Genomic DNA, 144,179 nt, shown 5'->3' on the forward strand with positions numbered 1-144,179 from the left:
AGTCCTGGAGGTTTATGTTTGTTTTAAAGCATTTTTTTTAAACAAAGCTGAATATTTCTCAAATTCCCTCCATCTCCCCCACCCAGTTCTGCAAATGCCCAAGTCATTTTTGCTCAAAACGCTTCTGAATCTTGGAACAAATATTTTAGTTGCAATGCTGGTGACTGAACCTACAAATCCCACTCCAAGCACAGAGACAGCGGCGCAGAGGACATGAAGGGGATGCAAAGAACTCAAAAAGCTGCTTCTAGAAATAAAAGCATTCTCACTCACAAGCCCAAGTAAGAGGGGGAACTCCCCAACATCTCTTTCGAAAAACGCAGGGCTCATAATCTAGGTTCATGCTGGAAGATGATAATGTGTTTACCCATGCAGGCACTTGGTTAAGAAGATCAGCTTTTCCAGACGGATGCTTTTGCTGACCGGACTCTGCCCAAAGCAAAGCAATTCCCAGCCTTGCGGGATACAAAGCAGCTGAGTGAGAGGGAAAAGGAAACCAGCGGGGAAAGAGAGAAGAGTCAAAGATCCAAAGAACTGCATAACTCACTGTGTGCAGCCAATAGTGCATTGGACTTGTGCTTCAAAAACCAGTAAGCAGGCACACACCTTCCCAAGTGCAGCAGGTGAACCATTCTGGAACCTGGGGAAGGGCTAAAAGCCAGTTGTGATATGAAGTGGAGATCTGATGCTCAAGGTCAGAAATCTCAGCAGCTGCACACAAGCAATGTTAGAGCATTCCTACAGCAGTTCTTTGGGACCTGGCTAAAGAATATGAGCCATAATGCCCAAGTAATGTAAAACACAACAGTGCTCCATTCTGTGGCATGGTGTTTTTTTTTGCATAGCATTTTGATGGGTTAACATTCTGCCCCAAAAATAGCATTTGGAGAGAGAAGGGGATGGGATGGAGGAGTGAAAATAAAAAGGATGGGATACCTGACTTGACACTCGAAGCTTGAGCGGTAAAATCAGTATTGCCTCACAAGCTGCAAAGCATATGCTTTAACAGGGTGTGCCTACAAAGAGAGTGGCATGGCTGCACAGGTTCAACCTTCTTTTTTTAACAAAGGTTTTGGCAGTTTAAGGTAATAATCTGAAGAGACAATGTGGCTTGAGTATAGGTGACATTTCCTTCTCTCACCACATGCCTGCTTTTGTACTAAAATGGCAAGAATGTGCCCGTAACAGAATACGCCAGAGAACCTCCAGCCTTGAAAGCGCAAGTAGCTTCTTGTAGGAAGCCTGAAATTCATCATCACGGGGGGACAGAATAGATTTGTCTTGTGAATACGAACTATGTCTACATAGATAGCAAAGTGCATGTTGTTGTTCTGATCCAAGGAAAAGCCAAGTGGGGTTTTGTTTATTTGCATGGGGATGGCAATAATTAAAAGCAGCAGAAACCATCAGGGCAGTTTTGAGAACATGCTGGACCTAAAACTTATAATAGTTATAATAGTTTATAATAAAAGGGAAAATAGGGTGAAACTTTAGGAAAGAAAAATAAAGACTTTGTGGATTGCAGCTCGATTAATGGAAAAGCAGCCAGCCTCTCGCTAATCTCTATCACTTGCATTTTAGTATACATGCTGCCAAAGCAAACAAAAATCTCATAACACAACCCACCACATAAGCTATAGGAAAACTCCAAAGTATGAGGGGGCTGCTGGGGGAATATTGTGATGTAAACGCTGAGAATATATAAGTGATTTGAGTAAGTTTTGGCAATAAGACTCGGCACCGTACAAAAATAACACTTGGTAATAAAAAATTTCATCGGCATATTAAAAAAAAGTCAGGACATCAATTGATAATGGAGTTTCTCATTTGTGCTCATGGGGCAGGCAAAAACATTCTTCCTCTTGCAAAACCCCGTTTGTTAGAAATGTAGTTTTTAAATTAATTTTTTTTAAAAAAATCCACTCAAGAAATACATCAGGAACAATAAAATCAACATCAAATAAAAACAAAAGAACAAAAACAGGTTTTATCAGCAGCTCTCCAAATTCATATGTCATGTTAAAAGTGCACAGAATTTTAACCCATCGTGAGGCTGTGAGGCTAACATGAAACTGAAAGCTCTGTGAACGTTAAAAAAAGAACTCCTAATACCTTCAAGATGGAGATTTTTTTGGACCACCACCGAGACAAGAGTATCCTTGGTTTGCTTTTCTTTTCCTTTGAAAGGTGAACGAACATCAACATTTTGCAGCATTGCAGTAAGGCACTCGCCCACAGTTGAGTATGTGACTGTTGCATTAAAAGGGCAGCAGCTATCCCACTTTTAAACAGGCGGAAGACAAGTTTCCTTTTCGGCATTGTGGTAAGTGCTGGGGGTGCCTTACGTTATTATTATTATTATTTATTATTATTTATTATTATTATTATATATAAAGGGGAGAAATTTTCTTCATAGGGAAGGGTAAGAGTGTTAAAATTAATCTATAAACTACTGGCTTTTTCTTCTTCTTCACCAATTAAAGCATCTTGTATCCTAAAATATTAGTTTTTATAAATCTAGTCATCTGTTTTAAGGCTCTACAAATCCCATTTCCCCCACCCATCCCAAACAATAACAAACAAAAATCTTACCAGCGTTTGATTTGGCATTGGAGAACCAAAACAGTTATTTCACAGTCGAGAAAGTCTAATATTGCGTCCCCCCCCGCCCCGTCCCAATAATGAAAACCGTTTTGTTTTTTTCTTAACAGGAAGTCAGATCTCTTCCTTGGTTTTAAATACTTAGTGTGTTTGGTCAGGTAACTAGAAAGCCTGAAAAACAAAGACTACAAAGGTGTGTTCATCCGGTTAAGTGGCTCTCCTGCATTCATTCCAGAGGATGCTGGTTTCCTGCCTCCAACGCCATCTGCGCCCTGCAGTGATTTCTCATTGGATGCCCGCAAGGTGCTCCCAATGCTTCCTCTTTTTAAATTATGGCTCCTACAAATCTGAAAGCTTTCTGGAGTGAGGTAAAAAAAGTTATACTTTCAAGCAAAGTACATGGTACGTAAAGTGTCCTGATGAACTTGTACAGCCTTGGCGAGGGCCTGAGGGTCTCGACCATTACTCTGGCCAGATATGTGACTGCCTTCTCCGCTGAAAGTGGAAGAAACAGGGTGTGAGGGGAAAGAGAACAAAGCATTAGTTGTCAACATATAAAACCACTACTTATGAATTGCTTCCATTCCAGGTAAGAAGCCTACAAGCAAATAAGTATTGCCCCAGCAGAAAACTGTCTTAGGTAAAGGTACCCTGACCATTTGGTCCAGTTGCAGACGACTCTGGGGTTGCGGCACTCATCTCGCTCTACTGGCTGAGGGAGCCAGCATGACTAAGCCGCTTCTAGTGAACCTGAGCAGCACACAGAAATGCCGTTTACCTTCCCGCCGGAGCAGTACCTATTTATCTACTTGCACTTTGATGAGCTTTCAAACTGCTAGGTGGGCAGGAGCTTGGACCGAACAATGGGAGCTCACCCCGTCGCAGAGATTCGAACCGCCAACCTTCTGATCAGCAAGCCCTAGGCCCTGTGGTTAGACCACAGTGCCACTCGCGTTACAATATCATAAATATCCAGACATAGCCAAGAATGAGTATAAAGTATGGCTGCACAGAAAGGACTTGCCAGGTGTGCTATAACACTTCTCTGGGGCAAATAAATTATTTGCACCTAGAAAACTAAAGACCAAACTCTGACCTCCGGTCAGCTCAGTCTGATCTGCAGAATCTTCTCTAGTGCTCATCACTGATCATTGGTGCTGCTGCCGGACAAGGAAGAACCTTCAAGGATCTCAACAGTGAACATCTGTGAGATGTTCTACCTGGGACTGAGCTCTCTCGAGTCCAGCCCATTCTGCACCACCTCTTTAACAATTAAGCTTCCAGCATCTGGCTGACTGCAAAGTGCCTTTCTGTTTTGAGTGCCTTTTTTGACAAGTTAAGTTACAATGTAATAAATTTATTTTTCAATAATATTATGTTTTAAGACAGAAGTATGGAACCACAGGACAGGTAGCCAAATGCAGCCTTCCAGGTCTCTTGACTGGTCCTCAGTTCTCTCAGGCTGTACGTCTCACTGGTTCACACAGTAAAAACAGGGGGTGTATAATGCCATTTCTGTTATCTTGGGTTCACTAATCAGTAGCCCTCCAAATTCTCTGTAGTACAAAGCCTGATCATTGGCCAGGCTGGCTACCAACACACCGTGGCACAGAATCAGCTGTGGGGGGGGAGGGAGGAATCCATGCTGCCCACCACCTGTACCCAATAATGACGGCAACTCTAGCAGGCCCACAGATTCATCAACCCTGCCCTTTTCTCAACAAAGCCTAAGGACCCTATCCAGTGCTAGTTCTACTCAAGAGTGGATCCATGAAATTAATACACAGGACTAGCTCAGGCCCATTACTCTGCGAAGAACTATCAATGCATCTATCAATGCAACTATCAAAGGCTCAGGATCTACTCTGTGAAGAACTATCAATGCATCTAACCCTAGGTATGTGTAACTGAAACAATCATATACCCTTCTCTTGTTTCCCTCTTCTGCCTCCCACTTCCTCTCCCCTCCTTCAGTTGTTTTTCAGATGGCAACCCCTTCGAGCAGTGACCTGCCATCTTGTGCTCCGTAAAGCACCATGCCTATTGGTGGTATAATGCGACAATCAACCCATCAGGGACTCTACAAATGGGATGTTCCTGACATACAAATCTGTTCCTTCAGAACTGAAGACACACATTCAAACCCAGGTGTCATTGGGCTTCCACCACAGTGATGATGGTGAAGGAAAACAAGTTACCGTGGAGCCACGTAACTGCCCTAGTCTATCCTGCTCCACGGATAGAAACAAACAAGTAGAGGTACTACATGTACAGACACCCAGCTGCTCACCTGTCATGCTCTTTGTCCACAAGGTGATATCGCGCCCGAAATGCCACCAAGCGGGCATAGTATGCTGGTGCTGGGATAGAGACTGAGCGAGTGCAGCGTACGTAAGTGTGGCAAAGCTGGTAGGTGAGAATCTGAAGCTCATCCGCTGTAAACCGGTTGTCATCCCAAAGAACGTAATAATGGGAAGGTCTGCTTGTACCCTGGGTGGGAAGAAGAACTGGACTCAGTAGGGTACACAGGGAGGAATGATGATAACTTCCTAAGTGCAGTGGACAGATGGTCCATCTACAGGGGTAGTAGCTAACCTTTTCAGTCCAAAGGCTATATGCAAAAGCAGCCAATGCACACGCAATCTGGCCCATGGGTTTGCCACCCCTGTGCTAGGTGGCCGTAGACAAGACCTCCCCCAGCTTCCAATCCCCATTGGCATTATGGATATAGTAATATCAACATCTTACCAGGCTGACATATGGATTACTGAGCTAATATGAAGTGCTTTGTGCATTCAAGAACCTCTAGGTAAATTCCAACCACCACTATGGTGACCCACAAAACCCAGAGGCCACCGACTCAACTTGGTCCTCTTGTTTTATCTTCCCTCATGGTCAACTCCATGTAACAGAGCCAACTGCTGCTCCTTCCCCAGATCTACAGCCCCCATAGAACCTCTGCTTCAGGGAGCCACAATAAACTGGTGCCCATTCACCAGGTCCTTCCTTGCTATTGCCTCCCTCCACAAAAAGAGAACAGGGATTATAGGGGTAGGAAAACTGAAGTATACTTTGGGATTCCGGCTATTATCTAAATCACCTCCTCTCCTTAAATAAAAAAGGTCATTAATACACAGTACCTGAATGCCAGCATGACTACACAGGTAGAAGTCAAACTCAAACGGATGAGTAATGTTTGTATCCACTGTCGTTCCCGCTGGAATGTTCCCACTTTTACCAATCTGCAGAGTTTATTACAAAGGAAACAAAAGCATAAATGCTGTTAGCAAGAGAAATTGTCTGGGATGTTTAAGCAAGATGCTAAGAAAAAGCAATTGCCTGGATGCCTCCACTATCCTTTAGGGATCTCAAGCAAGTTAGTTAGGGAACTGCTGTGCCAAACAAAATAAAAGAGAAAAATTAAATTAATCTTAAACCGCTCAGGCTTTATTAATGCTATCAGCAGTTCCACAATTGCCACTTGTTAGCCTCGCTGATCTGTGTTTACACAACCAAAAGACCTAATTTGAAGCATGCCCCATCACTGATCCTCACCCTCTCATTCTTATCTGCACAGAAGAGGCGAGTGTGGTGTCGTTTCTGCACAACAATGTAAGTAATGCCTGGCTGGTAGTCCTTCTCCAATTTGATGCAGGCATCACGGATGGCCAGGAGCTCATAATGAAGGATCTAAGAGAAAAGCAGCCATAATGCTTTAAAAGGTAGAAGGAAAAAGAAAACACCATGCTGCCCCCACTTCTGTTTCTAGAAAGATAATCTATTCATTGAGCCATTTATTTTTATTATTGTTTTTTGCTTGATCATATGAAGAGCATTTTTTTTAATTAAAAAAAGTTTGAGGCCACCTTATTCTAAGGCACGATTACAGCCAATTGTAAACTTTTTCACCCAGTAAAATGGACTGGAAGTGAATTTAGCACAACTCAACAAAAGATAAAGCACTTTGTAAGACTAATGTATGGTTAATTTACTGAATTGGCTGCCCCAGGTTGTAGGCACATCTACAGGCTTAAGGTGGCTTTAAAGGGGGAGGAGGCAAAAATCACGATGAGAGAGAGGCCTATCAACAGCTATTAATACCTAAATGGACCCTCTTGAAATGTTTACTCCTGAAAATCAGTAGCTGTTGCCCTTGTGCCCTGCCTCTGGGTCTCCCATAACCCAGGGCTGGGAAATTTGGGGCCCTTTAGATGTCATTGGGCTCCAGTTTCCATCAACCCCAGCCACCAAGACAAATGGGATGGTGGAAGTTATAGCTGTCAACAAAATCATAATCACCATCATCATCATCTGCAGAGCCACAGGTCACCCAGACCTAGACTAAATGAACCTTTATTTATTTCATAAAATTTATACACCACTTGATTGTAAAAAATCTTAAAGCGGTTTACAAAAATCCAGTTAGTCAAATTCAACAGAACTTATCTACTACTGAAGCCCACCTTAAACTGGGCAATTCCTAACCTGTACCTACTGCAAACCTCTGTCCTTTCCGCCTAATGCGAACGAAGCTTCCTGCGCAGGATCCATTCCTGCTGGTACTATTGAGGAAAAGAGGCCCCCTCACCTGTGGGAGCTGTCCCTCCGGCACTCCATCACGGTAGAAGATTATGCGGGTGGGTTTGAAGCGAGTGGACTTGTAAAACTGGATGAGGAGCTCTCTCACCATGTACGACAGGTCCTCTATGATCTCCTGCCGGGGCCGCTGAACCCGCACGGTGGCACAGTAACGGCTTGGGTGGGCATCCATACTGCCCACCACCTGCAGCCCATAAAGAGCAAAAGTGTGAAACTTGCATGCCACTGAAACTGAGAATTGTTATTATTATTAAGAACTTCACCCTGTTTTATTTCTGTCAGGCTTGGGTGTGGGTAGCAATCCTGATGAAAGTGAAGGACTGTCAACTGGTGAAGACAAATGGGAGAGAACAGGCTGAAGACAACACTGCCTCTCCCTACGCTAGGGGACTTAAGAGGCAACTCCCTAGACATCTGTGCTGGGCTACATGGACACAAGGCAAATGTACCTATGTGAGCCTCTCACTGAACTCCATCCTGAATGAGCAGGTTGGAGCACATCTGAGGTGGTGGCCGAGTGCTCCAGACAGGCACACAGAACAATGTCTTATACCGAACCAAAGCTATGGTCCATCTAGCTCAGTATTGTCTACACCGATTGGCAATGGTTTTCCAGGGTTTTAGGCAGGAGGCATTCCCAGACTTCCCTGGAGACTGAAACTGGGCCTCTCTGCACACAAAGCATGTGTTCTATCTCTGAACTATGGCTCTTCCCTTCCTGATGGTCTGGGGCCGAGCCAGCCTATTACACACCACAACATTTGAGAGGTAAAACTTACAGCTGTTATAGAAGGCTTCTTTCCATCACCTGCTGGGGGATGAGTCACATCAGCTCCAAGGAATATGACTGGCTGCTGAAAGACAGCAGACCTGGGAACAAGATTGAGTAGAAGATTTAGTACCAAATACAACCAGAGATATTTTTTTATTAAAAAAAACCTAGCATTTTGTGGGGAACACCGTTCTGCAAAAGCTAGCCATCCAACGTTTTGTAGCTAAATTAAAGCAAGTTACTTCCTTCTGTTTAAGCAAGTTACTGACAAGCAGTATAATCAGAGTTACATGCTTTTATCTCCCCCGTCTCCTCCCCGAAATTCCAAGCCAAGTCCCAAAGAACTCCTGAAAGTGTGTTCATCAGGCTCCCTCGCTGGTGATTTTCCACTGCCAAGAGAAATCCTGATATTTTCAGTAAGCTCTTCCTCTGGGCTGACTTACTGCGTTCTAAACTGTCCACATTTCTTCTTAATATATTTCTTCATTCATATTCATTTTTAAAAAACCAGAGTAACAGCTGGAGATAAAAACGATGAGAAATCTGATAAAAAGCTCTCATAAAGTATTCAGTGTAATTGTATAACTGGCTGAATGTTTAAGCCATGAAACATTTCAGGTGACCCTTTTATTACTGCTTACTTGTAAGAGTTATGGTTCGGTAGTAATTTCTCATTTTTAAAAAAAATCTGGACTGTAAACTTGGTTTACAAACTAGATTTTTTAAATTAAAAAATGCAAAGCACTGGAGAAATAGTGGAGAGTGTTGCCTATAAAATATTGGAAATTATGAACAGGGCAAAAAATGAGCAGTTACATAATTCCACTTACTATGTGTAGTTCATTCTAGGACAAAGAATCAAATTTATCAGTTCAACAGGAAGGTTCTTCGGATGCAGATGATATGTTCCTTTGTTTTACGTCTTGCGGCTGCACTCCTGTGGTCCCTGGAAGAGCATCCCAGGGGCCATAGGATATCGCAGATCTCCCTAGGTAGACGAGGTCCGCCCATAAAGGCACCCATCTTGCAACCACAGTCACCTCCTTGGCCGCTAGTGCTTCAGGAGTGGAGAGCGGCAAAGAAGTTGCATTTCAGATGCAGGGGCAACTCAAAGGAGCTTTTGGATCCTCTGGTTCCCAAGCTCTCCTGTTCTCCTAACATTATCTTCAGATTTGGGAACTGGGGGGTTGGGGGTGGAGGACACCAGCAGCCTTGTGGCTGGCATACTCCCCCCCCTTCTTTTGAGTTCAATGGGAGAGAAATGTGTATTTAAAAGGCTGACAAAAGACTGGGGGAAAGGGAGGAAGGCTCAAGTCCAATAGTACCGATTGGTACAAGTACCGATATGGTACATTGGTCTGCCTTGAGTTTTCCCTCTCCCACTCTCTTATGGACTCTCTGCGCCCAAGTGCTTGGGGTGACTACTGGGGCCAGAGCTTCACTTTTTGTTTCTAAATGAGAGCCAAAGCTGAGATTTTCAGGGTCACAAGTATGGATGTCAGAATTCTGACAGAAATGGGAATAGAAACTGCCAGTGCAAATCAATCCGGTAAATATGATCAGTATTCATTGTTGCTGTTGTTTTTTCCATCCACAAACAATACACAATTGATTAAGTCCCCCACCTCACCCCGTTTTGCGCCTCGTTTACTTTGCACTGAAATGAATGGGGTGGAACGACGGAACGACAAAAATTACGTGTGTCACGTAATTTCACCACAGTGGATGTGGAGCTGAACAGCATAGTTTGGGGTGGAATACGAATGGCAGAACAGAAGCAGCTGCATGCAACCAATACAGGACAAAAGGGAGATCAATGCCTTCTTACATCCCTAATCATGAGTTCTTGTTCAGTTATGCCAGGTAGCAGGGTGTCCTTGTGTGAGCTACAACATCACTGGGCGGGGGCGGGGGGGGGGAGTTCAAGTGAAGGTACTTCCCTTCCATCCCACTTGGCAAACATACCGCTGGTGAGGCACCAGGATGTTGTTGATCCCACCGAGCTTGACATTGATCTTGAGGCAGAGGTTGGAAAGAGTCTGCGGCGATGTCTTCACAACATTCTTGACTTGCACGCACTGGGTAGCCATCCCCAGGAGCGTGTCCCCCACACGCTTTACCTCCGCTGCAGACAGAAGAGTAAAAGCTTGTTAAAGCAACAGGCACCTTGAGGCTTCTCCTTGAAAATAATAGCAGGAACATATCTGGGGAAGGTTTCCATTTGATATGTGGAGGGATAGCTTTAAGAGAGGCTGAGAATTCCAGAGCTGATTTTAAAGCATTCGGGTTTGTAGACCTACATGCACTGCATCGCTTCAAACTACAGCGCAGGGGGGGGGCAAAGGCCACAAATCTTAATTTTCTTTTTTTCATCTTGAAAATGTGCTCCTAAAATCTGTAACTACAGAGGCTGGATTACCGTAATAAACTCTATGTGGGGCTAACCTTGAAGACAGTCCAGAAACTCAACTAGTGCAGAACTGCCAGATGGCTAACAGGGACAGAAGAGCAGCCTTGCAGCATCAAGCCGAAGACCTATGAGGTCCAGCATCCTGTTCTCACATTGGCCAACCAGATGCCTGTGAGAAACCTGCAAGCTTTCTCATAACATGATACACAGCCAACAGGAGCAAGAAAAAGAAAGCTCTTCACCACTTCCTGTACACTTTGCTTTAGGAACACAGGAAGCTTCCTTATATCAAGTGAAACCATCTGGCTCAGTATTGTCTATACTGACTGGCATCTCTCCAAACTGTGTCTGGAGATGTTGCAGTTGAACCTGGCACTTTTTCATTCTACCACTCAGCCACAGCTCTCCCCCCAAGAGGTGGGATCTATTACATCTGTTCTGAAACAACATAATTGGCTCCCTATCCACTTCCAGGCTCAGTTCAAAGCGGTGATGCTTATCTACACAGTATGAGACCAATATACTGGTTGGATCTTCTTCTCCCATACTCCCATGGATGTCCAATTTAAGTAAGGCAGTCAGCAAAAGCCATGGAGAATACCTTTTCAATGGTGGCAACCTTGCCTGTGAAATTGCTACCTGAGGAAGGCTTGTCTGGCTCCCACTTTATTGTTGTCCCTTCTCAGGCTTTCAAAAAGCTTTTACAGTTTTTAAGTTTTCCTAGGTTTCTACTTTTACTGGAGGCCATTTGTTTGTTTGTGCTTGTTATTGTGGGATTTTGTTTGTTTGGCCCAGAAAAAGCCAACTAACTTTGAAGGTGTGGGATAAATCTTCTTAACGCTAAACATAGAAATCTAACTTCTAAAGAAAAGGGGTTTTAGCCTAGTCCCTGCTGCACTAACTTTCTACGTTCAAAGGCACAGAAATATATAGTAGAAAAAGAAATATATAGTAGTAGTAGTCATCATCATCATAGTATTTACATTTGTTTACTGTCCTCCTTTCAAAAACCACAGGGCAACCGAAGCAGATTCTGTGCCAAAATCAGGCCTAAACCCCAATTAAAACAGATCTAGAAAACCAGCTTTCTCCAAGAGCACACGGATCTGGTCTGCAACCGCCCACTCAAAAATCTTGTCCGAGAAGGGGAAATTGGCAACTGGAAGTGTTGGATTATTAAGGGTTCAATGGACAGAAATTCCCTTTTGTCCTCCCCCCTTCCAGCAACTCTCTCCTTTCCTGTTAACATACCATACACCGGCGTCTTCCCTGGCAGGATGACTATGATAAGCTGGAGCCCTGAATAGGTGTTCTTAAGGTGACGGAACATGGGCTCCACACTGTCTGCACCTTGTGCATATTTGCAGAAACACGGCTGGCCCTGGATTGGCATCCCTGCATCCTTGGAGATCTTGCGCAGCTGGTCTGTAAAGTTCCTACGGCACGGGGGGGAAGAAAATGAGGTTTGAAAGGAGGATGCAGGAAGAGTTTATTATGACTGGTTATCCCTCTAACAAGCAGTGCTGTTGCATAGGATGGGGAATCCATGGCCTTCCCAACTCCCATTAGTCCCAGCCAGCAGAGCCAACACTCAAGAAAGATGGGCGCTGCAGTGTAGAGGGCCACAGGTTTCTCATCACTGCACTGAGGGGTGTGTTGGGTCCAGGACGGAGAACTAAAAATCCATCTCAAAAGTCTGCTAGTTGTCCCTAAGCCCACAGGAAGCAGTGAAGGGAACCAGTGGCCCTCCAGTTGTTGTATTTTTGACTATAGCTCCCATCATCCCTGACCACTGGCTACTCTGGCTGGGGCTAATGGGAGTCCAACAACATTGGGAGGAGAACCTGTGGCCCACCCAGGAATGAAGGAACCATCTCCAAGCAATCGCCCATAGCCCTGGATGGGAGGGAAAACCCTGCCATACTCAGGAACAAGGCCTCAGGTTCTACAGCCAATGAGGAACTGCTGCCAGCTTCTCAACACTAGTTTTCCAGGGGCATCCCCAAAAAACTGCCAGAATACATTATGCTGCTGGTTCAATATCTGATCCAGCTCCCTAGTAGAAATCTAGGAAGCTGCCTTATACCAAGACGAGCCATTGATCCATCAAACTCAGTATCACCTACACCTTTTGAACTCTAACTGGAGATGCCAGGGATTGAACCTGGGTCCTTTTGCTTGCAGAAGAGTGACTCTAAGCCGTTGTCCTTCTATAGCCATCCAGTTCCCCACACCCACAAACATACCACTCACTTACTTCAGAACTTCTTCCCTGCATTGCTTCTGGGGGGCGAAACAGGCTATGGCCCAGACTTTGATCTCAATGCCATTGTAGAACTGCTTCCCCCTCATGTCCCATACCCCCTGGTTGGGTGTGGCGATGGCACGGTTCTGCAGGGAAAGAAAATGGTGAATTGGTCTTTTAAAATAAACACCACCTACCAGGGGAGTTTTTTGGGACGCGGGTGGAGCTGTGGGTTAAACCACAGAGCCTAGAACTTGCCGATCAGAAGGTCGGCAGTTCGAATCCCCGCGACGGGGTGAGCTCCCGTTGCTCGGTCCCTGCTCCTGCCAACCTAGCAGTTTGAAAGCACGTCAAAGTGCAAGTAGATAAATAGGTACCGCTTCGGCGGGAAGGTAAACGGCGTTTCCGTGCACTGCTCTGGTTCGCCAGAAGTGGCTTAGTCATGCTGGCCACATGACCCAGAAGCTGTACGCCGGCTCCCTCAACCAATAAGGCGAGATGAGCGCCACTACCCCAGAGTCGGCCACGACTGGACCTAATGGTCAGGGGTCCCTTTACCTTACCAGGGGAGTTTGGGAATCATTTGCCCTACATGCCCCACACAGATAACCGCTTTAGAGGATGGCTAGTCAATTTGGGGGAGAGGGCCCTGGGGTTCATCTGGCGTCAATATCCAAGCTTAACTGTTTATTAAAATCTAAGACAAGCCTGCTGAATCAGGCCAATGGTCTATACAATGGTCTATACAGTCCAGCATCCTGTTTTCACAGCGGCCAGTCAGATGCCTGTGGAAAGCCTACAAGCTGGGCCTAAGCGCAACAGCACTCTGCCCAACTGCGACTCCCAGCAACTGGTAAACAAGAGGCATACTGCCGCTGACAGGGGAGGCAGAATATAGTCATTGTGGCCAGTAGCTTGCGCTCCATGCATTTGTCTGATCCTCTCTCAAAGCCATCCAAATTGGTGGCCACTCCCACCAAGCACTATAAATAATAAAAATATACAAGTTTCCCTATTAAAAACAGCACTGAATTATTTAAAATTAAAATTATTTAAAAGCACCCAAACAAAATGTGCAACACCCGCCCTCAGAAGACCCTGCCACAGTCATCAGTTAGCAGCCAAAGGCTTCTCTAAACAAACAAAGTTATTTCCCTGCCAGCAAAAGGGAAGCAAAAGGGGACCAGCCGCGATTCCCCCCCGAAGGGAGCTCCACAATCCATTGCGAGCAGCCCCCAAGAAGGCCCTCTCTTGTAGCCTTCCTGTGGTGGGACAGATATAATTTTATTCTGTAAGCCATCTTGAAAGGATTTCACCCGTAAAAGATAACAGTCATAAAATCGTAGAATTGTGGAGCTGGAAGGGTCACCTAGTCAAGCCCCCCTTGTAATGCAGGAATCTTTTGCCCAATGTGGGGCTTGAACCCAGAATCCTGAGAATTAAACACAATTTATATGGTGACTGATGGAAGGCTTTGGGGAGGGGGTGTCAAAATGTCCATTCCTTAGATATTACTACTGGTCAGTTACTCTAAGAGAATCTGCCACCCCCCACCACCAGGAGCACTTGAGAGACCCTTGGGTGCTTACCCGTCCTCCATACTGTAAAATTGGGGCTGGCAGGACACGCCCAGTCACTTCAGTCATGTCATCCTTCACCTTTATGCCAAACTCCTGTATGTATGGGTCCAGGTTATAACTGGCGTTCTTCATCTGAAAAACAAGGATGGTTACATTTTACTGAGTGCCTCACTTTCTGCATCAACTTTCCCCTTGCTGCTCTAAGTTAGCTTTTTGCAGATCTTTCTGCTTTGGTGCTTATGTTTTGTTTTAAGGGCTCCTTCTGAAAACAGAATTTCCTATTTTATTGTCTATGTCCATGGTGGAGAGCTGAAGCTGGCTATCGGCTTGGTTCCTCAGCCGCCCCACCCACCATAGGTCAACTCTGACATCAGATGACTACTTCAAAGGGGATAACTCAGCTCCACTCAACTGATTGGCACCAACAGTGCACCCTCCAAAGGGCCTGTTCTCAGTACTCATCAGCTGATTGGTGCCAAGAGAAAGCCCCATCAGCTACACTAGGGAATTCTCATCAGGAACTTCTAAGGCAGCCAGTCTTTATCTGCCCCACATTTGAATTCACATATTATGTCAGGTGTGGTGCAGATGGGTGTGGTTTGGGGCAAATGGCCTCACATGCCTAATTAGGGACTCCCCCCCCGGCCAGGCCAAATTAGGCTCACAGGCCAGAAATGGACCACAGCTGATCTATGTGTACATACTGCACAAATAACTTTTAACTTTTTATTTTTCACTTATAATAACACAAAAAAATACAATACATAGAATTCATGGGAGGTATACAATGCTACCCTTTGTGCCACTATTCTTATTTTCATAATACATAGGAAGAATGTGAATAGCAATGTATTGTTTCATATCAAACTATCAAGTCTCTCCAGTCAGGTTATTTTGAAGCTGCTGAGGTTCCAGTTTCACAACTTCCTAACCATAGAATGAACCGAAAGCACTGCCCTACAAAATCACCTTCCATGCTTGTCTGTCTCATCAGTTGCACTTGCTTCGTCAATCCTTCCATTAAAGCATTTTGCTACAATAAAATTTTCCATTCCTGAAATGTCCCTCTCTCTCGTTTTCTGATTTCTTGCTATTACCTGTCTAGCTGCAGCCAATAACATCAATAAAACCTTTTTATATGGTTCATCTGAATTTTGGTCATCAAATATAGTTAACAACACCAGTATCAGGAAATGATCTATGTAGTAGCTTATTATTTTACTACATTCCAGTAAGATTTCCCCCCAAAAAACTTGTATGACATCACATCCCCACCACATATGTACGTATGTGCCCAATTCTGGGCACCCACATCGACAACATACAGGACTCACTGCATATATTAAGCTTAGTGTTCTTAGAGTGAGGTATCAACAATGTGTGAGTTTAAAAGAACCTTTTCTCTCTCTTTTTTTTGCAGAAACTAACTCAAGGGGTTTCCTTTCCACATCTCTTTCCCATTTTCCATTGTAATATTAAAATTTAGTTTTAAACTTGGCTGGAAGAATGATATATAAATATAATAAAAATATATTTATCCAAACAGAACATGCTTTCCAACAGCTACACTGGCAAAAAAGAAACACTACTCATAAGAGTGGAAAATATAGGCAATAGTTTAAGCAAAGCATGGGCAGCCAGCAGTCTTCAGGATAAATAACACAGGCCTGGCCTGTGAAAGCTCCTAGTGGAACACTTCAAATGATTATGGTGCTGGAATCTGTCAATCGATTGCAGAAAGCTCTACCCAGGTAATGGCAGGATCACATCACTTCAGCACTAGTTCCATAAGACCTGGAGGGATTTAGGTCAAAGGTTTTGTAGCTTTTGTGGCTAAACACTCAGAAAGCCCCATACTTCCTGCCCTGCCCCATCCTAAAATTCTGGTAGATATGAAGAGATACAAATATTGACAGCAACCTAGAACTCCTGAAGTTTTAAAGTACATGAGTTTTGGCTTTGAGAGACTCTGCCATAGCTCTGCTGGCAGAGACTACCCGAGTTGTTATAGGGTTGGGTGGAGGCAGATCTCTGCCCCAGCCAACCCCATTTGAATTGCACCACTAAATCATAAAGCTCTCACTGTCCTCAGCAGCAGTTCACAAACCCTCACTTGCAAGTTGCCAGCCCAAAAGAACAGAAAGCTCACAAGCGCTTGCTGCTTCCCTCCCACAAGAGCAAAAAGACAAGAGGCACATACCAGCCGGCTAATCTCCTCTTGCCTATCCGGGGCAGACCTCGCTGTTGCTTTGATCATGGTGGAGGTCTGATTGTCCGTTAGTTTCTTAATGCACCGCTGGCCAGCCACAATGTTACATACCTGCCAAAGACATTTATTTTTAATCGTTGTTTTTGTTAAATTACTATCTTGCCCTTTGGGCCCAATACTGGTCTTCCAGATGGACAACAATGAAAGCATAAAACAAGCACACACTTAAAACTCAGATCAATGTCATCAGCAGCATATAAGAACACTTATGGAAAACAGCAGCAGCTTCCTGTTAATCTGGATCAGCCTGCCCCAACCCCCTGGAGAAACAAGGAGTCCTCAGTACTCCAGGACTGCTGCTCCTTCTTCAGAAGGAAGTTCTACAAAGCTGGCACCACTACAGAGAAGGCCTTGATTCTTGTGTCAATCAGCTTAACCGCCAATGGTAGAGGAACACAAAACAGGGCCTCTCTGGGGGACTGCAGAAGGAGATTCATACAGGATATACCGTATTTTTCCCTGTGTATAAGACGCCCCCTATTTTTTGGGACTCAAAATTAAGAAAATGCACTGTGCACTATCCGTGTATAAGACAACCCCTTATTTTAAACTTCAAAAATTTCGGAAACGATATAGTCTTATACGCGAAAAAATACGGTACATTAGAGGAAAACATAAACTTTGCCTGACCACAGCTATGGAAAACTTGCAAATACAGCCAAATAGCTCCTGAGTTGGGAGCCAATTTCCCATAAATTTTGTGTGTGATAATGGAGCACTTCAATTTGTAAAACTGTTGTACTAACAGCCCTCTCAGAATCTTGGACAAACCATTAAGACAGCCATGCTCAGGGGCCAGTAAGAGACCATTGGGCAGTGGTTCACATGTGAACATTAAGCCATGGTCAGAAACAAAGCCATGGTTTACCATGAACAAGCAGTGTGCTAGTGCATGCTGCCCAATAGCAGCCGCTGCACTCCTCCCTTCCCAGAGTCAGGAGGCGAAAACCATGGAGAAGCTGACTTAGCATTCTGTGCAAGCCAGGATTCATGGGTTCCTTTTAAAAAACCAAAACCTTGGCTTCCAGTAGTAGTTTGCAGAGAAACAATGAGTGCTGTTTCACACATTAGGTGAAGTCAGCCATTCTGTGGTTTTGCTTCCCACTTCTGGAAAGGGAGATGCAAAACAGGTGCAATTCACTGGCATGCACCAGCATGCTACTTGTTCATGGTAAACCGTAGTTCATTTCAAACTATGTTTTACCAGTACGTGTGTACCAGACCAGTGTGTCTAGAAGCTTCCTGTGTTCCAATCCACCATGTATCCACTAGTCACTATTGAGTCCCGCCTACCCTTAATTTGAGCCAAGCAGGCAGAATTTGTGCTGAGCACTTGGCATGGAAAGGGAGAAGGGAATGGGGGGCATCGCATTGAAATTATTCACCGAGGGGACTTTAAAAGGCAAGGTGAATGGGCAAGATTATGAGCCTCCAATTAGTTTCAGAGCATTTGCTAAGGGGAAGGATTTAAAAAGATTGTCCCCTCCTTTTCCTTCTCCACCTGCTTTCCCTTCTTGCATCTTGTCTTTTTAGTCTATAAGCCTGAGGGTTGGGCCTGTGGTTCTTTTCTGTTCGGAAGACATTATTCGTCTGAAAAGCAGGATAATAAAACACAACAAAGTTAAATTTTAGAAGATGTGACAATAGAAGGCAAGATTCATAGAATTGTAGAGTCAGAAGAGGCCCTGAGGATCATTGATCAACCCCTGCAATGCAGGAATATGCAGCTGTATCATATGGAGGACCAAACCCTGCAAACTTGGTGTTATCAACACCACGTTCTAACCAGCTGAGAAATCCATGGGACTTTACACAGAAGTGTAAAGCAAGCAGTGAAGATTGGTCAAAGTCCCATGGTTGGGAAAGAAAGAAAATTCAGCTTATTTCTTTTTCATTACATATTTATTATATATTATTTATTTATTATATTTATTATATATATATTTATTCTCTGTGTATAAAATTGCAGTGTTTTGTTTTGTGTCTCTGTGTTTAGGCACTTCTTGTTTCTTTTTTTAAATTTGTTTTTCAGTAAAAATTAAAAGTCTTAAAACCGCTGGAGGCCGAAGCACAAAAAGGTTCAAAAGGACAAGAACGAAACAGAACATAACTGTTCATGCAAGGGCGCGCACACACACAAACACACACACACTCACTCTCTCGCCGCCGCCCCACTATAACAGCAAAGCCTTGAGGTATTTCAAAGCCATCTTCCCCATCCCATTCCAAAAATGAGTTTTCACCTCCAGAGGTAGATATGTGTGCTTCTGCTCTTGGCCGACTTGAAGACATGGCAAGTGGGGGTACTTGAGCTGGAGGTTGTATTTCTGCTTGAAGTACTGCGCTACTGTGCACTCCACCGTCTGACCGCTCTCCAGCTGGAGAGGGAACCTACACAGAAGAAATCCACAGCTGTTTAGAGAGCCCGGTACAAAACCAGGAAAAAGACCTCGAGCCTCTCCAGACTGATTGGTCTTGTAGGTGCACTCTACGACTTGTACTGCGCATTAGTGGTGAATTTATGCTGGACCATCCACACATCATTCTGCTTTGTAAGTTGTTGTGTGATGCTTCCCCAACGTTACTGCGTTATTGCTATCTGGAAGAGCACTCTTGCCCTATAGGGCAACAAAGGCAGGACAAACAACAACTCCAAAACATTTGTATTGTGCGAAGTTGCAAGATTTCATCTGGCTCTTAATTCCACCTTCAGGACAGCTTTCCCCACACTGACAGTTGAAACAAGTCACCTAGCAGCAGTGCACACTTCTCCCAAGAAAGTGCCCATCAGTCAGTTCCCAAGGCTTCCTGCATCGCCAGACTAACAATGTTTTTTTCTCATTCCCCTTTCTAAATGCTACCCAACTGATGCTAAATGTCACAAGGTAACACAGCCACCCCTCTCCTGAAACACACAAACACACACCACAAGTGTCTATTCCCCTTCCCCCAAGCTAACAGCCTTACGTTTGGTGGCTAGCTGGCCTCCGAGTAACATTACACACACGGTATTTCCTCTTCATCTGCCCACAGTGAGTCACCTCCACTTTCAAACCTATCAAAAGAGAAAGACATCCATTTATCAGCTTATTGATCCAGTCAACATATAAAACACAGAACGCATAGGGTGTCCCAGACTTTCCACCACGGCCTCAAAAATATTGCCCCTCTTAATTTTGCCTTTTGCTTTGCATCTATTTCCTTTGCGGCCCTGAAAGAAAACCACTTGCCAACTAGGGCCTTTTAGAGTCTCTGCCCTCTTTTACCTTTGATCTCCTTGGTGAAACGGACTCTCTGAGAATCAGTCAGGGGCTTCGGCTGCTCATCAATGTTCCGGATGTCCAGCACCTCACACATGAACTCAATCACTGGCTGGGCCTTGTAGAAGGCTGTCGCTGATACTGTTGTGGAGTGAGCAGACAAGAGTGCAGGTCAGTCCAGGCAGCAGAAGCACAAGCATCACGGTCATTTCTTGACTCTCTTTCTCTAGGGGTGCTTCCAGGCTGCCACCATTTTGCAGGAGGTGTTCGAGCGCATACCAGAACTTTAGGTTTATGCAATTGACATGGATTTAAGTACTGTCACCCTAGCACAACAAATCCATTTTTAAATGAATTTTTTGCAGTTTGGAAAGTGACAGAGAAAACTGCGGGATAAACAAATGACTAGTGGAAAAACATGTAAATACTCCATAACGAAACCAGGATGACGATGATGATTATTACTACTATAATTAGTATACCACCCTTCATCCGTAGATCTCAGGGCCATTCACAGCATAAAAATACAATATATAAGCACAAAATGCATAATAAAAACAAGAACCAAAGAACCCCTCCCTCAAAGGCTCTAGAAAAATCAGATTTTAAAAAGCAATGCAACACTTGCAGAGAACCAGATAAGTTTACTTATGTTTATATAATACATTTTTGCTCTGCCTTTTACGAAGCTGCTTAGGGAAACACCAGCCATGCATGCTGTCAGAAAACCTGTGCCTGTGAACTGTCAAAATAATCACCACAATGCAAGCTACATCTGACCAGGTTCTTGTTCTCCAGTGAACCTATCACAACAGTTAATTCAGGCACCTCTGGTGAACAGGGCCCCATAGAACCTAAGAGGCATTGCCAACAATCTTTTTTCAGTCACAGACTTCTGGTTGGGTATTCTGAATGTTTTACAGTTACAGGGTTACATTACTGCATGCATATAGTTACCATCAATATTCAGCATCATCTTCCACATAGCGGGCCTGACAGACTGGTGGAACCCAAACCAGACCTCCCGACCGCCTCCCAGCGGGTGATAGTATCCTTCAGGGGGAGAGAAGAAGGAACGGCCCACTGGCGTGTACCTGGGGAGGCCAAAGAAAATGAAGAACATTAGCCCATGCTATACCCATGTAGGATAGCAAACTTTGATATTTGAAGTCTAGACTGAGGCACAAAAACCCTTCAAGAATGTCCCTGGGCCTCAAATCTTCTTAAAGATTTGTCACTAGGATAATTTTGCCCAGGTCTTTCCTCATACCTAGGCACTATTTAATTGGGGCGGGCAGTCTTCAAAGTTGCAAGTTAAAGGATTTCCTTGCTCCATGCATGCCAATCCAGTCACTTCAATCTGTGGAACTCTACAAGTGCCAAGCGATGTCCATTCTGCATTTGAAAGCAGTCGTTTTCCTTTAATGAGGCAGCACCTGTGCTTTGGAACATCCTGCCTATTGATATTATGTAGGCACCATCACTGTACTCTTTTAGACACCAGCTGAAGACTGTGAAGAGGCGTGAGAGAGCTACGCCCTCACAGAAAATTACACAAAAATACAACTCCCAGGGCCATGTTGGCTTCATGGATGTAATGTATCTGTGTGAAAACAGGATAAAAGATGTGCCCAGAGTTCTGGGCACCTTCCCCATTATTATTATTTTTAATTAACTAAATCCCTGACAACAAAAGAAAGTTACCTCATGGAGGCCAGGTGCCTCATGGCAACATCAAGGGCTTGGACAGATTCCAGCGGAACAGGAATCTGCCCGCTCACCAGGGCCTCGTGAAGCATCCGCCAGCTCACAATGGCCATCCACTTGATTGAAACCTTGAATATCCTGTCTTTGCCTTCCCCTGGAATTGTCACCTCAAAGTCAACCTACAAACAAATGACAGAAAAATAAATCAATTTCTTAAAATTGTCTTTTATTGTGTGTTATGATTTGCATTCCACAGTAGTCAGGCTGTAATACAATAAAATACAAGGAAAGAAATAAAGGAACCATTTAAAAAATAAATATGAATATTTAATTCAGACATGCTATGGGCCACCTGAATGAAGCTCATGGAGTACCTGCGGTCCAGAGTTTTGGGAACCCATACCCTATATGGTATGGCATGGAACTATGGTATGGAACTAGAACTAGGAGTGAAGGATTGAAGAAAAAGAAGTTGCATTAGTGAGTTTGTTAGGCCTGTTGTATAGTCATTTTCAGACAATGAAATAGTTGCTGTTAAGCTCCTGCTGTCTCCGGCATTCATTAAACACAATTCCAGCTGAAAGCACAGTGCTTTGCAAGTCCCTTTCAGTAGGGGCTTGAGTTCAAGTCAGGATACAAAGGGAGAAAGAACTGGAAACGCACTTAAGAGTGTGTTCCCAATTCTTTCCTCTGAAGCTGGGTCACCAGACATCAAGGTGATGTCAAGTGACTGACATGTAATTTTCAGTCACTGCCATGTTGGATGGACAGCAGAGATAGAAGGGAACACCAATGCAACTTCTTAATTCTCCTGATCCTTCTGGCTTTAAAAAGGAGGGTGCCTGAGGAAGCCCAACCACCCAAGAGAACACTGCCCTCTTACCCTTTCATTGCCAATGGGCAGGGCAGTGACCGTATAGATGTTCTTTTTCCCATCGTACACCGGCTTCCGATCTCCAAAGATTTGAGGTTTGAAGTGTTGTACCATGTATTCCACAACCTCCCTGCAGAGAGAGAGACCAGGAGGGGAGGGGGAGGAAGAGAGAAGCTAGAAGGATTGGCTAGCGGGTTCACAATTCCAGTAAGAAACTAGGACCAGATGTATGACTGGACTGGGAGCAGCCAAGCTAGAAAGTGAGGGAGAATTCAGGATCATTTGAGTCAGTGGCTGGTGCTGGAAAAGTTGAAGCCTTAACATGCAGCAAGTGGAAGGTACTACTCTGCTGAGTAAATGAGTGCAATAGGCTAAGCACCTAGATTTTACCAAGACTATCTAATACAACAACTTCGTATTGCTTGGCCAATCACCTTGGCTGATCTTATATTTTTCCTCATTCCCATAAGTGATGTAACTTGTCTGGAAAAATTGAATTGGAAAATTTTCCTTATGTAAATCATAGGTGATCTGCATCGGGGGGAAAACCACCATGATTGCATTATTAATGAACTTTTGAACAGGACATTTTCCAGCCCAAATCTCAGATTCCCATCCACAAACACTGCACAGCAGTCAATGAGGTAGTTGTGAACTCCACAATTCTGCAGAAACACAGCAAAAGTGACAGAATTTAATGCTTTCATCGCTAGACTGAGACAGATGGGTTAACCTGAAGTGGCAAAAATGAGGTAGAATGCTTGGCAAATGATTTGTTTCTTTATCAGGTTTCTTTATCGCTCTTCACCAAAAATGGTCACGGGGTAGTTTACCAAAAGAAAAAAAAAGGGGCAATATAGGATAAAATCAGCAGCAAAAACTTTTAAACATCATTCTCGGAAATTACATAAATGTATGCAATTTATAACAGAAGGCCTACCAAAAAGAGATATTTCATCCGGCATCAAAACAAATTTTGATTATTTTCATTTATACCCCACCCTTCCTCCCAAATATACAGTTAGGGTGAAATGCACTTCAATGGAGAGGTCATCCTACAGACATGGAGCCACCACCATTAAGGCTCTACCATGCATCCCTGCATTATGCATCTCATTTAACATAGGGATGACCCAGAAAGCCTCTTCTGATCTTAATGCAGGGTAGGTTGATACAGGAGACAGCATTCTTTCAGATATTTGGGCTAAGGATCATTCAGAGCTTTAAATGTTGTCTTAAGCACATAGTTTTGTGCCCAGAAGGTAATTGGCAACCAGTGAACCTGCTTGAGTTCTATTCCCCTCCATAGTCTGGCTGCCACATTCTGCACTCGTCGCAGTTGCTGAATTGTGTTCAGTGGTGGCCTCATAAAAAGTGTGTCACAGAGTGCAGCTAACTGTACCCAGGCTATCCCTGTCCAGAAAAAGACTGCAGCTGACACACCAACCAGTGAAGAAGTATGAAATTTGTATTAATGTTTTCCTCCAAAAAACCTTATTTTTAATTGCCTTCGATGATATGCTAAATATGCTTTCTAAAAAAATTATTTGAATAATTTTGATGATTATCATTAAAGTTGCTTAAGCATATGGGTAATGCCCTGAGATAATCAAAAGCAACATTGACCAGGCAAATACTGACAAGTCATGGTCAAGCATGTTTAACGTAGACTTGGTCAACCTGCTGCCCTCCAGATGTTGTTAGACGACAGCTCCCCTTAGCAGTATGGGAACCGTAGTCCAACAACATCTGGAGGGTTGGACTTTAAAGCATTGCCATTAGGAAATAAGAAGATCAACCGTTTCCCCACTTAACTACTTTTTTTTGTAACTGGCCTGACTTTCAGTTTTTTGGTTTTTTTAAAGGCAGTAATTAATGTTACTGCATTTTTATTCCACACTTGCCAAAGGATAGGACGATATATAAATTTCTCCCACCAAAAATTGTACCATCACCAATAACTACACGAAGTAGGTGAGGCTGGCTGTGCGCAACCTGTCCATCTAATGAACTTCATGGATAAGTAAGGAGTTGGACCTAAGTCCCCTCCTTGGTCCTAGTCTGACATGTTGGCCTTTGCCAGTGATGACTGCTTGCGTTGATAGTTGCAATATGCTTGCAGTTATAAGCAGGTGGCCAGTGGGGGCACACTTGCCCCTGGCTGCTGCAAGGCTAGGGGCCAAGTAGCCCATGTTCCTGTCCTTGCTAACAAATGGCACCATAATTTTTATTTTTAAATTACGCTGCCCTCTACCTAGTAGCAGTCTTGAAATATTTGACCAGCATGCCTTCAGCTGACATCTCAGAAGATTGAGTTTGGTATCCAGGCGTGGGGGAGAGTGAGCCTCTATAGATCTCTCACGCCTTCATGGATAGCCAAGCCAGAATTATGCAAGTTAAAAGAGAACTGGTACAAAATTTCATCAGCTGCTCTATGCACGTGCTCCTTGCAGAATTTTCATTCTTTAATTCATATAGCTCTCAATGCTGACCTTCCAAAACAAAGAATTAAACGAATAGCAGACTTTTAAACAGCAGTACAATTGCCCAAAGCCTAAGGATGGCTATTTTAAAAGCCTGGGACCGCAGCCAAGATCACACAGCTGCTGTAAGCTGACCAGTGATAGAGCCCATAGCCCAGTTATCTCTCAAGCCGCCAGCGCATGGCCAGAGATGGGGCGAGGAGAGAGGCCGAATTCTCAGTGTGGGTGGAGAGGAAGGAAGAGAGAGATGCTGCAGGAAAGCCACTTCGCTGCCGGTCTAAGCATCAGCTTGCAGGGTCAACTCCCACCTGTGCAAAAAGCGGCAACTTCACTCGTAGCAAAGCTAAATAGTGCCAAGTATCCCACTGGGCAGAAAGAGCTGCAACAGGTGTGCTTGGAAGTGGGGCTCTCAAAACTAGCCGGATGGGGGAGGAGAAGAGATGCAGGGCTCTGTATGCGTTTTCTCCAAGGCCTTTGGCTTCTTCCCAGTTAAAGGGCTGGACAAGAGAGGAAATTGCTAAACGCTAATACTTGCCTTACCTGTTGACTCTGCGAGGGCACTTGTCTGGCTTGATGTCAACTTCATAGTGATAGACGTCAATCTTGGGAATGTCTACTTCAAAGTAGTTGGCTAAGAGTTTGATTGGCTTCCCGACAGTTCCTATCCCGGGCCGGCGAGGAGCTTGAAATACCTGCTGCAGGGGTGGCAGGTAAGTGCCTGCAGCGGTTGCTAGACAAAAGAAAGAGGGGAGGATATTTTAAAATGTCACAGCAGTAGTCTTCAATCTTTCCAAACTGAGGACCAAACTTTAGCCTACACACACATCCGGGGACCCATTACTTAATATGTTGCTGTGTATTTGCACAATGGGGTACTGCTATTGTGACCCATCCTAGGTCAGGCTGTGACCTGGTAATGCGCCCAGACCCACCAGTTGAAGGCCAATGCTTTAGATCAAGGGTGGTCAACCTGTGGCACGTCAGAGGTCCCCATCAGCATGGCCAAAGGAGTTGTAAAGGTAAAGGGTAAAGCCTCTCCAGCCGGGGGAGCGCCTTGGCTTCTTTAGCCTTGCGCAGCCTCCCCCGGCTCGAGAGGCTACACAAGGCTAAAGAGGAAGCCAAGGCAGCAAGTGGGATGGATCGTGCTTGCTGCCTTGGCTTCTTTAGCCTTGTGCAGCCTCTCCCAGCTAGAGAGGCTGCTCGCGGCTATGGCAATTTCCCCACCTCCCACAAAAGCCCACAGGAGCCGCGCACCCTTTAAGGAGCGTGGCTCCTGTGGGCTTTTCTATGAGGAGGGAGAAGGGACTGACTGGCCGCGTCAGTCCCTTCTCCCTCCTGGGAAAAAGCCCGCAAGAAGCTTGTGTGTGGCTCTTATGGGCTTTTCCTGCCTCCCTCCTCCCTGCATTCGCTCCATAGGACGCACAGACTTTTCCCCTTAGTATTTAGGAGGGAAAACGTGCGTCCTATGGAGCGAGAAATACAGTAGTTCAATTGTGGATTTCGCTTCCACCTTCTCTGGTGGCTTTATAAGAGGTTTAGGCAAATTCATGGAGGACGGGCTACCAATAACCACTAAATATTATGGCTAGGTACTATTTACAGTATTGAGGGCAGTATGCACTAGAGGGGGTGTTGCCGTGCTCAGGTCCTGCTTGCAGGCTTCCCATAGTCACCTGCCTGACCACTGTGAGATGAGGGTGCTGGATCTCAGTTAAATTATGGAATTCGCTGCCACAAGGGGTAACAATGGCCTCTAAAGTGGACGGCTTCTAAAGAGGGTAACACAAATTCACTAAGGATGAGAATATCAATGACTACTAGCCCTGATGGCTGTGTTCTGTGTCAAGGACTACTAGACCTCCTCTGTCAGAGGAAGTATGCCTTTGAATAACATTTGCTGGAAATTGCAGGGTGGAAGAATGCTGCTGTGCTAGGGGCCTGCTTGTGGCCTTCCCATCGACATGTGGTTGGCCACTGTGAGAAGAGGGGGCTGGACTAGATGGGTCACTGGCCTTATCCAGAAAGGCTCTTATGATATTCTTAGGAGCTGCCTTTTATCAGACCAGACAATTTGTCTGTCTGGCACAGCATTATCTGCTCTGAGCAGCAACCTCTCCCACAACCTGGTGCCCCCCCAGAAGTTCTGGACCACTGCTCCCATGATTCCTGACCACGGGCTGTGCTGGGTGTTGAAGTCCGAAAGGGTACCAGTTTGGCAGAGGATGCTACAGGGTCCAAGACAGATATATTTTCACACAGCTCCTAGATATTGATTTTAATGGAGTATGCCAGCAATTGAGCCAGGAACCTTTCTGCATACAAAACAGGTGCTTTACCACTGAGTTATCCCACTCTAAGCACTGTTTCCTACTCGGCAGCAGAATTAAGTGGTACAAATCATGAGGCTATACAGTGAGCCGTACCACTTCAGGATGATCAACACTATTAAGGATTCTCTCACTTTTTAAAACCTCCTGCAATAATAAATCTAGTATGTTGGTGATAAAGGTCTAACCCACCTCTCTCTCCTGCTTTTTATTTGTAGGGTGGATTTTTATTTTTATTTTAAACCACACACACAGCAGTAAGAAAAATAAATGTCATTCTACCTGTGGTCTGCAAAGCCCTTCTTTATACCACTCCATTCTGTGGCCATGTGAAGATTCAGGTAAAGTGTGGTGATGATTCAGAGTACAGAAGGGAAATCTCGTAGAGGGAAATTAGCTCTCTTCAACTACTCTTCCCAGAGAAAGAACATTTGGGAAGGATCAATTGCATGCTGTTCTTTTTAAGTCAAGTCACTCGCATGCAATTGCGGGAAGCAATAGGTTCCACCCTACAATCAATCTCAACCTGCCCTTTAACCTACCGGCTTCCCCAGTGAACAGACTTGGGAGTCTGCTCCCTTACAAGGTCACCCAGAGGCCAGCATCCATCTCTGAAGAGCCCCCTCCATACCACAAACTGCTATTATCAGCCCTGCATCCCACCCAACACAGCTCTCCAGAATTGCAACATGATTTACAGGCCTCAGTGAGTTGTTGTTGTTGTTGTATGTGTTTAATATTGCATTTTAAAATTTCAAATGAAAACCTTGCATTTAGTGGGGAGGTCTTGGTAGTGGTTATGGTAGATTCTGGGTGCAAAGCAAACATTGGATTGGCTCCAGACTAAGTTAGCAAAATTTGGGTCCCAATGAAATAAGTGTGACAAATTAGGCGTTACTTATTTATGTTGTAACTAACTTGTCCCATTGATTTCAGTGGAAACTTAGTGCAACTAAATTAGGCGGCAACCAGCCAATTATCTGCCATGATTTTCCTGAAGATGATGAGGATTCATTGCCCTTTGGGATAATTTTAAAAATAAATGAATCAGTAGAGATCATCAACCTGCCTGACCATCCACAGACAAAAACTGGCAGCCCACACCATTTAGGGAAAAGGACTAAAACAGTGTTCTGTAGAGCAGGGGTGGGCAGGTGGTAGATCCCGATCTACCAGTAGATCTCTGAGACAGTAGGGGGTTCTGACCCCCAGTTCCTTAACAACAGCAACAGCAGAATGAGTTTTCCCAACTAAATTAGGCCACTGAAATGAATAAAGCGAAGTAGGAGTTGGCCCCTTGGGCAAAGGGACTGTGAACTCGCTTCAGTTCCTGAGCTGAAAACAAATCCTAAGGTCAGGACATGCTCACTTTTCTTCAACTCAAACACTACTCTCATTTGCACCTGGCTCTGGTTGGTAGCTCTTATAATAAGCAACAAAAAGCAATTGGATCAGTCTAAAGTCTGCTCAGCCCTGCAGTAGAAACTGTTTAAACCCAATGCTGCCAGAGACCCCCAGCAGAAGTAGAAACTTTCAGGAGGTAGAGTTAGCCACTTCTCTGCCTGGGACAGGATCCCAAGTAACACACCCATTCACACATCTCAAGGACCAGCTCTGGAAAGAATCAGGAATGGTTTGTTGTCTTTTAAGGAAACTATTACTGAGATGGCCAGTTCCTTAATCACACATCTCTTATTTTTTCCTCCCTGGTGTGTGTGTGTGTCCCTAACTTATACTAACCATGCTCAATTGTGGGTTGTTGTTGTTTTTTGCTCTTCCCTTGAATTGGTAGAATATATTGTTAGTCTTGTTTGTTATACATTTAATTTTGTTTATGTGCTTTACTTTGGTTCGGCTGTCAACCAAAGAAGATCTGCACCACTGTCTGGCCTGCTGCAATTCTGCACACACTTAATGGGACACGGATGGCGCTGTGGGTTAAACCACAGAGTCTAGGGCTTGCCGATCAGAAGGTTGGCGGTTCGAATCCCCGCAACGGGGTGACCTCCCGTTGCTCGGTCCCTGCTCCTGCCAACCTAGCAGTTTGAAAGCACGTCAAAGTGCAAGTAGATAAATAGGTACCACTCCGGCGGGAAGGTAAACGGCGTTTCCGTGTGCTGCTCTGGTTTGCCAGAAGTGGCTTAGTCATGCTGGCCACATGACCCGGAAGCTGTACGCCGGCTCCCTCGGCCAATAAAGCGAGATGAGCGCCACAACCCCAGAGTCAGTCACGAATGGACCTAATGGTCAGGGGTCCCTTTACCTTTACTGGAGAGTAAGCCCCAATGAACACAGTGGGACTTACTTCTGAGTAAACATGCAAAGGATTTGAATAGCACACCCCAGAGCAAGCTAGCTGGTCGCTTTTTCACCTACCACGTTGAACAGATACTTCCACACTGAAAACATGATTTAATGTAAAGTCATTTAAAAAAACAAAACACCCGCCAGGTGTTGAACAATCTTTCAATGGCCGATTTGCATGCAGGGCAGGCACCCCAGGTATTACCCTTCATTCTACTTCCACGGCCAATGCTTCTGTTACTTAAACCCTGTAGCTAGTCTACAGGAGCCAGTAGTAGAAATGATATAAGGAGTTATGTATAAATAACCATTAAGTTTTAAGTTTTAAGGTATTTTACGGTAAGATAAGGTTAAATAAAGTAAGGCAAATTGAATAACAGAATATGGTGAAAGATGGAAAGGATTTGCTGAGTTAATTAATAGGTTAGACTGTTAAGATAAATTATTTAAAAAAATTGAAAAAGATGGAAAGAAATTGCTGAAATAACTAATTAAGCTAGAATACAAAAAGGGAGGTGTGAGGAGGTCAAGGAAATAAGCAAATGAAAGATAAAGATATGTAATATGGGATTTGTATTTTTCTTTTTTTTCCTTTTTTTGTTGTTGTGTTGTTGTATTGGTTTTTATGTATTTTTTCTTCTTCTTCTTTCTTTTTCTTATCTTTTTTGTAATCTTGAAACTCTTAATAAATATCATTTAAAAAAAATAAAAAATACAGGAGCCAGAGTGCTGCTGCCAGGTGTTATCCACCACATTTCACCTTAAACAGCCCCTGACCCCCATTGCCCAAGAGCACTGCTTAGAGAAAGTAGAGGAATCCTCTTATCCCAAGCCACACTGCTGCGCTTTGCTTTGCTTTCTGGCTTACCGGTTAACTCTGGATTACTCTGCTCTGAGGCTGCTGCTGCTGCTGCTGTGCTTCCTTTCAACACAGTCTAATTCCTCACTGAGAACAGCGGTTCTAAACCTCAATGCAGACCACTCGAAAACTGCTGGGGTGGGCGGGACTAAGCAGACAACTTAATAAACTTTATTAGTTCTACAAATCAAGGCACATCTACAACTCACTTTTAATAACCCTTTTCTTTACTCTCCAGAGCCGTGGTTCCCAATGTGGGGCACATGCCCCACAGGGGGGCAATTTGATTTTTATGGGTGGCCAATTTGAGAATGTGTTAGACCACGTTAATGGCCCTTTAGGCTTCCTCCATGTGAATAGGAGTTCATTTTTTGAATAGTAAGAATTATATGTCATGGGGGACGGGAGGAATCAGGATTTTAGAGATGCTTAGGTGGGGCATGGTCAAAAAAAGGTTGGAAATCACTGCTCTAGAGTGATGGATGTGACTGTTTTATGAACTAAGATGTTCTGCAAACCTGATCTCCATATTTGGGGCTAGGGGCAGAATCCCATGCAAGGCCAAGTACAGATAGATATTTAGTACAGATACCGGTAGATATCTCTCAATGGCTCCACAACAACATTTCCACATATCATAGTTCTAGAACTATTATATATAAGGAACAGGTTCACATGCTTCTCTGCAATTCGAAAGGAACTGTTCTAAGAAGCATCCTTGGGAGCATTCAAGCAGCCCTCTCCAACCTGGTGCCCTCCAGATACTCTACACTAAAACTCCCATCAGCCCCAGCCAGCACAGCAAACACGTTACTAAGGGAAGTCAGTCTGCCACAATTGTCAATGACTTTTAAGAAAAGAGCTAAAAACCTCTTCCCAGTCTCCTGTGCCTCATTAAATGACGGCTGTTGAGTGCCACTGGGGGGTTCCTTGCTGATCTGGTTTTGATAGGACTGCCTTACACAGAGAGACCACTGAGCCATCCAGCTCAGTAATGTCAACAACTTATCAAGCGTACTTTAAGAGAAGAGAGTCTACACGCATATATGGGACGCGGGTGGTGCTGTGGTCTAAACCACCGAGCCTTAGGGCTTGCCAATCAGAAGGTCGGCAGTTCAAATCCCCGCGTCAAAGTGCAAGTAGATAAATAGGTACTGCTCCAGCGGGAGGGCGAACGGCGTTTCCGTGCGCTGCTCTGGTTTGCCAGAAGCAGCTTAGTCATGCTGGCCACATGACCTGGAAGCTGTCTGCAGACAAACACCGGCTCTTACAGTCAGGGGTCCCTTTACCTTTACCTTTAAGAGAAGAGAGTCTACACACATATAGATAGGGGTAATCCAGTTAACATAGTATACATGTACTTTCACAAAACTTTTGGCAAGGTACCTCACCACAGACTTCTGAGTAAGCTTCTAGACACATAAAAGAAAGCACTTGTTCAATCAGGGCATTGTTAAACCATTATTAAAAATGAAAAATCTCCACTGATATTTCCAGTAAGAGAGATGAAATTGTCAATTTGGGACAGGAGATTAAACAGGCTATATATATTGAAGGTGTGGAGTTGAAAAGTTCTTCCTTGCCCCCAGAACTTAAGGCTCTCCCCAATGCACCTTTGCCATACCCTTCCCACATCCTGTGGATCTGGGTGCAAAATACTTTTGTGTCCAAGGACTGCCTTGGGGGAAAGGAGGAGTTGAAGAAAAGAAAGTATGTGCTGGATCACACTTGGCAAGATGGCATGGCTAAGCCCACAGACTATTAAAAAAGAAAACCAGAATCTTTAACACACCCAGTCTGAGAACAGTCTGTAGCAGGGCTCCTGCCGCGTCACTGCACACGTTTGCAGGACAAAAATGAATGGACAAGGCGCAGCTGTGGACTAGAGAGACACACAATGGGGACCAAACTCTCCCAGATTCCCCCAGGGCTCATTCAATGCATCTTCCCTTCTCTCTCTCTCTCTCTCTCTCTCTCTCCCTTCTCTCTCTCTCTCTCTCTCACCCTCCTCACCCCTCCACCTGCAATACAGATCAAGTTGAGGATTAGCTGTTGCTTTTCCACAGTAACAGCCTCAGCGAGATGGTTTGGGACATTTCAAAGGTCTTAAACTGCACAGAAGGAGTGAAATTGCTGTGGAGTTGCCAGGATGCCACAGAGTTTCACATAAAACACAAATGCAGATTTGCTCCAGCTTTCAGACCGTTGCCAAGCCCTGTCTCTTGAAAGCCTTGCAGATTAATTAATGAAGTCAAGGAATCAATGCACAGATTAAAAGTGGTTGCCCGTGAGCGACACAACAAGGGGGATGGCTGGCGGGCGAATTATGGCTGGACGGCAGACAAGGGAAGAGTGGCCACGATGCATAAATTAAAGCTCAGCATCCCAGCTGGCAAGATGAGACTCCAGACATTAGCTACACACCACCGCCTGAGAGCCTTGGCACCCAGCTGCTTTCCCACCCCTCTTTTCACTGTACCCTAGGACTTACCCATGGCAGAATGCCTGCCCAAGAGGCAAGTGACACCAACACCCCCAAAGAACACAGGAAGCTGCCTTAGCCCAAACCAGACCATTGGTCCATCTGGCCCAGTGCTGTCCGCACTGACGGACAAGAGACTGTCTAGAGTTCCACATAGGGGTCTTTCTCCCAGCCCTACCTGGAGATGCTGGGGGTTGAGCCTGGGACCTCCCAAAGGCCAAGGAGATGCTCTACCCCAGAGATTCAGACCTCCTCCAAAGCACTTTCCCCAAGGCACCATGAAGCTTTTTCAGCCAATACTTGCCCTCCCCCAGAACATAGGAAGCTGCCTTGTTCAGAGTCAGGCCACTGATCCATCTGACTCAGTACTGCCTACACCAGCCTTTCTCAAACTTGGGTCCAGTGCTAGAAACTCAGATATATAAGCTAATCACTGGTCTAAAATGACTGGCAGCACCTCTCCATGGTTTCAGGCAGGGGAAATTCCCAGAGATGCCACTGAGGATTGAATCTGCAGCCTTCGGGAAGCAAAGGAGGTGCTCTATCACTGAGCTATGACCAAGACAGGGAGCAGTTCTGAGGTTCATGTCCATTCTATATACTTGCAATATCACAGCTCTGGTTATGCAGCATGCACGGTGGTGGAGGCAGGGAAGTGGGTGAGAAGGTCTTCAAGCCCAAGATCCGCTCCTATTCTCAGCATGATCACAGGTTCTGAGTAGCATTTGAACATGACTTTTATGTCTTTTCAAGTTCCTAAGAACCCAAGCTTCCTGAGTTCAGAGCTATGATGGCAAAAATACTCAAGGTTCCTGAAATGAGACAGTCAAGATGCACTGGTTTTCCTAATTTTCAAACGCTCAAGATTGTTCAGTACCTAACAATTTCCAGTCACATCCAGGGGCAATAGCTTCTGAATAGATACTGCAGAATAAGAAGTGCAAAGCGGCCACCTGTTCATTATCTCCAAATGCAGAAATGTGGTATGCAAATTGCGCTCATTGCAAAGCAATTTAAATGAGTTAGAAATTTCATTTTAACACTACCTTGCAGGAATGCCATAACTGTTGCTTGTTTATGTGTTTGAGCTTTTGTGATTTCATAGCAGAGAATATATTTTTAAAACTTAACATCACACACACCCTAAAATACTGGAGAGTTTTAGTGGTGGCACAGTGGTTAGAGTGCCAGACTAGGACCTGGGAAACCAGGGTTCAAATCCTCACTTGGCCATGAAGCTCACTGGGTGATCTTGGGCCAGCCTCTCAGTCTAGCCCACCTCACAGGGTTGCTGTGAGGATTAAAAACGGAGAGCTAGCTGTACTATCTTAACCAGGGGAAGAGTAACAAAAAACAAAACAAACACTATCATGTTTAGAGGTAGAACCCATGCTTTAAAAGACTGTTTAAGACTTTGTTGGGTTTTTAGTTTTACTAGAGGAAGGATCTTTACCTAGACGATGGTCACAGATGATGGAATTTGTAGTCCAACAACATCTGTAGGGCCACCAGGTTTGTACCCCTGTTTTAGCTGAAATTCAAGAAGACTAGCTGAGTTCTGCTCGGAGAAGAACCATTGACATTAATGGACCGAAGTCACTCTTGTTATTTCATTTCAAAGCATCTATTCTGAGTGTGACTAATGTTTGATATAACTGTCTAGAAATAAAAAGATGAGAAGCAATTCCAGGGACCCCGCTGTGCTCCTTGAAGGAAGGGAAGGAAATTAAGAGACAACAAAGACTTCCATACTCCACAGTGGCTCTTACCTGTAAAAGGTGAGCCAATGATCCACAGAACAGAAGGGTGGCAAGGGGGGGAATCAGCAACCACAATGACCTTAACTTTACCAGATGCAAACACAACTTCCATTTGCACCAATTAAAAACAAAGATGATTGGATTTCTGAGCACATGGCTCCACAGAGCTGTTCACAACAGAACGAAATATACAAAGTTAACAATTCAATATATCCACTTTATTGCAACACTAGCCCTAAAAGACAGTTCAAAATAGGCTGAAATACACCAGCAGTGAAAAGAAATGTCAGCAGACCCCCAGAATAGAAACCCACATTTATATTATACGAAGGCCCTCATGAAAAAGTAGGTCTTCAAGGCCCATGTAAAGACCACATGGGATAGGTCCTGCCCAACTTAGAGCAAGATCTAATTCCACTTGAATGCGGGGCCACCACCATGGCGGCCCTATTACGAATACCATCCAAACAAATTGTCTTTGCAGATGCAGACGAGACATTTGGGCAACCCAGTCATAAGGAGCTTGAGGTCATCGCCATGGCACAGTTGAAGAAACCTCATCTACAAAACGCAAGTAACCAAAGCCAGCACAGGGGAACCCACAGAGACAGTCACCCCTTTATCAAGACCTGCCCCATTCTCCCTCGAAACAAGGGGGTGCCTCTCTGCATACCTCCACTCACCATGGCAAAGTTGCATTAAGCCTCCACTTTGTCATGCAAATGAATGAGCCTAGGCAGAGGGGCACAATGAGGGGAAGGAGCCTATTTTCAGTTGCAGCACAACACATCCAGCAGTATGAAACCAGACTTTGCCACTGAAAGATCCGGCAGCAAACTTCTTTATTTCCCTGCTCACCAGAGGCAGCATATTCCAAAGAGAACGTCCACGTCTGGTTTCCCCCTGAAAACCATCCTCCCCCCCCAGCATCTTTATTTGGGTGTGCAGAGAGAATTCAAGGCCTCCGAACCTCTGTTTTGAGATAATCCCCATCCTAAACAAAGGATTTGTCTTAACAGCTGTCAGCCAGCTCTAGATCAACAGCTGCTTGATGGGGGCTGCTCTGTTAGGAGGGCATGAAATTAACATGTCTATTTAGATCCTTGCACCCCCAACACAAGGGGGGGAGGGGAATGCACCAAGGATCCTAGACAACACAGGACACATGGAGTAGTTTTGTTTTCAGGGAGGCTTTTGGGAGGATAAACTGCCACCTCCACCCAACCCTTTCTCTCCCACATACTCTCCTGCTGTTTCAATAAATTAACTGGGGGCAGGGAGAGAAGTGAGATCCCAAAGGGGAAAGAGGGGGAGGGGGAACCACACACACAGACCCACCGCTTTCCAAAGGGCAGCAAAGTTGTGACTGCGGGCAACACATGTCATTAATCACTCCACTAGGAACCAGCTCTCAATCTGCCGAACTAAACACACACAAAAGGATAGACAGCAAAGTTTCCAATTCACAGGGGCGTCCCCAGCACCAGGGGTAAGGGATGCCCACTGCCAGCCACTGCCAAGGGGGCTGGGGAAAGGTATTCTCAAGTCCTAATACGGTCCAGCATCTGATTTTTAGAACATCGAATCTAATTTCTAAAGAAAAGTCTGAGCAGCCAACACAGGCTGGGTCTAGACACATCAAAGCAGCGTTAAAACACGTTGTAGATTTAAACAGAGAAATCTGGCAGGGAAAAACTGGGGCTCCACAGCGCCATCTGGTGGCACAGTGTTATAGCACATATACAATGCATATAAATCGCTATTTCTTTATCACTCTTTGAAGTCCACAGTCTTCAAAAAGGAGCAGAAATCAGCAATAAATGCACTGATCAACAAGCAAGTATCGTTGGGTGTTGTTGTTTTTTTATGTTCCATTTGTACCCATTCGTCACTTACTGAGGGGTAGTGAGACTCGCCTTTCTCCAGAACCAGTAGTGTTAGCTTTTGTGGCTGCTCAGACTTTTCTTTAGAACATAAACTCAAAGTAGTTTGCAAAAAAACACACAAAAAACCCCCACAAATAATAACAGTCCAAATTACTAAACACCCAGAATATGCCACTCCAGTGGTGAAAGATGGCAGTCAACATTGGAGCCGCCATTTTTTGTGGCAGGTGCTATTTTTCTCCATGAAATGCCTCCGCATGACCAATGGTCAGAGCTAACAGGAGTTGGGAGTCAAACAGCAACTGGAGAACCAAAAGTTCCCCACCTTTAAATTACACATTCCTTGAAGCTGTAACAAGCTTTTTGTAAACCTGGGAGAATCAATACTACATGACTACCATTTTTCTTTCTTCCTCATCTGTGGGCATTTATTTTTAAGAAGAATTAACACCTAGATTTAATCTGTATTAAATTACAGTAATCTGCATTAACAGCAAATTTCATTTGTTTAGACAGGGGCAATATGAAGCTATTCCATATAACTGAGGATATTTTTAAGTAGGAAAAAACACAGTTAGGCATGCAACAAATTCAAAACTCAACAGGTTATTTGCTGTAATTGTATATGTGCCCCAAGCAAAATTCCTAGAAGACAACTCAAGCTATCAGAGCCAGCATGAAGATGGCATTTAAACAAAGAACTTAGAAATCTATGCAGATGAATAAAAGACAAAATCTTTTCTCACGTAAGTTCTGCAAAGCCACAAGTTTGCAATCACTGCCTGCTGAAGATTCTCTGCTATGCTATGATGAAGTTAATGTAAGCTTGTTATGGATTTGATGCCAAAAATCACACAAATCACAGAGATTTTGCATCACGAAGAGGCCACAGGGCCATACTAAACAAAACAAAGTGTACATTGCTCAGAGTTGGAGCAAGAAGAGACCTCAACATTGCATTCTAGTCTACAGTGAAGGAACACATAAAACAAAGCAACCCAAACCTCATTTTGGACCTAGGAAAACCACCATCTCCTTCAAATCAACCTTATGGCATGGCAAGAGCATCTAAAATCAGCAAAGCAAGAAACAGTAACTACAGGATGCAAAACCTTTCAAGCCACACCTGCAAAGGGGAAAAAAACAGGAGCCTGATCCAAGGGCATTCCCAATTCTCTGGTCACATCCAGGTCATACATTTAAACCACATGGTTCCCCCGCAAAGAATCCTGGGAACTGTAGTTCACAGAGCTACAATTCCCAGCATGCTTAACAGGATTTTATTTCAGAGGCAGGGTGCTATCCAGAAATAATTCTGTGCTTTTTGTGTTTGGTGCCTTTTCTGTCACTGCAGGGCAGCAACAACAAAAAAGGTGCCAAATTCAAAAAGCAAGAAATTTTACCAGCGCACAGAACAGAAGAATTGGGAGAACATCTCCTGTTCAGTTTGGATCAGCTGAGCTTACCTGACCCACACCTGATATCATATGACACCAGGTGATGGGCAGACAGGCAGGCATGGCTTAGGGAAAACAATGCTGCGGGCAAAATAAGAAGTTCTCATAGCTCAAGGTTTCCCAGCACTGCCCTAGAGAGTGATCTAATCTAGCATGTTTATTTTACTGGCATTTAGTAAACAAAGCTAAAAACTCGTAAGTTGCCAAGCTCGTCTACAACCCGAATTGCATTAGGCATCCATTCATTCTTTTTAATGAACTTGTGAAACTAAACATTTCCCACCCCTACAAATATCACACAGCAGCCAATGGTGTGGCTGTGAACCCCAGTTGTTTCGTAAGTCGCAATTCTGTAGGAACTCAGCAAAAGCGGCAGAATTTAACTCGTAAGAATTTTACACTTTTGTTGCTGGACTGAGCCAGATTGGTTATTTTGAAGTGGTAAAAATGATGCAAAATGCTTGGCAAATGATTTGCCCTTGAAACTTTTGAGTCAAACATCGCTGATCCAATGTTAGTCCTACTCAGAGGAGACCTACTGAAAGGAAGGACATGACTAACTTAGTTGGGATGCAATCCTATTTATTTTATCTATCAAATTAAAATCCGCCTTGTGGAGTTATCAACACATCCTCAGTTCACATCTGCAATCAATTTGTCAAGATGAGCCATTAGGGTTCACAGCCATCAAACTGGGTGCCATGAGGTGCCATATCTAGAAAGGAAGCAGCCTGCCATACCTCTGCATGCAAACAGGAGCATTCAAGCAACTCTGGACGCAGAGACAAATGCAGAAATGTCTGCTGTTGAATCCCTTAATGAGTGTCTGTTCTCGCTTGGCTTCTTCTAAACACAACAACTCACACAAGATAGGCTCCGTAGAGGCTTATTTCTTGATAAGCTATACTTACACTGACACAGATTGATCAAGCCAATACAAGTCATATGGCTATTTGGGCAACACTCTAAACTGCTATGTTTATCGTGGAATTGCAGAATTGGAAGGGACCCCAAGGGTCATCCAGTCCAACCCCTGCAATATAGAGATCTTTTGCCCAATGTGGCACTCGAACCCACAACTCTGATATTAAGAGTCTCACGCTATACCAACAGAGATATTCCACTGAATACAGCTGAGTACAGCTTAATGCCAAAATTGGCTTTTGGAAAAGTCCAGCTTGTAGTTGGCCACTTGGCTTCTGGTAGCAAATAAGAATTGTAACTGAGGCAACTTAGAGAAGTTGTCTTTGTTTTTCAAGCTGGAAAGGGGCCATCCAAGCACATATGGGGAGTGTCAGAAATTCAGATATATAAGCTATATTCTGATTGTGCAGATAAAATATCACAGATAGAATTCTACAGGATGTCAGTGTGTGAAAACAGGCAAGATCCAATGGTCCCCCAGGCATGCACCTCCAGATGTCAAAGTCATCAGGCACCATCCAGGCACCCAAACATATTCACTTGGTCGCAAGTGGCAGATAGCCAGGTGCCAAACTTGCCTAGCACCTGGCAACTTTCGAATACTGGTGCCAGGAACAAATTTTCTTTAAGAATAGACCCTTCCACTTGGTCCAAGGCACCATTTCAATTAATTTCCTTTCTCCAGGTTCAAGCCCTGCCTCCAAAGACATAAATGGACACATGTCTAGTTTCTGAAACAAAAATGGTGTAAGTCCTTCTAATGAGGCAGCTGCCCTGTGCAAGACTAACCATACCCACTCAGAACTCAGTGGGTCTTCCTCCCAGGTAAAGTGGGGTTAGGATTGCAACCTTCATCACACAAAAACTTTATGGGTGAATTTCCACAAGTTAAAACCAGAACCAGAAGCAAGCCAGCCTTCACTCTTGGGCTCTGCCTTTATTTTAAAGAAAATCAGGAACACAGGAAGCTGCCTTCTACAGAGTCAGGCCCCTCCAGGATGTTAGGCAGGAGGGGTCTCTCCAAGGCCTACCTGGAGAGGGTGAGGATTGAACCTGCGACCTTTTGCATGCAAAGCAGATGTTCTGCCACTGAGCTGCAGCCCTTCCTGGGGCATGAGTACACACCTGCAGCCTGACAAGCAGACAACCAGCTTGATATGCCAGCAAACCCCACTCCTCTCTCACCAACCTAACTGGGAAGCAGTTGGAGGACTTAAGACCTGGGAAAGCCATATGAAGTCTCATCCCTTTTAAATAGTGGTCATGTTCACATGTCATAAGCCAGACCTTCTGGTTTACTGAGCCTAGGCAAGGTGCTGGTACATCGCTGCCCAGCTGTCCCTACTTCAGCCCTGCCCTAAAGCAAGGAGAATAAATGAAACAGAAACTTAAGACTTTGTGTTATGGCTAAACAAGTCCCAAGGCTTCTCATTCTCTCCCCTCCCCCACCGATCCATGTCTCCTCCCGCCCCTCATCCGCACAGCCCCCTCCGTGTCCTCATCCTTCCTGCATCCCCCACGTACGCGCACTGCAAGCACACACACACACGATTTGCCACTCCGCTCCTTGGCAGACCTCTTTGATCTCACACTTGCACCCGTATGGGCCACCCCCCCCACGACACACACACACAGCAGCTGCAGACCCTCCTTTTGTAATCCCCCCACAGACCACTCCTCTGCCTCGGCAGGCCTCTTGCTCCTGAGCTCCCCTTCCCTCAACAGCTCCCCTAAACCCCTCAAGCCCCCTGCAGCCCCCAAATACAGCTCGCCCTTCCAAAAAAAGCCCCTCCCCGCTGTTCCTCAGCAGCCCTCCCACCGTTCTCAGCCCCCTCCCCTCAATTGCACTTCTCCCCATAAGCCCCCAAACATACTGCGGCCCACCAAAGAGCTGAACCCAAACATGCAGCAGACTCGCGCTGCCCCCATGTCCCTTTGCACACCACCCTTGCCTCTCAGCCCCCCTCCTCTCAGTTGCACTTGCTCCCCTGAGCCCCTGGACCTATTGCATCTTCCTCCCTCCAAGATTCCCCCCTGCATTCCTTCTAAGCCGTCCCCCCTCCACAGCGTCCTCCATACCTGCTCCCGAGGGTCCTGCTTCCATCCCATCCACGCGGGCGTCGCCCCGAGCCTAGCGGGGGGAAGAGAGAAAGTCGAGGCGGCGGACGCGGTGCGGGGGGGGGCGCGCTGAGTGATGCCCGCGAGCGCGCGCCGGGACCAAGGCGCCGCTCGCGCTGCTGCAGCCGCAGCCTCTGCTCTGTACGAGGCAGGCGCCTGGGATTCGCAGACCGCGCATGCGCAACCGCCCGGCCAACCAGCAGCGCCGGCGACGCGTCACAGGAGGTCTTCAGCTCTTCCCCCCTCCCTGCTCTTCGCCCGAGATAACTGTCCCTAGGCAGTCCTCACTTCAGGCTCTTTTGAGGAATCGTCCATGTGCGGGGCCATGAGTGGTGATTGCATTGGGGACTCATGGGAAACCGGTAAACGGAGGCGACAAAAGGGAGCCTACCGAGTTACACTCCCGTGCAATCTTTCCGTCTCCTTTCCCCCTCCCCCACGCTAAAAATTCAATAGGAAAGCTATTTGTCCTGCTTATCACTCCATCTTTCTCTGTTCAATTCCATGAATGCTGTTGTGGGATCTGAGTCTGAGAGCGCAGGAGAGAAAAGGAATTTCATCAGTGTCGAGCTGTTTTTGTCCGCTTAGTGTGGAGGTGATTGTAAAAAAAAACATTTTACTAAAAGCCTAAGAAGCGCTAACCCTGTGTTTTTGCCCCCCACCACTAGTTGCAATTGGAAACCGGAAATCTCTGTGCTGAGCCGTTAAGAGTGTAACAGTGCAGCCCTTCGCTCTTCCCCTTTGCCTCGACTCCTGTTGCCAACAAAGGAAAAGGGGAAAGGAATCTTGTGGGTGCCCCCTGGCGGCGACCTAAGGGAGCCGCAAGAACAGAGTAAGGCTCGGGGCCGTATAGGGCATATGCAGCATGGGGGCCATTTTGAAACCAGAACGAGTCTGGGGGAATAACCATCCGAGGCCCAAGATGGAGGATAGTATTTTTTAATGCTTCCCATACATTTTTTTAAAAAAAAATATGCACTGCAAGTAGAAAACTAGCATAGCAGGGAGAGGGGTGGGCCAATACCCCTGTGCTGTGCTAATCTTCTACTTGCAGGGAGTTGTTGCTGGTTCATCTTTTATTGTTTGTCTGCTTCTCAGACATGGGAGAGTATTCATCAATGGTACTCCTCACTTTCAGGCTCATCATAAAAAAAGCCTTGTAACAAAGTTAATATGGCATAAGGCATGGATGGGGAACATGTGACCCTTCAGTTGTTGGACTACAACTCCTATCAGCCCCAGCCAGCACGATAGTAGTTATGGCATTATAGTCCAACAAGACATATGAAAGTGGTATATTTTCTCATCCTTAATGGAGGCAGTGGAAGACAGGACTGCCTGGCGTGCTCTGGTCCATGGGGTCACGAAGAGTCGGACATGACTAAACGACTAAACAACAAATGCAGAATATTGGATTAGGCTTGAAGAGACCGAGACTCAGGTTTAAGTTCCCAGCTGGCAATGAAGCTCACTGAATGGCATACTCTTCAACATTTCTCTGATGAAAATAGGGACATCCTACTCCAGAATAATGATATTATTTATACCCTGCCCATCTATGGGTTGCACAGAGATCACATTGACACAGAGCAGAATAATGCTCTGCACTGCAAAAAAAGGCATAATCTTGAAGATGTGCCTGCTCAAACAAGATTTAAACATAAGTCTGGCGACCCGGAGTCATACTGAATAATCTTGGGGCAGGGGGGGCACTTAGTAAAAAGAGATGGGAAAGTCCTTGGTGCACTGCAAAGCTTGGATGAATTGTGGGGTATGGGAGGTGGGGAGAAACAATCCCAACTGCTACAAAACAGAATGATGCACAAGCACAATATTTTAAATGGGAAATAAAACTTTATTACATAGGAGATAAAATATTTAATGTCCATTTATCGCTGTAAAAAAAAAAAAAACCATTATGCTACTACTTCAAATCTTTCTCAACTCACATTCTCTGCTGTGTCTTTGGCACACACCACTGGTCCTACCTCCACAACCAAACAAAGTTTCTGTGTAACTGCAATAATTGCAGTGTTTTTCTCCATTTATCCCCGTCTTCATTTCCTCTCTTTAATTTTGCACTTTCAATTATATTCCAGATTGTAGTTGTCTTGGGTTATGGAATTGTCATCCCATGTTTAGTAAACCATGGGGAAAGCATGCCATAAGTAAATTTGTGCTGCTTTCCTCATTGACATTTTCTTGGAAGCTTCCAGCAGCCTCGCTCCCCAGCTATTAAAAAGATAAAATGAAGTCTACAGCACTGAGAGAACAACAAGCAAAGCAAGTATGCAGATTAAGTATATTCTCAACTGTTCTGTTGAGAACAGTGGTTACCTGAAAGGAAGATGCAAACCCGAAGATTCAAGGCTGAGCAAACAAGGGAGAGCCACCAACACTAAATTTAGTTGTAAGACTAAAGTGGTACACTTGTTCCATTAGAGAAATGTTATGTTGTGCAAGAGAAAACACACGGTGGTTACCGATAGCTTTGTGCAACTATTCTTTGGGCTCCTCTTTGTGCAACATTAAAACTCACCCACCTGCTGGCGCAGGAGTCCTTGCACTAGTGACAGAGAACATTGAATATTGTACAGCCCTTTGTAATACATGTGCATGCCACAATACTCATTCCAGCCCCAATGAACCGACATGTCTCTTGTTCCAGGTGGGCCATCCAAAACCACTAGTTGTTTTAACTTGACCTACATCAAAACTAGAGTACACAAGAGACCTAGGACTCAGCTACCTTAGTCAAAAAACGACATTTTGAATGCATTATAAACATACAAAACCAGATGGCACCGGAGAGCAAAATAAATTTCTATGTGATTTTTACAGGTTTTTTTTCCTTGTTATAACGATTTTAATTTCTGACTTATTTATAACATTTTTTCCTACGTGTAGATCCACCCCTAGCTAGCATTGCAGCATTAAAAAGCTCCCAGAATTTGGTCTGTACAATGCAAAGTTTTATGCTGAAGCAGGCCAGAGGTGGTGAACCTGTGGCCCTCCAGAGGTTGCTGGACTCAAAGTCCCATAATCCTTGACCATTGGTCATGCTAGCTGGGGCAGAGGGGGGGGGGCTGGAGTCCAACAAAACCTTGGGGGAGGGCACAGGTCCCCTGCCCCTGGTGTAGCCATTCACATAACTTGTGATTAAACCACTAGAGGAAGGGTTGAGGGGAGAAACTTCATCCCTAGGTCCCCAATCAAACACTTGGGATGCATCCTGGCAGAGTACCACTTGCAAAGAATGTGGCCCAGCCGTGTCTGCCCACCACCTCCCTCAGCTGTAGAGTGGTGCCCGAGCCACCATCTCACTCCCAGGAGATGCATGGGTTGGGCACAGTAAGTGCCAACCCCTGTGGTGTGGGGCCCAGTGCCCCCCCGACTCCCCCAGCTATGCCTCTGAGATCCAGTTACTCTACTGTCCTGTCCCTTTCTCAAATAGCTGTGCACTAAATGGCTTCTGTTCTTTTCTCACAGCTCCTGCAGAGTGCATGTCTAATGCTGAATACCCCTACAAATAAAGATTCATCTAGTCTAGCATCCTGTTTGCCACCACAGGGAACAGCCAGGTCCTTGTAGGAAACTAAGAGGCAATTTTAGTCACTGGCATCTTGCCTCTGGGTTAGGAGCCACTGAGAGATCTATCTTTTTCCATGAATATGCCTCATCCCTTTGACATCTGTTCTAGTGAGCAGGATATCTTGTGGCAGTGAATTCCTTTTTAAGTCAGCTATGGGGTATTGTCAGTTATAGCTTTTACAACAGATAAAAGGAAGTAACAAACTTATTTCTCACCTAGTGCACTTTTGTTTTGTTTTTTCTAAACTACGAAAACTCCACATGATAATTTTTGTTGGGAAGCTTTGCCAACGCTTAGCCATTTTGGTTTCTTTTCTGAGCCTAGTTCAGCTCTATAGTTTTTGACACAAGTCACCTAAACTGTTACACAGTCATGGTTCAAACTTTCATGGTATGAAAGTTTCCTAATAAACTTGGACATGGAATTTACCTTGCCTGCTGCCATGCAGTTACCATTTTAACTGTTTTAACCACTACATCTCAAATGATCTATTTCCTGGTTAGTAACTGCCAATTCAGACCTTTTGTGTATATACAATGAGTAGTTTTGGCTACAAAATGAATCACTTTACATTTAACTGAAGCTTATAGCAACTCTTCCAATTACTTATGCCTCTGCTCTTACTTACCATATGGCTCTATGCTTAGATATTACAAATTATGTTATGTTCTCAAGTATCTGCTTTACAAATCAAGCATGTCACTGTTTAATATACAATATTTCCTCTGTTATGCAATATATTGTGTTTAAAATTTAGATAATTGAAAGACATTTCTCTTAGGAGCACAACAACTATCCCACAGGCTATTCATGATCATTATCAATTATTATTATACACCAAGAAAGAAAAGAACATTTGGCACCCAAATGCCTTTATTTATTTTTTTGGACACATGAACACAAAATCCCTGCAGGCTAAAAAAAAAGAGAAAAAAAATACATTGCAGTTATACACAGCCAGCATATTATCGCAATAGGAAGGCTATCAGCCTACCTTCCCCACCAACAGGGGTTGTGTTTGTTTTTTAAAAAGAAAAAAAGTACCTCGTATTGCTATAGACATACATCCAGTCCAATTTTAATAAAATACAATTTAAAACATTACAAGTCTAACAATATAGAAACAAAACAAAAAAATACATCAGAAGTCAAAAATGAACAAATGCAAACAAGTTTTACATACATGTTTCAGGCTCTAGACAGAAATATCACCAAAATGTGTCAATAGCAAGGTATAAAGAAACTCTTAAGTGATATTCACATATGATCTTTCCTCAAATTGCACAAGGGAAAAAACCTTGCAGTTCAAACAGTATTGATACAATGCCCTCCAAGCTCTACTTTCCTAAAATGAAAGCAGAGCGACTGCCTTGCTATTGAGCAAGAAGGGGGTAAAAAGATCTACAACACATCCACAAGGGGAGTTTTTATGGGAATGGGGGGTGGGGTTAGAGGTTTGCTAACCTGTCAGAATGGCCTTGTCCCCAACAGGTGGATAAAGGCTTTTGATATAAGGGTCATGTGGGGCAGAATGGGGTGAGGGTGGGGGGGGAGGGGGCACTTCTAAATCATACTGATACATACTGCATGGAACATCTCTTTTGCATCCCTTGATTATGCCTCTTTGGGTGTCATCTTTAAACAGCCCTCAAGCAAAGAGCAAGCAACCCCAGCCTGCACCTCAAATCCGCTACAGAACAAAAGCTTTTCAGAGCCTCTTTTTGAATTTAAGTGCTCACAACAAGCAGAACAGGATAGGGGGAAAGCAAAAAGAGCATGGTGTTTTGGTTGGCTCTATAAACACCTTTTGCTCCTACAAAATTTCCCCTTCCCCCCACCCCAGTCCAAATTTGCTACATTTGAGAATCTTTCACAACATATAGCTAAACAATAGCCAACAGGCTTTAAACAAAAGGATAAAGCATAAAAAACCCCAAACACCATAAGAACCTACAGCTACAGAATGCACGTCTTCCCATTGATTGACACATGCATAACAATTCAGTTCATCCCATTTTCAGGGTGGGGGTGAGGTTAGTTCAGATGAGCAGAGTCAAGAGATTCTGCCATACAACAGCGTTGCTGCATCTGGATCTTGCAGTCATTAGTTCTGAAGACCTTTTTTTGCTACTGTTGCCACCCGTAGAGCCCCTTGGATGAATCCTCAGCTTTTAAGCACTCCCACCCCAAAAGACATCATCACACTCTTCAGCAACAGAGAGTTAACTGAACACTTTTTTGCACAGAAAAAAATTCCAACAGGGGCAAAAATTAAAGGAAAATTCATGAAAAATTCCAAGAAAGTGCAAAAGTTGGCAAAAAAAAAGCTCAGACATTTTTGGATGATAATTTTTTGTGACATTAATGCATTAAAAAGAATCCCGCTTATATATATATATAATTTTTAAATACAGAAGACTTCAAAAGATAGCTGCAGTCTGTAATACATAAGAAAGATATAATGATTAGAACAGGGTTTTGTTTTCCTACGATAGAAGACAAAAAAGACCATTTCATCTAGTCCTGCCTATTTTATGATGAACGAGCGAGTCAGAAAAGCCCTTTCCAGGGCAAGTTCAGATTCCTGCCTAAGCAGTTCTGGACAAACTGCAAGTTATGTTAAGCACCCATTTAGTAATAAAAAGCACGCTTTCAACTGGTTACTTTCTTTCTTTCTTTAGCAAATGCAGCCAAAGAAGGGGTGGGTGTGTCAGAAGGGTGAGATCCAGATTTGCCTTTGGTGACAATGGCATGAGGAAATAGGGAACTTTTGGCCCACAGGCCCAATTATGCTTTCCAGGCTGGTTTGGGCAAACCATGCCTACCTTTCCCTGACCTGGTGTCATATATAAAATGTGTTACTGATTCTTCATCAGCAGCTAGAAATCAGTGCTTATTAAATATGGTGCCTTTTTCTATCACTCTGCACCGTAACCCCACCACGCCAGTCCTAATCCAGAAACTCAAACTGTTGTTTATAAGGAAAAAGAGTTGGTTTTTGTTTTTGCTTTTTAAGTATACTTAACATGTTGCTTGACTCTGATGTCCAAGAGAGTCAGACTTACCTGCAGACAGGCAAATTAGAGAATCTCTCTGCTCCACATGCACTAGGTGTGCTTGGCGCTAGGAAAAGCTACCTGCCTGATGATGTTACAATATACGTTTTTCTTCTTGACATACTCCCTCCCTCTATCCGAATTCACGTCCTTACCTAGTGCAAAAAAAACAAAACCATGCTACACACTAACACAGGTGCTTACTCGCTTCAAGGTGCCTTAGTTCTCCATTTGTTGGCCAGCAGGAGTTCGATTCTTGCATTTTCTCCCTGAACAGGTATTTTTCAAAAAAGAAAAGAAAAGCAGCAGACCAACTGAAGCAGCACTCTTCCTCCCCACATGTCCTGATATTTATTACACAAGTGAGGTATTCTTAAGGGGAAAAGAAAACGAAAGACTTAAATACATTTAAATAAATCTAGTATCTAAGCCTGGCCACACTATGTGTCAGAGCAGAGTTTGCTTCGCTCCTGTTTGATTGGGGGGAAATAAATTTTTATAAGCTAGAACCCACAAGGGGGGGGGGGGAGAGGAGGAAGGAGAAAGAGAGATTTCTAAGAGGAGCTTACAAAAACTGCTTTCAGAAGACTAATGTCAAGTGTATTTTGATACAGCTGACTGACAGTATTTAGAAATGTAAACTTTCCAAGTATCTACAAGCTCTATTTCAAAAGACTGAAGGAAAAATCTAAACCACATAGCATATTGCTGACCTTGAGGTCTGGATCCAAACGTTCACAAGGTCACATGACTCTGCAACACCACCTGCTCACATCAGAGACTAGAGTGCAATTATTGGCAAAATCCCAATCTTTCACAGTGGCATCATCTCAGTTAAAAACTAGGAAATTAAAGCATATTGCGCTAACACTCACAAGCTAGTCTCAAGGCAGCACTACTATGGTCTGCAGATGCCCCACCCCACCCCCGCTTTTTGCATTACACATTTTAGTGGAAGAGAACCAAGCAAATAAGAGTTCTAATTTATAGAAATGGGTCAAGGTCAACATTGAAATGTACACTTCACACATGCTAGCGAATGTTGCTGTACATGCGGGCAACCTAAACTCTCAAAGAAACAAAAGTTTTAAAATGCTGGTAAAAGTCTTCGATTGCTACTGTCACACTATACACAACTGTACATATTGGCAAAGCCTTTCCTATATATGGAACACCCACTTTCCAAGCTTATAAAAAGGGGCTAGACAGACCAATGGTGAATATAAAACAGTTAAAAATAATCATTTGTAAAAAGCATGAAGGGAGCCTTTTCTGATCCATTTAAGAACAAATTTCCTCTTCAGCAAAGTCAAGTCAATCTACACAAGAATGTTGGCTGTAACTCATGTAAAGTATTCAGCTAGAAAAGTTACTGCCAGGGTATTAAAAAAAAATTATTGCCAAAGTTAAAACCTTCTATGAAAAAGAGTATTAAAAATGACCTCAATTCATCAAACACAGCAGCATAAAATGGGCACTTTCGTAATGTCTGAAAAATACCTAAAACTAATCTTTTAGAACTTAGTCACATACTTTTTAGAGGGGGAAGCAGTTCAGCATTCTGAACCAGACAGTGGCAGTTGTGTGTAACCATTATGATTTTACTAGACCTGCCAGAGGGCATTGCTATCCGCTTATGTTACACATTCACAGAACAAGAACCACCAAGTTGAATTCGCAGTTATAGTGCAATTGTTCTGCAGCCCACGACTGCAGAGAGATTTACAAAAAGACTAGTAAAACTTAACAACAAAGCAAAAAAAAAACCCAAACAAACAGCAATACCTCAGAAAAGTAATAGTTGTTGAAAGGTGTTTACAGTAAAAGTTCCATTTATAAAGTCTATATGGCCCCACACAGAAGAACAGTGGAATAAGATGTTTTGCCATATCTGGAGACTCACTAAGCAGTATGAAGAAGCCCAGGAGGAATTCAGCTTCTTGATAAGCTTAATGGGGGGGACAAGGAGGTAACTTAAAACTGATTAGCAAAATATTTCAATAAAAACCTTTCGTGCCAAGTCCTTTAAAAATTTCTTTTTACGAGGATCAGCCTTTTGCGCTTTGAGGTAAAAATTCAGTCCAATGCAAAGACTGTCTATGAAATTCCTATTTACTGAAAATCACAAAATTAAAATGGCTCAATTGCGCCTGCATCGGATGTTGCTGCGTCAATTCAGTGCAACTGTCCCAAGCTGCTGGTGGTGGACAGCCTGAAATAAAAATGAGCCCTAACCACCAGTGGTTGGTGACCCGCCCAACTGGGCTACTGCTTCTGCCTCAGACTCTCAGATTCGTATCAGGCAAAATACATTGTGTGCTGGGTGTCATGGTGGATCTGCACTGCCTTGGCTAGTGCCTGAGGATCACGGCCGTTGCTCTGTCCTGAAACGTGGCTGCCTTCAGCACTGCGGGGGGGACGGACAAAAAAGAGATTTAGTAAGGCAACATTGTCTCAATTAGTCAACATTTTCTTTATAATTTTTTTAAAAAAATATTTATAAATCACAACATCCCCCAAACTGAAAAGCAGTATACAGGAGGATAAAAAGCAAAAAGTGCCAGCAACACCAAAAAACAAACATAAAATACAGTTCAAACTTCACATTGACAAGTAGAAGACAATAAATGCATGCAAACAGCTGCTCTATGAAGGCTCAGAGTACAAGAAAAAAGGCTACCAAAACCGTTGGTGGCCGTTGGTGCACCATTTGTTAAAAGGAACAGGGTATCCTACCTAGTAAATGCTGCTGCACTAGAGGCCCTACTCTCATTGGCTGCAAGATGAATGTGAGAAGAGTCTTGTTGCTGAGCTCAGAGACCAAAGGTCCATCTAGTCCAGCATCCTGTTCTCACAGTGGTTAACCAGATCCCCGTGGGAATCCCACAAGCAAGATGAATTTCAGGGGCATCTAGCACGATTAAGAGAGCCTCCTCAGATTACCTGAGCAACTGAGCAGGCTGTAAGGTTGAAGGCAGGTTCTCAAGTAACCCGGTCCCAGGTTGTTCAGGGCTTTATATACCAACAGCAAAACCTTATGGTGGAATTCAACACAGCGCTAAATGGGGAATGCATTCTTTGACACTCACATTGAATACAAGCCCACAGTCTACCGCAGAGTAAGGAATTTCCAGCCACTAATTGCCTTTAAGTAAGGGAATATGGTCCTTGGGCCGAATAAAGTTCACCATCCCTTCCTGGCCTAGTGGTCCATGGAACAGATGCATGCCCCTCGACTACTCACCTGTCATGATCTTTGTCCACAAGATGGTATCTTGCCCTAAATGCTACCAGCCTGGCATAGTATGCAGGGGCAGGGATTGAGACAGACCGTGTACACCTGACGTAAGTGTGACACAGCTGGTATGTCAGTAACTGCAATTCATCAGCAGTGAAACAGTTGTCATCCCACAAGACTTGGTAGTGAGAAGGACGGCTAGTTCCCTGCAGGAAGAGAAAGCCAGGAAATCCACTATTTTTATTTTAGAAGACGTGTAACGAAAGATGAATGACTGGGCCCCTGTCAGAAAGTCCCTTCTCTCTTTCTCCAAGGGTAAATTACATCTCGGGAATAAGAACCCCGTTTATCCCTCTTCTTTTCCAGATGCCTCCCCATTTCCCCGAGATACACAGGCTTTAGCAAGGTTGATTGTCACTAATGACATAGGTAGAAGGGATTGTTCCACTGACTAAGAGGCACAAATGCTGTGTGGGCCCATTGAATTAACAGTATACTCATGCATTCTCCCCTCTAGCACACATTTTAATGGCTTAAATGAAGCTGCTGTAGGGCAGTCCCAATGCATGTAAAAGTAAACGAACCATCAAAATATTAAGATATCATAAATATTAAGATTACCTGAATTCCTGCATGGCTACAGAGGTAGAAGTCGAATTCAGAGGGATGTGTGATTGTGCTGTCCACAGTTGTGCCTGCTGGAACATTGCCACTTTTCCCCACCTATTAGATACATCAATGAGTGCCTTAATATTTCCATTTGTGGCACAGTTCAATGCCATTCAACCAACCAGTTGTTACCTTCTTGGCCACTTATCAGTGTCACACACTTTAAAATTTGCCTTCCACCTTTTTCTTCAGCTTTGTATAATGTATCAGTTATGTATAACTGGATTTAAAGCAACATTAAGCATAGTTTTGTAGTAACAATAAAACCTGAAGTATACAACTGCCCTATTGCAGCTACTTTTGTTGTGATAAAAATGGCAAAGTCAAGTATGTTGTCTTGAACACCCTGGGGGAAAGGCAAGCTATAGATGAAATATACTGTACAGTGGTACTTTAGGATGCGAATGGCGAGCGGCGAAACCCGGAAGTAACACAACTCCAACGTGCTCAACCCGAAGCACATTCAACCCAAGGTATGACTGCATTTACAGTGGTACCTCAGGTTACATACGCTTCAGGTTACAGACTCCGCTAACCTAGAAATGGTGCTTCAGGTTAAGAACTTTGCTTCAGGATAAGAACAGAAATTGTGCTCTGGCGGCGCGGCGGCAGAAGGAGATCCCATTAACTAAAGTGGTGCTTCAGGTTAAGAACAGTTTCAGGTTAAGAACGGACCTCCGGAACGAATTAAGTTCTTAACCCGAGGTACCACTGTACTACTCTTTTTGGCTTTTGGATACCCTCAGTTTATAATTTATTCTTTACCCCATTTTTCAAAGTTTTAAGCTTTAAGTTCAGGAAGAACTACTGCCTGCCTTACAGTTATACCACATTGCCCTACAGCTTAAGAGTTGCTATGCTACTGACAGCAGACTTGCAGAATGGCCAAAAGCAGTGCTTTCAGTGTTATTCTGAACCTGAGTCCCGGTGCTTACTTTGGTATCCTGTGCATCTGAGCATATAGTTACAAATTATACCTTAAGAAATTAAGCACCCTTCTCAAGTCTGGATGCATGACATTATTTTATTATTATTAATTTAATTTATATCCCTGCTCTATGGTTTTTTTTCAACTTCACTTTGCAAACAGGCAATGAATCACATTATGAAATGTGCTAATACATCGCCTCTTTCCATCAAGAGTTATTTGGCAGCCCCGTACAAGATGTGGTCTAATGAGATGCCTCGTCATTCCAAAGGAAGCAGTGCCTACCCTTTCAGATTTGTCAGCACAGAACAGCCTTGTGTGATGCCTTTTCTGAACAACTATGTAGGTGATTCCTGGTCTGTAGTCTTCCTCCAAACTGATGCAGGCCTTCCGGATTGCAATGAGTTCTGGCCAGGCCACCTAGAAAATTTAAGTTCTGGACATCAGCTACTTATCTGGATTGCACAAGGTCATTATTTTTATTGTATTTATCCAATACATCCTTACATAAAGGACCAGTAAAATAAGTAAGAAAAATAAAAAAATTGTCCAGTAGCACCTTAGAGACCAACTAAGTTTGGTATAAGCTTTCGTGTGCATTCTTCAGATCTGAAGAAGTGTGCATGCACACGAAAGCTTATACCCAGAACAAACTTAGTTGGTCTCTAAGGTGCTACTGGACAATTTTTTAATTTATTTCGACTGCATCAGACCAACAAGGCTACCTACCTGAATAAAGGGCCAGATTCCATTGGCACTGTAAGATTTCAACTTAAATGCCAATTCAAGCTGAGGATGAAGAAATACTTTTAGTAAAATACAAGAGGCTCAGATTTGGAGGCTGCCAGCCAGCCTACTGTTTCAGCATACAATGAGTAAGGAGGAAGCTTAGCTAACACATTAGGACAGGGTTCAGTCATTTCAGGTAGTACCAAGTTTCCACACCCAAAGGAAAAGGCAGTTTCTCTTTCTGAAGATTAAACACCCTCTTCCTCATCATTAACAAATGTATAAGGGACTATTTAAATGGTTCTAGAATTTAAATGACAACTACACACATCACACAAAAAACAATTTGCTGGAAAGACAGGCTAGAAATTTAAACAAAAACATGTTAGAATATGGCTCAGTCACTGTGTGTGGATTTTACAATACAACCACTCTTTCGGGGGGACAGGACATGGCATAGTTACTTGCGATAGTTGCTACCCTATAAAAATGCAAAGCAGTCACCAAGAAGTCATCATTTTTCATAGTAAACTGCCTTATACAGAGTCCATCTAGCTCAGTACTGTCTTCACAAACTGGCAGAGGCTCTCTGGGGTATCTGATAGGGAACATTCCCATTCCCAGCTCTAACTGGAGACACCAGGGATTGAACATGAGACTTTCTGCATAAAAGGGTGTACTGAGTCACAGATTGGTTTTCTCTCACTATTACTTTATTTTTTATTAAACTTCTAAACTGCTTTTCAACCAAAGATCACAGGGCAGTTTACAGCATAAAAACACAAAACTATATACTGTAATACCAAACGAAAACAATAACCGCCTATAGTACTGTTGTTATTATTTATTCAACTTATATACCACCCTTTTTAACCACTGCCATGTTTACCTATACCTATACAGAGTAGCATTACTGCAAGGGGGGGATGGAGTGTGTAACATGAACCAACAGGCTATTGGTCTGTGGATCTCGATACGATACGATACAATATCTTTATTGTCATTGTCCCTTGCGGAACAATGACAATGAAAAAGTAACTGCAGTGACACAGCCTGCATGTGATACTAATACTGGATCTCAAAATTGGATAATAAAGCTTATGAACTAACATTTTTTAGGACAGGCTTCCGCTTCATGCAACCTCATGGCACAAACGTCTCTGTCCAGAAAAGAAGTGGAGTCTCCTGGACCTTCCTAAGTTTGGAAAGCTAAACCTCCATGCAACAAATAAGGATCTTGAGACGAATACCTGTTTCATCTGCCCTTCTGACACACCTCCCCTATAGTAGATGATCCGCGTGGGCTTGAAGCGGGTGGACTTATAGAACTGGATCAGCAGTTCTCGCACCATGTTGGTCAGGTCTTGAATCACTTCCTGGCTGTACAGCAGCTCTTGGGAAGTTTCCTGGCGGGAAGTCTGTACTCGCACAGTAGCACAGTAGCGGCTAGGGTGGCCGTCCATGCTGCCTACGACAGCAGCGATGGAAGGCTTCTTCCCATCCCCAGCAGGCGGGTGTGTGACATCTGCTCCCAGAAAGATCACTGGCTGCTGGAATACAGAGGGCCTGTTCAATTGAAAAGGAGAGAAAAACAGTTTACATTGGAAATCAAGAAATGGGATGCATTTTCACATTCCCTTCACCTGTCTTTTGACTTTTAATTTATGCACCAATGTACAGATGGGCAGGGTACCACAAGGACTGAACATTCTGCTGCTCCCATAGACAATGCTGTAACTAACCATAACTGCACCTGGTGCAAACCACACACTGTGCCCTCAAGCCCCCACTATCTATACCAGGGGGGTCAGCAACCTTTTTCAGCCATGGGCCGGGTCCACTGTCCCTCTGACCATCTTCCTATGCACCACAAATAACCCAGAGATGCATTTCAAATAAAAGCACACATTCTACTCATGTAAAAACACCAGGCAGGCCCCACAAATAACCCAGAGATGCATTTTAAATAAAAGGACACCTTCTACTCATGTAAAAACACACTGATTCCCGGACCATCCGCGGCCTGGATTGAGAAGGCGATTGGGCCACATCCAGATCCCGGGCCTAAGGTTGCCTACCCTTGATCTATACATATTTAAATTAGAACCATAGATTTAGAATTAGAATCAAATTTTAAAAATTTACAATCAGTGGAGCCTGGTAACATTTTGACTTGGTAGGGCTACAACTCTTAACCTTGCTGTTTTCATCACAATAGGACTTGTACAGCACTTATTTAAGGAAAGCATGTCATTACAGTTGTGCAGAGAGCCAAAAATTATTCTCTGCACATGTATGGACAGGGGAAGAGGTTTCATGTAACAGGGCCCAACTATGAGTTTCAGACAAGAAAGACTCTGTACCTTTTATGTAGAAATTAGATATGTTTTTTATTTATGTATTGAGTACATCTATACATCTATTGCCATGACACCAAAACTTCTAAAATGTGAGAAACACTTGCTTTTGATTGCATGCAGTCCCACCCCCCCCCCCGGCCAAAATTTAGCTTTTCATTATTCAAAACACTTTTCTTCTCTAAATGAAAAGAATGAGGTATTTCAACCAATAGACAAAAATTATCGATTCATTTGATCAGTATAGCTGAGTCCTGAAAATGTGAAGTAATAATGTCCCATGTGCAGAGCACATCGCATCACAACAATCACTATCAGCCTCTTATGTCTGAGATTAGGAAGAAATACCTTTCAGGTTTGGGGAAGGATGTGCAGTCAGTCAGTGTGACATCCGGACAGGCATAGAGCCCAAACTTTCGGTTTAGAAATTAGCTGATAAGCTCACAAGCAAGCGAGAAACAATTTATAGCACCCACATTTTCTTCCATTCTGCAATCAAGATATTCTGGGGGCACTTATTGGAAGCTGATCTACACACCTTTTCTGGAAAGGCTCTGGAACCGCACGTGGCTCAGACAAGCTGCCCTGCCCCACCCAGCAGCTGCTGCAGCTTTTAATGAGTGAATGCAGGGAAATGGTTAATACAGAGTTTGCAGCCACACAAGCCATCCACCATTTCTCCTCCCAATCCATTTCACAAAAATAAATGCAAAACAATTAAGCAAAAATAGATCGGTATTTATTTATTAATTATACATGCGGTCTCCACTGTTGCTTGCCCTCTTTTTCTCTCAGCAATACCACAAAACAAAACAAACAAACAGCTCCTCAAAACACTCCCTCTTCCTTCTGTAATTACAGAAGATGCTAAAAGTTATGAGGAGGGTCTGGGCTTCAAGGAAAGAGCTCTGAACATGCTCATGGTGCTAGGCTGTTCTTCAAGGTTTTCAGGCAGTCCTTCCTAATCCAGTGGCTGCTGAACAGCCCTCAAAACAACAGAGGGAGAGAGAGCCCTTTCAGGGGCTGAAAAGCCAGCATCTCTCCTAATATTCAATAATCCAAATGTTCACATATCTTAATGTCAGTGGCTATTCTTCCCAGAGACACATGTGAGGGACCATTATTGCCATAGCTAGACATATGAAGGCATGGGATAGGCCCCGTAAAAAGGGGGGGAAATCCTCATCTTCCCAAATTTTTCCTGTTGTTTTGTTTTCCAGTTATTGGACAATGGGAGCAGTGGTTCTATTTCAGTTTTCTCTTCAGGCCTTCACATCCCTACCTATAGCGATCCTTTTAGATTAGAACTGGCTAAGTGGTATTGAGAATGATTGGTCAGAGAACATGAAACTGACAAATGCCTCTGCAAGCCGCTGTAACTTTATCAAAGTATAAAATATGTGTGGGAGAGGAAAGCGTGTGTGTCCTTTTGAGATTTTTCTTGGGGCGGCAGCAGGGAGGGTTAAAGAATTGCTTGGCACTCTCATTGGGAATGTCAGCAGCCCTATTGGAAGAGCCTCCAGTCATTAAAATACTGCTTTACGACCGCATGCTAGTTTGGTCTAATTAAATTGAGGCACCAATAAACATCCTAATTTCACAAAATCACATTAATGCAATTTATTAATCAATGGCAAAAACGAGCAAACATTCACTGCATTGGAGGCAACTGAGCACTTTCCTGCTCTATGCCACACTTGCATCAACCAAATCTATTCCGGGAATTTTCCGAACTCTCTGGAGCTATTTTGTGGATAGTGGAGCGAGAGTAACACACTCAGAGCAGCACACAGTCAAATAAAATTAAAAGAAAACACAATTACAAAATTAGGACAGAAAGATAAAAAATTTCCCAGTACCAAGCATGCCAGATGGTTGGGTCTCAACATCTATGATGGCTTTAACAGGAATTCTAGTAAAGTTGTTTTAATGCTGCCCCCTATGTCGCAACAGCCTTTAAATAAAGTGGGTTGTAATACGGAAAACTGTATAGTATGAACCGTACACAGTGCTATCTTCTTCAAACAATGACAGAAGCGCACATGTAAAAAACACAGAAAATATTTTACTGGCATCTGGATGCCTCCCTATTAGGACCAAAAGTGAGATTTTAGGCTTGTCAAGAATTTGCATATTACTATATAGAGTAATTTTTACTGGAAAGATGTTGACGCTGTGCATTACAAATGGAAGCCGTTCTAAACAATCACGTCTCACTTTGCTTCTCAACCAATATCAACCAGAGTGCCTGCTGCATTAGATTCTTAAAGGTATTAAGTTTAATCTGACCTTTGATGTGGTACAAGCACGTTGTTTATCCCACCAAGTTTTGCATTGATCTTCAGACATAAGTTGGAGAGAGTCTGCGGAGAGGTTTTCACCACGTTTTTCACCTGAACACACTGCGTGGCCATTCCTAACAGAGTATCCCCAACACGTTTGACTTCAGCTGTAAGGGAAAGCAAGAATTTACTTCAGATAACCTTTTAAAAAAACAAAAAACTATTTATTTTCATGGTACAGAAGATAAATTTTGAGAAAACAATTGTTACAACAGTAAACAGATAACTTGTCCTGATAAAATTACAGACTTTTATCATGCCATATGTTAAAAATTTCATTTGATTACTTTAAGAGAGCATGCCATGGAATCCTATGAGTGCTGGATGGATTCCTGCCAGTCTGAAAAATTTATGTATTCAATAAACATTTGCCATATTACTTCAGACAATCTTAGCTAATATGCTCGATCTTGCCCATCATCAGTGGCTAAGGGAACTGGATAACCTGCTCAGTGAGTGAGTGGATTTATTTTGGGGAGTGGGGGGGGGGACCTCACTGTGTTGCATAGGAGGGAGGAAAAGGTGGTGCCAAATAGATCGTGTGTGCACTTTGGTCATAAATATTTTTGTTGGAACTGCAAAGTTATATTAAGTTTCATCTTCCTTACCATAGACTGGTGTCTTTCCAGGGAGAATCACTACAATTAGCTGAAGCCCAACATAAGTCAACTTCAAGTGTTTGAACATGGGCTCCACACTGTCGGCACCCTGTGCATATTTACAGAAACACGGTTGGCCCTGGATTGGCATCCCTGCATCCTTGGAGATTTTGCGCAGTTGATCAGTAAAACTCCTATAAACAAATTATGCCTTTGAGGTTATCAGCAGCAACCTAAAATCCTGCAAGTTTTATCTCTATTATTCTGAGCACACCATGAGATTCACTACCATGAGACATAATGGTGACTAGCTGAGCCTGTTTTAAGAGAGAAGAATTAGACTATTCCTAGAATATAGGTTTTGCAACAGTCATTAGCTGTACTTGCTAACAGAAAATTCCATGTACAGTCACAGTACAACTCAGAATACCATGAGATAAAGATAAATGGGACAGCTATTCCCTTCAGGTCTTGCTTAATCTTCTAGAAGTGTTTGGCCTGTCACTGTTGGAAAAGGAATAAATGGATTTTAATATAGTTAAATTATTATGGTTTTAATATGAAATTCCCAATGAAAATAAGCAAATTATATTGCAATTTTTAACTAGGATTGGGTAGATAGTTTCCAGTACACTTTCAGAAATCTAAAAAAAATACTGTGCACAGGCCCAGCCAAGAAAGTGGCTCTCACTGGCCCAATCTGCTACTCACTCATTTATAGTCAATTCAGAGTTGTGCAGACACCTCTTAGGAGACAAACTCAGCTTCAATCTGCAGTGGCCACCTAACTGCCTGCCTCTGCCAGTTGCTTCCTGTGGGCTCTGAAAAAGAGCCAAAAAGGCTTACTCTTCAGAGCCAGGCATTCTGGGTGAGATAGCCAGGGAAATGCCCACCCCGCTGCTACAGTGGCTAGAAAGGCTTTCTAAACCATTTTTAAAAGTTTCAAAAGTCTTCCTAAGCACTGCACAAATCATGGCAGCAGTGCAAGCATTATCTTAGCCACCTTGCCCAGAAATACCTGGCTCCAAAGGACCCCTCTTTGGCCCACTCTCAGAGCCCTGAGGTGGCAGAGAAGCCACCTGTGCTGCCTTTGGTACTGCAACAGATAACTTTTTTTAAAGTGGGGTGGTGGAGGCAGGAAAGGGGGCAGTGACTCTGCTGCCGCCGGAAACAGAAGGGTGGATTAATCAGGTGTCTAAAGGCTGAGTCCCATCAGCCAGACCATGCCAAGGGCCCCTTGTAGTCTTGTGCTAGCCCTGATGAGGTGCCTTAAGCACTCGTTCTGTTTTGTTAGCTCATTTATTTCTGTGTAAAGCATAGCATACTAAAAACAATACACTCAACAAACAATGCTTCCAGACGGAGGTTGCTAGCAAGTCACTGGCAACAAGATTTCCCCTCTCATCAGTTATTGGATTTTCTATGGAAAGTGTAAAACCAGATCAAATATGGGAAACATATGGATTGGCATTTCGATGTCAACAATGTCATGCAGATGCAAGGGAAAGACTTGCATGCATTAGGGGCACTGAGCCCACAACTGACAGCTAAATCACCAGCAGTTATCAGTGGAAAAAAGAATAAATCACACTGTATATTCAAAACTAGAAATGACTTACTTTAACAAGTCTTCTCGGCATTGTTTCTGAGGGGCAAAGCAGGCAACAGCCCAAACTTTGATTTCGATGCCAGCATAGAACTGCTTTCCCCTCATATCCCAGACACCCTGATTTGGTGTAGCAACCGTCTTATTCTAAGGAAGATTTAAAAAACAAAACAGTTCTTCCACAACAGCTTTAAGCTAATGTACAAATGAAACATTTTGGTAACTGAAGGTATTATGTTGCATATTTTTAGCACTATTATCTCATTTTTAAATATTTATTATTTAAGATATAAGACTTGCCTTTCCACCCCAAAGAGAGCCTAGGACACCTAATAATAATAATATATAACCCTGAAGACAGTATTTACTATCTACTTCAGAAAAAAAATTAAGGCTATCTTCCCAAAGCCTGAACAAATAAAAAACAAATGGCGTTTCTCCTTCATGCTGTTAAACCTAAGTCTAAAGGGACTATGTAGACTAGAAATTCAACTAGTGATTAAATGATACATGATTTGTCTAATGTATGATTTTGTGGAAACTTACCCTGCCTCCGTATTGCAACATTGGTGCAGGCAACACCCTGCCTGTCAACTCTGTCATTTCATTATGGACAACAATTCCAAACTCCTTCAGATATGGATCTGGACCGCCTACCATGCTGTTACTCTTCACCTGGAGATACAAGAGAGCATCTCTTGAACACACATAATTAGATGGCTCTTTTACTTGTGCAGGTGTGGCTCAACCACAGCTAATTATCTATACTGTTTTCAGGGCTGTTGTCATTCTTTGCTCCATTCATGTACACCTAAGTTGTCAAAAATTAACTGGCTATGGTTATTTGTTGTCATCATACCCTGTGCCACAGCCAACACACGAGCATGCCTTCACCTCACAATCCTAGTAAGCCCAGTACCCAAAGATGGTCTTTAACCCTGGATCCAAGTAAACGGTTTGGAACGCTAACGAGAAAAGATGCTGCTGTGATATGCACACTGTGACCATCATGTTTGCCACAGACTTATTTGAAGCTTTTCGTCCCCGTAAAGTCAAGTTAAGAGTTACTCACTAGTCTACTAATTTCTTCCTGCCTGTCAGGTGCAGACCGTGCCGTTGCCTTGATCATCGTTGACGTCTGATTGTCAGTTAGCTTCTTGATACATCGTTGGCCTGCTACTATATTACATACCTAAGATCAGAAAGACGGCATGTAGGCGACCATATTGGAATACAATGGGACTGAAGTAAACTGCCATGTTTATTTACCTCAAGGGGTAAATATGTATGTTTCTGCTCCTGCCCTACTTGAAGGCATGGAAGATGAGGGTATTTCAGCTGTAGACTGTACTTCTGCTTAAAATACTGGGCTACTGTACACTCCATGGCCTGCCCATTTTCCAACTGCAGAGGAAACCTGTGAGGGGAAATATTGCTTTGATTAGTATTCACAGTTATTAGTGTTCACAAGAAAAATGTTTATATATTAAAACATGAATGGTCTGCTGTTTCTTGTTCTGTAATGCACATGTTTTTAATAGTTTACACTTTTAAAATATTTATCTTAAAAGCAAAGGGTTGCATCCAACTCAAGAGACCACCCACCAAAATTAATGAATATGACTTACTAGGATCCATTGTTTCAAATTGAGTCTACTCTGAGTAGAATTTAGTTGCTACAACTCAAGGAATGAGCATACATACGTTTGATGACTGGCTGGTCTTCTAGTAACATTGCAAACTCTGTATTTTCTCTTCATCTGACCACAGTGAGTAACCTCTACTTTTAAACCTGCAAATCCAGAACGCACACCAAATACACCAATAAGCAAAGGTTAATGAGAAGCAATGAGAAAGCATTTGGGGTTTTATGTGGAACTCCAGATTCAAATCCCTGCTTTCTACATGGGTTAAGTGACTACATTAGAAAGTTGCTGTGAAGTCTACTTTATTTAGCCTGCCCATCTCTAGGCTGCATTACACTTTCAAAGTCCCAGATAGGAATCAATATATTATATGCTGAAATATCCCACCTATGAAAAGCTTAAACCTGGTTATCAAAGATCAGGCCACATTAAAAGATCAAAATGTTTTTAACAGCTACTCAAGCTAAACCCTATTGAGAAGAAAGAGCAACAACACAAATGAGAAGAACTACAGTCTGCATACTGAAAAGTGCTATAGATGTCCTGGGCCTTCATATTATTTTCCAATGATGGGAACATACCAGAAGACGCTTTGGGATTCAGTTACTTTGTTTTTTACAATTCAACATTAATGAAAATATTTTATTTACTCCAAAGATTCACCTCTGATTTCTTTGGTAAACTTAACACGCTGGGAGTCTGTAAGGGGTTTTGTTTGTTCATTGATGTTCTGAATATCCAAGACCTCGCACATGAATTCAATAATAGGCTGGGCACGATAGAAAGCAGTTGCCGATACTAAAAGAGAACAACAACAAAATGTACTGAGAAATAGGTTTATGGAAGAGATTTAAGGCAATTAAAGCAAATGAGATTTTTTCATACCATCGATGTTAAGCATCATGTTCCACATTGCAGGCCTGACAGACTGGTGGAAGCCAAACCAAACCTCGCGACCACCTCCCAGTGGGTGATAATATCCTTCAGGGGGAGAGAAGAAGGAACGGCCCACTGGCGTGTACCTAAGAAGACAGGTGTATCAGCTTTGTTTTCTTTGAAGGAAACTTGCAGCTAAAAAATTCTGTACAATATATTACATGCATCAAACATTAACCAAGTGGGACTTGCAACAAAATGCTGCAATGAGGAATGTTCCTGTTCAGGATTCCAGCCAGCCATGCCCTCAGCCAGGATATTCCATTCCATCTCCCACCAAGTCAGTCAGAATTCTGTGCTCGATCCTCAATAGGGCTGCATTGGTGGGGTATTTTTTTTTGGGGGGGGGGTTAAAGGTACATCCACAAAAGGTAGCTTAACTAGCCTTGGCTGTGGGAAGAGTGAGAATATATCATAGGAGCTCACCTCATAGAGGGAAGGTGCCGTGTGATGACATCAAGTGCCTGTACAGAGTCTTCCGGGACTTCATTCAGATGCCCTGCCAGAGCTTCCAGGAGCATCTGAAGGCTGACCACAGACACCCACTGAACTGACACTTTAAAGGTTTGGTCCTTCCCTTCACCTGGGAGTGTGACCTCCATATCCACCTGAGGAGTCAATTGTGAAAGTTAGCCATATAGCTGATACTAATGCAGATGTTTTCAACTTTAATAAAGGCTGAAGCCCTTCACTGCTTGTACTCCACTGAAACTGGATGAAGATCAGTTTAAATTTAGTGCGGTTTAAGTTATAGCATGTATTTCTGCAGCAGAAGAATCTGAAACCTGCTCTTTGTAAAAACTCTTAAAAAGGAGTAGGGTTGGTCCTCCAGATATTGCTGAACCACAGCTCTCATCATTCATTTACCATTGGCCATGCTAGCCTGGACAGATCATTGGCCATGCTAGCCTGGACTGCAGAGTCCCAATATCTGAAGGGCTGCAGCCTAGCCACAATATCCTTAATCCCAGAATATCATCAGTTTCATTATTAAGACTTCCCTACTCCTTCTGAATCTGCAGATCACTGCTCCATGGAAGTATTGTAAGTCCTAGAAGTATTTCAGAGCATATTGACATGTTTCATTTAGCACAGTGAGGCATGAAAAGTGGTCCTCTCCAGAAAGGAACACACATACTATAAGATTCTCACTTTATACAATGGTCACATTCAGATGCAATGCTAAGCCATAGTGTATGGTTTATTTAATCATACTGTGCAAGAACTACAGGCTTATGACACAGGTCAAGCTCTCCCACTTTTGCTCCTTGCTTAGTTGAGCAGGCAAACTTTTGAACCAGCACTCATGATTTGTCTCTCTCCAAACAGGTCCCTATCAAGAAGCTCAAGTTTCTTCTTAGCTTCCCAATCATGGCTTAGCAAATTATAAGCACTGGTCTGAACGTAAAATGCTAAGCTGCTCCATGGTTTGTTTCCCTGCTCAAGTAAGCAAGGAGCAAAGTGGGAGAACTCAAGCTCATTCACAATGTTAAACTATACCTCATGGCTTAGCATCACATCTGAATTTAGCCAATGTTAACAAATACCACTTTAAGCTTCTGCACAGCATTCTGTTTACACGGTGTTATTGCAAAACTTAGAACTAAATCAGTTTATCGATAGCTCATATTCCTGCAATGATGAAGGTCAGGTTAAGCATGACATCATTAGGATCTAGGCCAGGCATCCCCAAACTCGGCCCTCCAGCTGTTTTGGGACTGCAACTTCCATCATCCCTAGCTAACAGGACCAGTGGTCAGGGACGGTGGGAATTGTAGTCCCAAAACAGCTGGAGAGCCAAGTTTGGGGGTGCCTGATCTAGGCATCAGATTGAGAATAGTATCTTCTGAAGGCTATTCATGAAAGCACTTACCCTATCCCTGCCAATAGGCAGAGGATGTGCAGTGTACATGTTCCTCTTGCCATCATAGCCAGGCTGCCGATCCCCAAATATCTGCATCTTGAAGTGTCTCACCATAGTATCAACTACCTCCCTGAAAAGAGTTGGAAGCAAAATAGAAGTGAGGAGAGACAACAGGAAAAATTAATGGCATGCAAGGATTTAGCAGTCTTGATCCAGTTTGTCAAAACATAATCCAAGCTGCCTGAAGAGCCCAAATAAATATTATTTTAGTCCAAGTACAAGTGGTTTATACAGTATCAGATTGTCACCAAATCTGTTGCTGAGGACGCAAGGCTGTTCCATAGTACATCCAATTTTAGTACTCAAATGCTCATAGCATATTTTAGTTCTTTACCCAAAGAACCTATTTAAAACTGCAATTGACAGCAGTTGGAGAACTGTTAAAAATAGGCTTGGAATTCTCTACTTGGTCTCACCTGTTTACCCTCCGAGGACGCTTTTCTGGTTTGATATCCACATCATAATGATAAACATCGATTTTAGGGATCTGCACTTGGAAATGATTGGCTAAGAGACGAATCGGCTTCCCTACTGTTCCCAGGCCGGGACGACGGGGCGGCTGAAACAGGTTGGCTGGTGGCCCTGTAAAAAAATGAGAGATTTAGAAGGATTGCCTAGCAAGCATTGCCAGCTTGATCATTTTAGCAATTCCAATTCGAATACCAAAAGGTACTAGAAAATTAAGGCCAATTAGGTTTTATGTTTTTCATATTGATGCTTTGTTTTATTCATTTTGTAAGCCACCCTAAGAATCAGGCTGAAGGACAGAATAAAAATACATTGACTGAACTACAGAGCTCATACTAACAGAAAGGAGTACGTTGTTCTGTCCTTTGATTTCTCACACTCTAAGTTTACACTCCTCTTGAAAAGATTCAGATGAGATTGACAAACAAAAGTTATGTAGGACTTTCTGGGAGCACTGCTACCATAGTAATAAAAGTCAGAACTAGACATTGTGGGAGACATATGCCCAGAGCTTGCATCCTTGACTTCTCTCTCCTTGATAGCATCTCAGTTATGCCGAGTATGATGTTATGAATCTGGGGGACAGGCTAAATTCCAGATCAGCTAGTGCCAGAATTTAATTAAGGTTTAAAGTGTTTAAGCTTGTGTTAAAAGCTTTGTGTCAAACCAACAAGAGGTTAGAATCTAAGGAAGCGCAGTGTGTATTCCAGGCACCAGTAATGTAGCACATGTAAAAGCTAGTGAAGTAGGCACACTTCCGGGGTAGTGTATTGGGACAATGATCCTAGCCAATGAACAGTTGGCAATCAAGTCTGTCTTGCAATGGAAGAGTGTGACTTCGGACGTGAAGTCAAACTGTTGGAGAGTTATAGCATGTGCTATAACTGTGGAGTTAGAGACAGAAGAGAATTTACTGCAGGTGGGGCAGATGAAAGTGTCTGGGTTTTATTGCTACAGGTGCACCATGGTGTGCTCTGGGCTCCTCCCAGCAGTCACTGCTATGGATACACAACCTGTCTGTCAGTCTGTCTGTCTGTCTGTCTCCTGGCACTGTGATTGCCTGCAAAGGGATTCCCATACAATAATAAATAAATATAATAATAGTAATAATAATAATATTTTATTATTTATACCCCGTCCATCTGGCTGTGTTTCCCCAGCCACTCTGGGTGGCCTCCAATGGAGGACTAAAAACAGAATAAAACTTCAAACATTAAAAAGTTCCCTAAACAGGGCTGCCTTGAGATGTCTTCTAAAAGTCAGATAGCTGTTTATTTCCTTCACATCTGATGGGAGGGCATTCCACAGGGCAGGTGCCACTACCGAGAAGGCCCCCTGCCTGGTTCCCTGTTCCCACTTCTTGCAGTGAGGGAACCGCCAGAAGGCCCTCAGTGCTGGACCTTGATGTCCAGGCAGAACTATGGGGGTGGAGACGCTCCCTCAGGTGTGTGGTCAACAATGCTGATGACGTCCTGACCCAGGATGTTGGTCTTCATCAGACTGAGGATGAGGCCAAACTCCATGCAGGCTTGGGCAAAACAGTTGGGCATCTGCAAACAACATCTCTCAGATAACCAGCCCGGAAATGTTGTTTGCAGGCTCTGTCCTGCCATGTAAAGCCAGTCAACAAGTGTTAGTAGAAAATACTCATTTCCTTGTGAGTTGACCAAGTGCACAGGGATAGACCATTGAAGTTCAAAACATTGAAAGGGCTATGTGTCCGTAAGTGTGAAAAGCTAATTCTCTTTGAGGTAGTGAGCTTTACCACAGGCATAGGCAAACTCAGCCCTCCAGATGTTTTGGGACTACAACTCCCATCATTCCTGACCACTAGTCCTGTTAGCTAGGGATGATGGGAGAAACTGGAAAGTATTTTTGCTGGAAGGGGTTTTTTCAGATAAGTAGATCTCGTTATGTTGAGCAACACATTTTCAAAAATAAATAAATCAGTATCTGGTGTTCCACATTTGACTGTGCAATATATTCCTAAGCATTGTTTCTTTTTGTTTTATAGCTAATAGGCCAGGCTAACTACTAATATTTTGCATTGTGAATCTAACAAATCTGCTGAGACAAACCAAAAGGTCCAGCTGATCCAACATTCTCTTTCCCACAGTAACCAGTTAGGGATCTCTGGGAAGATCGGGCAACAACCTTCCCTCCATCTGTCTCTAATATTCAGAGGAATACTGTATCCAAATCTAGATAATCAATAGCCATTGCAAGGCCTGTCTTCCACAATTTTGTCTATTTTTTAAAAGCCACTAGCCATCACCACATAAAGTAATGCATTTCAAAGGTTAATTACATGTTGTACAAAGATGTACTTTATTTTGTCACTGTCAGGCAAACTCCTCCAGGGACAATTGCAGAATAATGTGCCACCACTAGAAATACCCTATTTCTGGTCACCTCCAGGCCACAGCTCTGATGGTGGTGGGAAACCAAGAAGGGCCTCTTGGTGCATTTTCTTACACAGGCATCCTTATGTGGCAGGAGGCAATCTCCGAGTTACCTGGGTCACAAGCTGTTTTAGGTTTCACTAACAACACAACCACTTGCAGTGGTGTGCGAGATACAAACCAATCCAAAGCTTTATGTGGAATTTTTATTGGGCTACTAGTAAACACTTTAAGACACTTACAACTCAAAATTGCATATAATTCCTTTAACATAGTTTTAAACATTAAGAGGGTAAATTAAGGTACTAAAAGCTGTTAATATATAGCTGAAGATTTTATATTATTAGTCTCTTTAGGAACAGTCATGGGGAAATAGAAAATTTGACTGGTATTGTATACATTCATTACCATTACACATTGGTTTTATGGACAATGTATTTTTAGCAATGGCATTTTTCATATAAAATCTAGTGACAGAAAACTTTCTGAAATATTTTCTACTACGTTAACATTTCCCTTGCACACACTTCCCCCACCCACCTCAAGCTAACACACACTCAAATGATTTAGCCTTTCCTCCTATGGAAAGTGCTCAAAGTTCAACTCCTCACAGAACTAGTTACATTAAAAACCCTCATCAGTCAGCATAAAATTCCATAATGCTAAACCTTTTTGCTTTCAAAAAATTTGATCTCTTGACTATCATGAATCAAGGACAATCAAAGTTTACTTTATTTGTATACTCAGGAGATGTGCTATTTGGTTTGAAGTAGCATAGCTTTTATAGATCAGTGATCTGCTCAAAGAATTACTGGTACATAGAAAATATGTTGGTGTCCTTCAAGGCTGACAATTTTTGTAGGTTCAGCATTTGAGCTGCTGAGATAGAATTACTGTCAAAAGCTCCCTCAGTTTCTGAAATAATAGTTTGTAATTATACATCACTTCTGTTTTACTCTTTGTATCTCTCACAAAACTCCTGAAAGGCCATTGTTACTCAAACATTACAGATAGAAAGCAGAGGTTGAGAGATAGACCATGACTTGGAGGGCAATCAAGCACCACTCTCTAGGGCATGTAGAATAAATAAAAGTCCAATTACTACCAGAACCTATCCTCCTTTAACTTTTTTTGGTAACAGAAAAATTAAACAGACTAGGACAAACAGGAGCATCAGAACTAGTGACTAGAAATATACCTCCACTTATATTTGTAAGCAAAACTCAGCTGATTACCATGAATCACTGCCACACAGCACAGCACTGGGTGTTAATTCCCCCCACTGTAGGCTGTATGGTCAACAAATTAGTATTTTAGCCCTCCTTCAGGCATTTCAGTCAATCCATACTTGCTCTCCCATCCCCTGCAGTCACTCCCCAAGCATCACCTGCCTAACTTCTTATGGGCCTTGACCAATTTGTGTGACAGAATGTGGTCCTTCATTAACCATATCCCATGAAGTTTAGGGCTTTACAAGTAATCACCAGCACTCTGAATCAGTGTTAGAAACTGAGATGGAAAAGCTAGGAGCCAGGCACCAAAAGAGAATGTCTAGTCGCCACTGGGGAGAAGTTGGCAACACTTTTTATTTATTATTTTTATAAGCGTGAGCTAATATACAATTCACCTAAGTGGCACATGGTTAATATCACATTTTAGCAGAAATTGTTAATACATGTTTAATTGGTGCTTACAATAAAAATATTGGTACCGTACTTCAGTCTTCAAAACACTCTACTTTTTACAGTATTGTTAAACTCCTTAACATATTGTCTACCCTTAACATATACTTCAAGGCTTCAAAGCACATGCATTTCTGTAATCCTTGAGTGTCAGACAGGTGCAAAAAATGGCACCCTGACTTTGGGAGGTGTTCACAAATGGAGAATCTTTAGGTGCAAAATGCACCTGGCGCCCTGCTAATTTTGAACCCTGCTCTGAATTATGTAGCTTCTTGGATGGCATAGAAATTTAATAAATATCAAACAAGCAGATAAAATACTGTTAAAGAAAGCAACTGTTTTCACAATTCTTCCTGAGGTGAATTTGATTAAGAAGGTGAGTCATCATATTCATGAAGCCTTCACGACGGCAATTCCTTAAATAGTACCAAGCCAAGAATTTCTTTATTATGAGCTGTAGTAATGAAGAGGTTAAACTAATCTATGACTAAAACTTTATCAAGTAGACTCAGAATTTAACTGGAATTCAGCTCCTGAGTACATCACTGTAAGTAATGGGAATCCCACATTCCTTGCTCTAGGCAATAAATAAGTCACTGCTGGAACGAAGAGAGAGAAAAGGAAAGATCACATCTAGGTTGCCACTGAAGCAGGGTGCCACCATCCTTCACACAAGTAAGCATAATCGCTTCACAATGCACAAGCTATTTCATATACCGGTACCTAAGAGGAGTTCTGCTGGATCAAACTAAGGACCAATCTAGTCCAGCATCATGTTCTCAATGGCAAGTCAGATGCCTACAGAAAGCCTGCAAGCAGGGATTTCCAGCAACTCTTATTCAGAGGGACACTAACACAGGAGACAGTACACAAGCATCATGACTAGCATTCACTGATAGCCTAATCTGCTATGGATTTGTCTAACCCTCTTTTAAAAACATCCAAGTTGGTGGCCATCCCTACATCACATGGAAGCAAATTCCATAGTTTAACTGTGTGCTGTATGTGACCAGCTTCTTTCTCCCTCAACCCTGAATGGCAAGGGGTCACCTAAGTTTTCATAATGAGCATAAATCAAAAGTGAATCCACTTGGGTGCATAATGCAATATGAGTACAATGTAATATTTGTTAGAGTTACCATTTAAGAGACTTTTTGTGAATCAGCCTTTCTACATATTTAGCCATTGTGGCATGCTAGAGGATTTGCCTTAAAAAGCAATGACAAACCTAGACAGCATCTTAAAAAGGAGACATCACCTTGCCAACAAAGGTCCGTATAGTTAAAGCTATGGTTTTCCCAGTAGTGATGTATGGAAGTGAGAGCTGGACCATAAAGAAGGCTGATCGCCGAAGAATTGATGCTTTTGAATTATGGTGCTGGAGGAGACACTAGAGTCCCATGGACTGCAAGAAGATCAAACCTATCCATTCTGAAGGAAAGCAGCCCTGAGTGCTCACTGGAAGGACAGACTGAGGCTCCAATATTTTGGCCACCTTATCGGAAGAAAAGACTCCCTGGAAAAGACCCTGATGTTGGGAAAGATGGAGGGCACAAGGAGAAGGGGATGACAGAGGATGAGATGGTTGCACAGTGTTCTCGAAGCTACCATCATGAGTTTGATCAAACTGTGGGAGGCTGTGGAAGACAGGAGTGCCTGGCGTGCTCTGGTCCATAGGGTCACGAAGAGTCGGACACGACTAAACGACAAAAGCAGAGGATTTGCATGTGGGAAACTCAGGTTCGAAACCTTGCTCAGGTCAATGGGTAGCCTTGGTCAAGTCATCACTCTCTCTAAGCCAGGGGTGGGCAACCTAAGGCCTGTGGGCCAGATGCGGCCCAATCGCCTTCTCAATCCAGCCTATGGAAAATCTGGGAATCAGCATGTTTTTACATGAGTAGAATGTGTCCTTTTATTTAAACTGCATCTCTGGGTTATTTCTGAGGCATAGGAATTCGTTCATTCCCCCCCCCCAAAAAAAAAATAGTCTGGCCCACCACATTGTCTGAGGGACAGTGGACCGGCCCATGGCTGAAAAAGGTTGCTGACCCCTGCTCTAAGCCATACTCATTCCACAAGGGATCCCCCAAATGTAAACTTTGCCTGCCTCACAGACTCCTCACAAGGACACCAACGCTCTAAGTTCTTTGGAGAGGAACCTCCCTGTGAAGTTCAGTAACCTACTTGTGTTCCTCTTTCCTGAAAGTGACAAAGGAAGTGAAATAACAAGTGAACAGAGAAGTGGTGCAGTCTCTGCATGTGAATTTACCAGCTCCATTAAGCTTGCTTAAACCAACGCTTGGTCACATTTTGCAATAAAAAACTGGCAACTTCCGGGGCTATCCGCTAACAACCTAAACCTCAACCAACACTGGATCCCTTATCAAGGAATTATTAAGGACACTTTTAAGGAAAAAAAATAATCCCATTGTTTCACTTACTCACTTGTCAAAAGGCAAAAAGTTGCCAAATGTACAGTCTTAGCAAAATTGTCCACTGCAAAGAAAAAAATAGAGTTCTGTTTTTATAGGTAAATGTATTGCAACGTAGCTGCAAAAGCAAAGGGGCTTACATGGACATCACACATTTTAAAAATCTAGTCAATAAAAAAAATCCTTTTGAAATGAGTTTAGAGCAACATGGAACAACAGTAACATCAGAATTCAACCTTACACAAAGCACAGGTGAAAAACATGTCATTTGGATACACAAAAGGCCCAACTCCAATGCACTTGGAGGGCCACAATCCAGGCACCACTGCTGAAAATACTTTATTATTGCAGCATTGAAAGCACTCTCTTGTTTATGGTGACTCACAGTTTATGTAGGGAGGAGTCTATATGGGAGAAAGTGATCTTTAATGTATCACAGAGTAGACTCAGGCTGTGTAAGCCAAAATCAGTATCTGGAGTTCAGCTCAGTAACCAAGAGGCAACCTGTAGGGCTCACAAAGAATGACCATCACACATTTTCAGAACTCTGACAAAAGATACACTATTGGACTTCCAACCTTCAGCTGGTCCAGACTGTCCATATGGAAAGGTGCATGCAATGCCCATTATAAGAGTTAATTTAAAAGGTTGCAGAGCATGCATGACTATGGCCAAGTCCCCGAGTCTTCAGAAAAGGGCACAGTGGACATATCAGTGAAAGCTTACAGAACACAAGCTGCTACACAAACATCCAAAAACATTGCAAGGCCTCGGGTAACTCCCAAACAGCTATCTACTTAATAGGGAGTATGAACCCAACAAGAGGAAGAATGTCCTTTAGATCCTTTCTAATAAAATCACCCACCATCTGCATCTGTCTTGTCAGGATTGAACATATTAATTCATATCCAGTTCATTACTTTATTTTAGCCATTCATACACTGCATCTGATACAAATGAAAAAGAGAAATAAAAACATAATGACACTGTGCCCCAAATCTCCAAATGACCTCGCCCAGCAGTAGCATATAAGTATTAGAGTAGAACCCTGCAGAGTGCAGAACCATGCAAGGTTAACTTCCACAAGGCAGAGCAGCAGTTACAGCACCAACTTCTGGAACCATCCCACAAGGCTGGAGCAGAACCACTGAAGCACCATACTCTTTCCTGCAATCTACACAGATTGTCCAGAAGGATGCCGCTTTTTTTGTAGGGGGTTACTGGGTTGTTGCTGTTTTTATTTTTATTATGTATTTTGTGGTTTTATATTTTTATTTTATTCTGTAAACCGCCCTGAGACCTCCAGGTATATGGTGGTGTATAAATTAAAATATAAATAAAATAAAATAAACTAGTGGTACTGAAAACTGTCAAGAAAGGAGGATCAACAAAGCCATGCTTCGCAGCAATACAGAACATCCATCAGGGTAACCAAAGAATTTCCCATCCTAAACTCCATCCAGAAGCCCAAATTTAAAAGAATTTATATGTAATGACATGTATCCAATAAGCAATTGCCCACCCAACCACATTGCCAAAATAGGAATAATTTCTCAACACAAGATAAATCTGATTTCTCAAGACAAGGAGATCCAAGGAAGGTTCCCTCAGTAGACGGTCTTGCAAGCACCTCTGAGAGATGACAACATCACTTCCTCCCTCCCTTGAACCACAAATAAATTTCACAGAACTAATTTAGTCATCCCATAATATGACTTTTAATAGCCAAGACAAAAAAAGCTTGAAAAGGCAAACTGCCAGATAAACCACTCCATTTGAATAGTTGGATGTTCAGCAGTGACCCACCTCTGATAGCTACCCTAGGTTAAACATACACACCACCCCAAAAGCTCACCCAAACAAATCTAATGATGATGCTAAGCAACAGCAACTCATACCACTTCCAGGTGGGAATTCACTGAGTACCCAAGACAAGACTCTCAAGGAAGCTGCAGACTGCAAATGGAGAATATGGGGAAGACTGAAGAGGACAACAGTCTCACAGGATAGATCTAAAGCACGACATCCAATTATATTTCTGTACACTATTGGATAGTTAGCTGCTCTGGGGGCTCCTAATGAGTCAAAAGGTAGGATAAAAATATAAAATGCACTACAAAAGTGACTCATCTAAGTAACAGCTTTTAGCCCTCAACATTTGAGATACATAAAAGAGAACACTGGCACGGTTTTGCATCTACCAGAACAGAGTGGGGGTGCAGATGAGAGACTTCAGATGAAGGACGCAACAACAATTACCCGCAACAGAACTCCAGGTTACAGAAGCTGAAGCAAGGATGATTAATGATAACTAAAACAATAAACGCCACAAAATCAAAGTGCTGTACAAAATACACATAAAGGACAGGTCCCACTCAATGGGTTTATGGTTCAGACAACTAGATAATGTAAGTTTAAAAATGGAGACCAAACACAAATAGTCAAAGATTGGCTGGAAAAAAATAAGCCTTAAGAATCTACTTTAAAAGAAAGAACATCACTTGAACTATTTCAGGAGACAAAAGACCTAACAGGAGGCAGAAATCCCTACATCACCCCAAAAACCACAACCATTTGCTAACCTGTTGTTTCCTTCATGAACACAATGCTTCCAAGTTCCATCTGGCCAAATGAACCAGACCTTAATGTTATCACATCTCATATCAATTCATTATACTACTATGCTGAAGCTGGAACCTCTTCAATCAAAGAATATTAGCTATCCTTCTAGCGCTTATTTCTGTTGCCCAATCCTGGCACATCTCTTATATATTAGGAGCTCCATCAGCTCAAGAGTGAAGTTCCTCACCAGTACTACTGATACATACCTCAACTCTTATCACAGTCCTGGAGTTAAGATCCCAAGAACATAACTGGGCCCTACATCTAATCATCAACCAGTATCTTCTGCAACTGGTGCTAAGACTTTCCAGTTTGGGTTGACATCCAAAAGTAACTGCTCCATTCCACTTAAATTATTACCCACCCAGAGCCCTTGGCAAGGGAGAATGAACACTAAAATGCACACCTAAAACCAGATAAATTGGGGCCCAGAACTTTAATAGCTAGCCTGCAGAGGGTACTACTATGCTTACAGGCTTACCCATTTTTAAAGCAAGCCTGGTCAGAGCCCATTTCCCTGCGGGGCTGAGTTCACACTGAGGTGCAAGGCTGCTTAGTGCACACAGTAGTTTCCAGATATACACCCAAGCTGCCACCACCTCTTTTTTTAAGCATCTACCTAAAAACATTACATGCTATGTGGGTGTAAATAGCCCTCAAGGCACAAACGCAACAGGGTCACCACTATCAGCCTCTTAGGCCACATATAAAGCACACACATCCCCAAGAGAATCCTGGGGGCTTACACTTAAGGGTGCTAGGAGTTATAGTTCTATGGTAGCCAAACTACAGTTCCCGTGATGTGGAAGGGGTGTGTGTACTTTAAATGAATGGTTTGTCTGCGGACATCGTCCCCTTTCACCTAAATAAACAAATGGTTAAGCAAGCCTTTCATTCCTCCCAAGGCTTCTGCTGGAAAATACATCCATTTAAGCCCCATGGCCCGGCCCCACCCTTCAAGAAAAACCAACAACAACACTCCCAGCCCCACCTCTGTAGCCTCCCCCAGGTGGAGCAACCCCCGCTCCCAATGTCACTCCCAAGCAAGGCATGCAAGGGCAAGGGCTCCTTCCTTCTTCCCTCCATCACATCCCAACTGTGACCCACGTCGTCACCCACGGCCTCAAGACCACCGCTGGGCCCCTCCCACCACACTCGCACGCATACACACCTCGCACACCCTTTGCATGCATATACATGAAGGCCTCACCCCCCTCTCACCTGGTCCCAGCGCCTCCATGGCGGCGACGGCGGCGGCCTCGCTGCGGTCCCCTCCGGTCCCGGCCGCCCCGGGCCCCGCAGCTCCAGCCGCCGCCGCCGCCGCAGCGTATCTCTTAATTTCGGGAATATTGGCTCCGGTGTGAGGGTCAGTACCGGGAACGGGGGGAGAGCAGGAGGCGGGGGGAGAGGGCGTCCCCGCCTCGCCAACCGCCCGCGGCCGCCTCGGCGGAACCAGCCCGGCCGCCCAGCGCTCTCCCTCGGCACCGGGAGCGCCTCTTCTTCCTCCTCCTCCTCCTCCCCCACCCGCCTCCGCCTCCTCTTCCTCCCCCTGCTCCACGCTCGGTCGCGCGTGTCTGTGTGTTGGGTGATGTGCGCGCACGCGCGCGCGTCTTCTCGGCCCCGAGACCGAGTGGACGGTGCCAGAGAGAGAGGAGACTGTAAATGTGCGTATCCGCGCTGCGGCCACTGCCGCTCGCTGCCTTTCACTCAGGCCCAGGCCGTGCGTGTGTTTGTGCGTGCGCGCTCCCTGTGCTTCCCTCCGGCGCGCGCCTGCCCAGGCCCCCTTTCACAGCGCAGCCGCCTCAGCTGTCACCTCAGGCGCGAGTGCGCGACTAGCTCCGCCCGCTTCAACCAACATCCCCCATGTCCGCGGGGGCGGAGGAAGAGGGGAAGGGCTGAGGCGAAGAGCCGCGTAAGGTGCACGCGCGGCGCGGTATATTGTTCCGTCCTCTTCGCCTCGAAGGTGTACGCGCGTGTAGATCAGCTTCCTTCCCTCGCCCGCTTTACCCCGGTCCGGCAGAAGACCCTGATGAGCGAGCGCTGCATGCGCTGCCGTCTGGGGCTGGGGGGGGGGAGCGCGCTCCCCCCGCGGGCTTGTTACCGTCTCCCTCAAACACAAACCCATGCACAGAGAGGCTGCCGCCGACCTCGCCCTGCCAACTAGAGGCATTTAAGCACAGCGGGGGCGCCGGCCATTCTTTCTCTCCATCCCCCACGAATGTCCCCACTCAGCAAGAGAAGAGACCGCGCCAGGACTTCAGCCCTTTCGGAGGTTCTCAGGGAGCTTCGGTCTGTGGAGCTCCAAGAGTGCCTTTGAACATGTGCGAAGTGTGTTCTCTTTTCACACCAGCCACAAGTACTACCCCACCAGCCATGAGCCAACCTGTGATGTGGGGGGGGGGGGGAGAGAGAGAAAGGGAGTTCTAAGAAGGTCTATTTTACAAGAGGTGCCACGCAATCATATCCTTGGCTACTCAGAAGCAAGCCCCATTTAATTCAATGAGTCTTGCTCCTAGGTAAACAAAAATAGGCTTGTGGCATTAAGCAGATGCCATTTACCCCATTAGAGGTCTTGCACACATAGCAAGCACTACTCATCAATGTCCCACCACCAGTCCCCTGACTCTGAGCCGCCTTCTCCTGAGGGTCCAACTTGGGGTTCCCCAACTGGTGCCTCCCACCACTCCTCTGCATCCAGCCAGCCCATGATAGTGTTATTTTCCATTTTTACATCCTCTTTCATGGTAAAATGTTTGCTTCAACAGCAGAAAGATTAATGCACTTCCCAGAGTTTCCCTGTAGAGGATCTATGGCTATTTAAACACCCAGCAGTCATAATTATGAGGCAATTAAGCCCAACGCCAAAGTCTGGGCATGCCAGCATTTCCCATTTCACACTGCCCCGCCTCAGGCCCAGGCCCCTAAGGTTGCCCTTCAATTCCTTCTTTAAGGCCCTTGCAACTCTCACCAGGCCACAGCCCTCATTGCCCCTCTTCACACCTTCCTTGAGTATTTTTGCATGGCTGGCCTAGAATGTGTCCTTGGACACTGATCATGCCAATTGCTAGTCTGGATAGAAAAGTAAAATTCACGTTTGTTGATCTGTCCATTTTTGCCTCTGGTCATATCTGCCATAGGTATGTGGCACTTGTATTGCCCAGAATGGAATACATCCCCTGGGCTGAAAAGTTTCCTCACTACTGTCCTACTTGTATGTCCCACTGGAAAGGAAATCTCCAAACATAGCACATATGCCAGCATTCTGACAACCCAATCCATCTTCTTAGATGTGTCTCCCATAGCTCAACATTTCAGAATCACTCGTTTTCCAATAGCTGTAAGCATAATTTTTTAATGTGCAAAACTATAGGCTGAAAAAAGATATATGGGTGCATTCCTCCCAGCACCAAGTGTGCTGCTGTAGCTAGACTTAGGAGACAAACACACTCTAGGAGGGTTTCTTAGAAAAGAAGAAAAAAGAAATTACATAGTTTGGAATATAAATTATATAAAGCAGGTTGTTTCTCAAAGGCTCTTCAGCTAAACTGTTACAAATTCAGTTCATCTTCAAAAGGTGCTGCAATCCAATATTCCACCCCAAAAGGTAGTTGTGGAAAGTTACCAAATACACACTCACACGAAAAATAACAAATAATAATGTTAGAAAGCATACTCAGCGGGAGAAGTAGTAATGGTCCAATCCCTGTGTTCCCTAATTTTGAACTACTTCCTGTTCTTAACAAGCTACATTTAAAGCACGCTGCTTCCACAAATTATTCTGGGAACTGTAGTTTATCCCCACACATAATTACAATTCCAACCCACTTCACGAACTACAGTTCCTAGGATTCATTTGGGTGGGAGCCATGGATAGCAATTCCACCTTTCTCTTGCAGCCCTCAATGTCACCTCCCCTGCTCCAAATGCTGTCCCCCCAAAGGTTTCCCCAACCCTTGGATCAGATTTGGGGATGGGGGCAAGGGCTGCAGAGCCTCCTAAATGATGAACAAGTCCCTATAAAGTTTTGATCAGGGCTGGCCTGAGGCATTTTGTTGCCTGAGGCAAGTAAGTATAAAAGCCAACCAGATTGGACAGTATCCTCCACCACATAGAGGGCAGCTAAAATTAGTTTAAGACAGGCACCGTTTGGGGGGCCTAACCCAGCCTGCTAGTCAGTGTAATCCGGCACCTGTGGCAGTTTATTTCCTGGGGTAAAATCCTAAAAAAACCTCAACAACTTCAATCCTAAAAAAAGGTCAAAAACTTTGGTTGGCCCTCACGGCCCTTCACTTCATCAAATCTGGCCCTCTTTGAAAAAAAGTTTGGACACCACTGGTTTAAGAAATATGAGGCAGATTGCATGGTACACACACAGTACTCTTTGTGCCACACATCTCACGAAGTGCTGCCTGGGGAGTAAGGGCTTGTTGAAGTGAAGGTAAAAGCAGAAATGGCAGGTGTGTTAGCAGAAAGAGGTAACTCTCAACACAGATTGCTCTACTCCCCTACTTTCAATAAAATTATTCTCTCCAAGGCACATTCACTTAGCAGCATATTTCATAGAAATCGATGGGCCTTACTTTTGAGTAAGGCCACAGAATTTCAACTGTGGGGGTAAAATGAAAGGTTGTCAAGGAACGGGGGGGGGGCAAGAGAAAGTGCTACCTGGGAATGATGCTCATTTTGGGCTGTCCCATTTGTCATCATTAGCTTTTCCAGTGATCTGGCATGAAAATTTATGCACATCCATTTTCTAAGCATTTTTGCATACTCAATAAGCATGCAGCTGCTACCTGCAAACCTCTCACACCACTTTCTTGTGAATTTGTGCTATAGCCAAATTAACCTTAACCTGGGGAAGGGAAGAGGGGGGGAATAATAAGAGCAAATTCAGGCTTTTTCATACGCTGATCATCATAATGATTCTTCTAATCACCCTGAATTTTAAAAAGCTCCAGTATGGTTGAGCCATCAGCCTTTATGACTGAACTCAATAAAATAGTAAACATACCAGCAAGCTTTCCTTCTGAAAGCCAGCCTATATTTGCATCTCTAGTGGATAAATTAGCACATGCACATTTGCACCACAGGTGTTCACCATGTCTTTTAAGGCCTTAGCAGTGACTCTAATTGCAACTCTCAAAGATTACAATGATTGCAGACTTCCCCATTCCTGCTACTCAAAGACCTTGTTAACAGACAATATTGGGGTCAAAGTAATAACTTCTGCACAGCTTCTCCAGTTTTAAAGCCTGGCATCTCCAAAACAGAGATCACAGGATCTGAACACACCTTTCCTGTATCCCATCAAAAAATTAACAGGTATATAGTTCTTATAGAATTCTAGAGTTGGAAGGGACCTTGTGGATTATCTAGTAGTCCAGCACCCTGCAATTAAGGAATATGCAGCTGTCCCATATGGGGAGCAAATCTGCAACCTTGGCGTCATCAGCAGCACCATGCTCTAACCAACTAAGGTATCCAGGTTAGGGTTAAAATAGTTTAGAAAATATTTATTTAGGTGAATTCAAACTAATAAAGCAGAGAAAACTAACCAATGTAGTTACCAAGAAACTAAATGATGAACAGAAAGTTCCCACTTCAAATCTCACCTTAGCTATAAGTCACAGAGTTATCCCAGACAGGTCTCAATTTCTCAGCCTCACCTCTTCGCAGAAGAAAACATGGGGGTCGCAAACTTGCCCTACCTTACAGGACTGTTGTAAGAACTGCTGAGATAACATAAAGCACATCCATATGGGGTTCTTTCTTTGCTGAGAATGCACATTTTGTGTGTGCAAATTTAAGTGAGGACATCCACACATGCGCACTTCAGGTTTTACGTCCAGATTCATGACCCGATCTTTCCCATCCACAGTAGTAGATGGTCTTTGGTGGGAGTTTCTTGAGCTGTCTCTGTTATGAATTCCCTACCCCCCATTCCTATTCCAAGTGGGAAGATTTTTGGGGAGGGTTATTCTTATAGAACTGCACAAACCCCAAGTACAGTTCTGGATATGTATACAGGTATTAGTTACCCATGCACATATACCTTAAAAACAACAGACAAACCTATAAATCATTATGGGCACACTCAGTTATCCATTTACCTGTGTGCGCACACTTAAAACACATTCACATTTATACCCCAGAACTATGCAAAACCACCGCAGCAAAATAAGGTACAATTTCTTCATTCCACATCTGCTCTAGGGACATGCTCCTTGTTGCTCCTGGCCTAGGTACATTATTACACTTACATGTTAAATTTTAACAAGCAAAAACTTGCCTGAATTTTATCTCAATGTCTCCTTTAGCATCATCCTTTCTTCAGCTAAGAACATAGCCTTACCTGGAGCTGCCAGGGACCTTTTGCATGGAACGTACATGCTCTACCACTGAGCCACACCTATCCCATAGTCCATGTTCTAGCCAAACAAGCATCTTATATATAAGCTTCTATTGGTATATGCAATTGTAATAATTAAGGCAGCTCAGGTGTTTTCAGTTTCATGTCAAAGCATTCCAAGGGAGCCACCCTACATATACTTACCTGCAGGTAAGGCTTACTGAATACATGTGGGACTTACTTCAGAGTAAACATGAACATGCCTGGTCTGTGTAGTCAAACTGCTAAGCACACTTGGTATGAAGTAGGTATCTTTTAAATCGCAAGGACTTACTTCCAAGTAGGCAGGCTTAAAGGTCTGGCTGTAGCAACCCTTTTGCAAATAAATTAGATGTATTATCTGAAGCCCACCTACATACTGAAGTTTTCAAAAGGACACACAAACCCTTAGGATCACAGTCTCAGTGTGTGTGTGTGTGTGTGTGTGTGTGTGTGTGTGTGTGTTTGCTGTCCACTGATAAATGTGATAGCTCTTCTCACTGGCATTAATGATTGATTAGTACCCAGCAGCTAATAGTTAACACAGAGAGCACAGATCAATAGCAATCATGGGATGTCACTCAGAATTTGGCAGGAATGAAAGACACTGGTAGGGAGGAAATTAGCTGGTATCATTAGCCCTTGAGCAGTTAAAAATAAAATAGGTCCCAATCCAAAAAGGCAGTAAAACACATGCACTATTCATACACAATTTATCTTTAAGGCTGCAGTCATAAACACACTTACTAAGAAGTAAGCTCCACTGAATGCAATGGACTTAACTTTCACCATATAAGTTAGTCAGGCTCCAACACTCTACACCTTTAATCAGATGCTAACAACCTATTTTCATTTTTTGCAAGCCTTCCTAGAGGGATGAGTTTACTAGTGGGCAGCACCTGATTAAAAAAATAATACAACTGTTTCATCTGTTTTACAGTACTTGTTTTATTTTATGTTATTTTCTTTTAATGCTATGTTGTTTTGTGATTAACAGTTTATAACTATTCCTAATTAATTAATTAATTGGCATACATGGCTTTGTGTTTTAAAAGTCTGAAGTTACAATCCTGTCCTTTCTTCAGAGTGATTTCATTAATGTTAACAAGGCTGCTCCAAAGTGCCTTCCAGATTGCAGCTGTATGTATTCAGACTCTTTTATACAAAGTGGGGTCTTGTGGCATCTTATGCTGTTTATGGTGGCATAAGCTTCTGGGCCACATTGAAATGAGCAGAACCACTCCTGGTGGTGCAACTGAGTTCACGTGTGGCATCTGCTGGTGTATACTGAATTTGTACCTAATATTGGAATTGATCTTACAGAGTGACACACATTCTTATCTGTAGTTTGGAGAAGTGCACCTTATGGTACTGAATCAAAGAACTGAAGAGTTGGAAGGGATCTCAGAAGTCATCTAGTCCAACCCCTTGCCATGCAAAAATCACAGCTAAAGAATCTCTGGCTATCCAAACTTTGCCTAAAAACCTCCAATGAAGGAAAGTCAGCTCCACCCCACATAATAATCACATGACGTAGTGCATACACACATTTTGAATGGCAATGCCCATTAACGGGGGGGGGCAGCCTCCTCAAACTTTTTATTGGGGGGAAGCCCCTGTGAGTTGGCTTCTATGTTTCCTGCTGTTCAGTATGCCACAAACTACCGGTACTACACAGGTAACAGGCATGGAAACAGAGAGACACCCCTCCCTTATTCCTTGTATATCCTTGCATATTCTAGAGTCCACCAAAAATACGGTCTATTGTATTATTTCCCTATGTTGGCAATTCACCCATCCATTATAAAGCAGAATGGGATTTAAGCAGCTATGGCATTGATTGCTTCTCTGGGAAATGTTTACTAGGCATGAACTCCATAGTAAGATTTATTTCCCTTTGATGTCAACTAATAAAGTGCAATGTCTTTATATGTAATTATATATGTAAGTTTGGTATTACAGTACAGTACTACTATTTGTACACTGAACTTTAGGCAGTTGGAATAGCTTTGCTGAATGGCTCTTAATCCTTCAAGTGCTTAAGCTTGCTAGAGTCTTTCCATGGTCATCACCAGGCAATTTGCTACTCTTCCTGGATACCACATGCGGTGCTGGATTTAGGTGAGCCGAGGGGGCATAAAATAATCATTTTCATCATCATATATTTATATGGATGTTGTTGTTTAGTCGTTTAGTCGTGTCCGACTCTTCGTGACCCCATGGACCAGAGCACGCCAGGCACTCCTGTCTTCCACTGCCTCCCACAGTTTGGTCAAGCTCATGCTGGTAGCTTCGAGAACACTGTCCAACCATCTCGTCCTCTGTCGTCCCCTTCTCCTTGTGCCCTCCATCTTTCCCAACATCAGGGTCTTTTCCAGGAGTCTTCTCATGAGGTGAGATTTATACAGATACCTATTGAAATGATCGATAAAAAAGCAACTATTTAAAAAATTGTGAAAATAATAAATATTTTTTTTGGGGGGGGGAGGCATTAAATTTTGTCCTCACTCAGGATGCCAAAATCCACCCCACCACACCTATCTATCGCCAACAACGTGGAACACAGCAATTAAAACCTCTACACTGTTACCCATCACTATCAAATCACATTCAAAGTCTTTTAATTAATATAGAAAGCCCTAAGCAACTAAGGTCCAGGGAACCGTAGATTCGCTGTACCCTTATATCCCAGCTCAGTCACTGAGATCCTCTGCGGGAGTCCAGAGATTTGGAGACATCTCTAAATAGGGATTTGGATTGTTATAATTCTATATTTGTAAAATAAATTAAAAATTAATATATATGTAAAAAGGGAGGCTTGGGCGGTGGTGAGTTGAGGTGAGTAAGTCTGCTTATTCCTCCACTGTGTGCTTTTCAGCACATCTCATTTGTATTTTTTTTTTTAATGGATGGGACTGCCAACTCTCAGACAAGTAAAGACAAGCACTTGACTCTAATAGAAAAACATAATAAAAATGCATCACATCAGGTTTTCCACTATCAAACCAAATAAGGCATTTTTGTACTCTTATGTTGAATCTCTAACAATTTAGCTTCTTTTCTTGCAGAATTCTAATAGAGACATGTTTCTCTCTGCTCATGTGTGATGCCTTGTTTCATGTTACCTTGCTTACCTATTTAATGCACCTGGTCAGTTTTATATTATACTGACCATTGACTATAAATAACATTCAGCTGTTGGCAACATCCATAATCTGAAATATTGTCCTGACAAAGGTCTCAACGGCCAATATTTCCAATCTTTACTTAGCTGCATATTTTGTGATTTTATATCTCTGCTGAGGCTTTTGTAACCAAAGAGTAATTGCCTCATTTGTATACCTATTTTTTCCTTGAATCAACACAGGCCTGATGACTCATCAGGATCATTGGCAACATGAAAATCTGCTAAAGGATCCAGTTCCCATCACAGACCTTGGTTTTGAGGTCAGGGCAGTGCCAGTGGCTTTATATGCTCCAACTTGGCACATTAGGAGAATTCATAACCAATTTGGCACATGGCTATAAAAAGAAATTAGGGTGTGCCCAAATGCACCAAAATATGGTTGATATTTGTAGCAGCAAGCATGCTATTGCTTGCCAGTGGCTCAGGCAGCCAGTTGACAGAGAGATTATGTTGTGCAGGCGTAGGATTTTCATTGCCTAAGCAAGTGTTACCCAGGATTACATTTATTTATTTAATTTATTAGGAGAGTTAATAACCACTAAATAACATAGTGGTGTACAATAATAAAAAATAAAAGCAGATAAAAATAAGATACGTAATTATTAGAAAGCATCAAAATTGCCCACAAATTGCTTTTGGGGAAAGCCTGACGGAGCGAGGTTTATAGCGTCCACCAAAATCTAAACAGGGTTGGTGCATGTCTGACCTCAGTGGGTGGAATCTTCCATAGGTCAAGTGCCACTGAGCTAGATGACCTGAGCCAGACTACCATAGACTGAGTGTGTGGCACATGCAGCACTACAATGAGGGTCCCCATGGATGACCAGAGTGAATGGACAGGTGTATTGTAAGGAGATCCCTCAGAAATATATACAAACAATTCTTCACGCCCTCACCTCTCTTAGGGAAATAACTGTGGATTAAATGTTGTGGTATGGATGTAGGGAAGCAGACTGCCCGATGTCCTACAGTGGTACCTCAGGTGTAGAATAGTGGGTAGACATGGCAGACGACACAGCGATTTCTCCAAGCAGCTCTTTATTTTGTAAGCTGGAACAGAAGACTGAACAGCAAACAGCTCAGCCGCCTGCTTTTATAGGCAGCCGGCTGTCAACATTGTAGCAACAACAACCCAGAGTTTTCTGCCTAAAATAACTGACATGGACCTGAGTGAAAACTATCTACAGACCTGACTGAAAACTATCTACAGTATCCCCCTGCTGGTCCAGGGGGAACTTCACTAAATAACATCAGGTTAAGTACTTAATTCGTTCTGGAGGTCCTTTCTTAACCTGAAGCACCACTTTAGCTAATGTGGCCTCCTGCTGCTGCCACACCGCCCAGGGCACAATTTCTGTTTTCATCCTGAAGCAAAGTTCTTAACCTGAAGCACTATTTCTGGGTTAGCGGAGTCTGTAACCTGAAGCGTATGTAACCTGAAGCGTATGTAACCCGAGGTACCACTGTATACCTACTTCAGCAAAAGCACCACACCTAAACAACAGGAAACTTCACCCAGGAGTCCAATGAGCACCTGTTTCTTTCCCTCTCTAGCTGACCTCTTCGCATTCTCCATGCCCCTTCCAAACCACTCTTAGAACATAGAATTTCCCTCAAAAGAGAGAGAAAGGATTCAGCACATTTTACCCCTACTGCTAATATATGTGTGGGAGGCTCTATCCCTCTTTTTATTCTCTTGCCTAACTTCACTCTCTCCCCCACCCTTTTTGGCGGGTGGGGCAGGGACTACAAGTCATATAATCCCTGTTCATTGGCAATACTGCCTGAGTCTAATGGGAGTTGTAGTCCAAAACTTCTGGAGGGTACGCAGCTGGGGAAGGCTGCCCGTTGAGACATCTGTCATCTTCTGCTAATCATGGTCATGTCAAAAAGATACCAGCAAGTGGAAATCATTGTGCTTCTCTGGTTTGGTGTAGCCAGTTCTTATTTCAGTTTTTGTATAAATAAATAATAGCAATAATGCAGATGTCTATTATTTACACGCATTTTTTCAGTGTACAAAATACTTTGTAAATCTTGGACTGCACTCACACTATAAAGGTGTCATCTTTTTCAGGGCCAGCTTAGTATAGGTGTTTAGAGGTTGTTGTTTTTTTTACACCTTTTCTTGATATTTTGTAGTGCATAAATTAACAAAGAATAATAATAATCCATTTTTCTTCCAAGAGATGTTTGGAAGATAAAGCACACAAGTGAGATTTTTTAATCTTTCTGAGCAGATATGTCTAGATTTGGAATGAATTAGTATATCATCTTATTTATTATTATTTCCCCCTGTTTAGCACCAAATAGCCCAGACCCATCAGATGGTGGTTTCCCCTGGGGAGGTTTCCTGAAACTTTGATCCAATCCTGGGCCAGGCAAATGCATTAATTACTATGGCTACGTACACATTAGCACTTATAACACAGTGAGGTCCACACACTGCTCCCCCCTGCCCCTGCTGAGTTTTAAATCACGTTTGTACTTGTTATGTCTTCACCTGATCTGATAAACATTACCCAATTTGTTTTCCGGCACCTGTAATCCTGCACCCATTCCTGTTTGAGGAAGCTTCATTTGTGCATGCTCTGCCATTTGCACATGCAGAACAGCTGTATGTGTCTCAGCTTAACAGTGGCTTGTGATTTTAAATTGGATGAGAGCTGGTTTGAGGGAAAATGCATCAAAAAGCAGTATTAGGCCTATGTTCCTGGCGTTGCAGATGGATCTCAGGGCTTACTCCCTAGTGTAGTGGTTTCCAACCATTGTGCCGTGGCACCCTGGGGTGCCTTGAATGATAGTGCCAAAGGTAACACTGGCCTCTGTACCTCTTTCTTTCCCTCCCTCCTATGATGCTCTCTTGCATCTCTGCCTCCCAAAGGCTTGCACAGCTGATTATTGCAGCAGCCCTGGCTAAGAGCTCAACAAGTCAATAGTGCCTCTGAGAGGCACCTCTCTTGGTGTGGGGGGCAGCTCAGAGACCAGGGGTGGCAGCAGCAGCTGCCTGGAGGACTCACAAAGAGATGGGAGAGAAGAGGCTGAGGGAACACTCCACAAGGGAGGGTGTTTGAAAAAGGGTGAGAGGCTGCCAGCTGTGCAGGCAAGGGGTGACATAGCTGGGCTCCTGAGCCCCACAGGGGTGCCACAGAAAGAATGTAGTTGGTCAAGGGAGCCATGCACACAAAAAGGTTGAGAACCTCTGCCCTAGTGAATCCTGACTGAAATTGCACCACCCCTTTCATTGCCAATGTGATGGGACACCTTGAGCCATTATTAGCTTAACACCATTGATTTGGGTGAGTCTATTCTCTGTATAACTTAGTTGGCTACAGTCCTGGCAGATTTACTGTACAAATCTATGCATTTGTGGATACAGAGTGCAGCTTTTTGAGGCATAAACCTTTATATAGCATAGAGGCAACTTCAGGTATATTATGAATAAGATGAATTAATAATAATCATAATCATTTCCTCTAATGGTAAACTCAGGACAGATGGTTGAATGCCAACAGATGTAGAGGCAAAACAAGGCCACAGAGAAAAAGAGAGAGAAGGATGTTTTGGGAGGAACCACCAAGATTTGCAAAAGTACAATTTAAAAAACAGCAACTGCAAAGGAGCAAAAATGGGACAAAACTAAGAGATTAATAAAATTTTAGGGCTGTATTCAGTGCTAGTTCTATTCAGAGCAGACCTAGTTAAGTAAATGGACATACCGTATTTTTTGCACCATAACACTCACTTTTTTCCTCCTAGAAAGTAAGGGGAAATGTCTGTGCGTGTTATGGAGTGAATGCCTACAGGTGGCGGGGGGATCTGCTGCAGTTGTGAGCAGAGGATCTGTGGCTCGCTTTGAAACAGCAAAGCGGGAGAAGAGCCGCTGAGTGGGGAGGAGAGAGGGACAGAGAGCCTGCTTGCTTTAAAGGAGCAAAGCGGGAGAGGAGAGGAGCCGCTTACACGAGTGTAAGCGGCTCCTGTCCGGTTGTCTCCTTTAAAGCAGGCAGGCTCTCTGTCCCTCTCTCCTCCCCACTCAGCTCGCTAAATAGCATTATTAGCAGCATCCTTCTCCACACACCCCATGCGTGCTCCTTGTCCCTTGAGTGCTTTTCCTTCCCTCCCCACTTAAAACGTGGTTACAAAGCATGGATCCACATGGATCATCAGGATTTTTGCATTGGGCTACTCCAAACTCACTGTCAGATCACATGTCTGTGGCCACAGCATGAACCACAAAAATCATACATCCACTGTTTCGTTTAGAATATTTTTTTTCTTGTTTTCCTCCTCTAAAAACTACATGCGTGTTATGGTCGGGTACGTGTTATAGAGCGAAAAATACAGTAGCTAACTTAGGTCCATTAATTTAAACAGGTCTACTCTAAGCAGAAATTAAGTTTCACCAAATTTTGGTTTAGGATTCAAGCCAGCAAGGCTTTTGTCAAATGCTTCCCCTCCCCCATACCTTTTTTAGCAGTGTGCCTGTATAGTGTATGTAGTCAAACAATATAATTTCCCTTGCATATTTAAAACACTTGTTTTAGTTTTAAGGAGTGGGGTGAGTGAGTGCAAAGGAAAAGGCTGTGATTAGAGGAAGAAGAAGCTGAAAGGGTTCCACAAAAACCCTGAGCTGGCCCTGAGCCTACTTTCCCACAAAGGGTCCAGGTACAGCCAGCATTACATGGGAAAGCACAACCCATGGAGGATTCATTGCTATAGTGAACATGGCATAAGACCATCAGAGAGGCTGGACGCTACGTATCCAGGCATGACATAGGCTTGTATCTACTGTTGAGGAAGCGATTGCTTCCCATAGAAATAAGTGGAGAAATAGTTTATTTTAGCATAGCTACGATTAGGCAACAACATTAAACCCTAACTGCGAAGTTAACAGCAATTCACGCCCTTTCACACTTAAGTCTTATTTTTATGTGGAAAAAGTGATGTGTGGAGTGGAGTTTTAAACATCTGAAAATGAAACCTATATTGATGCACAAAGGGAGCATCAATGTGTGCATTAGCACACAGAGCTTCTGAGTACAGTACTGTTGAGCTCTGAGTGGGTGGTTTTTTGTGTTGAAAGGGGTAGATTTAAGTAGCTTGCTCCGCGGCAACAATTTTTTTTGCTATATTAAATTAAAAACAATAACAGCAACAATATTTTAACACTGGACTATATTGCAGGGTTGTTGTTTGTGCAGCTGTTGCATGCTACGCTCTCAGTCCTCCCCCGAAGATGACAGTGAACCAAACTACTGTACAGGGTTGTGGTTAGCCATTTCCGCGACAAACACCACCCATCTGCAATATGGATATTCCACCCCCACCACCCCACGCGCGCTCTTTTATTTCTTGTGGGCTGGAGAGAAAACCCCGCAGGAAAGAAAGAAAGAAAGAAAAAACCAACCAAAAGGAACAGGGAAGTGCCTTGTTTTCAGAATTTGGCTATTCTGCAGTATTTTATCTCTATGTTCCTTCTGCGTCGCGAAGGGAGAGGGGTTAACGCAGGCTACGTGGGGGCGGTGCCGCGGAGGAAATCCTGCCTCTCAATTGGTTCGTGCCAGGATGACAACCGGCGTATGGGCGGAGGCAAGTTGCGATTGGCTAAGGTCCGAGGAGCGGGGGGCAAACTCTCAGCAAGAGCGGGAAGACTCGAATTCGGAGGCGCGAGGGAGGCTTTGGCGCTTTCGCTCGTTGGCGTCGGGCGCCATGGCGGCGGCGACTGAGGTGAGTCCAGTGTAGGTTTGGCTCACGCCTGGAAACTGCCTCCAGTCAGCGGCTGGCGGTGCGAGGGGAGAACGGAGGACATTTGCCTTGGCGGCTGGCTGCGGCCCCGCGGGAACCACCGAAGGGAGCAAGAACTACAACTCCCAGCATACATTGCGGCTAACCTCGGGTGTCCTGGGCCCCTCCAGTTTCTTTGAAATACTGTATGGTCCTCGGAGGGGGAATGCACTGTTACCGTTTCAGATTTGTGCATGTGTGCTTTTAATTTGTTTTGTTATTCATTCATTGCCTTCATATCCCACATTTTCATCCATTTCATGGTCCTAATCCCCTCCTCGTTTAATTCCCCTCAAGAACCCTGTGAGGTAGGTTAGGCTGAGAGGTAGTGACTGGCCCACGGTCACCCATTGAGCTCTCTCCCATGCCTGCCTTGTATAACTTTGATCCTTACACTACTCTGCAACTTACATCCGTGGGAACTTCTACTATATAGTCTGTTAATCATGCTGAGTTTGATAAATGTATCATGCAGCAGTTTCTGGTTCTGATTTTTAAATCAGAAGCATGTCACTGTTGTGTTGATCATGCCAGACTCACTCTCTGGGCAGTCTTGCTATGCAGACATTAGACAATGGAACCCTGAAGAACTCTGCTCCTAAGGGCCCAATGTCGTTTTCTTTGCAGTTGGGAGGTGAATGGTGCTGGAGTTGGCTTCTATTTTAAAATTCCATTATCAAAACATTTGCATGTGTTTGTCTCTATTGTCATACTTATAAATGTTTGTGGCTTACAGATTCAGTTGGATGTCCAGGATCTGAAATCTCAGGAAGCGTCTGACAGCGATTCAGACAGCGGACAGGGAAGCTGTGAAATGACCTCTCCAGCACAGATAAACAAAGGAGTTGCATCTGTTGATGATGAAGGTCAGTAATTTACTGTCTTTAAAAACAAAAGGGCATTACAGAGGTCATTGCATTATTTCAAAGATATGTCCTATACAACAGTAAATATCTCTAACATATATAAATGTGACACATATATAATTTACCCAACATCATGCACACAGTTAATCCATTTTTCATAGGAGCCCCTCCATGCATATCTGACACCTCTCTGCCTACCCCTCTCTCCCACAAAGTTTGGAAAGCCATTTTGATATCAGGACTGCTTTCCTGAAACTGATTTTTAAAAATAATAAATATTTCTTAGTATATTCCAAAGTGGAAAACAATAGACCTGAACAGCTGAAGCCAATTTAAAAAGGAAATAATTACGTGCACACACCTGGTCCTTACACTCCTATGAGCTGTAGTAGTTTGTGGATTGTTACCAGAGCAGGGGGGAAAATAGAGCCTACAGGAGCTTAATTGTACAATAAAGTTCAATTAAATTAATTGAATTTAGCGTTGCTTATCTTTGACTGCAGTATGCAACTGAATCTGCAATATTTCAAGTGAGGAGAAGAGGGTAAGAAATAAGTTTAGCTGCTTTTAAAATACGTGTGTGTTTAAAATATGTGTGCCATAAATATGTGAAAATTTTATTTTTGACAGATTCTGATGAAGAGATATATGTGAGTAAGAGAGTCAAATGTAAGAAGATCCTCCCAGACAGTGACAGTGAAAGAGAAGACCTGGCTCCTGAGAAATCGGAGGCTGCAACTGGGGATATGCAAAGCATGAAGGAAAATGATGATACATTTGCTTCTAAGGAGAAGAAATCCAACCTAATCTGCCAGGCTCTGCAAGACAGTGATGATGATGAAGTGGACAACTTGTTCCATAATAAGAACCTTGGAATGTATCCAGAGCTTGGCTTGCCTGAACATAAGTTGGAGAACTCTGGGAAAAAACACAAGAACCACAGAAGTCATTGTATGAAGGAAATTATTGAAAAAGAAAAGGGTGCCCCAAGGAAAAGGAGGAAGGAGAAAGAGAAAAAAATGAAAGCTATTAGAGATCTCATAAAGAAAGGAGAGGCAGAAGAAGGGAAGGTATGATGGGAATGAGAAGAACATTTTAAGGGATTGGGCTTTGATGGAATCATTGTGTGCACCCAAGGTAAAGTCCAGTCTAATGCCAAGTGATGTATTTACATTTTGTGATTCATGCCCCATGTTGCATTGACTGGCATGTACATAAGTGTCTTACCAGCTGCACTGTTAAACTGAAATGTCAGCTATAGCATTATGGTATGGTAGTCCAACTTGCTGCTGTAACAGGAGAGAATAAGGCACAGTCTAGATAAGTAGCTCACCATGCAACTGTTCTTGTTCTCGTGTCACTTTAGAGGACAGATGGCCATTGCATAATTGGATGTTCCCCTCTATTCTAAAAAAATCTTATCTCACGCACACCACCACTTTTATATAGAAAATGTGATGGGTAGGAGTAATCTAATGTAGGCTTCTTTTGACTTGCTGATTTTCCATGTATAAACATTGATTGAATGCTTACCCACAACATATAATCCTTTGCTCAGTGTGAAGCAGTACAGGCCAGGGACGGTTTTATTGCATGTTAAGTTGTTTGTCTAAACTGGGTCAGGGTTTGAATGCAAATAGGATGGGAAGCATGTGATGCTACAGACATTTTTGTACTTTCTGCTTCTATCAGCCTCAGCCAGTGTGACTGGTTGTTAGGAATGATGAGAGTTGTATTCAAATAGTATCTGGAGGGCCAGAGATGCCCCACTTCTACTGTGGTTCATGGTATAGCATGGGGCCTTGCACTACAGGCGCCTCCCCACTTTTACGTGCAATTGACTCAAGCGTGATCACGTATACATGGTACCGGGAAATAAATAAAATAAAATGGAATCATACCAGAAAATGACAGAAGAGAGTGTCTTCATGGCTGATAAGGAAACCATCTCTGGATCCTAAAGATGATGTCAGTGAGGAAGCCCTGAAGAGAGGCGCAGCAGGGCTTTGTTTAGGTTGCTTAGTCTCCCTGCAGTAGCAGTAGCAGCCACTTGTCAAGCTACCTCCAGCAGGCTCCAGAGCTTCAACTCTAGATATTTGGTTTTGGTTTGGATTGAAGAGAGAGCTGGAGAGCAGGAAAAAATAGGTGCTCCCCACTTACATGATTTTCTCCTATGTGTGTGGGGCCCCAAAATGTAACTTTCACATGAGTGGAGGGTGGTCGCCTGTGGTTGGCTTTACTGTGAACTTATAGTATGCAGTTGAAAACATTGATTTCATTTCTATTTATATAGAAAAGAGGGGGAGGTAGCAACTGCTAACTGTTTCCTATATTCTACCTTTCTTGGGCCAGGAGGATAGTGAGAGGTCTTCTTTCAATGACAGTGGGTGTCTGCTGGCTGATAAAGACCTCTTTGAGAATGGCTTAGAGGAAGAGGATCCCCTTCTTCAAGATGAAGAGTCTCTAGAGTTGATAAAAGCTGCAGGAAAAGAGAAAGTGAAAAAACGGAAGGTGAGTGATGCTAAACCATCCAAGGAAACCATACAAAGTATTTGTTTTTGTTTACCTGAACTTATTGCCAATCAGTTTTACTGGATGATCCCAGATTCTAGTTGGGTGGTGACCAGAGGCAGAGCCTTTAAAGTGGTGCCACATTTTTGGAATTCAAGTGGAGACGGTTATAGGAAGATTCCAAAAGTACTGCACTGGAGCACCTTCAAAGCACAGTGTCCCAGTGTGCTAGATAGAAATTGGCAGCAAACACCACAGAAACCCCAGGAAAAAATATTTGGATAAATATTTGGTATTTCTTTAAGCAATACTCTGTATAAATGTTTCTTTTGGCATGTTAAATTTTATTGCCTCTCCCATCAATACTGGTTCTGAGAGTGAACATGACAAACAAGATGGATGAATATGAGGAACGTCTATTGAAGGAACCTAAAAATGACACCCACACCTATTCACTTTTAGTTTTGTTTCTATCTCACTTTTTTGTATGGTACTTAACAGCACCTCATCTTCCATCCTGAGTATGCCTAACTTTTAATTGTGTCTAAGCCACATGTTTGCTCAAAGCTGTCTTTTCATTTTTGTTAAGGAGCGGAAGGCAGCCAAGCTGGGTAAGGAAGCCATCAAACAGCTGCACAGCGAGACTCAGCGGCTTGTCAGAGGTAAGATTTCAAAACATTTTGCAAGATTCTGTATGCATGTAGAAGGTTCCAGGTTATATTAAACTCTGGTATCGCCCACTTTAAAAACACCTTAAAGGAACTGTCAACAGAATGTGGACCTATCTTTGCCACAGACCTTGGAGATTCATTTGCTGGGCAGTACTGTGCTTGCTGGGATGCTGGTGGCGCTGGGGGTTAAACCACTGAGCCTAGGGCTTGCCGTTCAGAAGGTTGGTGGTTCGAATCCCCGCGACAGTGTGAGCTCCCGTTGCTCTGTCCCTGCTCCTGCCAACCTAGCAGTTCGAAAGTACATCAAAGTTCAAGTAGATAAATAGGTTCTGCTCTGGCAGGAAGGTAACGGCGTTTCCGTGCGCTTTTCTGGTTCGCCAGAAGCAGCTTAGTCATACTGGCCACATGACCTGGAAGTTGTACGCCGGCTCCCTCAACCAATAAAGTGAGATGAGCACCGCAACCCCAGAGTCGGTCACGACTGGACCTAACGGTCAGGGGTCCCTTTACCTTTAGCTTACTGTGCTTGCTAGAGCAATGGTCTGACTTCGTATAAAACAGCTTCATATGTTCCTTTTAAGATTTTTGTGTTTTTATCATTAAAAGTTAAACCAAGGCCATACTATTCAAAACTTTCCTTCATTGTATCCACACAGACTAGTTTAACCCCTTTGTTTCTTTTCTGGTAGAAGCCAGCATCCCTCTCCCATATCACCTACCAGAAGCCAAAAGTGTCCATGAATTCTTCAAGCGCAAACCTCGTCCTGCCTTCCAGGGAAGTGCTATGGCTTTGCTAAAGTAAGTCAAGCTTGCTGCTAACTTGTTCCTTTTCATGATACAGGCAACTGTAGGTGTTGCAGTAGTGTTGTTATAGAATAGGACTCGATGCAGAATTCATCTTTTTAAAATCATAATTTCATTAATCTAGTTTTTCAAGATAGCTTACAAAAGAATCATAAAATAAATATAAAACAGATCAAAACATTAGAAACAAAAGGAATTATCGTAGCAATAGTAAAAATTAAAAAAACAACAGTAGATATAAAATGTTGTAGAGGTTAAAAAGATTTCCCAGGATTTTAACAGAATTTATCTCCTTAGAAACTCTGGGTTTCATTAAAATAAAAAAGTTTCAAGGCTGCATAGCTCTGAAAATATGCCTGCTCAGTTTTCAGAAGCCAGAAGGGTGATTAAGATTTTCCAGAGGTCAAGTTCAGAGTTATAACATGCTGCCCAGTTCAAGCTTTTCCCATTGACTAGCAAAATCCAAATATATTGTGCAAAATAAACAAACTTGTGTAATTCCAAAGTTTACATAATTTATACAGGATTTATTTTTTGCAATTCTTGGGGCTAAATTCTAATTTTATTTTTAGCACTGAGTACGCAACTGACATCTCTTACTAAAAGTGTGCCATTTATACTCTGAGATCTAACTGAGGGTGTTTTTATGTACAAAACTATTATTTACTCCAAGTTAGAGAGAGCTAATTCATTTCATATGCTGCAATGAGTTAATGCCTCCAACCAACCCTTGTACAGTATCTATTTTGTAATCCTGTGGAAACATGTAGAGATTATTGCGTGGAATAAAAAGGAGAGGCTTAAACTGATATACCCCCTTCATCTGAAGATCTCAGGCCAGTTCACAAGATAAAAAACACATTTGCCTTGCAATGAAGAGATGGGGAAATGGATCCTATGTACACTTGCCTATCCTGACTTCTCTTAATACCAGCAGGTCCAGCTCCTTTCCAAAAAGTGAGATGCTATGACAGCCTGCTAGTCTGAGATTGGGCAGTGATGAGTCTCTTCCTTAGCACACAAGCCCCTCCTTCCTCTCTGCTTGTACTGGGCACTGATGAAAGGGACTGCTTCCTTTTCAAAAATTGGGAGATTGTTTCTTTTCATTATGATTATATTGAATTGACTCAAAATGGGCTAAAACAAAATGAACATCAGTAGAACATGTTGCACAATTTAACTCTCCTGCCCCACATGAGAAGGCACTGTGCACATTACTGTGTCTAGCTATTGGCAGAAAACTGTAATCATTCTTCAATAATTCTCTCCCCCCTCCCTTTATTCAAGGATAAATAGGCGAAATACTGCATTCTGCCCTTAGCCTGATTTCTTCATTTTCTGAAATGAACAAGTTTAAGATTGGTAGTGATCTAACTTGTACTCCCCTCCCCCCCCCCCAACAGATCAAGTAAATATCAGCCCAGTCTGGATGAAGAAAGTGCTGTTCCAAAGAACCCAGGTATCGATTGCAGTGAGAGTTGGAGAGGACAATTTAACCAACCAGCAGGGAGAGTATTGGCAGCAGGGCTTGATCTGCAATCTTCGGCCCCCTTGAACCCTGCTTCTGCCAGCACAGATGAAACTTCTACTGGGGAAGTGGGAAATTTGGCAAAACATTGTTTTGAGGAAAATGAACAGGGCAGTGATTTAAAAATTGAGTGCCTTAAGGAGGAGCTGAGTTCTGGAAAGCAAGAAAAGCCTGATCAAATCCCTGCAGAATGCATCAAATCAGTAGAGAATGAAGTGGAAGAAAACTTACTTGAGCAAGTGGAGAAGCAATCTTCAGAACTGGGTGGAAAGCCCAAAGACATTGTGCAGCCACAGGAAGCAGTGTTGTTAGCTCATGCTGAAAAAACAAAGAAGTCCAAGCTGGATCGGCTTCGGGAGCTGGGAGTAGACCTGACAATCAAGCCTAGGCTGTGTTCCAGGGATGATTCGTTTATTAATCTTGATGAGCCGGAATCTAACAGAGGTGTGGTACCAGCATCTAGTATCTTGTTATGTTGTGATTCTTATTCGCTTGCTACTGCTTATATGACAAAAGATTGAAAAGGGAATTGCTAGGGAAGTTTGCATTGTTGGGGAGGGGAAGGTAAAAAAAATAGATTTTTCATTCTTCCATGGTAGAACGTTTGAGTTCAATGGTCAGGTGCTATCTGCCACTTTGGATATTGAAATCATTTATTTCTGTGTGATGTGTCTAGAATTGTGACATGCTTTGCTTAAATCAGGTTGTTTTAAGCCTCCGTAAGATATTTACTTAGCATGGTTTAGTTAAGTCTCTCGCTCATATTTAAGCAAGGACACTTTTTCACAAGCCTTCCTGCCCCCCAGTATTAATAATTGTGACACATAGCAGTAAAAAACATGAATCTGCACTCTTCCATTAGGAACACAAGAACCTGCCTTATATCAAGTAAGACCATTGGTCCATCTAGTTCAGTACAACCTACATTGACTGGTAGTAGCCTTTCAGTGTTCATCTGAAACATTCTCAGCCCTACCTTGAGATGCTGGGGGGTGGAACCTGTAACCTTCAGCATGCAAAGCAGATGCTCTACCACTGAGCTACGGCCCTTAAGGCTTCTTCAAATGCTTGCCATCACAGTTACCTGGATGTAGTTCCTAATTTCCAAAGGTGTCCTAAAAAGTGTCCCTTAATTCTTGACAGCTGAGGTGCTGTTTGAGGGATGACACTATTTTATTGTCTCAAACCCAACAAGAGTTAAGAAGACTTTTGACATCTTTTATTCAATTGTTAGTGCAAGGGGAAAAAAAGTATGAAAAGACAGAAGATTTGACTTTTGCCCATAGGTTTAACGCCAGAATTGTGCCATGTTCACGAGAGAACTATTTTCTCCCACTTTCAACCAAAATTTCAGAAACCCCAACAGATGCTGGCATGGTGTTAAATTCTTAACAGGAAGACTCTTAACCCAACTTGATTGATTTTAGCTAACTTTAGATCCAGCTGAAGTAAGATTAATTGGCTTTTAAAAAATGAAAACTACAAAGTCTTTCACAACTAAGTAATTATGGTATGTTTTCTTTTCTAACCCCAAAAACAGAACTAGATGCTTTGAAGGAACGTTTTGTGAAGCATGCACTTTACACAACCAAGCCAAAAGCAGAACGAACGGTGGGCTTGAATATCATTCGGAAAGAGACCACTCATGAGGGCAAGGAGGAGCTGAAAGCAGATGTGGTGGCAGTGACGTTGGCTGCAGAGACTGTGGAGGGTGCAACCCATGCAAAACCAGGTACGCTTTGAGAGAGCACAGGGCAAGGTTTATTGGGTGGGGATGCTTCCATCAGTTCTCGGGTGCTTGTCATAAATAGAGCTGCAATGGTGGCTCAACCAATGTAGATTACTTTGTCAGTAACATTTTTGATACACTAAAAAGGTGCCTCTTGATTGGAAAGCAGGTTTTTAGTTTCTTACATTTTTAAAAAAATGCAGATTCTCAAAGCTGCTGATGGCAAGTAGCATCTTCAAAAAAGGGAACTGACTAAGATGATGCCTACTGCAACACAAGCATGCGTCATTTAGAAAAAGACACAAAATGGCATTCATCTGAATTTAAAATAATATTTGTTGCTCATACAGGTTTAATTGATTGACTCACATTTCCATAATCCAAGTTTTAGTCAATTGAATGCCCTAGTCCCACATGATGAGTAGCTCTGTCCTCTTGATGATACAGTATCCCCAGTTAACCCCTCGTCGCCTACAAAATCTATGCTTCAGGTAGGACCAATTGTCCTTTTTAGCTTAAAGCAAATAAGATCTCAGAAGCCTGAAGCTTTCCTTCTCTCCTAGCTGGAATTGCTGGTTCTCTTAGTCAGCACATGAGTTCCTGAACACCCCCAATTTCAAATAAACTTCCATTGCTTTTAAAATTAATTGTTGGTGGCATCATTAAAATGTTTGCCTGGGACAATGACATTTCTGTGTGTCTGTTAAAATGTGCATCTTAGCGTATTTATGCTTACCAGGTGAAAAGCTACAAATGCTTAAGGCTCAACTGCAGGAGGTCATGAAGCTCCGCAGGATGGAGGAACGCCAGAAGCGGCAAGCATTGTATAAATTGGATAATGAGGATATGGTGGAAGAGGAGGAGGAAGAGGAGGAGATGACAGATGAATCTGAGGAGGAGGAGGAGGAGGAAGGCAATCAAGAGGTCTTTCCTTTATTTTCCTTTACATTTTATTTTATTTTGGCCTACTTCAGCAAATTCTAATGTATTGCTGACTTCTCATAAAACTGTCCAGGAACTATGAGACTCAGGAATTTGCGCCATGTTTAATATTGGCCTCTTGCCAAATTGATCTGAAATAAAAATTGTAATTAAGTAAATGTGGCTTCAGCTCCCCACACAGCTAGGCATTGAAATCCAGGCTTTTATCTTATCCACCTTACTGCTGGCAATTTTGCAGCCAGAAATTTGTTATCATTTAATCATGAAGCAACTTCCCCCGAGGAAGTACAGAAATTCAGGCAGGTAGTCACAGAACCCTGGAGGGCCACCACTTACTTTGCCTTGTTCCATACCTCTCAAAAGCCACACAGTGGGGCTCTGAATATGAGAAAGTAGGAAACGAGGCCAAGAATGACATTGCTGTACAGAGTATCAACTAGCAGAGTATCTTGGAAGCTCTGTTGCAAGGAAATGAAGCACTGCAAAGCCAGGCAGAATTGTCATGAACCAGTACTTTAGTTTGCTTTAAATATACATATCTGCCCCCCTAGCAAGACCAATTCTGCAATTTTACTATAGGCAGAATAAATTAAACAAAAGGCAACAACTGTTGCATCTAAGTTTTGGAGTTCTGCAAAAATTTAGTATTTATTTAGAAGACTTGAAAAGCAAGTTACAATTTGAATTATCAAAGTGGGGTACATTATTAATATAATTGGAATCTGTAAAATACAGCAATAAAAATGGGCCAGATAAAAAACTAAGGGAGCAGCCTCCAATCATTGTGAATGTCAGGTAGCAGCAGATTCCTCTATTGCAGAGTTTATGCCACCCATGATGTCCAGCTGCAAAAGAGGGCATCTGTCTTGGCTCAACGTGTTCTTGGACTCTGTCCTGGCACCTGTTTTTAAATGCTAGGGATTAGACTTGGGAAAAGAAGAAGAAAGAATTTAAGGAAGTACATATTCTTCACTGCTGAGATAACTCTTGCAATATGTTAGGAGGAAGGGCTTCTGAACCGGAGAATAGTAGTTTGAGATAGACCAGCTCTAGAACTCCAGCTCTCCTGCAGTTGAGCCTTCTGGATCAGTTATCCCAAAAGAGGGATGGGGCAGACAGTAGGGAATGGGAACTGTGACCAGCAACCACTTCTTTATCCTTGCTGCTGGTGGCCCCCATTGTACCTCTTTTCTTAGTCTGAGCTTTTGGCAGAAATGTTTATTGCATATACAGAAAGAAGAGACTAAAGAAGTCTAGATAACATGAGAATTTTGCTGGATTAGATCAACAGTCTTATCTAGTTCAGCATCTTGTTTCCCATAGTGCCAAGCCAGATGCTTGTGGGTTTCGCAGAAGCAAGTCAGGAAGGCAACGTTCTTCTATTGTCTCCTAGCAACTGGCCTAATCCTTTTTTTAAAGCCCTGTTTTGTAACCGTAGGTTTCATAAGAGTTTTCACTGTTCGCCGTAAAAGTGTATGCACTTGAAGCCAACAACTGTCTGTGTTTAAGCATACCCGTAAGCAAAAGTTCACTCACTTTGGAATTTGGTATATGTGTGTGTGTATATTCCACTAGACGGTGGAGTATCTCCTTGGTGAGGCAGAGGAAGATAATGAGGAGCTGGAAGAGCAAGGCCCTGCAGATAGCGACAAAGAAACTGACAAAGAATCGGTTGATGAGGAACAAGCAGCTAACTTTGTGCACTGCACTGCTGTTCCAAAGCTTTCCTCAACAGAGTCAACCTTGCTGCTGTTCAAGGATAACTCTTCAAAAACAGGGTAAGCTTTAGTTTTATTACAGGGCTAGCCAACATGGTAAACTCCAAATGTTCTTGGAATCCAACACTGAGCCAGCATAGCCAATCAACCAGTGTGTCCAACAGGAACTGGAGGGCACCACATTGACTATCCCTGATTTATGGAGTGGTCCTTACTACCTTTTAAAATATGATTATCCTTCATTTGGGCTGTTACTGTTTCTTGCAGGTGTTCTCTTCCATGTGAAAAAGCTGAGGTGGAAGAAGGTGTGGGAAGATCACACAAACCAGGTAATATACCTGCGTATCTGCAGCTGGCGTGCTCTTGTCTGTTTTTTCATACTGTGCCTTTGAACGACAAACTAAGCTTCTCTTGTAACTAAAATATATGTCTTAATAACTTTTATATGTAAGTCTTTCTGCTTCTTCTCTTCACGATTGAATGGTGGGCAAGCATTTTGCCAAAACATAGATATACTTCAACAATTAGCAATATATTTCTTTTAGTTACAAGGTAAGTTTAATACACAGATACATAGGCTGGTTAAATTTTGGGAAGGTCTATGGAACAGCCACCTCTGGGATAGATGTGATCTGCTGCATGCCTTGCTGCAAACCCATCTTGGCTTACGATCTGCTAAAGTGTGGATCAGGACCCCACTGGATTTGCTGCAAGGCAAATGTGAGGTTGTAAGTCTTTGACTGCTTAGAGGCTCAAATCTTCACATGCTAGAAATGAAGCGGTGTGTGGAGAGCTGTGTATGTAAGAGGTGAAACTAGGAGAGGGGTGTATGGGATATAGTCGCTGGATGAGTTATACCTAACTAGGTTGTAGGGAGTTGGGTTGAGCAGAAGATCTTAGTTTTGATGTGGGCTGTTTTATGTAGCTTGAGCTGTTCTCATTCCATGTTCAGCTGTTTCCCTACGTTATTGCAAATGTTTCGTTTTGTTGGTGACTTCTGTTTCAATGAATTGGTGGTTTCCCCTTTCTGTGAGACATTACTGGAAACAGGATATTTCGTGGGATTGATTCACACTTGTGCTCTAGCAGAGCTTTATGTGGGGAAGACGCAGTGAATGAATTTCACTTGGCACTCAGTGATAAACCAGTTCCCATAGTTGGGGTCGGAGCAGAACCTCAGCCCTCCCCCAAATTCCATGGAGAGGGATGTGGCTTAGTTCACTCTAATAACCAGCTCAGGTTGTTTTAATTCCTCTAAAAATTAGTAGGGTTTTTTCACTTTTCTTTTCCTTCTCTTAGAAGATGAAGATTCATTTTTACTGCCAAACTTGGCAAAGGAAAACAGTCACAACAGCAGCTTTGAGTTGATTGGTTCTATGATTCCCTCCTATCAACCTTGTAATAAGCAACTGGCACGTGGGGGCAACTTTCTGTCTGCCGTTGGAGTCGTCCGCTCTCCTTCTCCCGGATTTTTCAAAACAAGCTTCATCAGTTCTGCTTCTAAGGTCAGATTTTGATCTTTTTTTGACTCTTTAACTAACAGTAGCTGGTCACTCGAAGAGCAAATATGTAACTTTAAGTACTGGTGCCTGAATTTGCTTTCCCCCGTCATCCCTCTCCACTCGATTTTCCTTTTTGTATCATGTTTCTTAAAAGGTGAGCTTGCAGACAGGCGCTGTTGTTTTTAAATCTTCTGTAGTCATAGTACAGCAGATCCCAGGGCAAGATACAAAACAACCATATACTGTAGATTCCGGCGTATTAGGCGACTGAGCGTATTAGACGCCCCCCCCCAAATTGGCAGCTGCAATTTGGGGGTTCATCTTATAAGCCCAGTTGCCCAATACGCTGGGCAGCAACGGGGGGCGGGCTCAACTCTGCACTGGGAGAAAGCCGCCTGGCATGGAGCTGAGCCTCCGCAGCAGCAGCGGGGGGCGGGCTCTGCTCTGCGCCACCCATACCCGGTGTATAAGGTGACCCCCAACTTTGGAGAAGATTTTCCGGGGTTCAAAAGTCACCTTATGCGCCGGAATCTACGGTACATAAAATCAGACATGAGAATCTGAGGATGAGCCTCCCAATGCTCTTGTTCCCCTGCCTAGTAGCAGAGACCAGAATGTATTTCCTTTAATTCTGCAGCCTGCCTTTCTTTGCTTCCTATGTCCAGAAATTCAAAGTTTTTGCAAATTGATTAATTTCTGTATGCAAACATTATAATTGATTCCAATTTTGTATTGCTTCAGTTTGTTAGCTGCAGAGTTCTGACCTGTACTTTCAATTTTTCTAGTTTGAATTTTTCATTTTCCTATTTTGAATTTTGGCTACAGTCTGCCTTTTAATTCATGAATCTAACTGTGTTCTGCTTCTCCTCTGCTTTAGAGTTCAGGGAAGGCATCTGAGCCTTCCCTACCCATAGAGGATTCCCAAGATCTCTACAATGCTACTCCTGAAGAGAAAAGCCCAGTTCCAACAGCTGGGAGGTTCCAGTTCCAGTTCTCCCTAGAAGACGACACTCAGAGTCAGTTGCTTGATGCGGATGGGTATGTAATGTGGAGAGTTGGCTCTCTTGTGCAAGTAATGCTTTCAAAATAGGTAGAATAAGGTTGCAATCCTAAACACACTTACTAGGAAGTAAAGCTGCATCAAACACAATGGGACTTGCTTCAAGGTAAGCATGCATAGGATTGTGAATGGTTAGAACAAATAAACAGAGGGATGAAATGCACCCACTCTTTAGAGAATGCTTTTTCAGTCTCAGAAATGGAGGCTGCTGGTTTGCTGTTGCCTGTGTACTCAGTATCTACTAGTAGTAGATAATAGGCTTGAATCCTGAAACCCACGAGAGGAAGGAAGTTTGATGGTAGAAAAGGATAAGCTTCCACTTTTCAGTCCAAGACACAGTATCCTCAGTGACTTAGCAATGAAGTCAAGTTGCTGGCTCTGTGACAAATCTTCAACCAGCAGGCCATATTTCAGAGTTATTTAGTTCACAGGCCTATTAGGAAGGTGTGTGTGTGTCTTGATCTTTTTGACTATTGGCAGCTTGTGGAATGAATCTAGCCTGAAAACAATTTTCATACAGGGCCCACAGCCCTACCAAATCTTAACCCAAGGTGTAAAAAACTTTGCTCACAGTCTGCAGCGGAGTGAAATCATTTTCAAGTTATTTTTACAGTGGTACCTCGGGTTACATACGCTTCAGGTTACAGACTCCGCTAACCTATAAATAGTATCTCGGGTTAAGAACTTTGCTTCAGGATGAGAACAGAAATTGTGCTCCGGCGGCGCAGCAGCAACGGGAGGCCCCATTAGCTAAAGTGGTGCTTCAGGTTAAGAACAGTTTCAGGTTAAGAACTGACCTCCGGAATGAATTAAGTACTTAACCCGAGGTACCACTGTATTTTGATTTATACCCCACCCTTCAAGAGGTTCCCAAGGCAGCTTACACAAAGTTAAAGCTACTGTTAAACAAATTAAAACAAATACGTTGAAGTGCCACAATATAAAGTTAGCTGACAGGATTATACCAAGAAGCATAACAAGAATGCACAAGCATTTAAAAACCTTGGGAAAATAAAAACCACACCCACACTTCCCCACCCCTGTTCCTGTGCTTTCTTTGTGTCAGAGTTTAGATTGAACATTCCTTGAGAAACTGTAAAATTCTTTCACATTGATGACACTGTATACACAAAGCAAGTAAATAAAAGTTGTCTAAGGTAGGTAAGTCCTAAAAGAAAATGCTGAAACAGTTACACAATGTGTTACACTGTGTGAGTGTAGCTACAGAAGAAGCATCCCAAAAGGTCCATGTTGGAGACCTTTCTTGCCAAACCACTTAAGCTTTCTCTGATGACTGTGGACTTTTTCAAAGATGGTTGTTAATTTTGCTTTCAGGTTTTTGAATGTTGGCCATCACCGGAACAAATACCAGTCATCCAAAGACCGCCTACCGTTGGCTAGCATGGACGAGAACGCCATGGATGCAAACATGGATGAGCTGTTGGATCTGTGCTCCGGCCAGTTTGCCTCTCAGAACAAGTGTCCTCCCAACACTTATCATGGCAAGAAGCAGAACATGGAAGAGCTGCTCAACCTTTGCTCTGGAAAGTTTGCTTCTCAGAGTAAGTTGTGGATCTTGCTCCTCATAGCAAGAGCTAGGGTTGCACATACCACCTTTGGTGGTATTCTACACCCAGAATATGATGATCAAACCAAAGGGAAAGAGGCTAGTAGGTACCTAGTTTTGGCAAGTAAATTTAACGGTTTTGTCTGTGGATTTTTTTAAAAATGGCAATTTTATTCTGTTAAAAATCATTTTTACTCTGATTTTCCATGTACACACTGCTGAAGGCTGCTTGCAGCACAGTAGACACATGTAGGATAACAATAAACAAGATAAGGAGGTAAGAACAGCATATATAACAATCTGATTAAGGAAACCTGTATAAAATGCAACAGCTTAGTAATCTGACTGCTTGCCCAAAAAGTTCTTGTTGTGACTGAAGGCCCCTGTCAAGGGAGCAAGAAGTCCCATCCCAGGAAAGAAGTTCCTCAACCTGGCAGAAGTTTCAGTAAAGTGGGGGTGGAGGGACAAATGTGAAAATTGCAGTTTTAAGCAACAAGAGTTTGAGTAAAGGAAAGATGGAAAGACACTGAGGATTTTTTCCCCTTATTTGAAACCAAATAGTTTTAACGAGGAGAAATAGCAGAGATGGGTGCACCACAGAAGCTAGCACAACAGAGCCTTTCCAAATTCTCTTCATGCTGTACCCAAACCTTAGTTTTAAACATAGTGTCTCCCCTGCTTGGTCTATTATCATCATTATTTTTTGACATTAGATTTATTACCTGCCCTTCACCAGCAGGTCCCAATTCAAAATTTTAAAATAGAAGTAGTTAAACAGATTACAATCACATCTTGGGTATCAATGGCTGAGTTCAACCTCTGCCATTGTTGACAGTTGTCACTTTCTCAGTCTCAGTATCGCTCCATCCCTGTTTTACTTAAACCCCTGCTATTGCTTAAAACTGCAGTTTTCCTCTAAGTGATACCCACCTTTCACTTTACTCAGACTTTTACTATTGTTTGAAACAGCCACATTTTTCCCTTTCGTTGTTCCTCTCTTCTTACCTCTATGTCATAGTCGCTATTGCTGTGCAACCAGCCTTCTCTTCTGCTCCCCTTCCCTGACTTTATGCAAACCCTCCAATGGGAGCTGTGTGATGACGTTCTTACATTATAATATATAGAGAAATAAAAGCTCCCAATATTAGAGAGAGGAATTGCTGTTTCTTTAGCAGCAGCAGCTTTTTAATAAGTTTAAGGGCTGGGGATACAAGAACACTTTATCTGGGACCAGTTGGGTTCTGCCTGTTGGACCCTGTTCCAGTGACATCTCAATTCTGGTTTCTTTCTCAGATTCTCCCATTCGATCCTCCTCAGCAAACCCTAAACTGGAAAAAGAGAACAGCACTGATGATCCAATGGCTGAGGCAGTAGCTCTTTGCTCTGGCTCTTTTTCAACTGAGAGGTAAGCCTTGGAGATGTGCGACTCGGCTCTCCAAAGGTTTTCCTCTCCTTCAGTAGAGGGAGCATGAAAACATCCATTGTATTGAGATAATCAGTAGGACTGGGAGGAGAAATCTTCTCAGTTAAGCAGAATTTTTCACTGGCCTAGTCTCCAAGAAGTGGTGCTACCTCTCCTTATTGTTTACCTTTCTACACCAAACTAAACTCCAGAAAATTAGCCGCAGCTAGTCAATGGCAGTGCTAAGTACAGTGACATCTTGGAGACTGAGGATAGATAAGTCCTAATGCTTTTTGTTTTGTTCACCATGTTCTGTCATGGCTAACTAGGTGTGACAGGTTGTACAGCAGGGGCGAGATGCCTGTGGCCCTCCAAATATATATTGGACTCCTTTGTTCCCACTTGCACATTCCTACTTTGCTAGATTCCAGTTGCTAAACAAGTCTTTTTCTTTCCTTTTAAAAATCCTTTCCTGTAGAGAAGCGGAAGAAGATGAGGAAGAAGAATTTGGAGACTTCTGTCTCTTAACAGATGACCATGCCTTTGATAGTGAAGAAGTGAGTACTGCAAACTATTGTGGTTATTCCAGAATTAAACACCAGGCATGCATTCTACACAAAACCTTAACTATTTCCACTCCCACCCGAAAGCCAATGTTCTACTCAACTAGTCCACCGGAAGCTAATGGGCAGGGCTGGGTATGCCCCAGAGTAAATGGATTTGAAGAGAAACTCCATTCTGCAGCCTGAATGTGCGTACTAAGCAAATTTGCATATATTCCCTTACTTCGTGTAACTGATTCTGCCTTTAGTGGTCATGGGGAGTACCTATTCAGGGCACTGAAGCCTCAAGCCTAAACCCTCAGTATCTTGTTCAGTCACCCCTCAGGCCCCTGAGATTTCAACAGACTTTGCCCTGTGCTCTTCCATTCCCATTTCTATTGCTTTTTAAATGAAGCTGGAGGCTGTACCCAGTAGTTCATTCTGTGAGTTTTCTATGCTCCTAAACAATCGTCATGTAGACACCACCTTCTAACTTTGTTGTTTAAGTAAAAGAACAAGCTGAAATATAGAAGGTAGTAAAGGAGGTGATAAGATACTAAAGGAAATTCTGAATTCATTTCCTGAAATGATAGGATGAAAAGAACAAAGAGGAGGAGGACGATGAGCAGGAGGAGGAAAAGGAAGGAGAAACAGAAGAAGAAGAGAGTGAAGATGAAGTAGATGACGATGATGAAGAGGAAGTGTTGAGACGAAGGGAAGGAATGAAGAAAAAATTGTAAGTAAATCCTTCTAGGCTTTATAGTTTTGCAATAAACAGGATCAATGCAGTATATGAAGCTAACTAAAACAAAATAAAAAGTGACAGGCTTGAAAGATGCTGGCAGAAAAATCTTTCCAGGGGCTTTCTTGGCAAATTTGCTAAACTTCATGCACTTTGAGGGGGATAATCACCTCCTCAGTTGATATGCAGGCAGGGGAGTGCCCTCTGTGTGTGTGTGTGTGTGTGTGAGAGAGAGAGAGAGAGAGAGAGAGAGAGAAATCACACCAATGGCTGGCATGGAACCTTCAAGTGTCAGCCAACAGTGAAGAAGAAGACGACGACGGCGAAGAAGAGATTAGTTAGGTCCCACCTATCTGAATGGGTTGCCCTCAGGCCACAAAACCTTAGCCACCCCGGACTCAGACCATGGCTCGATGCAAATTGGACAAGACTGAGATATGGGGGATGGTTAAGGCAAATCTGCTTTTGCGTTGAATGGTTGGTGAAGGCAGTGTGGAGCAAGGAGACAACAGTGGGAAGCAGCCGCTGCTTGAACAACTGCAGGGTTTGACAGCCCAGTTCCATTTAAGCAAAGGGCAGGCTGACTATGAAGCAGGCAAGGGGAAGGCTACTCAGAGGGCTAACCTGTTTATTTTTCTGGATGCTGCTGAAATGAGCTCAGTGACACACTCTTGTGAAAGCACCACAAGAAGGCAGCAGCAGGAAGGAACAAGCTCTTCCAACTTGATTCAGTTTACCCTTGGTATCTGTTCTTATTTCAAAATATTAATAAACTAAATTCTGTATTAAATAAATGGCAACAAATGTTTCTGAAATTTATTGGGAACAATAAAAACCATAGCTGAAGGCAAAGGTTTTATATGATGAAAGGAAAAGAGAAGAGCCGCAGGTTCCTTGTCTTGCTTCATTTTGATTGGGGCTTAATTGTTTCTATTTTGTTGCATCTTTTAGAAGCATGGATTTGGCATATATTAATAAAATAATAATAGTAATGCTGTTACTATTAATAGTAATAATGCATAACTAGTTTTTAAAAATGTAGGCTTACAATTTTTGTAGCCTTAAAGACTGGCATGATGTTGAAAATTTCTATTGCATGTTAGGGTATCTCCTAACATGGGATTTGCAATATTTCACAGTATCTTTAAGTGTTGTACTCACACACTGTGCTGTACTTTGGTGATTTAAGCAGTTTCTGTGTATGTATGGAAGTCTCAGTTCAACTCCTGCCTTGCAAGGTATAAATGTTTTCTCCTTGAAGGACTGAGAACAGAGTCTTGGAGGGCTGGATTTGAGACTCTGCCTGCTAATGTTGGCAGTTCTGGGTAAGATGAAGTTTGTCATGATGTGCAGCAGCTCCTTAAATCTTTTTAGACTCAACTTGGATTCCTGGCTTTCTTTCCCTCCTCTCAAAACATTTCAGCAAATTGCAGGACTTCATGGAAGAGGAGGCTGAGCTGTCGGGAAGTGAGATGGGGAGTGAGGATGAATATGACGGTGAGGAACTTGATGTTTATGAAGATGAAGTCCTTGATGAGGTCCTCCCTACAGATGCAGAACTCCAGGATCAAGTCAACAAAATACACATGTCAGTAGCCGCAGATACATCAGCTTAAAATACAGTTTGTGGTTGTGCTTTTCTGAAAGCACAGCCTTGTTTTTGAATGAAGACTAATTTCAGTTTCCCTCCCTTGCACATGGATACTTTTTAGGAAGGTGATGCTGGATGATGACAAACGACAGCTGCGCTTGTATCAAGAGAGATACCTTGCTGATGGAGATTTGCACAGCGATGGCCCTGGGCGAATGAGGAAGTTCAGGTGGAAGAACATAGGTATAATGCTGTCTTATTCTAGAGCAAGACCCATGAAGATGAATGAGCCATGCCTGATACAAGTTGATAGGCCCTGTTTGTGGTCGCAGGCAGGAGGGGGGGAACAAGAAGGCTTATTGAGACCCTACATGGCTTGTTGTCTGTGTTCAGCTTAGTGGGTCACAAATGGTCCTAGAGGAGGAGAGAAACAGACCTTTACTCCCCACCATCTTTCAGTCTCTAAAATATGTAATAGCTGCTGATCTGTTTTACATTTTTGTGTGGCTTTTATTGCATTAAAATTGTAAGCTGCTTTGATACTTTTTTATGCAAATATGCTGTCTGTTCTGCAGGCTACATTGGTAAACCCAAACTCCAGCAGGAGGGTCTCTCACTTTCCCCTATTCCTACCACAACTGTTCAAATCCCAGTCCAAATCCTCATCTCTTTCTCCCCCACCAGGCCCACAATGCTTTTTCTGCATTTAACACTTTTACTTTTAAGTAGAGCATTTCAGGCAGCAGTGGCCAGAACCAATTCCCTTTCTGTCTCCGTTTTCAGACAGTGCTTTTCAGGACGATATGTTCCACAATGATGCAGAGAACGATGATGAAAACGAAGACCATTTGGATGAGACGGAGGCGAAGTGGAGGAAGGAGCGCTTTGAGCGGGAGCAGTGGCTTCGGGAACAGGTAGCTTACGTTTGTGGATAGGCTTCTTCCTGGACCATTTCATTTAGCCTGCTTTTATGACAGACTGAGATGAGAGCTGAAATGTCCCCCCCCCCCAATTGGTTCTTGGTTACAAGCCATAGATATTTAGTATTCTTGGTGAGGCACACATTCTAATGTAAGAAAATAATAATACTGAAGATAGCATCTTCCACTGGGCCAGTATCAGTGGTAGTCTTCTTTATAAAATAGCAGGCAATATGGATGAAGACGTCTGTGGGAGTTTGTAAACTTGATGGTGAAAAGGTTTTAAAACACCTTTTAATGTCTGTTAATGGATTGTGAATTAAGAACTGTGCCAGTATCTTGCAAGTAAAGCAAAATTTCAGTAATAAATTCTTTTATGGATTATTTCACATATGTATGTTTTTTTAAAAACATACATAACTTGTTTTAAGTATACCTCTAAAAGGCACAAAAATTGGCATCCCTTGTCAGAGAGGTAAGATTGGCTGCAATTCCCTGAAGAGGGTACACTCAATGACAGATGCAAGTTTGCTGCCACATAACGGTTGGAACTGGCCTCTTAAGTTCAAAGAGTGGTTTACAGCTATATAATTCTGCCAGCACAAGCAGAACTTCCCCTCCTTCTCCTCTCCCCATATGCCCCCTAACTCTACTTGGGAAGGTTGAGGGAAACCCACAACAGATTTAGGGGGTACAAGCAGGGAGGAGAAGTTCCATTGTGCTGTTCCAGAAATGTTTGCACTAATGGAACTGTTTTGTTGGGCTCCTCCCAAAGTGTTTTTTTTTTAAAGCAAAAGCACATGACTAGTAAAAGTGTCATTCATTAAAGAAACTGCACCTTTTTTCAGTTACTTTTTGTTCCATGCTTATAATGATGTGGTCTAATGAAAATTCTGCTTATTCTGCTTACAGTCGGAGAAAGGGGAAGAGGAGGATATCGATGAAAACAGCCAGTTCATGAAACTGGCCAAAAAAGTCACTGTGAAGTCCCTACAAAAGAAAGGTACACCTGTTTCTTACCAAAGAGCTATGAATGCTATCAGAACATTAGCAGAATGGGGATGGGTGGGCACCAAAATTCAGCACCAAAATTCCACACCAAGGCTGCAGGTTGATTGAAAAAATACTTTTGCACCCTAGTGAGACTTTGATATCATTTAAAATATTGGTAAGCTATAAAACAGTTCACAAAAATAAAACTTCTGAAATGCCAGATCAGTCTTAAAAACAATGAAAGAGAGGCAGCAGCTAATATGATGCAAAACCCCCCCAAAACTGCAGTCACAGCAGATCAGCGTTAGCCATCATAAGTCTTGCTTCGAAGAGTAGGTTTAACCTGGGCCTTGGATTTATAGTAATGCCAGGTGCCTCCTTTCTTTAATTTTCTGGAAAGGGCTTTCCATAAGTCAGAACACCATGACTGAGAAGGCCAACTTCACATTGGTGTTTACCACCACAGGGTTGATTTTCAGGTTCTTTGAATGGTCCCAGCTGTGGCCATACTTCCAAGTGGCTTGTTCCTAAAACCTTGCTGCCTTTGTACAGAGCATTGGGAGGGGAATTGGCAGATATGTATTATAGTACGCTACAGTTCTTAGTCTTTCTCTTGCAAAGTTTCAAAACTTTATCTGTCTTTTGCTTTTCTAGCAACTCCCTCAATAGCTGTACAGGAAACTAAATCACTACCCAGAAATCCATTTGAAACTTTCCGGTCTGCCAGTGATCCACAGGTCAGTACTTTAGTAGTTTTGAGAATAGATTATTTCTTTTGAGAATAGATTATTTCTTCCCTTCATCATTTCTCATATTGTGTCTAGACAGCTTTCTTTAAAATTGAAGGTGGGCCTCATTTTTGAGATAGGAGTACCAAATTGCATAATGAGTCACATTGCTTCTCTTTGAACAGTGCAGGTCTGCTTGTATTATTTTATTTTAGTAAACTAAGCAATGGAGATCAAGTGGATTGCTAGTCCTGATTTATTTTTCCTGTGAGAAAGAACATCTTGACTAGCAGTTCTGAAGACTTAAATTGTGTTCAGTGTACTAGTCAGATCATGTTACTTGAATGTTATGCCTCTGGATCCACCCCTCCTTCTTTTTGCAGCTGAAGAATGGATCACTGCTGAACAGGCCCAAAGCAGTCCTACAGAAACTGGCAGCCATGTCAGACCTCAACCCAAATGCCCCCAGGAACTCAAGAAATTTCGTCTTCCAGACACTCTCCCCAGTCAAGAGCGAGGAGACGAAGGAGAAGTCCAAGCCCCAGGTAGATATCTCTTGATTTAAAATGAACGGAATCATTTACTTAGTCTGCTTTTAATTTTTTTATTCCTTGAACTGGGTATGCCTCAGTAGGAATGGTCGGGGGGGGGGGGCAAGCAATTTGAGACACGATCATGATATGGATCCAAAGCACAGCTTTCTCATTCGTATTGTAGGCTGAATAGCATTATGTGGCATTCATTCATTATGCCCCACCTTCCAGAATACGATCCTTCCAAAGTAGCTTACAAAAAACATTAAACATCAGGCAAAACAACAGCATCCTTCCTACGGGGCAGCTGGTGTTAAACTGGTGCTGGGGGTTGGGCAGGAGAAAGTCCAACTGCAGCAGGCATTGGGGTGGTCTTTGCCTGCCTCCCAGTCTTCTAGAATCCTGTTTACAGGGCATCCAATGGAACGTCCTGGGGATGGATTATTGGGCTATAGATGAGCACATACCTTCGTAAGTATTTCTTTGCACCATCAGTAATCCAATACTTGCATTAAAGGATCTTGTATATTAGGGCTAGAGTTGCTGCCAGTCAGGTTTGATGAACCTGGGCTAGAGTAGCCAAAAAGCTGCCCTTCTTTATGTATCTTTGTGCTCTTTAGCATGCCAATGACAACCCTGTTTGAGATTCACAACCTCTGCTTTAGGGCAGTATAGTTTATCCACCCTTAGAGGCTCCCTAGGAGTTCAGAACCCCTCCTTCCCACTACAATATTTCATTCCTTCCTAAGTTTGTCAGCCTCCTTGAAGAGTGCTTTAGTAGGGACTCATTAGCACTGCTTGAAGGTAAGGAAGAGTAGTTTATGTTCAGGAGTGCAAATGATAGAAGGAAGCTGGAGAAGGAACAGAAACGGACAGCATTATCCATATGAAAAAAGATTTAAGAAGTCGGGTGTTTACAACCAAAAGTGGAAAATGTGTCTCTGTTTTGGGGTATGTGTGACAGAAGCTTAATGATAACTGACTGATATGGGGGGCAAAGGGGCAGGAACCTTGATTGTAATCTTCCCATTACATCTGGCAGATCATTGCTCTGCTAGATTACCTTTTGGTCTGATCCAGCAAGGCAATTCTTACATTTTACTATCTTGAGTGGTTTCCTGGCTGTCAGCAGCTACCTTGCCCTTCTTAAATGTGACAAAGAGACTGTGTGTGTGTGTGTGTGTGTGTGTGTGTGTGTGTGTGTTGTCTGCTTGGGCCCTGACCCAGCCAAGTTGCCCAGGACAGGAATGGTACATGGCCCTCTTAGCAGGAAAGGCCAGCTGCCATCCTATGGTCCATAATCAAAATACTGCTGAGTTATTATATAATTCAGACTTGAAAACAGCCACTCGCTCAGTTGCCTGTGGCAAATAAGAATGTCCAGGGGACAAAAGCAGGGACCCTCCTCACAGAGTGCAGTGTTCTTTTTGCAGTGTCAACATATATCTGAGCCAATTAAGTTAATTAAAAAATTCTTGTGCTCAAGAGATTTTGTGGTCTCATGGTTCTTGTCACCTAGGTCAAGAAGAGAGCTCCTGTCGCCATTGCAACTCCTTCTCCCAAACGGCTACGGCTCGATGGCACTTCAGCTCAAGAAACCCGGAGTATTTTTCAGTACTTGGAGCGATAAAAGACATGGGTGGAGAGCACCGATGGTGCTTGGTCTTGGTCCAGCGGCTGCACAGACTTCTCAAGGCAAGGAACTGATGCAACTCTCTCTAGAGTGGAACCCTTTTGGTAATGAGATGCCTGGAATGTCACTTGGCCGGCATCCCTGGGTGCACAAATAAGAGAGCAGGTGAAAGGGTATGTTCTACCTGTTGGATGCAGCTGCAGCTTGAGTACCAGTCAAACCTGCACTTCTCTGCATTGGTCTTATCTTCAACTTGCACAATCTGCATTGCACTCCCAAGAAGAGTTCTGGGCCAGGTATTTGAGGCCTTTGTTTTCATGCTTTAAAAAAATGATTATGGAGGCTGAATATCTTCCCCACCTGTGTTTCGCTAGTTGTTGAGGGCTCCCTAACATTATATATATCTGAAAGTTCTAGGGCATTTTAAAATCAAGGTTTTAACTTTTTTAAAGGCAATTTTGGTTCCTTTTTCTGTTCCTCACACCTCATTCTCATGGTCAATTGCTGCCCCTCCTTTTTAAACAGAACATGTGAAATTGTGTTGAGGAAGAAAACTGAGGCATATCCATTGTACATCCTTCTCAGTTCTCTATACCTTTATTTAAAGCTTTCAACATGAAAAATAGAAGGGGAGGGGAGGGGTTTTTTTTAACACTTACATTCAATTTTTGAGGATGGATTTGAAATTTGAAAGGTGAATGGAAATAAACAACGTATTTATGGCTGTATCTAGAAAGTGCTGCAATGAAGACTTCTTACAACAGCATCTTACCTGCATCTAAACATCCTCAAACTTTGTACCTGCATGATCTCAGAGGAGTCATTGTGAATTGTAAATCTATTCTGCCAGGGGGGGGGGCGGGGGTGGAGAGAAAGTATAGTGTTAAAAATGGATGTGTACAGATGATGAAAGATTTGAGGCTGTGCAAGCAGATTTTCAAAATAAACCAGTGTTTTTTAAATCTACTGTTGTTAGGGCCTAATCTATAGATTCCATAGGAAACTATTTAGCCTGTTTCTCAGGGAATCAAAATACTTTCTCTTAAAAACTGCCTTTTGTTAAAATTATGCATTTATATTGATAACTTTATTTTATTACATATATCTCCCACCTTTCTTCCAGAGGTGGGTGTACATGGCCTGCTTAGCTTTAGCAAGATGGTTACATGTTACAGCTTCAGGCACAGTTTTAGAGCATGCATGTAATTCTCCACCCTCAATGGAGTTCATCTCTATTTTCCTCAGCCTTCTTTTTCTGGTTATGTTTTCAGCCACCTGAGGGCACTGTTCAGAAACAAGAGCTATTTGGTCAGGTCCAAGGAATGAGAAAGTAGGCAAAGGGCTTTCTTCTATTAAATGACTTCTCCTAGTAGAAAGCTGCAGCTATTGAGCCCTGCCAAGCTGCTCTTCTCCAAAGCTCTGTGATACTCAAAAACTTTTCTTTCTTTTGCACCAAGAAAACCACATTTTGTATCCTGTTTGGGGGGCGTGTTGAAAGTAGAGACTGTCACTTGCTGGTCTCTCTCTTTGGCTCACTCCTTTGGCTACAAAAAGACATGTTGCTAGGCCCCCCTTTTAAAGAAAGCCTAAGATGTTTCATAAAACAGAGCAAAGAAATGCTGAGCATCTACAGAATGCCTTTGCTTCACTGCTGAGCAACTGGAGCATGTCCCTGCACTTTGAGGTTTAAACCTCAAGGCTACTTTTGAAGGTAGATGGCAGGGCCTCATGTTGGCCTGAGCTGTGGCATGTCTTTATTTAAAAAGGAAGTATATTTCACACAGGACAATTAAGATATTAGTCCTTGTCTTTAGAGGCGTGAGATGATCCCTTGAGATCATCACCTGCTACTCCTAGGTGCCAGGAGTTCACAGGTAAAACATCCCCCCCCCATACTGCTTGTAGACAAACCTAAGGCTGCCTCCAGACAGGAACATAGGAAGCTCCCTTATACCACTGGCCCAGCTATCTCAGTGCTGTCTACACTGCACAGCAGCGGCTCTGCAGGATTTCAGGCAGAAAATTCCCAACCCTACCTGGAGATTGAACTTGAGGTCTTCTGCTTGCAAGCAGACACTCTACCCCTGAGCTGCGGCCCTTGCCCAGAGGGCACCAGGTTGGGGATGGCGCTGGACTGGTAGGCACTGAGCCTTATGTTGTTTGATACCTTGCTAAAAGCACTGAAGTCCAGAATAAAAAAAATGACTAAACTGCGCCCAAGTGGGGCATCTATTCCAGCACCCTATTTCCAGCAGCCTCAGATATGCAGATGACACAACCTTGATGGCAGAAAGTGAGGGGGAATTAAAGAACATTTTAATGAGGGTGAAAGAGGAGAGCGCAAAATATGGTCTAAAGTTCAACATCAAAAAAACTAAGATCATGGCCACTGGGCCCATAACCTCCTGGCAAATAGAAGGGGAAGAAATGGAGGCAGTGAGAGGTTTTACTTTCTTGGGCTCCATGATCACTGCAGATGGTGACAGCAGTCACGAAATTAAAAGACGCCTGCTTCTTGGGAGAAAAGCAATGACAAACCTAGACAGCATCTTAAAAAGCAGAGACATCACCTTGCCAACAAAGGTCCGCATAGTTAAAGCTATGGTTTTCCCAGTAGTGATGTATGGAAGTGAGAGCTGGACCATAAAGAAGGCTGATCGCCGAAGAATTGATGCTTTTGAGTTATGGTGCTAGAGGAGACTCTTGAGAGTCCCATGGACTGCAAGAAGATAAAACCTATCCATTCTTACGGAAATTAGCCCTGAGTGCTCACTGGAAGGACAGACCGTGAAGCTGAGGCTCCAATACTTTGGCAACCTCATGAGAAGAGAAGACTCCCTGGAAAAGACCCTGATGTTGGGAAAGATGGAGGGCACAAGGAGAAGGGGACGACAGAGGACGAGATGGTTGGGCAGTGTTCTCGAAGCTACGAACATGAGCTTGACCAAACTGCGGGAGGCAGTGGAAGACAGGAGTACCTCGTGTGCTCTGGTCCATGGGGTCACGAAGAGTCGGACACGACTAAACAACAACATTTCCAGCAGTAATAGCAGCTAGCTAAGGGCCCTTGGGGAGTCGGCAAGCAAGGCAGTGAAGTCCTGCAGTCCCCATTGCTTGTCCTAAACATTTAATAGTGAAGGGTTCACTGCTTCTGCACAAACAGCTCCATTTTCATATGGCTAGGAAGCATGGGTAGGTTTATAATCCACAAATTTTGTCTCTTCCGTTTAAAAATAAAAGTTACCTTTATGTTGAGATGATGGGACCCACTTGGAGTAGGCGGAGGCTAGCCCAGAGCTGCTGCACCGCCAGAGATTCCTGTAGCAGCTCTTCTTCTAGTAATGCTTCAGTTTAGCTGCTTGCATAAAGGGTAGTTCTGCACTGAAGGATCTCGCAATCTTCGGGTAATAGGGGCTATAGAAAACCAGAGAGCTCTTAACCTGCTGGCCTTGTTAGCAGCACTGGTTCATGGGAGAGGGAATTAAAAGGATTTTAAAAGGCATGGGGCCAGCCGCTGCCCACAGTTGGTGTTAAAGGTTAACATTGCAGACACGTTCCTAATCATCACTCTTGCTCCCTGCTGCAACGGGTCCTGGGGGGACTGGAGGCACTTGCTGAATTATATTTCCTTTTGTTTCTTTCCTGGAAGGGGGGGAGGCAGAGGTGGAGAAGCAGGGTGGGTGGGAGGGAAGCAAAAAACCTATTTGTTTGTCTTGTCTAATTTAATTTATGTTATTTATCAAAGAGACAGGCTATTTGAGAAACCAGATGGACCCAGGCTAAAAATGATCTCTATTTTCAAAATGTGAAAAATGGCTTTTGAGTGGACAAGCCAAGAAGAAGCCTTGTGTGTGTGTGTGTGAACTCTCTTGCTGTCCTCCACCCCAGATCTTTCGGTAACCCCTCTCCTCCCCCAGCTCCTGGCCATGGGGTTAAAGGACAAGGATTGTGCCTCTGGGCAAGGAGGGCTCTGTGTGTCTTATGAAGAGGGAGAGAGATCGATCCTGTTACAATTTTGGTTTCAGATGTTAGGAACTATCTCATTACTTTAAACCTCTCCAGTGAATGATGAATGGGACATATCCTTGGAGCAAGGAAATATGTATTAAGGTAGGTCCTTTTGTAGCAGGGTGCAGGTGCAGAAGCAGAAAGCAACAGTCTTCTCTCTCTCTCTTTAATTTCCTTTGGGCTTATTTTACTTATCACAACAATGGTTGTATAAAACACACACATACAGTTAGTTTCAGTTTTTAGCTTATAGCCATCTAATGTCTTAATTGACAAGGTGGCCCCTAGTATGAAACCCCCCAACGTGAAGTTTGTCATCCGTTTTCTACCATTCTTGGCTTCCTTGCCCATTGCTCCTTCCTGATCCCAGAGGCATTCTCTCTCTTGCCCAGCCTAGCAGAAACCATTGCTTTTTCTTGCTGCCGCCAGCTACCTTTCCCTTCTGCCTCATGGTTGCTGCTCTCCATTCACACACTGTCCTCAGCAGACCAGTAAGTGGGGCAGGAGGTTGCCAAAGCACCACCAGCAGCTGACCTTCTCAGCTGCTTGCCCAGCCAGTAGAGGCCTCTATCTCTTCCCACACTCCGCAGGTTGGTTTAACAAGAACAGCAACAAGCAACAACGGATAAAAAGAATTACTGGAGATCTTGGTTGGCCACAGATTTCTCTACTTTATGGAACTGCTGTCCTCAAGACCTTGCATCTCCCTACTCAAGTTCTCACTTTTCTATCCAGAGGAGCTACAAGAGAAGCAATCCCTGGTGCACCTCAATGCTTGAGGAGGGGTGGCTGTAAGTGGTGAGGTTCAGTATGTAGTTTAGGGCAAGAGTAGACAAGCCATATTCGGTCTACGTTAAGCCTAGTGGGAGGGGTGTATTTGAGAAACAGCAACTGAAAAGCATTCAGTGGGGAGGGCAGAAAAGCCTACAAGCAATGGGTGCAAACCACTGGCAGGAACAATCTGTTCCTCCCAACAGCACGCTATACAGTGGAAGAGAAATGAGTGAAAGAGAGAAGTAGCCTTGCCCACTTTGGGCTTTGGCACCACCCCCTGTGACTACAAGCACTAGTCCAGGGGAATGTGGTCCTGGACAAAAAAAAAAAAGGATTCCCCACCCCTGCTCTGAAATCTACATACTGTTTGACCCTGCTGGGTGTTTCCACCTTAAGCAGTTTGTGCAAAGAGAATAGTTCCCACTGGGTTTGTTCTTGCATGAACAGAGAACAGGGCCTTGCATGGCTTGCAGGTATCCGATGTTCTGACTGAGGGCTTCTGAGCCTCTTGAAGAAAAATCCCAGGACAAAATCCTAGGGTCCACACTGGGAAGAATATTCAGAGACATAATGAGCCTGTGAGGGGCAACTGTTCCAAATGGAATCCAGGAATGGACAGGCCACAGACCTGAGGTTGCATCTTGTATTCCACGGACTGGTACCAATGGGCCAGGGCCCTGTGATGTCAGGGTGCTACCAAATCAAAAAAATACAAAAAGCTGATGCTCAGAAGGGGCCTTAAGTATAGTTCAAAATGTGAATAATCCAAAACAAAATGTGTTTTAAAATTGTAAAATATTACGTTCATGCATTTTTTTTCTTTTAGAATGTGATTAGAAAAAAATGTATGTTTATATGATTCTGCTTCCAAGCTCCTCGATCATAAGTGCGAAGATGGCAATTTGCAACAAAAGGAACATAAGAAACTGCTATTATACTGAGTCAGAACGTTCTAACGTCTAACTCATTATTGCCTACACAGACGGGTAACAGCTTTCCAGGCTTTCCGACTGAACTTCCTTGCAGCCCTACCAGGAGACGCCAGGGAATGAACCTGGGACCTGCTGTGCTCTACCACTGAGCTGAGGCAGGCCCAGAGATTTTAGTGTGCTGCCCTGAGGCTGTGTGAATGGGCTCCAACCCCGACTCTTGGGTCTGAAGCCTGTGTCTTCACGCAGACTGACAGTTCATTTATTCAGGATCCCGTGCAACATTGGAACTGGCAAACCAAACACAGCCTTGCAGGGAAAGAGCCTTCTTGCCTAAGGTGAAGGAGAAGAGAGATGCCCCACCCATTCCACACACAGAGGTTAATCAGACTTGCAGTTGACCCTCACTTCAACACTGCTGAAGAGGCAGCCCGCTCCACTGCACCTGAGGGAACGTGGCACTTACAACTCAGTCCTGCAACATTTCATCACTGTCAGTTCCCCACCTGAGGCAACTGCCTCGTTGTACCTAATGGTAGGGCCAGCATTGGGCCTTGCTTGGGTCCTTTGCATCCCGTTCTGGGCAGTCCCAATAGGGAAACCAAAAGGAGAGAGAGTCCAAGCTGGCACATGTTTGCTTTGGTGGGCCTCCGGTTGTGCAAGCTTAGTCTAGCTGCTGCTGACGTACAGCTTTGTCCCGACTAAAAAAGAAGGAAATAGCTCTCAGGGTGCAACTTCATTAAAAATAAACTGGGGGAGGGGGACCCAGCCCTAGCCTCTCCTAGGTGCAGTGATGAGAATTGATGTTGCGTTTTTTGCTAAAGGAGAGCATCGCGATGCAAGTTCCGCAGGCAAGTTCCTGCCTCTGCCTCTCTCTTTCCAATGACTACGAAATGTCTGGCCTCCTAGCCATGTAAGGGCCATTTAGCCCACCGTATTAATCTGCCTCTGACAGACCGCAGGGATGCTCAATTTATCACTGCCCTGTACCGGGAGCCTTGATAAAGTTAACGCTGTGTCAAAAGGGGGCCCTGAGTGCATCCTTTGTGTGTGTGTGTGTGTGTGTGTGTGTGTGTGTGTGTGTTTTAATAAATGGCCTGGAGTTGAAAGGGAAAATTGAAATTTAACGGACCGGTGTCTCTGCCTGCCCTCGCCTGGGGCCTGCCATGGAGCCAGAGTGAGGCTATCATTTTGAGTCCGCGCTGGGAAAGGTGCTTTGTTAAAAGGCAACTGGAAACCAGGAGCAAAAGAAGTAGTTTCTTCTGCAGCTGAAGAGACAGCAAGTGTCAAAAGTGGGAGTTGCATAGGCAATGCAGCACTTACTAGACAGCTTGACTGCCGTGGCTGACCTTGCCCTGTTATGCCCTGTATGTTAGGGGCATGCTGAGTTTTTGCAAGACAGTGTTGAGGCCTGGTAGGTCTGCCCTCTTTTCCACAAGTGGCCTAAGAGATATGCCAGATTTTTAGAAAGTACGTTGTCATTTCTTTATTAATTAGATTTATATCCCACCTTTCCTCCCAAAGGAGCTCAAGGTGGCATCCATGGTCATCATAACAACCCTGTAAGGTAGATTAGGCTAAGAGACTACAACTGGCCCAAGGTCACCCAGTGGGGATTTGAACCCTGCTTTCCTGGGTCTTAGTCCAACTCCATATGGGAAGCATGTAGGAGTCCTTTGCACAGGAGGCCAATGTGCAAAAGTCTCCCTGAAATTGGAGAACACCATTGGTGTGCTTTGCCATGTTTATCCTATAATAGGAATCTAGGTCACTGAAAAGGTCAAATGGAGGCAGGTCACAGCTGCACAGCACTGCTGAGGATGCAGGGCCAGGGGTTTTTTTGTTTTTAAAGGGGTCCAGCAGTGGGCTCTACTGGGACTCTGGGCCTCAGCTGCTGTCCAAGGAGACCAGGTGCTGATGCTGGCTCTGCTCCCCTGTAAAGACTTCCCTGCATGCTCCTCTTCTTGAGACTAAGGGCACGGGTCAGTCGTAACTGGCTTGTGGTGTCACACTGACGCTCTGCTCTTTGGCCACTAGAGAGCAGCATCGTATCACCACCAACCTCTGCATTCTATGCCAGGCACAAGTGCAGGCTGCGCAGAGGAGACACACATATGTCACAGAGACTCGCAGGGCTGGGGGGGGGGGTGCCCTTTGAGCTCTGCTTTAACAGAAGTGGGCCTGCAGCAGATCACTGGTATATCTGGGAAGGGCCACAGCTTGGTGGCAGAGCATCTGCTTTGCATGCAAAAGGTCCCAGGTTCAGTCCCTGGCATGTCCAGGAGCGCTGGGAAAAGACTCCTGTCTGAAGTCCTGGAGAGTGGCTGCCAGCCAGCGCAGGCAATACTGAGCTAGATGGGTCATTGACCTGACCCTGTATAAGGCAGCTTCCTACTTTCCAGCAGCCCCTCTCTACCTTGCGGAAAGGAAACAACCGACCTCTTCACAGCTCTTACCTATCATGACGATTGTGAGCACAAAATTGCTGATTTCCTGCAGCAGCTGAGGCCCAAAGGCCAGGAGCAAACCAGCCGCCAGTTCTATCCAGCCCACCGTTTCCAGGTACTGGATCGGCTCTGGCTTGTAGCCAAACTCCTTCAGAGGAAAGGTGTCGGCAAACTGCACAGGGGTGGGAAGGACTCCCTGTCTGAAACCATGGAGAGCTTGTGTGTGTGTCAGTGTAGACCAGGGATGGGAAAGCTGTTCCTTGCAGGTGTTGTTACTGATTTTACAAATAAATACTGAAGTGGTATGCAATAGGATAAAAAGGGTTGTGGGAGGAATTCAGTCCAGTTTACATTTTAATGCAAGCCTAGCATCTTAAAAGGGACACAGGTGGCGCTGTGGGTTAAAGCCTCAGCGCCTAGGACTTGCTGATCGAAAGGTCGGCGGTTCGAATCCCTGCTGCGGGGTGCGCTCCCGCTGCTCGGTCCCAGCGCCTGCCAACCTAGCAGTTCGAAAGCACCTCCGGGTGCAAGTAGATAAATAGGGACCGCTTACCAGCGGGAAGGTAAACGGCGTTTCCGTGTGCAGCTCTGGCTCACCAGAGCAGCGATGTCACACTGGCCATGTGACCCGGAAGTGTCTCCGGACAGCGCTGGCCCCTGGTCTCTTAAGTGAGATGGGCGCACAACCCCAGAGTCTGTCAAGACTGGCCCGTACGGGCAGGGGTACCTTTACCTTTACCTTTACCTAGCATCTTAAAAAGCTGAGACATCACCTTGTCAACAAAGGTCTGTATAGTTAAAGCTATGGTTTTCCCAGTAGTGATGTATGGAAGTGAGAGCTGGACCATTAAGAAGGCTGATCGCCGAAGAATTGATGCTTTTGAATTATGGTGCTGGAGGAGACACTTGAGAGTCCCATGGACTGCAAGAAGATCAAACCTATCCATTCTGAAGGAAAGCAGCCCTGAGTGCTCACTGGAAGGACAGATCTTGAAGCTGAGGCTCCAATACTTTGGCCACCTCATGAGAAGAGAAGACTCCCTGGAAAAGACCCTGATGCTGGGAAAGATGGAGGGCACAAGGAGAAGGGGACGACAGAGGACGAGATGGTTGGACAGTGTTCTCAAATCTACGAACATGAGTTTGACCAAACTGTGGGAGGCAGTGGAAGACAGGAGTGCCTGGAGTGCTCTGGTCCATAGGGTCACAAAGAGTCGGACATGACTAAACGACTAAACAACAACAACAACTTATTTCCACCACAGTGTGCATGCTGAAATGTGTTTGACTTTGAAAATTTGTCCTCTGTTGAATTTTCTGGTGTAGTTCTCCCTCCTAAAAGCATGTATATGAATGTGTTTGTTAGGGGGAAGGGTGCATAAAAGTGATTTATATTAGTGGATATCACCTGCAATAATGTGTGTGTAGGGCAAAACTGCATACAATAATAGGTTTATTTGAATAAATTTATTTTATTCCATTTATGAATTGCTTCCCGTAAAGTACTTCAACTGATCCCCCCAAAACAAACCAGCAATGAAAACAACACACAATTTCATATATAAAAATAATTATAACAATTAAAAAGCACTTAGAACACTTTCATATGTAAAAACAATTTTAAATCCAATAGAGAAAAGCACACTAAAAATGCTGATGAAATGTTCATGAGGACTTTTCAAAATAAATAAATTGCAAACTGATGCAGAAATGTTGTGAACTGTTGTCAAGATTGGCAAAATGAGAAACTGAATTTGACTGATTCAGCCCCAGCCTCTACCCAAAGCATTTAACAGATCCGATGTCCAAAAGCATGGGGCTTGTCAGAAGTTAGCAACCTAAACTGGAGTTTTGTGTGTGAAGTTCCAACTTCTCCCCACTTACTGTATTTCATCAGTGGGAAGAAGATTGAGGCTATCCAAACCAGATCCTGTCACCTGTTTTCGGGGAGCTTCTCCCATGTTTTTCTCAATGCGGCAGTCGTAATGCCAAGTACAGACGAGAACAGCTGTGATTAATTAAAAGGAATCACAAGCCCTTATCAAGAACATCTGGTGCAACATCCCCAGGGTGAGAGCAGTGGGGAAAGCATACCACTTCCCCCAAAACGAACCTGGTAAAATCCCCATCCATGCAGCCTTATTTGGGGAGGTGGTGATGGAAGACCTGCTCTCCTTCAGGAGCCCTGTAGGGGGCACCGAGATCTACTTGGTGTCTTCGGCTGCAGACATACAACATTTTATTCAGGAATCAACATAGAACACCTCCTTGTTGTTTTTTACATAGTCTGCACACAATCTAGGTTTGCTGCATATTTTGTGCCCCTGAAAAACACTTATTGAGACTGGTTTCATGGGGTTGTGGGGGAGCTCATTGTAGATGGATTCTGCATTAACCCATAGAGCAGTGATGGCCAAACTTGGCGCTCCAGCTGTTTTGGGACTACAATTCCCACCATCCTTGACCACTGGTCCTGTTAGCTAGGGATGATGGGAGTTGTAGTCCCAAAACAGATGGAGGGCCAAGTTTGGCCATCACTGCCATAGAGTATCCATTTGAAAACAGATGTAGGTGGTTCTCTGTGTGTGTATCCACACCTGCTCAAGGATGCTGTAGGTGTGAGTATGCCAAGATCACAATGCCAGTGCCTTCTTTTACCTGGGGGATGTGCAGAGAGGAAAAGGAGTAGATAACCCACCCAAACAAGGGAAGAGTTTTCAAACACATAATCAAGTAACCAAACCCACCTTTGTGGACAGCAAAGGTTCTAGAATCGATCTAGGCTGAATGACGCTGGATTGAGAAAAGCTACATTTTTGTGCTGCAAACAGATTAGAGTGTGGCCAGCCTTGGCAACAGCCATTCCACTCGAAGCACTAGTGGAAGGTCGTACAATGTGAAGTCCTTCAGGAGCCTCTCGGAATAGAAATTCACAGTAAAAAATTCATTTCAGTCTGCCCCTCTTCTGTATAAATGGGACTAAGAATTAATACATTAATACATTCAGCAAGAGTTGCTAGACTAGTGATTACAAGGGACAAGGCCTTTTCTGCAGAGGCCTCATCACGCTGGAATCCTCTTGCCCCTCTCTGTTAGATTTTAAGGAAACCCTAAAGACTTTTCTAGTCTAGTCAGCTTTTGAATGAGCTGAGGTCTGTTTCATACTTCTGCTGCTGTTCTGGTATATTTTTAGATGTGTTTTTACTAGGGATGGAGAAGAATTTCATTTGGTTCGCATTATTAAGCAGAGTGACACAATTCACTCCCTGGATTAATACATGAACTGGGTTGTAATTATCCTTTGGACTTTTGAACTTCTCGGAATTTTGCAATACAGCTGTTAACTAAAAAAAAATGTACCCAAATGCACAAAAAATATACAGTAGTTTAGGGGCAAATGCATTTAGAAATATACACATTGAAAATACATACAGTGGTACCTCGGGTTAAGTACTTAATTCATTCCGGAGGTCTGTTCTTAACCTGAAACTGTTCTTAACCGGAAGCACCACTTTAGCTAATGGGGTCTCCCGCTGCCGCCGCGCCGCCGGAGCCCGATTTCTGTTCTTATCCTGAAGCAAAGTTCTTAACCTGAAGCACTATTTTTGGGTTAGCGGAGTGTGTAACCTGAAGCGTATGTAACCTGAAGCGTATGTAAACCGAGGTACAACTGTATTTTTAAATGCACATATTTTATTTATTAAAAAAACAGACCAGTCACACAGGATTGCGTGGTATGAGGTATTAGGAACACACTCAGGCCAGAAATAGTCTGATCTATTAATCCCTGATCCTTACACTGGGATACAATTTTATGCTTGTAATATGTTGTGTGTGTGGTATGTTGTGAGTCACCTTAAAAAGCAGCTGAAAAAGTAAATCTGTCTGAGGGGTGGATTAGTTGGGCCTCTGTGATAACTGTACACCAACGTCTCTGCAAAACCAGTAACAGGTTAAGACTTCCCCAGCCTTCTTTAGGTAATGTTTAACGTCTTCTCCTCTGCATGATAGCTCTAGGCTGGCAAGTCGGGGATGTGTGTGATGGTGGATGTCGGAGCTTCTGAACAGTGAGCAAGGAGTAGGAAAAGGCCAAAGGTCCTGAATGTCCCTCTGGGGACAAGCTCCCATCCTTCGGCTGAACATTTCACCTCGGCGAGCTGTGAAGAGGCCCAAGGCAGCAACTAAAGCAGCCATCAATCAGCCCCTGTCCCTGAAATCAACAGACCTGCCAATCATCCCAATCAAGATGCCGGGCCCCCAAGACATTTTATAGAATGCGTGCCTCCCTACGTTACAGATTCCAGGTCGTTTCCAGAGTTGGTTGCTAACCTTGTGCATTTCGCCTATTCTCCTGTTGCCTTGGAATATTTGGGCCACTGAACTGAGCTGATGAGAAGCTAAAGAAGGTTTTTCCTCCCTACTTCCCTGAAGGAGTGTAGGCGCCTCCCTCTCATCTGCTCCACCTCTGCTGCAATTTTACTTCCAGTCTCAGGTATTATAGCCTCTGAGGTGACATCCTGGCTCTGAGCATCTGTTGGCCACCTCTGTTCTCTTCTCAAAAGAGCAAACCTTCAATCTTGCTTCTGTTGACAGAGGTAGGGTGGCCATTGTGTTGTCCTGTACAGAGGGAAGGCCTCTGTTTTGAAAGATTGCCGAGGAATTCTAAGAAACCAAAAAAATCAGTGCAGCTTTGAAAACAGTGGTTAAAACCAGTGCAGTTCAGTCTGCCATCTTGATACAAAATGGCACCCAACTGTATCCAAACATAGCCAAAAACATGCTCCTTGATCTCAAGAACCATCTTGCAAAACTTTGGATGCAATATCTTAAGAGGTGTCTGAACGCAAAGCAATCAGACAAAAAACCTTTGTGTAATCCCATTCACTTTCCCACAACCTTCATTTAAATATTAATGAAGGCACAATTTTGGACATCAGTCCTGTTCAAAGAGTTACAGATACAGGAAGCTGCCTTATACCAGATGAGACTATCCTGCCTGGGGTCCCCCCCCGCCCCCCTGGATTGGCAATGGCTTTCCAAGGTCTCAGACAGAGAGGCTCTTTCCTATCAGCTTTACCCATAACACAGCACAGCCTTTGCCAATCTGGGGCCTCCAGATGTTTTGGACTACAATTCCCAGCATCCCAAGCCATGCTGCTTGGAGTTTTGCTCTCAAAAACATATGGAAGAGGTACCATAGGAAGCTGCTTTCTACTGAATCAGACCCTTGGTCCACTCAGTATTGCCTACGCTGACTCCTAGTGGCTTTCCAGGCTTTCAGGTGGGACATTCCCAGCCCTAACTAGTGATGCTGGCCCCACCGCCTGCTTCTCCAACATCCGTATGCAAGAAATATTGTTGCTCTGGACCAGGGCAGAGACTCTGGACTCCAGCATTAGGCGTGGGGAACCTGTGGCTCTCTGGGTTGTTGCTGAGCTACCATGTCCATCACCCCAACCACTGGCTGTGGCTGCTGGGAGCTGGAGTCTGGCAGCATCTGTGTGGCCACAGTTTCTCCACCCCGGATTTTATGTAGCCACTGCAGCCAAGGGCTACTTTGGATGAAAGGTAATGGAGACCAAATTAGCCAACGCAGGAGGAACAAAGGCAATCATATGAAAATAACAATTGAACTGAAGTTAATTAAAGCAAGAGGAGGCTCAGCCTGACATGTGTTCCCCATTGTGCTTGCGCTGAGAGCCAGGAGGGTCTTGGAAGAGCCCTCCATGAGAGCCGTTCTCCTGGGGAAAGGATATCAAAGCCTTATCTGGCCTTGTTATGATAGCCTCGGCTCTCTCATCTGCCTCTCTCCCTGTGCATATGTGCATGGGAAGCATCTCACACGAGCCAAGAAGTATGATAATACATCTGGGAAGAAGGGCTTCCTTTTCCGGCCTTTTTCTGGGGGGTGTTGATGGCGAAACTCAACACAGAAAAAAAGCAAGGCCCTCCACCTCGTCAAATAAGTGTGCGTTTCCTTATGCAATGCATTAGGCAGGCCAATGTGCTTGGCTGAGGTTGCAGAGCACTTGAGGTGGCCTTGCCGGGAGTCATGGTGGCCATGTGTCCTACTTTACAGAGGGTAGTTCTCTGCAAGATTGCCTTACCCTTTTACACCCACTTGACCAGTATTATCTGCAGAACCGGGGCTGTTGCAGGTGCCCCATCATACCCCTTCCGCGTTCGTAAGAAATATTTTGGTGTGGCAGCACCTACACTGTGGAACTCCCTGCCTATTGCCATCAAGCAGGCACCTTCACTGTGCTCATTCTGGCGCCTGCTAAAAACGTCTCTGTTTTAGACCAACTGGACATACAGAATGTCGTAGCATGGTTTAATCTGTTCTTTGTTGATTTAATGTTTTGAATGATTTAAAGAGTTTTTCTTTTTACTGATGATTTTATTGTTTTATTCTCTTTGTAAACTACGTTGAGGTTTTTCTTAATAGTCAAGCGCTGTATAAATTTTATGAAGTAGTTATTTATTTATGTTATTTCAGGGGTGGGGAGCTTTAGGCCTGCTAAGATCCCAGAGCTGGATCCTTCATCTTTACGGGATGACAAGGATTCAAGCGGACAGGCTTGCAGAGGGAGCCACCTCCAGAAGCCCCTGCCCCCTGTCCACCAGCCTAAGGGAGTGGCACTGGCTTCCTCTGATTCAGAAGAGACTACTGCAGGAGACCCAGGAAGGCCTGAGGCTCCCTTGCTCAGCAGTCAAGCCCAGATAAAATGACCACTTGTGGAGAGACAGCAGGTGGAGCCTCTGAAATTCTTGTTCCCCCACGGCTAGAGGCTTGGAGAAGTCAACCTTCCCCTCCGAATTGTCACTTCTTCAGACCAAGCGAGCTGCATGCAAAGCCAGCTTCTTCGTCCTCGTCCTCTCCTTCTGAGACCATATTGCTCAGCTTAGTAAGTCTCTATTAGGGCATCTTGTCACGAAACAATGGCGGGATCACATTGTCACAGATTCTAAAGGACAAAAGGAGTTGGTGGGGGTGGGAGTGGGGAGAGAGATAGAAAGACGCTGATGGTGTTAAGTCCTGGGCCCCCCAAAGGATGCTTTTCCAATATATTCCGCCCTCTCCTGAATGGGTATGAATAAATCATTATTTTCTTAAAGGGAAGCAGCTGCTTTTTAAGAGGTGGAACAACCCCCTCGGTCTCCACACAAGCTTTAGCTGCACATGCTTCAACTCTGAATCCCCCATTGACAAGCTGTGAGGCATGGCAATTTCTATACACCCAGTTACCCAAATCCTATTGAGTCTGCTTTTCTTGCACGAGCGGGCCTCAAAACAGCCAATTCACTGCTCTTTTTGTCACCGGGGTTAAGTGGTTATGTGTGTGTGTGTGTTTGCGTATATGCAGTGCCACCACACAAGGGTGGGCGGGGGTGGGGAGAAGGGTCTTTAAGTCCATGAAAAGCTATATTTACATTGTCGACACCAAAGAACGATTTAGGAGATTCAACAGACGGCATGGAAAAGGCGGCCGATTGTTGCATTGACACTCCAGAAAGACCTCCTTCGGAACAGAAGAGCTGATTATGTCTCACACAGCCAGCTGCCAATTGGGGTGCAGGGGTGGGGGGTGGAAAGCAAAGGTGCAAGTGGCATGGCTCTTGTGTTCAGTGCAAAAACGTGGGCTTCTTTCTGCAGCTCAGCTGCTGATCATGCCAGCCAGGACAGCACCTTTCGCAATACGGCAGAGTCCATGGGAAATCTCAGCAAAGATAAGAGAAAGCATGACACCTTAGAGGTAGTCTGTGGTTTTTAAAGACAGGCACTAGATAGATGATAGAGATAGATAGATAGATAGATAGATAGATAGATAGATAGATAGATAGATAGATAGATAGATAGATAGATAGATGATAGATAGATAGAGATAGATGATAGATAGATAGATAGATAGATAGATAGATAGATAGATAGATAGATGATAGATAGATAGATAGATAGATAGATAGATAGATAGATAGATAGATAGACAGACAGACAGACTTTAGGTATTATGTATATATATATATCCGTATATATATATCTCATATATATATGAGATCCCATCCACACAGCTTTTAAGACCGAATGCACAGATGATGCAAAACATCTATAACAGGACATTGAGACGGGTTTTTGTTTACTTTAAAACAGGCACTGGGGCTCCAAATCTGATCCCTTCAAACACTGTTTTGATCTAAATACCCCACCCACTTCCCCTGGAAGTTGAAAATAAGACAAAACACAGGTGCAGCTAAAAGCAAGCTTGAAGGTGGGTGGAATTTAGACAAGGAGAACAGAGTGCTTTAAAGAAAATAAAAGCCTCTCAAGTGGTCCGGTTATGACTCTTAGACCATGTCAGTGGCTGCTTCTGGGACCAAATGCAGAATGATCCACCCAACTGGTTTAAAGTGAGTAAGTAAATAAATAAGAGAACGAGCCTTTTCAGTGGTGGCTCCCCGTTTGTGGAATATTCCCATCAGAGAAGTAAGCTTTGTGCCGTCATTGTCTGTTTTTAGGTACCAGGCAAAAATGTTTTTATTTGCCAGGCCTTTGGCCCTTGGAGGCTATTCCTGTTGCCTCTTTTTGTCCTCATTCTTATGGCGGGCTGGCTCTGTCTTTTTATAACTACAGTGGTACCTCGGGTTAAGAACTTAATTCGTTCTGGAGGTCCGTTCTTAACCTGAAACTGTTCTTAACCTGAGGTACCACTTTAGCTAATGGGGCCTCCCACTGCCATTGCCACACAATTTCTGTTCCCATCCTGAAGCAAAGTTCTTAACCCAAGGTACTATTTTTGGGTTAGCAGAGTCTGTAACCTGAAGTGTCTGTAACCCGAGGTACCACTTTATTTATGGATGAGCATTTTAAGTTATTGCTTTATTCCTGTCCTTATGTTTGATTTTAATGTTTCTTGTTTTGCCTGTTCTTATATTGTAAGCCACTCTGAGACACCCTTATGTCTCAAAGCAATTTATTGTATTATCTGATTCTGAGGTTCTTCACAATCTTATTGAGGTAGCTCCATCTCACCTGTTCCAAGTCATGTTACTTGTGGTTTAAATCTGGGGCTGCTCCAGGAAAAAAACAACAACCTATTGGAAAGAGAAAAGGAATAAGAATTAAGAGGTTGACATTTCCTCCCCCCCCCCGCCCCCCAATACAATTTTGACATCTCTTTTGACATTTGCTGTAAAAGAAGTCTCCTGTCATGGACATACTTCACGCCAACCGTATTCAAAATAAAATGTCAAAAATGTTGAAGTGAAATGTCACACTCTTCATGTATTTCATTCTCTTGACAAGTGGATGCCTATCCCCTCACCCCAGCACCTAACAATGGCTCCCAGTCTTCTTCCATCTCACTGTTGTGCTTCCATTCTTGTCTCCCTCCTTTTCTTGGCCTGCTAGCTCCCCTCTTCAAAGTATTGAACAAACCCACAGATTTTGCTTTCAGTTAAGCTCCTCTGGACAGCCCCATACCATTTCCACCCACCCCCAAGCACAGGTGTTACATAACCATATTTTGGCACAATGTTGTACCGCCTTTGCCTACAAATGATGGTTGTAAAAAAAGAAGTGCTGAGGCTTTAACATATTTGGAAACTGCTGCCCCCGAAACTTCCAGAACTCCACCCCATTCATTTCAGTGCACAGGAAATGCTATGCAAATAGTCGACAGGAGCAGGGGGCATACTCAGTTATGAATAAGCAAACATGGCCCACATTTTCCTTCACTATGGAATTATCTAACATCCCTAGCTGAGATAGAGACCCACCCTCCCAATATCCACACCACTGCTGTTTACTCAATGGGGCAAGGTCAGGGCTGATTGGCTCCGACAGTGTGCCTTCACAGGCCCAACCCCCCTGGTTCCCTGCCCCACTCCAGCACTGCCTAGGTAAGCAGACTCACCACTGGTGTCAGGAGGAGCGTGGCTCCTTGGCTCTGCCCCACAACACTGGCTGCTACTAGCCTACAGTTTCTCTACCTGCTGAGCAGTAAGTAGAACTCCTTGGGATCCCTGGCTAGATGTAAATATCTCTTTTGAACGTTTTGGATATGCACGGCTCGTCTTGTTGGTTGCCAAGGACCGAAATTAATTTATTTTTTCTAATGATCAATTATACACCCTGGCTTTGCTTGATGCTTAATGTGGGGTTTGTGACAGAACAAATTTAAAAGCATTTTTATTGCACCCTCCAGCTGTATGGAAATTGTGATTTTAAGGCTCAGCACTGTAGTAATGCAGAAGAAGGAAAAAGCTGATTTTCCTTGATTGAGCAAAACATACAAACAGTGTGGGCTCGATTTGTTTCATAGTGATGGCCACCAACTTGGGTGGTGTTGAAAGAGGATGTGGCAAATTCATGGAGGAGAAGGCTACCAGTGATTACTAGCCAGGATTACTATGCTTACAGAGTGGGGGGGGGGGATTAAACTTGCTTCACATTTATAGACAAAACCAGCAACCTGCGGGCATAGGGCAGCATAATACACAATACGCAATTTGCACTTTCCGGAACAACACACAAATCAAAACACAGCCATCCTTCGAAGTTCATGCCCCTCCAAATTCTGTAATGCAGTTCTCTAACCAACTAAATGTGTACAAACATGCACCTATGCGGATAAAGTGCATGTAAAAATACATATATTAATTAAAACAACCAACAAAGTACATTACAGCAGGGGAAATTGCATTGCGAAAATGTGTATACGAAGCAAATATTTTCACAGGCAGATGTGAAAATGTGGAGGATTGAACTTATGCCTGAACGAAAACAAGAAACCAAAATTGACAGATTCCCTCGTTCCTGTGTTCTAACTTTACTGTCAGAGATGGTATTCCTGATTAGCCACTGCTAGCAACCCTATGTAGGGAGGGTGGTGCTGTGTTCAGGTCCTGCTTATTTCCTGAACCCCTGGCCTACCTGGCAACAAGCCAGTATGTCAGGTCCAAAGGTCAGGAAATATAGTCCAGGGTGAATCCAACTTGCCAAGTCTGAAGTCCAGCAGTCAGGATACAGTTCAGAGTCAAACCCGAAGCACAATCCCATGGAGGTTCAGGAGCACCCAAGTCAAGGTCAACCAACATGGGCAGTTGAGTAGACACAGCACCTTAGGTCTGCTTCCCTTTTGACTGCAGCATCTGGGCTTGATGTGCCCCTCAGCCTACTTCAGCTGAGGAATCACACACCTCCTCCCAGAGCTAGCGAGTCTGGCCAGCTAGGGAGCTGGGCTGTGGGCCCTTGCCTGCCTCAGCTTCCTGGAGTACCCCTCTTGCTGCTCCTTACACCTCAGAGCCTGCCATATTTGTGAAGACAGGAGCCCCTCTGGCTCTGGTGATGGGTCCTGCTGCTCTGGTTCCAGTGTACTGACCTCCACCACCTCGTTATCCTCCATCACCCTGTGAGTACTTCCCCAGCTCCTGCTTGCCTCAGCGTGTCCCTGTCCTGGCTACACCCCTCACTGGGATCCTCTTCCTCCTCCCTGTTGTTCTGCCAGTTCATGGCAGCTTACAAGCTTACCAGAGGCGTTTGGTTGGCCACTGTGAGAAGAGGATGCTGGACAGGATGGGCCTTTGACTGTATCTGGCAGGCTGTCCCTGTGTTCTTATGCTTAGATACAGGGAAGGATCTAAGAAAGCGAAGAGTTGGAAGGTCAGATTCATAAGGTGCCATCTAGAAGCAGCGTCATTATATGGATAGGGCACCTACCTTAATAGGAGCCTAGATGTGATCACAATAGACAGATGTTTTAAATGGTGTTAGATTATGTAATATTTTCAGTGTGGAATATTTACCCATTTTCAAAATAAACAAAAAACAAAAAACATGTATATTGGCTTGTTTGGCAGATTCATGCATATCTCAGCTGCTTCTTGGCCCACAACCTGGAGCCTGATACAGTAAAGCAGATCCAGCTACTGTGGACTAAGAAAACTGAATACAAGAAACAAACTTACTTACTTTCCGAGACAATGCACAAACAGAAAGACAGCCATCTTGCAAAATATAGCACTTTTCCAAATTTTGCAATGCCAGTTCTCCAGCCCAGTAATGTGTACACAAATCCACACAAAACATGGATAAAAACACATATATTGGTGAGAATAACATACCAAAAAAAGAGCATTATATTAGGAGAAATTGTTTGCAATCATGTATACATTGGTGGAAATTGCATTAAAATGTGTGTTTTAGGGGAAATTCATACTATAATGCTGATGAATCTTCATGAGGACTTTTAAAAAATATGTTGCAAACTGATGTGGAACTTGAACCTAAGGGTGGAAAAATGAGAAACGGAAACCAACAGACTCACCTGCCCCTAGTTGCAGGTGCACATGTGAATGGGATGTGCACTGCTCCTAAATATACATATTTTTGCAAAGCAACTGTCCCAAATATACAGTTATACCTTGGCTTACAGATGCTTCAGGTTGTGTTTTTTTGGGTTACGGACCCCCGAAACCTGGAAGTACCAGAATGGGTTACTTCCGGGTTTTGGCGGTCACGCATGCACAGAAGTGTCGAATCACAAACCGCGTGTACGCAGAAGCGCCGTTGCGGGTTGCGGATGCTGCGGGTTGCGAACATGCATCCCGCACAGAACATGTTCTCAACCCGAGCGCCCACTGTAATGCATTTCTGTACATTATTTTTGCTAATATTGATTTATCTAATCTTTCTGTAATAAAGCGCCCAAATTGAATACCAAGAAATAAATGCACACAAACCCAATTTAAAAAATAACAGTGATCTTGGTTCCATCGAGCAAGGCAGTTGCAAACCGAGAAAGGCTATAGCTCAGTGTCAGAGCACCTGGTTTGCATGCAGAAGGCTCCAGATTCAAATCCCAGCATTTCCAGTCACTGCCAGTCAGTGTAGTCAGTGTAGACAATGAGCTAGATGGATCAATGGTCTGGCTCAATTTAGGTTCATACCCCAAGAGTTCAGTGAGGGAAGATTTATCATGGGTTGAAAAGGTGGTGGACTAGTTTTGCGGGGGATGGGGGTAAGCACAGGGAAATTAATCAGCTGTGAGAGACTCCCCTGGCCTGATCTGTTCAGCGCGTTTTCAAAGGATCCCTAAGCAGCCAAGTCTTTCTTCCCCTTCCCCGCTTTTCCTCTGAACATGCTGTATGAATTAGTGTCTCGACGAAAAGGATATTGTTGGTTCCTGTGTGGAGATAATAACCTCTGGTAGCGCCGGGAATTTCACCCATGCAGAGAGAATTTACCAAACTATTTCAGCCGTTGCTCCGTAGCCCTCGCACAGGGATCCATTTACTCTGCGGCCCAAACAACTTAATGGAAACAAACTTGCCACCAGGAAGTACGAATTTAGGGTGGAATGTTGCTATAATTGCTAAAAGCCCATGTTTCCACAAATCGAAAGCGGGCAGCCCTCCTCCTTCCAAGGCTACAGCTTCAAAGTAAACAGTGCTAAGCCCGGCCAAGAGATCTTGATGATCTCGATTCCCACCCACTCTCGACCCCTTTAACTGTGTGTGTGTAATCTATATATGTTTGTGTGTGATGTGTGTGTGTGGAGGGGGAAGAGAAAGAGGGCATATATATTTATTGGGTGGAAAGCACATTTGATGGAAATGGAAGGTCAGTGAAGGACTAGGGAGAAGGGACACTTAAGAACATAGGTAGGCAAACTAAGGCCTGGGGGCTGGATCTGGCTCAATCACTATCTCAATATGGCCCATGGATGGTCTTGGAATCAGCGTGTTTTTACATGAGTAGAATGTGTGCTTTTATTTAAAACGCATCTTTGGGTTATTTGTGGGGCATAGGAATTCGTTCATTTCCCCACAAAAAATATAGTCCGGCCCCCCACAAGGTCTGAGGGACAGTGGACCAGCCCTCTGCTGAAAACGTTTGCGGACCCCTTGCTTAAGAACATAAGAACTTCTTATGGCCCATCTAGTCCAGCATCTTGTTCCCACAGGGGCCAACCCAGATGCCCACAGGAAGCTAAGAAGCAGGATCTGAGCACAAGAGCACTCTCTTCTGTGATTTCCAGCAACATCTGTTCAGAAGCATTGCTGCCTTCAACTGTGGAAGTACAGTAGAGCATATTGATAGTCCTCTCCTCTATGAATTTGCCCAGTCATCTTTTAAAACCATCGAAGTTGGTGCCCAACACTACCTCCTGTGGGAGCAAGTTCCATAGTTCAGTTGTGCTGCATGATGTTGCCTATATTTCCCCCCACACCCCAACTGTCATGTTGTGGCTTCCACAGGTTCATGCCAGGCAGATATTTAGGAGTGATGTGCCTCTGTTGCTACATCTGCCAGGACAAGCAGCACCTGTTTTTCCTGGTTGGTTGGTTGGTTAGTAGACTATGGGGCCTCCAAACTGGTGGGGTTTGTATGTGGATATATTATCGGACTAAAGCCTTTCTTCACATAGACACCTGGATTGTCTCATCCTTTGCTAGGAGGAGGGGAAGGTCTGGCATGTTCTGTGGTGGTTTTCTATCCAGGACATTCCCAAAATTATCCTGTATCCAAAAGCAACTTGCTATCTAGTTCCCATGGCAACATATCACCTGCGTTAGCCTAGCAAAGGGATGTGCCAAGCCAGACATAGCCAGTCACCCTATTCTCAGAGCAGAGGAACATGGCTGTAATTTCCCACTGTGGGAAATGGGGTGGGGACTATGCACCCCATTTCTCTATGCTTTGCTTTCCCTGAAAACTTCATTCCCCAAAGTTCTTTAAAATATGTCAGTTTGGGTATGAAGGCTTCATGGAGGCAAAACTGTTCTAATAAACCTGCCCGATCCTCTTTCATGCTCCTAGCGGAGCCATAAAAGTCTTGTAAAAGTAAGCCTCTGTTGTTGAATTGGAAAAGTGACATTTAGGCGAGGGGATGACTTGTAAATCCAGCTTCATGTGGCCTTAAAGGACTCAGTCTGCCTTTAAAACCCCAGGTTCTTTTCCTGCCTCCTGCTGAGAAACAAGCTTGCTCGTTTTCAATTGCTTCCCTTATTTGTAGGGCAGGCACTGATATTAACCCATGAAATCCTACACAAAGGTAAGAGTTACTGAGCTGCTGCTAGTACCTCTTGCCAGTAATGCACAACAATGTGCCACACATGCTGAAAGAACTCCATCCCATTGAGTGCAACAGGTGCACAAAGCTTTTGACCAAAGGTAGCCAGTGTGGGGCCCTCCAGAAAGTTGTTGGTCTGCAACAACTCCCATCAACCTTGACCACTGGCTCTGGTGGCAGTGGCTGTTGGGAGGTGGAATCTCCTAAACATCTGGAGGGCACTCCTGTATTAGGGTGTGGCAGTGAACTGTACTGTTGTTGGCAAGGGGTGTTATTGGATAGCAATGTTAGATAATTCCAACAAAAACAGAAATGGGAGTGGAAATTGCTGATGTTTGCTTATTCATTCCAAGTCCAGAATGGAAATCAGTTCAGGGACTATGTTGCTGCTGCTTTCAGTTTGCAAGTGATATGCAAGTGATAATCCCCTCCTTTTGCATTGAAATGAATGGTGTGGAATACTGTAATGACAATGTAATTTACAGAATTGAATGTGTATTTCTCTAAGTTACATAACTTCATCGCAGCAGACACTGAGACAAATAAGGTAGTTTTTGGCAGAAGATGAACTGAGGCAGAATGGAAACAGTGGTGCATGCAACAAATCTAGGGCACAATGGGAAACGATACCTTCTTACATCCCTATTCTTCTACAAAAAGGATTAAGCCAGGGGTGGGGGAACCTGTGGCTTTCCACATGTTGCTGGACTCCAGTTCCCATCAGTCCCAGCCAGTATAGCCAATGGCTAGGGATGATTGGAGTCAACAACTAGAGGTTGCCACATTGGCAAGTCCTGCATTTTTACTATCTCATCGTGTAGCTTGGCACCCAGCTCTAATCTGAAGAAAATGTGCACCATTCAGTTAATTTAAACTCTTGAATTTTGCATGATTCCTCTACTTTAGAGAGCAAAACTCTTAATGGTTCTGGGACTATTTTTAAAGTGAATATCTTGGAATTGGAATGCATTTTATCGTTCAAAGCAGACACAGTAGTACTTTTACTTGTTTCACCTTTCCTTTGAGGAAACCAATAAAAATTGCCACCAGATCTAATGACAGCAATGTCAAACACTCTTGGGACAATCTCCACAATATGCTTCCAGAACTTTAAAATCACCAGATACAACCACCATCCTGAGCACTAAGAGCAAACTCAGGTCAGCTCCAGACCGTCAGTATTTTGCAGGAGGGATTCAAAGCATATTCTGGGATTTAGGTCTGTGCAGCTAAAGTGGATTTGAGTGCTCTGACACCCTGGTGCAACAAAGTCACTTAAAAAACAAACAAACTTGACTTTTTGTGGTTAGGAAAGTGAGAAAATCCAGTAATGGAGAGAGGGCCTTTTTTGATGGTGGCTTCCCAGCTATGGAATGCTCTCCTTGGAGAGGCCTGACTGCCACATCGTTGTATTACTGGAATCAGGCTAAGATTATTATTCTCTCAGGCTCTTCCAGATCTTTTTATTTTTGTTTCTTTGGTATGGCTGGTGAGTTTAACCCCTCATATTTGGTGGTTGTTTTTAGATCCAGCAATTGGCTTTGTATTTTATTCTGTCTTGTATTTGCGTTTTCTGCTGAGTTGGATTTTTAAGATTCAGTGTGGACCTTTTATTGCAATATTGTTATTTCTTGGTAGTTTGAGAAGTGGTTTTAGATGGGGTCTAACAAATACAGTGGTACCTTGGGTTAAGTACTTAATTCATTCCGGAGGTCCTTACTTAACCTGAAACTGTTCTTAACCTGAAGCACCACTTTAGCTAATGGGGCCTCCCGCTGCTGCTGCAGCCCAATTTCTGTTCTTATCCTGAAGCAAAGTTCTTAACCTGAAGCACTATTTCTAGGCTAGCAGAGTGTGTAACCTGAAACGTATGTAACCCAAGGTACCACTGTAACTAATAAAAACAAATAAATAACACTTGATAGAATAAATAATATATATAATAATTGATAATCAACCATTCCATACTGCAGCAGCTTGAGAATTTAGCCATGGGACTTTTAAACCCAACCTAGGATTGTGAGAATTGTCCAGCATCATTGACATATGGCAGGGATGTCCAACCAGTAGATCACAATCTACCGGTAGATCTCCAGCTAATCCTGGTAGATCCTTATTGTGCACAAAAAGTTATGGGGGGAACTAAAAAACTCTGTGCAATCCACCCACCCACCCACGCTCCTCCCCCCTCCAATGACAATGGGTAGATCACTGCCAGTTTTTTTATACTGGGAGTAGATCACAGTCTCTTGGGAGTTGGACATGCCTGACATATGGTAACAAAGGGATTTCTGTGCCAGTTGATCTGGGCAAGTGGTGCTCTTGAGCATATTGTTAAGGAGAGAGACCATCCAAATAAAGATTAAACAGCAGAGAGGCTAGAACACACCCTTGACTTATCCTTAGGGATTTTGGAGAATTCCAGTGGAAATGGAAAAGGAAGTAGAGATTGCTGCAGTTTGTATGTTTGTCTGTGGTCCAGAGTGGAAATGAAAAGGGAATATGACCAGTATTTGCACACAGTGTTTTTAAATCTGCAAACTTTATGTAATCAATAACCTTTTCACATTATATTGACATTTCCTTTAATTTAAATGAATGTAAGTTAAGTAAATGGCTATGTAACTTGTGTTAAATAGTGGATAATGAGGCAAATAATATAGCATTGAATTGAAAGCTGACTTGGGAACTATAAAAATAGCTTGCTTTTTTGATGTTTGAAATATTTTTCAGCCAAGTGGAAAAGCACTAATGCATGGTCCACAGTAGAACTCTCCTGCTTTCCATTTAGTGTGGCTAAAATGTTAGGATTTGAACTCATGTCTTCTGCGGCCAGATCCAGTGTTTCTGACACTGTTATCACCCCACTTTTAATTCTATAGGCTCACGTGTTCCCTTCTCAGCAGTTCTTATTAGGGCATTTAAGGAGTGTGTATGTTGTAGATTCCGGTGCTTATTTTTACTGGCCTCCAGCTTATTTTTACAGTAAAGCCAGCGTTTAATGTTGGGTTGGGTTGGGGGTGGGGTAGAAGGCAACGCTCTATGATATAGAAGTGTCCTGGGGCAAGCTACATGGGATAAAGTAAACTCAGCTCCCCGGTTGCATTCCTGAAAGATCAACTTGCATGTGAAAAGTTGTTATTCTGTTTTATTATTCTCAACAAACATTCAACAAGAAGGGATTTTAAAGGGATGTGTTAATCGAGCCCCAGCTATTGGAAGGCCTTGTTATGTATGCATCAGGTGTCTGGGGCTTCCATTAAACACAGAGAATACACACAGGCACTCATCCATAGCTGGAAAGGGGATTGAATGATAACTTTGGGAATTGTAGTTCTGTTAGGTCCTAACAATTCTCAGGACCTTTACCAAATGGAGTTTACTCCTCACAGAGCCACAATACCCACAGATGCTCCAAGTGTCTTTATTTTCCAGAGATGTCCCTGATTTAGAGAAGCTGGCCCCGTTTCTGATTTGATCCCAGAATGTCCTGCTTTTCCTTAGGACGTCCCTATTTTCATTGGAGAAATGTCGGAGGGTATGGTAGGATGTCCCTATTTTCACTGGAGAGTATGGAGTTATCTAACCTCGAGCTGTCTGAAGGCAATCATGTATAGGGAAGTGTTTTTTATGTTTAATGTTTTATTATGTTTCTATATATGTTGGAAGCTGCCCAGAGAGGCTGGGGCAACCCAGTAAGGTGTGTGGGGTATAAATAGTAACATTATGATTATGGAATGGGACTTCCCTATTTTCATCGGAGAAATGTTGGAGGGTATGTTCCCAGCACCCTTAAAAAGCTGCAGTTCCCAGGATTTATTTGGGAATCCGTGTACTTCAAATGTATGGTGTATATGCAGCCACAATCTGCTTAGCTCAGATATTGGTTGTTGCCTCAGTGAGAACTCTAAAACAACAAGGGGATACAGGAAAAGAGATCTAACTCCTGACTTTCAGATTCTCCAAGATTGCTCCATAAGAGTTGTCTCTGACTCTTTTTTGAGATTTCTACCCACATAGTTCTGCCCTTTAGAAGGATGAGATGTTATCACAAGACTGGCCTGCTGCTGCCCCATCTCTTCTCCTCCCTGACCAGGGGACATTACTCTTTTTAAGCTGGAACCCAGAAGACAACCCTTTGCATCTCCCAGCCATCTTCCTATTCCCAGCAATTAAAAACTCACAAGAGCTTCCCTTACAGATGAAGAACTCTGCTGTTTTCTTTTTTAATAGCTCTGCCCCACATATCTTATCCCTAAGGGGGAAAAGCTGAGGTTTAACTACATCCTGAAAGAGACATTCTTCCTCCTCACGGGGAGATGCCACGTGATGCATCGGGAGGCATTTTATAACTTCATCACGCAGCAGGAGGAATTCCAGCCTCGGTTTTCACAACTGTCTCATGTGCTCCACACCCATTGCCTCTGGTGCATTTGGCTGGCTGGCTCCTTTCTAGTCATTTTCCCTCATAGACCACGGGAGGCAAAACGCACTGCCGTATCAACATGGCCTTATTGCGGGCAGAACTGGGCCCATTTTATGCAACTGCCTCTCCGCACCATGATACATTTCTTAGCATTTGTTCAGGTGAGTGAGGAGCCTCATGACTAGAGCCAAATACCTGACAAGTCTAATTTGTGGACATATTTGCCTAAGGAAGAGCCTCGCATAGCACCAAAGCTTATGAATTTAAACAACTAGAGTAGGCCTCGGACAAAAGTAAAAATAAAATCAGGATTCTAGAGCAGGTGGTCAGCAATGGCAAGCACCTTAGAGCCAGTACTGCAGAGCTGAGGTGACGTCCTGAGGGGAAGTTGGTGACCTTGAGGTAAAAAAAAATGCAAACAAAGGTGATATCTTTGTCAACAGAACTTGTTGGTGGACAGCTTTCAGTACTGCAGTTGATCTACTGGTATTTTACCTCAAAGCAGCCCTCCAGGACAACTAGGTGTGTTTCAGAGTTCCTGAGGCAAACCTGCATGTGCATTTCTCCAGCTCCTAGTTCAGCAATTTAGCAGTGGACATCTCAGAGAAGTTGCCTTTCTTTACATCTACTGGTGCCACATAATACACTTTCTGCACGGCATTGCCTCAGGCCCCACAAGCCCTGAACACTGGAGGGCCTCACAGTCTACTACAGGGATAGGGAACCTGTGGCCCCCTAGACATTGCTGAACTGTAGCTCCCATCATCCTATGCTGGCTGGGTCTGATGGGAGCTGGGAATGTCTGAAACCCTGAAGAGCCACTGCCAGTCAGTGTAGACAATACTGACCTAGATAGCCCAATGTTCTCCCTCAGTATAAGGCACCTTCCTTCCTGTAGGATCTTTCTGCCCATGTTGGTACATGTCTGGTTTCTCATGATGAACGTGAGAGAAAGAGGCCAAACTTTTTTCCCAAAATCCTTTTGAGCTCCCAGTAGACCTTGCTGCCTGGATGCACCCGCAGCACAGAGCCTTTGGAGATGTGAGAGAATTAAGTATGTTTCGGACATGGGGATCTTTTTCTGCCTTGGAGTTTATCCCCCGTTGAAATGGACAGATGTGTCTACTTCCTGCTCTAAAGATTTAGGAGCTTAGGGGACACTCTTTTGCTTTTTGTTCTTCCATAGCAATCAGACAGTCACCAGGAAGCGATGGAGCCACGGATCTCTCTCCCAGCTGTTTGTCTGCTGCCTAATAGCTACTCTGCTTTTGCAACTGGGCATATCACCATTTTTATGATGTCTTTAAAAGCCAGATATTCTGACTTAATTGGCAAAAGTGGCCTGTTAACAGGCACAGGGGCCGCTGCCCAAATGTCATGTTCTTACTGGATGCTCACTGGCAGCCTTCCCCACATCCCTAGTAGCTCTGTGGTTGCATTAATTTGGGTTGGGCTCAATTATAAGAGAATGGAATGCATTATTTTCTTTGTTTTGGAAGACCAGTGGGCTTAAAAGAAAAGGGATTACATTAAATGTACACAAGGCCCCGATTCTACCACCCCAGATGCTCATGAAAGGGGTTCCTTTCCACCCACGTAAAGGTAGATCAGCCTTCAGCTAAAGAAGTTAAGAGCCCTTCAAACAGAGACCTGGAGCAAAAGCAGAACTCTACATTAGACCAGAGACTATATGGTGCCATTGGCGCCATTTCCCTGGGTTGTGAAAGCTGCATGCTTAAGGATGTGCATCTCTCCTCCACACTGTGAGGGATCTTAGTGCTGGATGACCTGGGAAAAGCCTCAGAGGGGAATCGAAGAAGTCACAGAAATCTTCTGCCTGCAGGTATGTGCACTTGCTAATGCCCTCACTCAGGTTTTGTGTTTACAACAGGGGGTGGGGGAACCGCAGATCTGGGGACTAAATGGTGCCCTCAAAACCTCTCTATCAGGCCCTCGAGATTCTCCCCACACCACTTCCTAAGCCACACTAACCCTGCTTCGCACCCTCCTTGAGTGCTTTTGCCTGGATAGAATGCACCCTTGAACTCTGACAATGCCTTTTGCTTGCCTGGATGGAAGATATTAAGGCCTGAGTCAGTGTGTACTAGAGTACTGTACAAAGGTAAAATCTACATTTGCTGCTCTGACCACTTTTGCCACTTGGCCCTTGACTACTGCTGGCATGTGGCTCTGGGAAGGTTGCCCAGAAGGGAATGTGGTCCTTGGATGTCCACCCCTGCTTTCCCCACAATGGTTTACAAGGAGAAACACCGGTGAGACCCCACTGTTGTGTGATGCATTAGGCAGTTCCAAGAGGAAAATCTATTTTTCTTCTGACAACCCCCTGCTCAAATCCCACTTTTTACACATGGCTTCCAGCTATCCTCTTATAGTGTCAGTACACTGTTACTTCAGGACTGAATTACTGCAGTACCCTCTATGTGGGACTTCCCACGTGCTTGACCTGGAACCTACTGTTAGTGCAGAACCCTGCAGCTCAGTTGCTGGCAGGAAACCCTTTCAGCATAACACCTTCACTGGTTGCCAGTTTGCTGCCGGGCCAAGTTCAAGGTGTTGCTATTAGCAGTGCTTTTCCTCTAAAAGAAAAAATAAAGCAGCCGGTACTCCCCATGTTGTAAGGCTAAAATGGAGAGGAGGAAGAGCCATGTACGCCACCTTGAGCTTTCTTGAAGGAAAGGTGGAAAGCAATATTAAAATAAATACGTAAAATAAAAGTAAAACTTACCAAAGGCCAAAAAATTAACAAGTGTCTAAATTTGAAACCCTCTTTGACCCCAGGCCAAATAGTTTTCTTGCCCCTGACTAGCATTGCTGATCTAAAGACCCATTTTGACCCTGGTAGGGTGGCCACAGGTCATATTTGAAGGGCTGGCAAAAGACAGTCCTTACTTTTTGAAGGAGTCCTCTGTTTGAAGGGCTGTCTAGTTGAATTTCAGTTTACAGATAAAAGGTAAATCAGCAGGGGCCTTTGAATAGTTATCCATCCATAGTTAGTAGCACCGGGACAGCATTCC

At 43.7% G+C, this 144,179-nt stretch overlaps 3 protein-coding genes and 2 long non-coding RNA genes across 6 annotated transcripts; 2 read left to right on the forward strand and 3 right to left on the reverse strand.

The window, feature by feature from the left end:
* Positions 1–1,807: 1,807 nt before the first annotated feature.
* Positions 1,808–41,042, reverse strand: LOC309375602 (protein argonaute-1). Of its 2 annotated transcripts, XM_081921440.1 has the most exons (19): positions 40,879–41,042; positions 25,341–25,530; positions 22,327–22,447; positions 21,441–21,622; positions 20,694–20,830; positions 19,743–19,877; positions 19,444–19,531; positions 18,720–18,867; positions 16,408–16,527; positions 14,217–14,339; positions 12,640–12,773; positions 11,634–11,818; positions 9,938–10,097; positions 7,980–8,070; positions 7,190–7,384; positions 6,157–6,291; positions 5,742–5,843; positions 4,892–5,091; positions 1,808–3,096 (listed from the first exon to the last, which is right to left on the reverse strand). In XM_081921440.1, exons 1-19 carry the CDS (start codon positions 40,901–40,903, stop codon positions 2,988–2,990), a joined length of 2,580 nt encoding a protein of 859 aa, XP_081777566.1. In that variant the 5' UTR covers positions 40,904–41,042; the 3' UTR covers positions 1,808–2,987. The 2 variants fall into 2 exon arrangements, with proteins under 2 accessions (XP_081777566.1, XP_081777567.1); XM_081921441.1 differs by lacking the exon at positions 40,879–41,042 and having other exon boundaries at positions 25,336–25,472.
* A 119-nt stretch (positions 41,043–41,161) lies between these two features.
* Positions 41,162–43,773, forward strand: LOC309375693. The gene is made up of 3 exons (XR_014171006.1): positions 41,162–41,279; positions 41,586–41,749; positions 43,017–43,773. It is a non-coding gene; the product is annotated as an uncharacterized lncRNA (long non-coding RNA).
* Positions 43,774–45,364: 1,591 nt separating this feature from the next.
* On the reverse strand, positions 45,365–75,882 carry LOC309375692 (protein argonaute-4). The gene is made up of 18 exons (XM_081921596.1): positions 75,367–75,882; positions 64,956–65,121; positions 64,489–64,609; positions 63,042–63,223; positions 62,565–62,701; positions 62,343–62,477; positions 61,738–61,825; positions 61,303–61,450; positions 61,106–61,225; positions 60,580–60,708; positions 60,047–60,180; positions 58,437–58,621; positions 57,776–57,935; positions 54,380–54,695; positions 52,686–52,820; positions 51,425–51,526; positions 50,810–51,009; positions 45,365–49,972 (listed from the first exon to the last, which is right to left on the reverse strand). Exons 1-18 carry the CDS (start codon positions 75,383–75,385, stop codon positions 49,864–49,866), a joined length of 2,586 nt encoding a protein of 861 aa, XP_081777722.1. The 5' UTR covers positions 75,386–75,882; the 3' UTR covers positions 45,365–49,863.
* A 13,388-nt stretch (positions 75,883–89,270) lies between these two features.
* Positions 89,271–114,043, forward strand: CLSPN (claspin). Its single transcript, XM_081923202.1, has 24 exons — positions 89,271–89,447; positions 90,241–90,370; positions 91,001–91,440; positions 92,723–92,881; positions 93,471–93,543; positions 94,242–94,350; positions 95,760–96,328; positions 97,425–97,616; positions 98,353–98,537; positions 100,131–100,333; positions 100,541–100,602; positions 101,573–101,778; positions 102,653–102,813; positions 104,171–104,397; positions 105,696–105,807; positions 106,283–106,361; positions 106,940–107,082; positions 108,512–108,676; positions 108,801–108,922; positions 109,463–109,593; positions 110,512–110,602; positions 111,247–111,329; positions 111,704–111,865; positions 113,373–114,043. Exons 1-24 carry the CDS (start codon positions 89,286–89,288, stop codon positions 113,481–113,483), a joined length of 4,077 nt encoding a protein of 1,358 aa, XP_081779328.1. The 5' UTR covers positions 89,271–89,285; the 3' UTR covers positions 113,484–114,043.
* Positions 92,718–96,196, reverse strand: LOC309376661. The gene is made up of 3 exons (XR_014171262.1): positions 96,116–96,196; positions 94,272–94,433; positions 92,718–92,849 (listed from the first exon to the last, which is right to left on the reverse strand). It is a non-coding gene; the product is annotated as an uncharacterized lncRNA (long non-coding RNA).
* Positions 114,044–144,179: the final 30,136 nt, after the last annotated feature.

This window comes from Podarcis melisellensis (assembly GCF_964234715.1).
Source record: "Podarcis melisellensis genome assembly, chromosome: 8".
NCBI lineage: Eukaryota > Metazoa > Chordata > Lepidosauria > Squamata > Lacertidae > Podarcis > Podarcis melisellensis.

Excerpts from the sequence above, each read along its gene's own strand:
- LOC309375692 (XM_081921596.1), bottom strand. Across the intron at positions 64,610-64,955 it reads CGTCCTCGGAGGGTAAACAG|GGAGGTAGTTGATACTATGG; the intron begins GTGAGACCAAGT and ends AACTCTTTTCAG. Across the intron at positions 60,181-60,579 it reads TGTTGCAATACGGAGGCAGG|AATAAGACGGTTGCTACACC; the intron begins GTAAGTTTCCAC and ends AATCTTCCTTAG.
- LOC309375602 (XM_081921440.1), bottom strand. The coding sequence starts at position 40,903 with ATGGAAGCAGGACCCTCGGGAGCAG. Across the intron at positions 19,532-19,742 it reads TTTCACCAAGGAGATCAAAG|GTTTGAAAGTGGAGGTGACT; the intron begins GTAAAAGAGGGC and ends CTCTTTTGATAG. Across the intron at positions 7,385-7,979 it reads AGAAGCCTTCTATAACAGCT|GTGGTGGGCAGTATGGATGC; the intron begins GTAAGTTTTACC and ends TATGGGCTGCAG.
- CLSPN (XM_081923202.1), top strand. The coding sequence starts at position 89,286 with ATGACAACCGGCGTATGGGCGGAGGCAAGTTGCGATTGGCTAAGGTCC. Across the intron at positions 89,448-90,240 it reads CCATGGCGGCGGCGACTGAG|ATTCAGTTGGATGTCCAGGA; the intron begins GTGAGTCCAGTG and ends TGTGGCTTACAG. Across the intron at positions 110,603-111,246 it reads GAAGTCCCTACAAAAGAAAG|CAACTCCCTCAATAGCTGTA; the intron begins GTACACCTGTTT and ends TTGCTTTTCTAG.